Raw genomic sequence first — 118,814 nt, 5'->3', positions numbered from 1 at the left:
AAAGCGGATATGGTATGAGCTTTTCACCATCTGAATTCAAATTCGACTAGCCAACATCCGACTAGTTGAATATGGTATTAGCTACCTATCAGAGTCTGAGATGTTTACAACATTAAAACTAGAATAGTACATTTAAAGACAAATTGGTTCCATTGTAACCTCCTTTGGTCATATATATTGTTTTTTTGTTAAATGCAAGCTGGGGTTAGGCAGACCCCTACCAGTTATACAATGATACCATTGGGATTCCAACTTTCAACATCCCAACACAAGGTGATGTGCACTAGCTGCTCCTGCCCGATAAGCGGAGCCCTTTTTTCTTTGAGAGCAGATCAGGTTAACTATCAACTCACTTTATGAAAGTGGTTTGAATGATTTGACATCTTGGCCATCCATTGCTTCATCCCATAAGGACCTCATGGTCCTTGTGTACATTGTGGAGGATGAGGATGCCAAATCACTTTTCTAAAAGTGATTGATCGGTTCTCAGTGGGTATAGGGAAACTTTGATGGCCTGAAATTTGATGAAATAAGAAAATTAATACCATATCTACAATATGGGTTTGCAGCAAACAGATGTGGAGGAAAGCGAAAGGGTTCATGTTTGATTCAGTGTCAGCTCACGTTAAACCACCCCGCAGCTTCATGTTGAATCTATTTTAAGCCCCACTAAGGTCCAAATGTATTGGCATCCGATCACAATTGAACCAAAATCCATCCACGTATGATCTATACTTTATTCTTGAATTAAATCCTGGTTCAACATCCATGGATCACGATGGTTGGAGATGACTTAGTAGGTTCGGATGAAGATCTTTATAGATCCAACATCTATTGGAACAAAGTGAGCTTGTATTGGGGCAGTTTGGGAATGATATAGATTAAGACAAAAATTATAAACAGACAAATTAGAACACCCCCACTCCTTCGTCCTTTCTCCTATTTAAGAATTTTTTGTTGTTTTTAGATAAAATTTATGCTTTTTGATGCTTGACATACAAAAATAAGCACTTCATCCAAACCTATGTGGTGCAGCGGAAGTAACCACAAGTTTAGACTCATCATATATGTTCCGACCAAAAAATCCAAAATATATTTTCTCTGCTATAACACCACTTCAGAAAACTTGTGAACCATTTCAATTCCAAGAAAGTAATGTAGAGGGCTTAGGTCCTTGATAGCAAATTCACAACAAAAATCTTGAATAATATGTTTAATATTATCATATGAATTTCCTATAATAATGATGTCATCAACGTATATGAGAACAAACATATAAAAGTCATTATTATGACAAATGAACAAAGATAAACCAACTTTGGATTCAATAAAGACTAACTTTTCTAAATAGATGTGATATCCCTCAAATCATGTTTGGGGAGCTTCTTTTAATGCACATAAAGTTAGTATGACTTTCACCTTCAAAGTTTGGTGGTTGACTCATATAAACTTATTCTTTTAGAACACCATAAAAAAACATTATTGATATCTAACTGATGAATAAACCAATCAAATTGACAACAACTGATAACACCATCCTAAGAGACATATGCTTGATAATAGGGTTGAAAGTTTTAAAGTAGTCGACTCTTTCTTGTTGTTATACCTGACTATGTTTTCATATGCATGCTTTTTAATTTTATAAATTCACTTACATCCAACAAGATCAGAAGTTTTATCGAGAGAAACATAGGTCTAGGTCTAATTTTGGAAAAGAGTCTTTATTTCCTCTTTTATCGTTTGATGCCACTTAGGTTTGGTGACAACTTGGCCAAAAAGAGGATGGTTCTTATTCTTCTTGACTCATTTCACTTAAGATGACCTCTGAGAGGAGTGTGATATTTGGCTAAAAAAAAATAGTCTAGGTTTTGAAGTTATATCCCCGGATCTTGTAATCGTGTGATGGGCCGGTTATGAGAGGAGTTTGATTTGAGAGATCAACAATAATATTCAAACTTAAAGATGAAGATCTAGACAAGTCAAGTTCACTTGAGTGACTGGGTTGGATAGATAGTAGAATTTTAGGTTCATTTCTAGATCCATGATAAGACTGACTAGTTTGGATTAACATTTCAGGGAAGGGTTTATAGGACGTTCAATAGGTGACACGATTTCAACAGGATTAGGTAAGAGTATTGGGTTTACAGACATGACTCTTTTGAGGAGTTTGAGTTAAGGTTGGATTCTTGATAGGACGAGTTTATGATTTTGGATCCAATTTGACACTTTTTAAAATGTAATAGGCTCCTTCTTTCCTACATAAAGAAAATTTTCTTCATAAAAAATGACATGTCTTGAAATAAAAGTTTTTTTGATAACATGATAATAACGTATGTATCCTTTGTAGTTAAAACTATATCCTATAAAAATACAAGGCTTGGATTTTAGATCAAACTTAGACTTGATATAGGAAACCAAATAAGGACATGTGCAATCGAAAATCTTTAGATGCTTATAACTAGGTACACATTTTAAGTTGAGCTCATATGTTTGGTGTAGGGAACCGATTAATAAGATATACCACAATTTTGAAAGCATCTGCCCAAAATTTATGATCCAAGGAAGCATGAAATAATAGAGTCAATCTAGTTTTAACAATACGTCTATGATTTTTCTCTACTATACCATTCTGTTCGGGGGTATGAGGACAAGACAACCAACGTTTGATGTCATAATTATTTAAAAAACTCATAAAATTTTTACTGACAAATTCTTCCCCACCATCACTATGAAATATCTTGATTTGATTACCAATTTATTTTTCAATAATATTTTTGAAATTTATGAAACATGAAAGAGCATTAGACTTCTTGACTATTGAAAATAACTAGAAAAATTTTGAGAAGTCGTCAACAAGCAATAAATAAAACTGATACCCTTTACTGGACGATGTTAATGTAAGACCCCAAAGATCTGCATAAATAAGCTCTAATGGAGCTTGTGCAAAAAAATCTGCTTTAGCAAATGAAAACTTGTGAATTTTGCTAACCACATAAGAAGAACATAACTAGGATCATTGTTGCTAAAAAAATAAAATAGATTTATTACTCTGTAATTTTTTCAAAACTTTAAATCCAAGGTGACCAAACAATTGATTTTCTTGCCCACGTTGTTCATTCAGTCATGGGTAAAGTCTTCCCTTATTTTGTTCTCTTAGAAAAGTTGTCATGTTTTGTAAATTCTTAACACAAAATTCATTATCATTAAACTGAAATAAACAATGATTATCTAAAAAAAATGTAGTTATTGATAAGAGATTTTGCTTAATGGAAGGCACATAAAGAACATTCGTTAACTTAAAAATCTTATTTTCATGCTGCAAATACCTGATCACTAGAAATAGGCAATTGTGAGTCACTTTCAACCATGACATCATCTGATCCATGATATTCACTCTTGTTGGTTATGCTTTGATCCTCAAATATAACATGATATGTAGCACCAATATCTGCAGAGAGAGTCCTCCATACAGTTGAGTGTCATGACTACAAGCACTTCTAGAATATCATAACACATACGAGTTGTATGATTTTTGTGGAAGCAGATCAGGTCATGCTGAAAATGAGCGTTTTTGCTCATGCTGACATCGTGGCCATCCGATTTGCATTTTAACAAGCTCAAAAGTCAACAAAACCACGTGGCATTCATCCAAAGTGCAAACAGACGGCCAAGATGCCTGCATGAGCAAAAACCCTCATTTTCAGCATGACCTGATCTGCTTCCGATTTTTGCAACAACAAAATTGGCAATCTTTGACTACCATCATGTTGGGGTGCTCTTGATTGTCCCATATTATCTTTATTACTAAATTTTTTAAAATTTTGAAAGGAGTTAAAACGGCCAACTTTTCTTTATTTACCAACATAGCCACTATAGCCCTGACCACGTTCTCTTTGAGAGAAGAAGCCAGTTACAAAAGTTTCTGTTTGCTACAAGACTTGGGATTTAACTTTTGAAGTTTTTTTTTCTTGGTTTAATAAGATGACATAAATCTCATAGAACTTAGAGAGTTTATTAAGAAAGAAATCAGTAATTATTGTAATGAAACTTTAGGGTTAGATCATTCAGGGTATATTAAACCATGAGATTACTGAATTATTAGGTTGCACGAGGGCTTCTTGGTTCACATCCACGTGCATTATCTTTCTGCTCGCTCGTAATGCATGACCAACGTAACCAAGAAGTTGAAAATCTAAAGCTTATTTTATGTTGATTGGGATTACATTCTCTCATGGATTTCGTGCGATCACAATCACATTGCACCTCATCCAAGTTAACCCACTTTGATGCTTCGAATACTGAGCAGTGAATACGACGAGGCACAAGCTGGCAGCACAATGTTCAATGCCATCCATGCTTGCATGTTGCAGTTGCAGATCATGAACGGCATCCAGAGCACATGGAATGGACGGCTAGAAGGGAGAACGTACCTGCAGGTCTGGGATCCTCGGGATGCTGTTCATTCAAACTCTAAGGTTCTATCCAATTTTCAAGTGAGCCCCACAACCAACTGTGGATTTACTACCGAAGCGTCACCTATTTTATAGTTTGCGGACAGCTCTTTGTTGCATACAAATCAGAGACAGTGTAAGCCAAACGAGAGAGAGAGAGAGAGAGAGATGGGTGTGGAGAGAGTGACTGCAATTGCTGTTCTCTTGTTCTTGTTTGGTGGTGTTGCTTTGAGAGGAGGAAGAGGAGGAGAGAGTGAAGGGGCGTTGGGTAAGTCTTCAAGCTGTAATTTTCCGGCAATCTTCAACTTTGGGGATTCAAACTCCGACACGGGGGCCATATCGGCGGCCTTCGAGAGGACACCTGCACCCAATGGCATGACCTACTTCCACAAGCCTGCTGGGCGCCTCTGTGACGGCCTTCTCATTATTGACCACTTTGGTACTCTCTCTCCCTCTCCCTCTCCCTCTCCCTCTCTCTCTCTCAAAATAGCATCCTAGTGTTCAAGTGCTGGGGCTGCCAATAAGAGATCATGAGTTCGACTTCTAGTGAGTCCACTTCCTGCAGAAAGTGGCCATCTCTTGTCCTCCCCTCCCCAGCACCTTGGTACATGGGACTGCACTGGTTATGGCCCGTTCTTATGTGCTGCTGGAGTTTAGGAACCAAATAGTCCCTAGTCCAAGCAGTTCCCACCTACCCATTTGATTGGTTCAAGAATTTTACAATTTCTTACCCCAAGTGCATACGCAACCTGTGAACCCTTTTTTTTTCCGGGTGGGTTAAGGTTCAAGGGATTTCAGACTCAAGGTGTTGGGCCAACGGTGTTTAGGGCTGGGAAACAAGCCAAGCCATTCGTAAAGAGATTGTTGAACAATAGGTATTCGGCTTGGCTCAACTCTTATAAGTTCGTTAAGTAGTAAGAAATATATTTTAGAACATATGATTAGACTATTTGGTTCGCACCAAGTTGGTTTAGCGGTAAAATCTTATTGCTTCTAGCTCTAAAAACAATGTTTTTTCTAATCCTATTTCTCTCAGCTATAAAACAATGTATTTTTTTTTGTAAACATGCCAGTTCGGGCTCATTATGAGCTTGAACTCGGCTTGGCTCGCCACAGAAATGAGCCAAGCTTGAACACTTCAGGCTGAGCTCGTTCAGCTCATTTTACCAGCCCTAACTTTGTTGTTTTCAAATGAGTTCGAATGTTCGATGAGCATCAGCTAAGGGCGCATGTAAGTAGTCTGTGGAAACATTCGCACTATCAGCTGTTGTTGAAAGTTATATAAAAAAGTTCGGATACTAACTTCCCAAGATCATGGTCAGGAATAAATTTGACTAAATGCATAAGGGTGAGTATTAATGCAATGGATTTATTAAATTTGGCATGAGCTTCAACCCAGATTCATGCTTCTTTTTAGCAAATATGGGTTCTCATATCCTTGAATCTGAAATTCAAAAGCACATAACCTGAGACTTATTAGGTTGTGCAACTTAGATCTAAGCTACAAACGGTTCCATTAGTGGCATCTAATGAGATATAGATTCTGAGATAGGACAGGAACTATTCCCCATCGTATAAATGTCCGTCAGTTTAGTATGCATCTGAATATATATATATATATATATTTCACTAGAATACGAGAACTTGAATATGAGAACTAGAAATATGGGGATGCGCTTGACATGGTGAATTTGATAAGAATAAACTATTGGATCGTGTATGGTCGATGAAAAATTTGATTTTTGAATGCTTGAATATTTATGAAGATTATGAGCTATTGATTTTGAAGTCTCAAAAACTCTTGTTTATGCATCAAATTTGGATGATTCAAGAGCAAATTCTTATAAAACCAAGCATGTAGTTCACATCCATACCGTTAGAATGAAGAGGAAAGAACAAAAAAATCCATAAAAAGTGTAGTTCACACATTAGTTCTCATATTTTCAGTTCTCATATTCTAGTGACTCTCTCTCTCTCTCTCTCACTCTCTCTCTCTCTCTCTATATATATATATATATAAACTCGAATATGTTTACCAACCAAATATAATCCCGCTTGCATTCAGCTTGGCCCATCGTAATCAGATCAAGAAATGCAATTTTTTTTATGCTTGAATATTTTCAAAAATTTTGAGGAGTTGATTTTCAAGTCTTAAAAGATCCTTCTTATACATTCACATGATCCTAGAGTCTGTTTCTATAAAACCAATCATCTAATTTACATCCCTAGGATAAAATTTTACAAAAAATAAGAAAAACTATAAAAATCTCGGTTGCTACCAGCAAACATATTTTGCCATTTAACATATTCCAATTACCCTATACAGGTTTATATTTGGTACAATCAATTGTACCTGCAATCTAGTTTGAATCTCACAATGGGAGTTGTTTTGACACAATCTAGACGTGTTCAGCATGCTCGATTTAGTAGGAATATCTTGAACCATGTTTTTTTGACAAAAAAATCTGTTTTTTATGAGTAAGAAAAAATCAATACCTTCATAGCCATTGATTTTTTTATTGCCGAAAAAACCTATATACAGGTTGGATTCCGGCAATCTAGTGTGAGAAAAAAACAAACAAACAAGAGAGTTCTGCCTCACTTGCTAGGCCCCACTTGCTAGGTCGATTGTACCGACAGACTGTAGCAATTCTTAACCACATATATATGGTTGCATCTCATCGAAAAACAAGTTTCATATCTAACTTTAACACTTGTCCACCGAAGAGCTCGGCTCACCAAAAGCTCGTTCGGACTAGTTAAGTGAGCCTGGTGAGCCGAGCTAGAGCAGCTCGTGTAGTGCAAACGAGCCAATGGGTGTTCATCTCGGCCCTGCTCATCTAGGCTGTTTAGGTTGAGTTTATATAAATTTTATGAATGTTATATGTCAAAATAAGAAAATTCAACTGGTTTAGTGGGTATGTACCTAAACATGAGGTCATGAGTTTAATTTAAACTTGTTCTTGTGCAAAAAGTTTTTTTTTTCTTAAGTTAACTCATGTTCGGTTTGTCTGGCTCGAGCTCGTATGAGCTTGGCTGGGTCAATTTTAATTCAGCATGATCATAAAAAAAAAAAATTTAATCCAACCTGATTTTTGTACTACATTACATTTAGGTTAATTCCTGCACATGTCAAAACACGCCATTTTGGCTGTGTCCCTGCCCTAATGACATGAGCGGACATGCTCAGACAAGTACGGTATTGTTTTAATATTTTAATTAAAATAATATTTTATTAAACTTTTAATCTTGTTTTAATAAAAAAAATAGTTTTTTATTGATTAAAAAATTGTGTGCCCTCATATCCCATTTTTGAAAAAAAAAATGAACTTTTGAGTTGAGTCCGAATCCCCGCATCCTGAGTCCACGAATCATTGTGACAGGTTCCTGCTTTGTGGTAAGCATGGATTTTATCAGAGTGGATACGGTCATATTACAGAGTGGTCCGCTTGGATGATAGAGAATAGCAGTTAAGCTCTCGTTTGATCATCACCAGATGGAGGTCAAAATTAAAACCCGTGCAGGGATGAAGGCCGGAATGAACTTACGCTTTCCTCTGCCCCGCCCTGCCCCATCCTCGATCTTCCTTAGTAAAATGCTAAAATACTCTTTAGCAAGGTTGTTAAATGCGATGAGGCAAAGCGAGGCGTTGAGCCTGCGCTTCGCCTTTGAGGCGTATGCCTCAGGTACTGAGGCGTACGTCTCTCACAACGTGAGACTCTCAAGTATCCGTGGTATATCTAAAATATCGTAAAAATATGTGGCATTTTTGTAGGGATGTTAATGGATTGAATTTAATGCTCGATATCTTCATCATTTTTTACCTGACCATGACTATTAAAAAAAGAAAATCTCAAAATCCCCGTTGAGGAGGCAGCGCTTCAGGTACTGAGTGTGCGCCTTAGTACCTTGAGCGTGTGCCTCGCCTGTGAGGCGTACGCTTCAAGTACTGAGGCGTACGCCTCTTACAACACTACTCTTTAGGGATGGCATTGGACCGGAGCCTCGCCCCGCCTCGCCTCATTTGAACTGGGGATGGAGGACATGTAACAAGGATGGAGGTTAAAATCCAAACCCATACGGGGATGAATGGCAGAATTTTGAGACGGGGCGAGGGGGGGGGGGGGGGTGGAGACCTTGTCCCCTTCCCCCTGTCTGGTCCACAGACATCCCTAGCGCAAGCAGGTATTTGGAATGCATTCAGATAATATAGGTGGTTGTATGTATAATTAACCCAAATGGTGGGCAGTTCTTGTAGATAGCTGATAAGTTAAGCTCATTTTTATGAATTATTCTTTTATTATTTCTTTTGACAATAAAAACACTAAAAATCAATTTCTCATGAAAATTTGACAACCACTACTTTTCTGCTTTAAACATAAATAAACACATATTTGACATAAAATATTGCGCCAACTTCTTTTTTTTTTTATCTCATTAGTTATGGGTTAAATTTGCATTAGAAACAAGATATTCTCAACAAGAAAGTTTTTCAAATATGCATTATGTTTGGTGTAATATCAGCTATCGAGATATTGCATTAGTTTCAAAATGAAGGCGATATTTGTGTGGTTTTTTTTATATAACGTGAAATCCTTAACTAACTGAAAAAAATCCAGGAGGGCCCACGACCACCCTGCCTTACGTGGCCCACCTATGATGGGTTACACCCATGTGAAGTGTATATTTGTGTCATTATTTCAAATCTATCATCCATCTCAACGGCACAAGCATAACGTTTTTTTAGGCAAAATCTAGTTTTTCAAAAACTCACAAGAAATTGAAATTTTTTCATAAATCTCGCATTTTCAGCAAAATCTCAGCAATAAAAAAATATAAAAAATATTATTTATAAGAAAATATTAATAAAAAATATTTAAAAATAAAAATACACAGTTTTTCATGATAAATAGCCGTTTAAAACATAAATATCAGATTTAAATCGGGGTATTTATGTTTTTAATAAATCTCGCAATATTTTGAAAATCTTGCCAAAAATTGCCGTTTTAAACTTTCAGGCAATTTCTCGTGATATTATCGCAAGATTTTTTATAAATCTCGTGATATTTGTCACTATGGGCACAAGGCAGGAATATACAGGTTTCTCTGAAAACAGCCACATGACAGTCAATAGTACTAGCCTAACTGTTTTTTCCGTTCGGTGGCTTGATGAAAAATAGCTGAATAAACTTGATTTAAAAATAGAAATACTTCAGCTGCTTTTTGGCCACTTGCCTATTGGCTAGGAACATAGTGACAATTTTTTTTTTTGGTAAATATTAGCAGCCAAATTCTCCTTATAATTTGATTTTTTTTCTTGCCTTTTACGCCAAAATGGCAACAAAATTTAAAGACCAATCTTAATTACTCTTTACAAAGGAAAAAATAAAAAAGTAAATTCAAAATTAATTTCTAGCATGTTTAGTGAAAAATATTGGCCATCCAATTTCTCACATTTAAAAGAAAACACAAATATTTGTTACTGTGGCTGAAAAATAGGGATGGTCCCTCTCTTTAATTTCTATGGTTAAAAAAGGGTTGTCGATAGTCCCACCCGGGTTCGCCTGCATGGGCCAGTGGGGTGTTTGTAAGGGCGTTGAGATGGCACTGGGTCAAATCCTGTCTGTGCACCAGTGTGTTTGTAGCTTTGCAGAGGTGGGCCACACAATGTAAGGTGGTCATGGACCCTACCTGGGGTTTTTCTTGCTTTGGGGACGATTCCTAGGCATAAAAAAAAAAAATCAATGAGTTGAAATGAGCAATATCACAGTGCTCATGCTGAATATAACCTTATAGATGTGAGCCAATTTATCAGGGATCAACTTTTTTGGATATTAATTAAAAAGTTGACGGCCATAAATATACCAAATTTTGATGTCACAAAAAGTTATTTTATTAAAAAAATCACGATATGAGGTTTGTCCCTAAAAATCGAGCATGCTGAACAAACCAACATCAGGTGCAAAACAACTTGCACTAATAAATTTCAACTCATCGATACTGTATGCACCTCACCCCAAACCTGGCCCAACTGGGCCTGTTCTGATCCACTGCCCAACCCTACTAATTTGCAAACCTTGCCTTCTATTAGAAAGAGTAACACTCTTATCTCAAGCAGGCCGAGTAACAATGATCAAACATGTTCTCTGTTCTATCCCATGCTATTTCATGTCATTTTTTACCATCCCCAAATGGTTGAGCACCAAATTGTCAAAGCACTCAGACATTTCCTTTGGAGTAGTTCACTTTTGAACTCCAAAGTTCCTCTCGTCAGTTGGGATCTGATAACCCTACCAAAGAACCACAGTGGTCTCTGCATCCTTCAACTGGTCTCTACATCCTTGGTTTTTAGAGGGTATGCCCAAACCTTTCTTGAGAAGTCATTTATAAAAGTAATAAAATAAAGTGCACCACTAAAAGTTTTCACATCAGTAAAACCATTAACAGTTTTTTGTCTCAGAGGACCACAAACATCAGTATAAACTCGCTCCAGAATGTGAGATTTTTTATGGAAGGTATTTCTAACAAAAGATACTCTATGTTGCTTATCAGCTAAGCAATGAACACACGAGTTTAGATGTGTACCTTTTAACTCTAGAAGTTGCTCTCTCTTAGCAAGAATCTGCAAGCCCTTCTCACTCATGTGGCCTAATCGACTGTGCCACAAATCAATAGAAGAGTCCTCAGCTGTATTCAACTTTTCCTTGCATACCTTTCCTTGCATCTTGTAAAGAGTACAACATCTGTTTCCTGTGGTCTGAACCAATGACCCGCTGCTGAGTTTCCACTATCCTTGGCTAAAAACATTGCTTCTGCCCTCTTTATCAAGCTTTCCTATTGAAAGCAAATCCAACCTCAAGTCTGGAACATGTCTGACATCCTTGAGCACCAACATGTACTCAAGACTGGTCTGGAGATGAATATCTTCAATCCCTATAATTTTTGATGATCTTGTGTTTCCCATTCAGACAATACCAAAATTATCGGTTTTGTATGTACTGAAATACTTTCTCTATGGTGTGGCATGGTACAAGGCTCCTGTGTCTATAACCCAATATGTATCCTGGCACACACAAATACATGGATCATTAGTAGTAGACAAAATCACAAGCTCACCTTCAACTGTGACTGTGGTATCTTCTTTGGTTTCTGATGATTCTGTCTCTTTCCCCTTCTGATTTTTCTTTGGCTCTTTGCACTGATTCTGAAAGTGCCCTTTCTTTCCACAATTATAGCAAGTGATGCTATTTCTTGACCTGGACTTGCTCCTATATCTGCGGTCATTTTTCCTGTCCTTTGACCGACCCCTGCCTTTGGATAAACTCACCATCAATCCTTCACTAGAATCTTCATTCGATGATGGTCTTCTCCTAATTTCATTTGAAATGAACGTACTTTTGACCTCTTTCATATCCAATGTTTTTTTTCCATAAATTATGGTTGTCACAAGATGCTCATAAGATGGTGACAATGAGGTTAGTAACAACAAAGTTTTATCCTCATCTTCAAGTTTAACATCCAGACTAAACAGACCAGCAATAATGTTATTAAACACACTAAGATGGTCAAGAATATGAGTATCTTCCTTCATACGAAGACTATAAAGTTTTTTTCTTGAGGTGTAACTTGTTGGACAAATTCTTGGTCATATAGAGGCTCTCTATCCGCAACCACAATCTCACTGTTGTCCTCTCTTCCATCACGTTACACATGACTTCATTTGATAGACACAACTCAATCACACCAGCGGCCCTCAAGTCAAGATCATTTCATTCATCATCGGTTATGGTCTCTAGCTTATTCACATTTCCGACAAAAGCCTTGTGCAACCCTAGTTGTGTAAGTAGAGTCTTTACCCTTCTTTTCCATAAAGAGAAGTTTTCTTTGCCATCAAACCTCTCCACCTTAAACTTGGAGCTAACTGACTTGGAAGGCATGACTTTTCACGAACCGGCTCTGATACCACTTGTTGAGTAATAAGGGTAACCAAAATTTGCGCGGAAGCAATATAGGATCTAATAAAGGCACAATCAAATCACAACACAAGGGTTTACGTGGTTCAGTCAACATGACTTACATCCACGTGGCACAAGGAGAATAATTCACTATAATAAGAGTAGAGAGTACAATATAGAGAGTATAACATCAAATAGCTTGCCCAAAGCTAAAGAGAATAACAACAAAGGAATCACAGAAAGAGATGGATACAAGATTACCTCTCGGGTGCACAACACGAGTCAAAACCCACACCACAACCAACACCTCTCTCTGGGGATCAATGCGTGGTGACGAACCTTATTCTCTCATCTTCTTCTCTCCACTCTCTTTCTCTCTCTCTTACTTCTTCTCTCTCTGCACGTTGCACACAACCACTCTGCTCTTCTCCCACCAGCACACAACCTCTGCACCCCTATTTATAGATGGCATAGAGTCTTCTAGATGTGAGCCTTCTAGACTCACTTCAGAAACCGAAGGGGTTTTGACCCTTCAACTTCCTGCATTAATGAGAAGTGGGTGGCTATTTCACTTCCCCCACACCATTAATGAAGGGATAGAGTTGGCCCTTCAACTTCTCCTGCATTAATGAAAAGTAGTGGGTGGCTTTCTCCACACCATTAATGAGGGATAGGGTTAGACCCAACATGGATTATCTAAATTATCCTTGACAACCTCCCTCAAGCTCATTGGCCAAATACGGACATTGAGCTTGTCTATGAGTAAAATCAATGTATTTGATCACAAAGGTTTGGTGATAATGTCAGCCAATTGATCAACTATGGAGAGATATTTAACCTGCATTTTTTGCTTAACCACATGATCTCACACGAAATAAACATCGATCTCAATATGATTAATGTTTCAATATGATTAATGTGATTATGGTATAAGGAATTTGTAGCAAGGTAGGCAGCTCAGATATTGTCACACCAAACCGTGGGGATAATCAAGTTGGGAACCTGAGATTCTTTTACCAAATATGTAACCCATAACACTTCAGTCATAGAGTTGGCCGTATTGGATTGAGCTACCATATGTTTCTTTAGAGCTGACCAAGATATAAGAGAATTACTGACAAGACAACAAATCTCCCTGTGGATTTTGGATCATCAAGACTGCATACCCAATCCATATAAAAAAATGCCAATGTATGCAAACTGTTGGAAGGAGAAATGAGACGACCATGACCCAGTGTATGCTTTACATATAGTGGAATTTGTTTGGCTGTCGTTGAGTGAGTGGTAGTATCAATGCATAAACTGGCAGACCTTGTCTACAACAAAGGCTAGATTCGGTCTTGTGAGATTAAGGCCCCTGCAACTTGGCGATATTGAGTGGGGTCATCAAGTGGTTCACCTTCATAAGCAGATAACTTTATAGATGTGGCCATAGGAGTTGAGACAAGGTTTAGCACTAGTCATATTAGTCTTCTAAAGCAAATCTAACACATATTTTTGTTGACAAAGAAGAAGACCTTGAGGAGGATGAAAGGATTCAATGCCCAGAAAATAATATAGGATGCCCAAATCCTTAATGGAAAATTCTTCTCCCTTTATAGTTGAGAGTCAGAGTCCCTTGTGATGATAATATCATCCACATACATGAGCATGTATACCATAGACAGAGGTGTTTGTTGGATAATGAGGAAAATATCCAATTTAGACCCAATAAATTCAATGTCCAACAAAAAAAAGCTTAGCCTTTCAAACCAAGCATGCAAGGCTTGTTTAATTCCGTAGAAAACTTTGTGCAACTTACAAACATGGGTGGGAAACTAAATATCCATAAAGCCTTGAGGTTGACTCATATAGACTTCTAATAAAATACCATGTAAGAATGCATTATGCTAATATAGTTGGCTAATCGTCCACCCATACCGTGGTTAGACTATATGTGAGTCAACATACACAATCTCTCAAGTTTGTCTCTCACTCTCTCTACCATTCCATGAGAGGAAAGATTATATTAATAATATTATGATGTAAGTTACATTTTTTTGGAACACTTTCCTTTCTCCTTGATTATTGGGATATCAACAACATTTGTGGGAACCTTCTAATGTTTGGAATCTGACATATAATGAGTATCCTTATTACCTTTGAATAACTCTATCAAGTTGGCACCAATGCTACATTTGACTTCTCTTGGATCTGATCTTAGATTTGGTTCTAATGTGTCTGGATTATCCTAATTCTCCTTGACAGAAGATAGGAACTCAGGCATTTTTAAGGAGACTTGTGCCCCTCCTCACATGGTGTCGAGGCATATTCTTTCAGAAGTCTTTTACATGGCTTGTAGGAGATAGGGTTTTGACAATTGTAAATGACTTTAATCTCTCTTAAAAAATCACTCCCTACTTTGCTTGATTGAAGGCCGATCTCTCGATGATCTGACTCTTTGTCATATCTTTTTCCCTTAAAAAAAGTTATCTTGATGCAAAAATCATGAAATACTACAAACATGTCACGAAATTATCATAACAAAAAAAACACTTTTAAAGGTTTACGGAAATTAGGTTTTAAAAAAACTAGCTTTCTAACATATTTTTTAAATGTGCCCTTAAAGGATGTTTGTTTGCCTTTGATTTTTCTTTTTTCTTTTATGTTGAGGAATCCCCACTAAGAATCAGGTCACTTAATGGGCCCGCCCCCTGTGAGATAAACCCCAGGTTGGGTCACCAATACCCAAGCCCTTACGGAGCCCACCAGTTAGATGCATGTCCACACCCTCTGGTGGGAGTTGAACCTAGGAGAAGGAGTCAGCACCTTCTCCACATGCCCGCTGCCACTCGAGCAACCCAGATGGGTGTTGTTTGCCTTGGATTGTAGATCCTAGCATATGCTATCTCTGATTTTGGAAATAAAGGATCTTAGATAATCGGATAGGAGATCTTCAAAATCCCCCTAAACACATGGATTTCTAGCCCCTTGAGAGAAGGGGCGATGGTATGGATAACATTTATACCAAATGTGCAGTTTTACCTGTGAAACAGTAGGCAATGTGTTTGAATGTTGTTTCCATTTTTTCTTTAGTATTTTTTTTGTTAAATAAAATGTCTCAGCTTGATCCAAATCAAACTGTGCTCGCTCTTTCTGAAGCTTGACAGAACGGAGCTTAAACAGTTGACCGGAGCTGAGCTTGCAACAGCAAGGGCAGTCAACGAATCTGATCTGTATCAAGTGCCTGACCTGACCCAAACCCGAATATCAGCATGCAGGCACAAAAAAACGCCTATCTGAATCCGACCTGAGTAATTTGTAGGTTGGGAATCGACCACCTTCGCATTTTATATGTATTTTCATTGAATATAGGCTCTTTAAATTATATGGATCCCGGTTTGGGATTTTTATTTTCTTGACTTGAAAATTTTTTAACCCAAAACTGGCAGCTAGTTGTTTGAGTGGGTTTGGGTACACCCTGATGGGCCGGATACTCAACCAAATGACAGCCCTAGCAACAACCAATTAAGGATCAAACTAAGCTCAACCTATGTGTCCCTTTGTAGTTATAATACATGGATGCATAATTAAACAAAAAATGATGACAATATCAGTCCAATGTAGGGGACAATAGCAGTGTTTCTTTTGTAGTTTTATTTATATGATGCATAACTAAGCAAAACTAAAAGCATCTTCATAGAGGGCAATAGCAGTGCTTCTTTCTGGTTATATATGGAGGGCATAATTAACCAAAAATTGATGGAAATATCAATCTAATTGTTTTACCTTGTTTACAGCTCAGGAGCTTGGCTTAGACTGCTTGCACTCATATTTGGATTCAGTTGGAGCAAATTTTACCCGAGGAGCAAATTTTGCGAGTAGTGGATCATCAATTCAGCATCTAAACGTGACCTTGTTTGACGGGGGTATCAGCCCTTTCTCACTTTATTACCAGTTAGCTCAGTTCATTCAACTACAAGCAAGATCCAAAGAATGTCACAAAGAAGGTAAAACAGAGAAAAAGAAATGATGCTATGATTGAACTTGAAATACCCATATAAGATTGCCTTTGATCATCAATTACAAATATTTTTCATAGAATAATTTTTTTTTTCTGAGAAAGACTTAGATGGTACTCACTTTTGGCACCATTCAGTGTTCTGCTCTGCAAAAATTTATTCCTGCATTCGGCATTTAGAATTGTGATTTAGTGATGTGCTCTCTAATTGGTTTTAGCATAGAGTGGTTAGTATGCCTTGTTAGATGAATTACAAAGGAAATTGCAGTTCTGTAGTTATCTCCTTATTTGACTTCACTACCTGTAGATTTACGTCAAAATAATGTCTTCTATATTCAGTACCTTTAGGATGCTGGTACAAAGATCAACTACCTAGATCCAACATTTTTAGAGAAGCTCTATACACATTCGATATTGGACAGAATGATTTAGCTGCTGGTTTTCGAAAGATGCCTTTCAATCAAGTTCGTGACACCATTCCAGACATGCTTGCCCAATTGTCCTACACAATACAGGTAACAATCAGATTGCTCGCACACAAGCTCACATATATATATGAAAAAATGTAAGGTGGTTCTGTACCATGATACCTTACGAATTACGATAGTACACACTCTTGTTAATTTGTATGTTCTAGCTACCAAATAATATTTCTAAGCGTATTTAGCATAGTTTATTATCATGTCTAATATGATCTTAGCTACTTTTGAGACGGTAAAAATCAAAGGCTCACAATTCATGAAAATAAGTGTGGTCGAGAAATTGTATAAAACATTATATTTCAGTCAATTTAAACACATGAAAATAGTAAATAGAACATTTTAAGCATGATCAAAATGTTAGACTTTGCATTTGGAGCATAGATATATGTAAATCAAGTATCAAGTGTGTACCACCATAGAAGCATCTTATATATATATATATGGACAAAATTATATGGAACTGTTTAGCTAGAAATCATATGTTTAGATTCTTTTGTAGATTAAAACCCATGGATGTGATCTACAAGTTTTGTTTATTGGAAAATGAGTTTTGAATCAACACATGAGTTGGTTTTTTAAGGACTTCAGAAATTAACAGTCCACAATGCATTAAAATTTCATGTTCAAAAAATCATATTTTCAGATCAAGATAACATAATCCAATGTTTGACCCTTAGCAAACAAACCATCTTGAACGTCTATGTTGTCAGATTGAGTCGATAAAGCTTGAAGCTATGATATCCAGCTCAATAGTTCCAAATAATTCTGTACCTTCAATAGCACCAAATATTATGCGTATCTATATATAAAAGAATTCTTTTCATTAGGGGACCTAGAAAAAAATCATAGTTGCAAGTGTTTTTCGCCTAGTGTAAACATGTAAATGTGTTTGTTATTCCTTTTATCCGAAAACCTTGAATCTTTTATCTTTAGTTTTAGCGTCATATAAGCAATTGATTTTTATCTCTTTAAGAAATAAATCTGAGCATGAAGACTACTTAACACATGTTTTCTACTGAATAAACTATAAAAAAGACATCTAAAGGTTTAGATTAAGCAAAACATGCACATGCAACTTTACTTTTGGCTGGATCCTTATGGGGCCTAACAAACGCATTCCTTTTATATGTACAAACTTTCATGGTATTAAGTGGTGGTTAGCAAGTTTACCACAATTATTTTGCGAAAATCATTTTAAAAAAATTAGTTTAATGGCTTCATGCGTTCATTGTCACAAGCAAGAATATTTTAGTAGTTTTATAAAGACCAAGATGCACACATTAGGTCATACTTTGTACTTAAAAGACATTTATTGATTTTTTTCATAAATTTGCTTAAATGACATTGGTAATGACAATTAGTGCATAGAATTATAATACTTGCTATATCCTTTTGTTATGCAGAGCTTGTATAGAAAAGGGGCAAGGTATTTTTGGATTCACAACACTGGTCCAATTGGCTGCCTACCTGCTTATCTTATCTATGGTCCTTTCATAAATGTTACTCTAGACAAGAATGGATGTGCAGAGTCTCCAAATGAAATTGCTCAGAAGTTCAATCAACAGCTCAAAGAATTAGTCAAAGAGCTAAGAAGAAAACTTCCACTTGGTGCACTGACATATGTAGATGTTTACTCTGCAAAATATCAATTGATCAGTGAAGCTACTAAGCTAGGTAAGGTAACCCTTTTCTTCTTAAAGCCTTTTATTAGGTGTGCAGTGCAGATGCTTCATCTTGAATAAGGCTTTGTTTAGGAGCCTATATTTGAGACTAAAATACAAAGTTCTGGATAATCTAAATCCAGCATTTCGCAGCATTGTTATTTGCTAATGCCCACCGTTGTTTGTGAGCTGGTACTTGGCAACAGTTTGGAATTGGCATCCCCTTGCCAACTTCCAGATCCCAAATAGCAAACTTAAAGTAAAATTGAGTTGGGGACGTGAGATGACAAAGGTGTGCAACACTGGAATTGCCTACTGAAACCAATATAAGTTGCAGCTGGATTTGACAGATGGGTGTATTTGGGCAGTCAACTCCCATCTCATTTCTGGGATTTGTCATGTCCAAGCTACTACTTAGTAATGGGTGTTAAGGTTTCAGTAATTCAAATCCAATGTCCACTGTCCCAAGGGGGTTGGCGTAGTGGGGTGGGGCCACGACCAACCTCTCTCCTTTCTACTTCCCTGTCCATAGTTTTACCAGAACGACTCTCTCTCTCTCTCTCTTTCACACTTTTGTGCTTGATTATGATGTAGGAGAAGAAGATAATTAGCTGTTATCCTTGAGTGTAGGATGTAGGAGAAGAAGAAGATAATTAGCTGTTATCCTTGAGTGTATTAAAAATAAGAAAAAGAAAATCATTGTGAGTATATGCCTGTTTGGGAAAAATAAAATGAATCAATAGTTAACCAACCAAATTCCACACTACCCACATCATGAGAGAGAGATTTGCAATCAGTCGTTGTATCTGGTTTTGCAAAAATAGTTCATAGTGATGTCTGAACGGTCATTTCCACCCATTTTTTGCAAACTAGTTTTTGCCTTGGTCGTTTATTGCAAAGTGGCCTTCATGTGAGGGTAGAACTGTCATTTCATTCACTTTTTGCAAATTAGTTCCTATTTTTTTATCAGTAGTTTGCAAATTGGTCCTCTCATAAGGGTACAATTGTCACTTTACTTGCTCTTTAAGAGCACGTATAGATAGAAGTGATAAAGATGCAGAGAAAATGAAGATATAAAAACAGTGCAATTTTTTCCAACACTAGAGAGACATTTTTTTTTTAAAAAAATACACTTTTTTATAAGAAACATTCCTCCAACGAGTGAAGGAATATTTTTTACCAAGAAAAAATGATGATTTACCCTTGCTACCACCCATCTCACCACCACCACCCGGCTATCTCACCATCACCGTCAGTCCGTCACCATCACCATCAACATTCATCTCACCACCAGCACCACCCACATTAACAATAAGGATTCTTTTCAAAAAATCGCAATCTAAGATCGTGATTTTTTGACAAGATTGAAGCTTTGGATTGATCATGAGGAGGAGAAGGGGGGAAGAGGTAAGGCACAACAAAGGCCATGGTATTGGGTCTCTGCCTGGACATGAAAGGGTGAGGCAGATGCAGAGGGCCTTCAGGAACGACAAGTTAGACACCTCCGTGGCACCAGGACCGAGCTCGAGGCATCCACATCCTCCTCTTCATCCTACGCCACTGTCAACCCCCTTCCTTTATCTCTCATTTTTGTTACATTTTTTTAATTTATTTTTTCTCATGCACACAAACAAGTAAAAACTTTTCATTTAGAAAAACTGATCATATCAAAAAATTTCATAGGCAAACTTTTCTTTTCCTATGAGAATTTTTCTTGCTTTCAAATATGCCCTAACAGTTACCATTGGAAAACTAATGGCTGTTAACCTCAGGGACCAATTTGCAGCAGTTAATGAAAAGGCAGGGAGTATTTTGCAAATCGGTTATAAGGTGGGACAGAATTTGCTAAAACCCTTGAAAAAACCATGTAGATCACAGGGTCAGATCCGAAAAAAAAAAAAACTCAAAAAAGAAAAAGAAAAATGTAGTGTTCTATACTAAGCATGTATGATGGATGTTTTAGAATATTAGCCATTCAATGTCTTACAATAATCAAAAAGCAAAGATCAAACTAAACCAAAATTTAAAAGTGACAAACAGGGTATTCATGGTGCAGGTTTTGTTGACCCACTCAAGTTTTGCTGCGGAAAAGGGGATAAAGTAGATGTCTATGTACGTTGTGGAATTAGAGCAATTGTGAATGGTGCAGAAGTTTTTGGATCTTCTTGTAATGATCCATCAAGATATGTGAGTTGGGATGGGATACACTATTCACATGCAGCCAATCAATTGATCGCTAAGCAAATCCTTGATGGCTCATTTTCTGACCCTCCAATTCCTCCATCAGTTGCATGCCATCGAATGGATTGAAACTGGACAGCTTTTTTTTTGAAAGACAAGCTGGGGTTAGGCAGAACAACAGCGGCCGTATGTGGCAGAGGGATTCGATCCTGGGCCTTCAGCTTGACACAAGACTCCGCTTACCACATGGTATACCACCTCGGTGGTTCTTTTTTTTCGTTTATTGCACAGAGAAACTGCACCCAAGACCAGAGATTTGGCCACACTGATCTAGCCTGCTGTACCTATAGTCGCCGGGAAGTGGACATCTTAAGCTACAATCCAAGAGAAATATACCTTTCTTTTTTCTCCCCGGGTCAAGTTGCCTAATCTTAATTTTGCTTACCGGTGATTCGGCAGCAACCTGTGATTAATCGTGGTTGCCGTCTAATTCATGATACTTTTGCTGTTATGGATTTGAGACTTGAGACCTTGTTTAATCCAATTAAGATTATAATCCTGTGAAACCTCTTGAATGACATTTCTGTTTTTGTTATTACTTGCACAAAGTACTTTCTTATTGTTTAGCACAAGTAATATTCACTTTGTATAGAAAGAGGTACACTTACATAGATTCTTGAATACTTGGCATCAAGATACTGTTCATTAGTGATTCGAAGAAAGTAGATTTTGGAGATGATGAACATAATGCACCTAATGAAGCTGCACGCATACAATAATTTGGCCCAAGAAACAGAAGAATCCTATGGAGAGAAAGAACAGTAATTACCATTGTGGAAAATCAAGGAAAGAAAATAGTTACCATGGTCACAATTGTTGCTCCTGCATACACCACATACATAGACATATACACTACATAATATTCTACTATACACATACTAGGATAACGTGTTACCACTTAGAATATCGACCAAAGGGGTATTTTTTGGTAATGGTACCATTGCATCATATTGCCTCCAGAAATCATAGGTTGTTTGGACTCAACCGGACCTCGTAGATGTGTTCAGTATAGTCAGAATGCTAGGGATCACTCTTAAATCATTTTTTAAAAGAAAATTTTGATTTAGTGAGCCAAAAAAGTATAGAACAAAACCTTTGATTACTATATAGCATGAAATAAAGGGGTATAGCTCTGAGAACATACCTAATTTGTGTGACCTAGCCACCAAGCGAAAGGTAACAGCCCCTCCACAATTAAAGCTCAGCTACAATGTGATCAAGAACAGCTGTACAATCTACCACTCAGCACCTACAATTCAACATCAGAGATGGTGGCGAGTTGCATGAGGAGCAAGATGATCATGAAGAGGATGTGCACAAGTCAATTCTTGGGCAGCACCGAGAGGATCGCAGAACCGGAACAAAAACCAATCACTTCCATGCCTTTCTCCCTTGCTCTCTTAAAAAAAAGTTTTCCTATTTTTTCGGAGAAATGCCCTCATGATTGGATGTACAAGACATGTAAATCAAGCAATATCCCACAAAAGTAGGATAGGTTACATTATTGCTCACCTCGAAAGTGAAGCACTTAGGTGGTACTGTTGGTGTGAACAACGCCAAAAAAGCTCCCACTTGGATAGAGTTTGAAAGAGAATTCTTGAAGAGGTTCAAACTCTCTCCATATGTTGACCATAATGTGAAGATGAAAAGTCTAAAACAAAAAGGGTTCATTCAATAATACCAAGCGGAGTTTGAGGATCTAAGCACTATATGTGGTGATTGGTCCAAACTCGCCTTGGTCATTGCATTCATGGGCGAACTCAAAGACCAGATTAGGGTAGATTTTATGGCTCTTGACCTGCAGACTTTGAAAGAGTGCTATATGAAGGCACGGATTTTGGGGGAATGATTGGAAATATTCGGCTATATAAAGAGGCATACTCGACCCCCTGATAGGTCGAGAATGTGCACCCAAGTCAAGAAAGAGGGTGTCAAGCTCAAATTCGGATTCCAGGTCAATACCAAATTTGTGAGCAAGTCCCAAATGGTGAATCAACACAGCAAGGGGTTGCGTTATAATTGTGATGAAAAGTAGAGTCCAAGGCACAAGTGCAAGGCCCTTAAGATGTACATTGTATGTGAGAACGAAGAAGAAGAAAGTAAAGATAAATTGATCCAAATTTAGAAAAAACAAAGGATGAATTAGACCAAGGACTTAATAACTCCTTCCATGCACTTGTGGGTGTGTCCATTCCATACTCAATGCATGTCAAAGGAAGGATGTACCAGCAACAAATGGAGGTGATAATCGACACTAGATCGACCCATAATTTTATGTGGGAAGATCTTGTGCCAACCCTTAGATGTCATGTGAAGGAGCAACTCATGTTCAGTGTGATGGTTGGGGATGGCAATCACCTCAAGTGTGTGAGTGTGTGCCCCAACGTGGATTCAGATATCTAAGGATCCAAATTTCATATGGATCTTTGTGTGTTGCTCATCAAAAGGCGTGGATGTAGTGCTAAGGATGAGTGTAAAGTCCATAACTTTTATGGGTTTTTAGAAATGATACAGGATTATTCTCAGTATTTTTATGAGAAACTGATCAACCATGAATAAATTGATGAAATTTTAGATGTTAAAAAAGTATTTAGCTTATACAAACACATTACAGATATGGAGCTCGAGAGGGGGATCCACAAGGATCAACCCCGCTCAAACCCAGTTCCAATTGAATATTTAAAATGCGAAGGATCCACTGAATTTTTGGATTTAAACATATTTGGATTCAGTGTATGATCTGAATCTAAGTAACCTCATAACAAGGACTCAAATTCATTTAGTGGACCCGGTCTGAGTTCAGAATAATTCAAAGATGGATCTTTGAAGAGATCCACATCACTCAAAAAATGTAAGAAATAAGACTGGATCCTTTAGATGGATGCAATCTCAAAACATAATTGGATCCAAATGAGATCCATATTAATAAACATTACAAGTCCAAAAATAGATCCAGAAATTTGGATCGTTTCTCAAACATACAAAAACATAATTATATGTATATATATATATCAAACTACATGAATACTTGTATTTGGATTCGAGATCCAAACGAGACCCAAAATGGGTCTCGCATAAGATAATGTAGGGTTTGGGTCCGAATGAAGCCAAACCAATGAAGAACTAAAACCTAGAGCTTGAAATTGGAATTGGATCCAATCCAATCTCAATCCATCCTTAAAACCTAGAAATAAGGTTTTTGGAATAGAACCATACCCTCTCTCTCTCTCTCTCTCTCTATATATATATATATATATATATATATATATATATATATATATATATATATGTGTGTGTGTGTGTGTGTGTGTGTGTTATAAATAGATTTTAGTTGGGTCCAAATGGACACAATCCAATCCAACCCCATAAACCAATTTTTCTCTCCTCTTTTTCACTAAGCTGGACTTGGGTTAGATCCAACCCAAGTCCAAGCGCCCTAGATTCTCTATCTTAAATAAGTATGGATCCAACCCAAATCCAATCCATTTAACCGACCTCCCCCTCTCCCTATTGTTCTTATTTAACTCCCCTTTCCCAAAGCTTTTCCTTAAAAACTCTCTCTCTCTCTCTCGATGTTCCCCATCTTTCTTTCTCCCTTTGCACTTCATCGGCGAGCCACTACCGGAGGTCGCCACCCCTGGCCACCGTCTCCCCCAACCCTCCATCGGTCAGCTCTCTCTCTCTCTCTCTCTCTCTCTCTCTCTCTCTCTCTCTCTCGCTCTCCTCCTCCTCTGCTTCCAACAGCAGCTGCATCTGCTGCTGCTTCGTTGGTGGCCAATCAGAGGACCTGGCCGACGCCACCAGCAACCCACCGTTGTCTTCCCCTCTTCTTGCTACCTCAGCTGCCCATGATGGTCATGGCTGGCCACTCCGAAAGTGGCCCAGCCACCTGCACCACTTGGGGTGCGATAGAACTGAAACCCCACCCCACAATGCCGCCACTTGAGTCGTGCCTCCCTTTCATCTTTGATTGGCGTCTCGGGCAGATCAACTGTGTTTAACTCGGTTAAAACCGATCCCATCTCAGTTCCTTCTAAAGGGGGGACTGAGCTTAGCTCGGTTAGGTCCAACCTAGCCTGGCTCGATCACAGTTGCCTCGTTGTGCTCCGTAGCCGAGCTAAGCTCGGCTAAAACCGAGCCCAGCTTAGTTTCCTCCTAAACCGAGTTCGGCTCAGTGTTAGGGTTTGCCTCATAAACTAAGCCAAGCTCGATTTCCTCAAAATTGAACCTGACTCGATTCACCGTAACTGAGCAAAGCTCAAGTCTTTATTTTAGAATGAACCTAGCTCAAATAACTCCTAGCCAAGTAGTGCATCGGATTGCGAATGCATCTGAGCCAACTTAGTCGTTTTGATAGCCGAGTCACTCGGGTTAGCCACTTTGAGCCCGACGGTGTCCGATCAGCTCCAGCAACGTTTGTATTCGACCCTAACGATGTGATAATCGCCTTCTTTTGCCAGAAAATAACTTTATAACCTTGTTCTTTATGCAGTTCGATAAAAAACATTTTGAGAGCACCATACCGATGCAACTGAAGAGACTTTGTACCTCCAACACAAATACCGAGGCATGAACAAACTTGCACCTACACTCGAAATCGTCAAACATTTAGACTATCTCTGAGTTAGAGAAAATAACATGCAATGATGGCGATTAAACATTTCTAATATATGTATTTATATTTACGTAAAACATAAATATAATATTATTAATATATATATATATATATATATATATATATATATATATATATATATATATTCAAAGTATGCACTTTTTGCATACTCCTGCTCTATTTAAATTATGTACGTATTTATTTAGAGTGTGTTGTTTTGTGTACTCCTACTTACTTTAAATTACGCAAGTATTTATTTAAAGTCACAGTTTTGTATACTTCTACTTTAATTCAATTTTAAAAGGGCTCACATGCGAGGTTTTAAGTTCGCATGTCTCTGGCGTTTCACAAAATAAAATAAGTATTTTATATTTGCATGCACGAGATATTTGGCGTTCACATGCACTGCCTATCCTGCAAATAAAATATGACTTTTACGCTCGCATGCATCGAAGATTCATCATCCGTATACATCAGACATCCTTCAAATGTCAGTGTGTTCTTTGAAACACTATTCCTACCTAGTTGAAACTTTAAATAAGATAGAACTGTCATGACTTAGGTATTCACAACTAAGTCTTATCTTTGAATCGACAAATCAAAACTTTGACTATGTAGACTTCGATCATAATTACGTCAAGTCCTCTTTTTCATCTGAGAATGACCCGAATATGCTCCTGACCTGAAGTTCAGGAAATCATAAATTTTTAGATTTTCTGGTTGGTTTTCTTTCTGAGAAACCAGATTTATTCTCATCGCAATAATACTATCAGACATGCAAGACATGCTAGTACGCCCATGAATGAATTGAGATTTTTAACAAACCTTGTTGTATGATAATGCACAATATTACAGGAAAATCACATACAAATATTTGGATCGCCTTCACAAGTAAGATACTTAATTCAGTTTAAAAGACCAAAGTATGATGAATGGGTTACTGGATAAACAAAGACCCAACACACTCATTTATCTTAGAGTTATATCAAGAGAGAGAATATGAGGTACAAACTCTGTTAGACAATATTGTTAACAACTACACTCCTCGAGTGGCAATGACTCGGCGTCCCTGATCATCGGAGTTAAGGGACAAGGCCATGAATTATTATCTTAGGTGGTAGATTTTACAACTTCTACAGAAGTTAGGATGCATCCCCCATTTATTCTTGCCTCCAGGAAATTCTCATTCGGTGACAATATTGTTCTCTTTGTATCATACTCAACTAGACATTCGGGTTATCAATTTATATTAAGTAATAAACCCCTGAATGATCTCAATTATTTCTACGATTTTATCCTATGAATATCCACAAGTAGATAATTATCAAAACAAAGATATGATGTACACACTACTTATTCAAAATAGAAACGATATCCCACTTATACAAATTTATAGTTTGTTCATGTGCATACAATCTAATATTTAAAAAATGATAAATACTTGTATTAGTTTTGTTTTATTTGTCTAACATTATTGTACTTACCAACCTTTTATGAGTTTAACACATTTTATGGGATTCAGGTGATGAGCAGACCAATGTTGCAGGTGATGATGCGATGACACGATGTTATCAAGAATTCATTATCTCTATTGTTCGCTTCTGAGCACATTTTGACTTTTTGTAAAAGGACTTTTGTATAACTTTGTTTTGGTATAAAGTTTCATTTTAAATCTTCATGATTTTAATGGATATGTGGAAATGAGGGTCCAAATCCAAGACATTTGAGGACTCAATTCATTTGTTGAAAATATCACATTTAATCCGCCAAGGGTTCACTGACTTGATCTTTGCAAACCACTATTTTTGATGAACTAGCGTTTTTAATTCTAAAAAATGATTGACTACAATTTTTTTTCATAAGTTTTATAAGTTGGAAATTTTGGGTAGTTAAAATAAGTTGGCTCTGATCCCTAGAAAAAGTTTATTGAAATTTTGAAAAATAATGATGCATTATAAAAAGGACGAAGAAGTGACATAGGTAAGGTCCCATAGGCCAAAGGGAAGCAATGTCATAGGCTTTTCAAAAATTTAGAGCTACTCAAGAGGCCTCCCTTTAGAGATTCATACAAAAATATGAAAAGTTATCGATGGGGAAGGCAAAGAAGCAAGGTTGAATGCCATATCTGTGGTGACTTGTAACTTATAGAGTAAGGCTTCTAAAATACAAGAGAACGACTAGAAAATACAAAAGTAAAAAGGGTTATAGAAGAGGATCCAAGTGGTCACCCCACCACTGAGTAAAGGCTGAAGCAATTTTTTATAAGGGAAGGTTCTTCCTTCTCAAAGATGTTGAGATCATCACTAATCTCCTCCGCCACTACCATTCATCCCCCTTGGGTGGTAATGAAGGAGTCTTCAAGAACCAATAACAGATCAAGCGTGGATTTTATTGGCTCAAGATGAAGGAACATGTCATGAGGTTTGTTAGAGAGTGCCTTACTTGAAGCCATCAAACCTGCTAGCTACCTCCACCCCTTACACATACCAAATGGTGCTTGGTCTGATATCTCTATGGTCTTCACTGAAGGCATACCTCCCTCCAACAAAAGAAAAGTTATTTATATAGTGTTTGATAGGTTTTTCAAGTTCTCATATTTTATGTTCCTACCCTCCAAGTATTCTACTCAAACCATAGTGAAAACCTTTCACCAAAACATTGGAAAACTCTACAGGATGCCCAAGTCCATTATTTGTGACCGAGACTCCTTATACACTAATCAATTTTGGAAGGAATACTTCAACTTCTTAGGAACTAAGATGAAATACAATGCAGCCTATCACCTCCAAACTGATGGTCGAACCGTAGATACTTACATTCATTTTTTTGCCAACAAAAAACCCTAGTCATGGACCAACTACCTTCTTTGCGCCAAATGGTCCTACAACACCTCCTTTCACTCCTCAACCCAAATAACTTCTTATGAATCCCTATATGGTCAGCCCTCTCCCAGACTCTTGACCTATGAAGAAAGAAGTGTCAAGTCCCCTAACGTACACTGGCAGCTGAGCACCAAAGATGAACTCCTTTATCTCCTAAAGGATAATTTGGTAAAGGATGAGAATAGAATGTATCAACTCCATGATAAAAACTGAAAGGATAAAGAGTTTCAAATTGCATACTGGGTATGACTCAAAAGAAGATCTAAAAAGCACCACTCCCAGCTACTATGGGTTACACCAAATTCTTGATCAGATCAGTCCAACTGCATACAAACTCAAGTTACTCCTATATGTCCAGATCAGTACGACTGCATATAATACTCTGTTATTTTGGAATTGAAGTATTTTAAATAAATTATGTTATCTACATTTAAATTCAGTATAATCATTTTTGTGTGGAATGTAACCCATCTGAGGTTTTAAACCAAAGTTAAAAATGTTTTTATTGATGATTATTTTAATAAAAAAAAAGTTTTAATTTTTTTCATGTTTTATAAGTACTTAAAAATCTTGGAGCATTACACCTAGGATGTTACATCATCATCCCAGCTTTGACTCAAGTGAGACTCACGTGTGGGACACTCCTTTGAAAATAGTTAAGGAAGCTCAAGTGAGACCCACCTTTTTAGCACCCCAAGTAGCCCTAAATGCTCCAAGAAAGTCGTGTAGCCCTCTTGAAAGTCTTGTCTAAGAGTAGTCAAGGGTAGTCCAAGTGAGAGACCTATTTTTAGAGTGAAAGACTCTATTTTAGGGTTGGTCCAAGTAGGCTTACCCAAAGCTAGTCTAAACTCTCAAGAATTTATCTAAAATTAAGATTTTTTCTATTTATTTCATATTGTAATTTGTGTAGGCTTTAAGAGCCCTTCCTTGGCCTATATATAGGCCTTTGTTTTTTAGCCTTAGTATGTGAAATGAATTTAAACTTGACTCTCTCTCTCGTTCACGATTCACCCTCTTGACTCGCCTCTCTCTCTCTCTCTCTTGGCTAGTCCCTTCTCTCAAGTGGGTGCTTAGATCCTTAGTGGATCTGATTCACCTAGTGTACCAAGATGCGGCCAAGGCCACGTCATTTTCAAAGTGGTCAACTCCAACATTATAGTGGTTTTGACCATCTCAAGCCGAACTCATGAAACCCAAACCTTTCTTAGCTGAACCAACATTGTAGCAGGCCCTCATTGACTTAGATAAACCTTTGAAAGTCGTTAAAAATATCTTTTAGCCAATTTCAAGTTGAAACCTCACCTAAATCCAATTCTACCCAAAACCAGATTTCTGACATAATCAGTTTTTGTCAGACTTTGCAATGTTGCCCAGCCCAAACTGTATTGCCTCTAGCTTTGAAATTTTGATTAAGTCTATCTTAGGATATCTAGATTCAACCCACAAAAATTCATGATTTATTGGTGTCTCAATTATGAGAAACTAATTTTTTAATCTTGATCTTCTTAAACCAAAACCCAACCAGCCTGCATAAACCTTAAAAAAATTGTCACTTGTCTAAGTTGTATCCTTCTATCCTGCTATCGCGCCTAATTCACAAATTACAATATGAGAGATAGGCCTTTGTTTTTTAGCCTTAGTATGTGAAATGAATTTAAACTTGACTCTCTCTCTCGTTCACGATTCACCCTCTTGACTCGCCTCTCTCTCTCTCTCTCTCTTGGCTAGTCCCTTCTCTCAAGTGGGTGCTTAGATCCTTAGTGGATCTGATTCACCTAGTGTACCAAGATGCGGCCAAGGCCACGTCATTTTCAAAGTGGTCAACTCCAACATTATAGTGGTTTTGACCATCTCAAGCCGAACTCATGAAACCCAAACCTTTCTTAGCTGAACCAACATTGTAGCAGGCCCTCATTGACTTAGATAAACCTTTGAAAGTCGTTAAAAATATCTTTTAGCCAATTTCAAGTTGAAACCTCACCTAAATCCAATTCTACCCAAAACCAGATTTCTGACATAATCAGTTTTTGTCAGACTTTGCAATGTTGCCCAGCCCAAACTGTATTGCCTCTAGCTTTGAAATTTTGATTAAGTCTATCTTAGGATATCTAGATTCAACCCACAAAAATTCATGATTTATTGGTGTCTCAATTATGAGAAACTAATTTTTTAATCTTGATCTTCTTAAACCAAAACCCAACCAGCCTGCATAAACCTTAAAAAAATTGTCACTTGTCTAAGTTGTATCCTTCTATCCTGCTATCGCGCCTAATTCCCAAATTTTATCCAAACTTAGTTCAAGGTAGGGGTGGCCATCAGGCCGGCCCGACGTGCTAATAGACCGGGCCGTTGACTGAGCTGACCCGATCAATGACTCAGACCGTTTACTAACGAGTTGGGTTTTATATAACAGGCTTGGGTTTAAAGAGAAGCCCATGGCCCAACCCATTGGTCTGCCCAACGGGCCAATGTGAAGTGGGCCGAGTCCAATCCGGCTCAAACCCATTTATTTATCTTTATTTTTATGATACAACACGAAAACCTAATTTTTAATTAGTGCAACTAATTTGGTAAATAGTAATAATTAACAAATAGCAAGTTCCCAAGCAACTAATTAGGTAAGTAATAATAATTATCTAAGTTACTAACATAATAGTTAATTTTTAAATTTTTTATATTATTAAAAAATTAATAAATAACTCAAGCTCATCGAGTCACCCCAATAGCCCGTGGGCCGGCTCAGGCCCGGCCCACGTGTGTAATGGGCCGAGTTTCGGCTTAGTATATACCTAATGGGCTTGGGCCTAAAATCATGACTCAAACCTGGCCTATGGCAGGCTGGGTAAGCTTGGCCCATCGGTGCTAAGCCCGTTACCAACCCTAGTCCAAGGTGTTCAGAATCATTTTTTAAAATTTAAGATTTTTTTGTGGCCCTGTTTGGGCATACTAAACTTTTTACCAAAGCTTATAAGAAAACAGTACCTACTCGAATTTGACTTTGACCTAGACCTTGATCTCACTCAGCCTACCTAAGCCCAAAAAATACTCACCTAAGTCCAAGAATGCATGTCCTTGCGCCAGGTGTGGCTTCTTTGAGTTAAAAAACAAAAATCACCACTGTCATGATAATTTTTTCTGCATATACAGTACCACATAATATTTTAAGCACCGGAACTGACACGCACTACGTAATTTTCGAATATCCACGTACTATATAGAATATATATATATATATATATATATATATATATATATATATATATATATATATATATATATATATATATGTAATTAATAGTTATACTATAACATTACTAGTTTCTGATATTTTATAACTGTATATTGCTGGTAGACATTAGAGACTAATAGTAACATAAATATTTAGAAGCTATTGCACGATGTACATCTTTACCATTTTTTTGCTCTATATCAATTTGGAGAACCAGGCCGGTTTTTTACTTTTTTTTAAATGACAACAGTTAGTTTTTTTTTTTTAATTGGATAATCTAGGAGAAACACACCCCAAAAATCACCCTTGAGGTCCCCCTTACCCACCCTGGAGTACAACCAGGGCCGTACCTGTGTTTTATGGGCCTAAGGCGAGGGGCAAAAATGGGCCTCCAATTAATAGTAGGAGTTAATGGAGCAAAAATGGGCCTCCAATTAATAGTAGGAGTTAATGGAGCAGGGCCTCGTATTAAAAATGGGCTCCCTAAAAATAGGTCTCCTATTAATAGTAGGAGTTTGGGAGCAGCGCCTCGTAATTTTTTGAGCCTCTACTAATAGTAGGAGTTCGAGGGCAGCACCTCAAATTTTTTTGGAGCCCCTAAATTTTTTTTTGCTGTTTTTTTTTTCCATTAAAAATGGAATCCCTATTAAAAATGAGCCCCTAAATTTTTTTTTGGCCCAGGGGCCCTGAGGACCAAGTCTCATTGGCCTCTTGACAGGTCCGACTCTGAGTACACCCTGTTTCTACCTCGCTGCAAGGGATGCCACCCATGGGTTTTGACTTTGTGATGTCCTATCAATTCACAAGTCGCCCGACGAGATGTGTGGAGCTCTTGTGGTGAGTTGAATGACATTAAGTAAATGATTTAGGTTTTTTGTTTTTATAAAATATACCCTCGCAACTTTTTGTAAAATAACCAAGAACGTCCTATAGTTTTTTAATGTCATTGATTAAATTATTTGTGGTTAGAAAGTGTTTAACATAGAGAGAGATTAACTATTTATATGGAATTTGTGGGGGACATGAGAGAGAGAGAGATTAGGCGAGCTATCCATACTAACGAGGGCCCCGCTTGTCTGGTAGGGGCAGCTAGTGTACGTTACCTTGTGTTGGGACGTTGCAGGTTCAAAACCCAATGGTATAGTTGTGTAACTAGTAAGGATAAAAAAAAAACTTAATTTTATGGGAACATTAAAAATAGAGGAATTAGGAAAGAAATTTTATAGGAACGTTAGAGAGAAGGGAGAGAAATCCTACCATAAGAAACGCATTTAAAAATTAGATGTCTATTAACATGTACAAAATTTTTTTTCTTTAAAAAGATAGTTTAAAACTTTACCCATTTAGTTATGGGGGGTTTTCCCTTTGATTATCCAAAAACAAAAACTTTACCTGTTTAAGTAGGGACATCACAACTTAACCAAGACACTATTTCTTTTTATGGATGTCAATTTGTGATGATGATGTTCGTGTACAGGGCTGTGCAACGAGCCAAGCTAGCTCCGCTCAGGTTAGACCTGTTTAAGCTCGGCTCAAACTTGTCCAAAAAAATAAATGAGCCGAGCTTGAAATGTGGTTCAAGCTCGGTATAGATAAACAAGTCGAGCTCAGTTAAACTCGATTAGCCCCATTAAGCTCGGTTCATATAAGTACATTAACACTTTAGATTTAGTATATATTAATTTTTGTTGATTAAACAAATAGAAAAGGGGGCGTACCTAATGGTTAAGTCAGTGGGCTTTCACGGAGGAGTTGTGAGATTAATACCAGCACGCTTCTGTTCATCTAACTATTTTTTAACAAAGTAGTCAGCTCCAGCTCGACCCAAGCCGATCACGAACGGACACTTTTGAAGCTGGGGCTGAACTCATACCAAGCTTGAAGATTGTGGCTTTTTTAATGAGCCGAGTTCAAGCCAGCGCAAGCTCGGCTTGAACCTGGCTCGTGTTCAACCTTACGTATGTCTGGCAGTACTTTACTCAGCACGGTTGATCTGTGTGTGTGCGTGTGTGCGCGCGTGCGTGCGTGCATGGACCCATTTGTAAGGAGGGTGTTGTCAGTGTCGGTATCGGCCCTGAATTGTTTGACCAAACGATTCAGTTGAATCGTCCGATATCGAATCTAAAGTGAATCGTTCAGAATGGGCTAAAAAATAATTAAAAAAAATAAATTGCCAATCAGAACATGACTAGTGTTAAAAACATTAAAATAATAATAAAAATTAAATTTTAAGCATTTTTTATATTTATTAAAAAATAACTGATTCAGGTTAGTATCGTATCAATTTTTGGACGATACGAAAAGTATCGAACGATACAGGGCACCCATACTGACAACATTGGGAGGGTGCCCTTTTCTAACTTTATTTAATAGTATGCATTTCGTTAAAAAACCACGGGAAAGAAGCTAGATTTTGATTTTTGGATCAGGTGATACGCGTTATCACCATCTGCTGCTAATAAGGCGCTACCACCGTTTATCTTTCTCCATGTTGAGCCAGGATCGAGGACGTCACCGAGCACAATTTACGGGGAGCCCCACTTTTTTACACCAATGGACGGTGGCGATTTCAGAAATCCCGTACCGACAAAAGCTTTTAAACGGCAAAAAAACAACAGTCAATATCTCATTAGAAATTAAAAATATAAATCCGGTGCTTTCTTTGCGAAAAAACTTTGTTGAAATAAATGAACTAATAACTAGCAAAAAATATATATAAAAAAAAACACTTTTTCTCAATATATATAGCAGATAAAAACGTAAACGTCACCAACAAAATTTATGATATTTTTTAAGACAAAAATATGCAATATGAAAAAAAAAAAAACATGATTCTTGACCGTTTAAAAATATCGTAAAACCTTCGGAAATATTTTCGATAATCCATCAAAAAAAAAAAGAAAAGATAATCTCGACACATTTGGCAAAATGTGATAAGGCTTATCACCTCATCATCAGCCGTATACGTTTGTTACGCGATTGCAAAACCACTTTCCATTTGGGAACGCAACCAACCCAGGGCTCACTATTAAACCATAACGTATGAAAAGGCGGTATCGGCCCTGAATCGTTTGGCCAACGATTCAGCTGTATTGACCCGATACCGATACTCGAGTGAATCGTTCTCTATCAACCAAATAATAAAAAAAAAACGTTACATGTCAATCAGAATGTGACACGTGTCAAAACTATAAAATGATATTTAAAATATTTTAAAAAAATAAGTTTTAGAAAATTTTGTATTTATTAAAAAGTAGAGGATTCAAAGGTGAAAAGATAATGACAACATTTGGTCAGGAAAAGAAACCCATTTCAACCAATCGCATGCAGGATGCCCCGTACACAGGACGACTAGATTTTTGCAAAAGAGAGGGACCCACCTTATACAGTGTCCTACTGGCAGTGGGGACCCATCTGCCCCCACGAGACGTACAGTACTACCTTCCAACTCCTCTTTTATGCAACCCCTCCCCCTGCCTTTCCTTGCTGTGTATATGTGTAGGACTCTTGTGGGTGACCAATCCATTCAGCCATGGCTACTGCTCTCTGCTCCTCACCAGGGTATGCAATTGCAACCGTGGCTAAGCTTGTTGTGCTCGTGTTGGTAATGGGCTCAGCATCGGGTGCTTCTTCAAGGTGCGGATTTCCGGCAATATTCAACTTCGGCGACTCCAATTCCGACACCGGCGGCCTCTCGGCCGCGTTTGGCCAGGCTGCTCCTCCCAATGGCGAGTCTTTCTTCCACGGACCTGCTGGAAGATACTGTGATGGCCGTCTCGTGATCGACTTCATTGGTAAGCTTGTTTGTATTATTACATAAGGTTAATTTTTGCTTGAGTTTGGTTTTGAGCTTAGAATGTTAGGCAGCCAAACAATATGCAAAAAGGCGAATGAGCCAAGCTTTAGTGCAAGTTTTGAAATTTTCCCACAAGGGGGATAATCATGGTTACTTCTTTCCATTGGAATCATGGAGAGATGAGACAGAATCAAGAGGTTTCAACCTTAGTGGACGGAGCAAGTTTGATGGACTCAAAAAACCAGGTCATGCTAAACATTGTGCTTTGATATTGCACAATACAATATCCCATTTTATCCCCATTATCTGGATAAGTAAATGCATCCAAACACTCCCTAAGGATACGTTTGAAAGTACTTGAAAAAAAAAAGTCACCGACTTATTTTGGTAAACAAAGTTGGGCGAGAAAAATGTCCACCACCAACTTTTTTTTATTTGGGGTCCCCCACTAATTAATAATGCCGAGGATGTTTTCTTGGGCTTTTGAAACACACTGTCTAACGTTCCCATCGTTTTTTCCTTTTTTTTCAGTGCTTTCAAACGCACTCATTTTCCCATCTATTTTAGGGCTTGTTTCAAAAGCAAGAAAGCCATGGGTGTTTTCTATGATGGGCACTCACGTTGAGAAACCATTGAGCCCTCCTGCGCGCATGTGCTTTCTTGAGAAAGTGCTTCTCCAAATTTTTTTCCTTTCAATAGGCAAAATGAAAAATAACCCCCATAGGATTTGAACCCTAGATACCCTCGGTTATCATAGTGTAACCTAACCATCCAATTATCTTATTCGACCCTCTTCTCCAGCTAGGGCCCTTGAATGTAGAGATGAATGACTTTTTGTGCATATGTGAAAGTACCTGTTCTTGGTTGAATTTTGGCCTTATAGTACTGACAGACATTTTTATAAAGAAAAATGCTATGGCTGCCCGCCCCCAATAATAATGGGGGTAGGGGTGGCCCACAGTTGTCCCTTCCCACCAACAATCACATGCCACCGTTTGGCACGTTATGAAGACCTCTACAGGTGTAATAGGTTCTACCAGTAAAAGACTCTTATGCTTAAGTGACCACACACTCTATCTCTCCTTTGAGTTGAAGGGAATCAGAAAGGACCCAAAACTGTAGATGTCCTGGATTCGAATCGATACGACATCTCAATGTATTTTGAGGTCCAAGATTCGATCCGTTTGCAACTCTACTTTTGGGAGCATTTTGGACTTGCAACACCGACAAACATTTGTCTGTATGTATATATGCACGAATGCATGTCTGACAAGTGGAATATATTATATTTACAAGCCACAGGCCTTTTTTTTTTATTGAGAATTGATCTCATCACCTGGCGTATGATAGGATCCATCCTGCATTCAATCCTTAGGATGAGTTACCTAGATGCGGATTATTTGTAGCCGTCCAGATACATCAGTAATTAGATGGCTAAGATCAGCATAGATCTTCTGACATCACATGCATGTAAGAAGATAAGAACCTTGGTTCTTGTTAGACTTGACTACCATCAAGATGCAGTCTTGAACATGTGTGGGACGCACATGCACGCGTGTACCAGAGCCAGAATTTGGTCAAAGACGCTCTTAAGGAGTAGGGTTCGACGGGTCGAGTTTACTCAGACCCGACCCGAACCAAACCCTATAAGGTCCGGGTATGGTGATAAATAAAAAGACTCAATTAAGACCTGAGTTAGGAGTTGAAGGTCCGATTAAAACATAGACCCGGGTATAGTTTGTGAAATTTTATACCAGACCCAAGCCTCACTTGAGTTCGTAAAATTTTAATATAAAAATAATAAAAAATATTTTTTACCGGTTATGACCAGGTTTAGGTATAGTTTCTTTTATGATAGGCCCAATTAGACTCGAGTCCACACCTGATATCATACCTAAGAATCATGGCCAGGTCTGGTATCACCTGGATTTGAACCAAACTCAACCCGTTGACACCCCTACTAAGGAGACATATGTACTGAATACCTCAATACGTTAGTTAAAATAAGGTTTGATGAACACACTCACACACAAAAAGGAAGAAACATGCACTGGGATCTTTTATCACAAGCAGACTTGAACTTGTGCCGGATCCAAGTCCAAAACTTTTGGACCCATGCTCTATCCAGATTGAGCTCCAACCCAACTTGAGGTATATCGTCTCAGTTCCAACTAGGTAATAACAAAAATCCAGCTAAACCGCGTCATTGTAAAACTGCTACTTTAGAAATGTGTACACGTAGACAGATCAGACTTTTTAAGTATTCGACAGGTCTAGTTATTAGACGGAAAGTGTCCTATTTGGGTCATGAACCGACAACCTCTTGCACCATATGCCTAACGGGCAAGCTTATTTTGTCATTTCGGACTAGAAGTAGTGAAAATTTGTCCGGATCAAGACTTGCTGGTGACCACATTTTGCTTCATTGGTAGCTTAAAAAAATGCCTCTCTCTCTCTCTCTCTCTCTCTCTCTCTCTATATATATATATATATATATATATATATATATATATATATATATATATATATATATATAAAAGAAAAGTGGTAGGTGCTTGAACATTAGGTACTTCACTCGTACTTGAACATGTTGGCCGTTCATTGCATGTTTGAAAAAAAAAATGTCAAAAGCGAGTCTTGTCACCCAAATGAGAAATAGCGGCAACAAAAGTCGTTGCTATTGATCTTTAGCAATGATTTTTGTCGCCTCTATTGCTCATTTGCCAAAAAAACCCATTTTTGACACTGGTCGTCCATCAAGCGCACAATGGTCTGCTAGCATATTCAAATAGTGTCAAGTACCTAATGTTCAAGAACCTTATATTTATATATTATAATGCCTCAAGATTTTTTTAATTCTTGAAAATACATGAAAATTATTTATTTTTTTATATTTAAAATTGTCAGCAAAAATATTTTTAAATAGGGTTGAAAACCTCTATTGGATTACGTTGCACAAAAAATGATTACAGTGAATTAAAAAGGTGACTCATATAAAATACTTTTATTCAAAAGAATAGAGTATTACAAAATCATTATCTTTTATCTGAATTAATTAGTCCTTAAAAAAAATTTGGTTCATCAACAACGTTGGAGATATCTTGCATCTGATCAGCTACGCAACTCTGATAACATGTTCCTTATAAACAAGGTCAAATTTGTGAAATCCTGACATGTAATTATACCAATTCTAGGTAAAATGCATGTAATTTCAGTTAAATCATGAGTTCAATGAAAGCATAAGTATAGATAAAGCCTGAATATAATGCAAGTCAAGTATCACACATCATGCATATAAGTGAATAATATAGGTCAAATGTCTTACACCCACAATATGATATTTCATTTACATCAATGTCATTCCTTTAAATCTTGATTCTGTCTTAAGCTGGTCTTATGCTTATATATCAAAATTCTTGGCCTTTATATATGGCCTTTAGGATTTCTTGAACCCTAGCTTGATGATTGATCTTAATCATTTATCACTACAAGAAACCTATGGATTAGCGATGACCTAAATTCGTTGCTAATCTGACATTAATTCATCGCTAAACAGCTTAGCGATGGATTAGCGATGGATAGCTTCCATCATGATTTTTTCAATGCTAATTAGCGACGGAATATATCTGTTCTTAAGTAGTGATGAAATGTATCTGTCGCCAGTTTCTTCGCTAAGTTGCTACGGAATAACGAATGACAACATCTGTTGCAAGGTCGTCGTTACTATACGACGATTTTGGTGTTGCGACAGATTTATAGTCATCACTAATCCGTCTTTACATTCAACGCTAATAGTAATTAGCGATAGATATATCCGTCGTTAATCCGTCGCAAACAAGGAAAAAAATATTTGAAAATTAAATATCAAGAAAAAATTTCTCATGATACAATTTATATTTCCTGTACAATTTATATTTTCTGTTAATAAAAAACAAAGTATGCATCAAAATACATATAAAAGGAAACTAAAACAATTAATCGATCCACTGTAAAATTTTCAAGTTCTAATTATTTACAATTCAACATTTACATTTTTGAAACAAAAAAAAGGTAGAACAAATTCAACACATGAATCTAATTATCGCCAAAATTTTGTGTGTCATCTTGTTTATTGTCTTGATCTGTCCCTTCAGCTCCACTACGCTGAGTATCTCTAGCTACCTACACGAGAAAAGAAAGGTCAATATTGATAAACAAAATATATTGAAATAAATTATACTCTATATATGATTCTATCATGCTCATATGTGTTCCAAGGCAGTAAAAAAACTGTATATGTGATTCTATCATGCTCATATTTGTTCTAAGGCAGTAAAAAAACTGTATATGTGATTTTATCATGCTCATATGTGTTCTTAAGGCAGTAAAAAAATTTGTATATGTGATTATATCATGCTCATATGTGCTCTAAGGCAGTCAAAAAAATTATATATGTGATTCTACCATGCTCATATGTGCTCTAAGGTAGTCAAAAAACTGTATATGTGATTCTACCATGCTCATATGTGTTTTAAGGTAGTAAAAAAATTATATATGTGATTCTATCGTGCTCATATGTGTTCAAAGACAGTAAAAAAACTGTATATGTGATTCTATCATGCTCATATGTGTTCTAAGGCAATAAAAATATTATACTGAAATATTATATAAAATGTCAGTATTGCTAAACAAAATATACTGAAATAAATTATAAGCAATACACCTAAGTTAAGACAATCAAAGTTATATAAAATCTAACGACATGCAATACATCACATGAGAATTTCATACCTAAAAGGCACCTACAAACGAAGCTCCCCTGTTCTGCAAAAAATTGCTGAACTCATCCCGGAGAACGTCGACAATTATTTCATGGAAGTAGTCACGCATTGTGTCCTTAACGATCTGGCGTACATCATCCCAAGAATCAGTCGGATGCTTGGAACTGATGTTGACGGGAGAAGTCTCTGAGCCATGACTGGAGGAAGCAACGACTGGTGAGGTATTCATATTACTCTCAAACCCGAACACACGACCCTTTTTGGGTTCACCTGCTGCAGTCACCCATGCTGCAGGATCAAATGATGGATGCTGAGTAGAGTCATCGTCATATCGCTCTGTCATATGTTGCTCATATGACTCCTAAAAAATAATGTTTACAGTATGAATTAATAATTAAGAATTACATTGTTTATGATAACTTGTATATTACAATGATTATTAATACAATAAATACATACCATTGTCATTCTCGCCTTCTTCGATACAAACTCTTCCGTGGTCTTACGTTTATGTGTTTGAACAAACACATCTTGTTCGGCACAATGCCTCTTTTTTTTGCTTCCTACAAAGTGAAATGATAAAAGATTTAGTTAACATGTTTGCAACAATACTTATAAAATTGATTTGTTTATATATTGATGAGTTACTATTTTCTTCAGGTGGCTCCCAAAAGTCCTAGAACCATCTGTGTGTAGATGGGCTTTGAGCATTTTCGCTTAATTTTGTGCAGCCTTCGCTGAGCGGTTACGAAATGCATCCTCAGCCTACTTGTGTGTATCCCAAATATCTGATCTCATAGTAGAAGGTTCATGGCCCTTCCACTGCAGTGGATCATCTATCCCACCAGATGCTTTTCTTGCTGCAGTCTTCATATTATATAGCCTGTCTGCAAATTGATTGACAGTCACCTTCTGTCACACCTTCCTTGCATCATGTTCCTTCATCGTAGTCATGAAGCAATTTGAAGCCTATAAATATTTTCAGAAAGTTAGTAAACATGACTATAACAAATAATTAAATATAAAACACATTAACTATGACAAACAACTATATACCGTGAATGAGGACCACAATCTGTCTATCACCTCTTTTGGATACTCTTTTCATTGAGCGATCGATCCTGGTAGATGTTGAAGTAGTGAATTTTTAATATTGCGTACTACTTCTTGTGACTCAAACCTCATGCTGCACATGAATTGGTATACATTAAATATTAATATATAATATTTATAAGATATGCAATAAGTGAAAATGAAATACTTACAGTTGATTATCGATATACACTATTCGAATGAGTCTTCTTGTGTCAGACTGAGAAGACCTTGCATCTTGTGTTGGCTCCTGACTTGTATGATCAACTGGTGTAGGTGGGTCATGTACAGGTGAAATATCATATGTAAAAAATTATGTTAAAAATTTTCAGAATGCGCATTTCAACTAATCAAGCATCCAATTAGTTAAATGATATACTTATCAAAGGAGCCTGTGAAGATGAAGGCTGAGACTGGCTACTACTGGATGAACGACCATTGTAAGCTCCATGAACCATATTCTAACAAATAAAAAATGTCATGTAATACATTCAAATTGTTTTAAATCATTCACATCAAGTATTTCAATACATTCAAATAATTCAAATCAAGTATTGCAATACATTCAAATCATTGTCACACATTTCTATACATTCAAATAATTCAAATCATTCACATCAAGTATTGTAATACATTTAAAACATTGGAACGATATTCAAATAGGGGTTTGTATTACAAGATTTTGCCCACTAGCTCGAGAATTCTTCCTCATCACTTGTTTGACTTTCATATTCTTTTTCTTCTTCTTCTTCTTCTTCATCTACTTCTTCTCCATCTCCTTCTTTATTGTTTGCCCATCTACTTGGTATATCATTTGGATCACATTCTTCTATGAATGTTTCATCGACCAATGAAGATATGACATGCATATCATGCGCAACATCGTGACCATAAGAGAAGTCATAGATATCATCTGATTGATAGTAATCACTCTCTTCAGTTAACTTGTCTTCCTGTAACTGATCATACTCCGAGTATAGTTTAGACTTCACCTTGCAAACTGCCCACCATTCATTTCTATCTGACTTTTTTGTACTCGGATATGAAGTATAATAAACTTGTTGAGCTTGCGAGGCTAATATGAATGGTTCATATGTTTCAAACCTTGATTTATGATTCACCTCTACAATGCCTGAGGATTTGTCGACTCTTGTTGCAGTTGGATCAAACCAATGACACTTGAATAAAGTTACCCTATTATTTATGCGTAAATAAGTCAACTTCATTATTTTCTCTATAACATCGTAGTAATCATGTTCATTTTCATCGTAGCTGCTACCCTTGACACACACGCCACTATTCATCATTGATTTGTTTATACTGTGGTCTTTTGTATGAAATCGATAATCATTTACGATGTATTCATTGTAACATTGCACAACTTTGGTCGGACCATTTTGTAAATTATATATTTATTGATCTTTAATATCACTATAACGAACCTACAAACATAAACAATGATTGTGATCACGACCAATTAAGTAACTTAGTGTTGTTTATAAGTACACAATTTATGTGAGTGTCCTTATCAACTCTTTCAACCACTCCACAAACTTAAACTTCTCTTCGCAACTCCAGATCAAATCGTCTGCAAACTACAAATACTTATATTACCGAACCATGTATGCATATATAGAACATAAAAGGATTTAGAATATGTTGCATCTACATATACTTACTCGATATATGGGTCGATTGCTGAGCAATTAAAAAGAATATGGATGTGTGTTGTGTCTTGCTCTCGATCTGCTAAGAGTCTTGATCGACAACTACCAAATGCATGCCCAAGTGGTTGAAATATCTATTGTTTGTCAACTACAGTTACTTGTTCTCCATCATCGTTACGAGTCGAACATGTGTGACGTGTTGGAATGTGAGGTTCAAAGTACATATATGAGAAATTTAAAATCTCTTCTAAAGTGTATGCCTCACAAATAGAGCATTCTACTTTTCCTTTATTACGAACATTTTTTTTAAGGTCAAACATGCATCTGTCAAAAATATATATTTCAAATTCGAAATATATGTAATTGAAGAGACAAATATAAGAAAACATATACCTTTCAAATGGGTACATCCACCGATATTGCACAAGACCACCAACCCTTAGTTTATATGACAAATGTTTGATCAAATGTTCCATAACATCGAAAAATGCTGGCAGAAAATCTTTTCTAGCAGACAAACAATAGTGATGACAAAGTCCTTGAAATTCTTTACATCAGATACTATGACTTTCGATGTGCACAATGTTTTAAAAAATCCACTCAACTCAGACAATACCCCCATATAGGTTTGTCTAACATATCATGGAATGCTAGAGGTATCAATCATTGCATAAAGATATGACAATCATGGCTTTTCAACCCATATAACTGTTCATCGTCAATCTTCACAGCCCAAACAATGTTAGAGATATATTCATCTGGAAATATCAACTGTCTCAACCATTGACATACCTGCTTTATTTGATCAGATTCAAGCATCTACGTTGCCTTTGGTTTCAGTATTTTGCCATTATACTCTTTGAGTTCCAATTCTGGTCTTTTACATATTACTTTTAAATCCATACTGGCCTTCGATATATCCTCCGTTTTCCCTTTAACATTCATTACTATATTGAACATATTATCAAACACATTTTCTCCACATGCATCACATCCAAATTATGTCGTATCAATAGTGTCGACCAATATGGTAGTTTTCAAAAAATAGATTTCTTTGTCCAATTGTGATCCTTTCCAAATCCAAGGAAGGACGTCGGACTATGGGCATTTGTTAATACATCTGGAAAGTATCACAATCTTCTTAAAATCTCTATGCCAGACAATCTTGTGGATGAACCTTTCATTTCAGTTATGCCTGCTCGAAACACATTCATTTGTCGTCGAAATTGATGGTCGTTGGGTAGAAATCAACGATGACACTCAAACCAGCAAGGCTTCCTTCCATGAGTCAATCTAAACGTTTTTGTATCCTCCATGCAGTACGGACATGCCAACCTCCCATGTGTGCTCTAACCAGATAACATACCATATACAAGGAAGTTACTGATTGTCCATAGAACAACGACCGTCATATTGAAATTTTGTTTTTTGTGGGCATTATACGTGGTAACACCATCATTTTATAATACTTTTAGTTCATAAATCAATGACCTTAAATATACATCAAGATTTTGGCCAAGTGAGGTCGGACCAGGGATCAATAGAGATAAGAGAAGATTTGGACGCTTCATACACAAGCTTGGTGGAAGGTTGTATGGAGTTACAAATACTGGCCAGCATGAGTATGAAGTTGATCTACCCCCAAATGGATTAAATCCATCTGTATATAGACCAAGTCTAACATTTCTCACTTCCATTGCAAAGTTCTGATGAGTACGATCAAAGTGCTTTCAAGCTTCTACGTCAACAGGATGCGTGATCTTGTCTTCATCATGTCAAACTTTATTTGCATGTCATCTCATGTGTTTAGCTGTCCTTGAAGGCATATACAATCATTGCAATCTAGGAGTGATAGGAAAGTAACAGAGCGACTTGTATGAAACTTCTTTTGATTTTGTGCTACCATTGTCTCTTGTCTTTGGCTTGAACCGAGGATGCCCATATGACGGGCATGATATGTTGTTTTCCTGATCCTTGAAATACAACATGCAATGATTTGGACAAACATCTATCTTTTTATACCTCATACCTAGAGCGTTGACCATAACCTTTGAACGATAGAAATTTTGTGGCAATTTCTCATCTTTGGGCAACATACTCTTCATAATCATGCACAAACGGTTAAAACATGATTGAATCAAATTATACTCAGACTTAAAATTCATTAGTTGAAGAACTACAGACAAGATAGTATGACTCTCGAAACCATTTCAAAGTGGCTCATCAACATCTCTAAGTAAATCATAAAATCTATTAGCTGCATAGTTTGGTGATTCTTTATCTACTGCAGTTGTTACATCACTAGGACTCATAGCAGAACCCATTTTTGTTCCTGCGTCATCAAATATCAAATCCATATATGGATTATTGTGCACCACATTCACCCGTGCATCAAAATTGTTTCTAAATTCTTCACCATGAAATGTTCAATTCTGATAATCACTCACAAAACCCTTCCTATATAGGTGATGTCTAACACTATGAGGTTTTATAAATCGATTGTTCTTACAAATCTTGCAGGGACACCTAATCTGACCTGTGGGATCCACTGTACTGACACTTGTCATTGCAAATTCAATAAAACTTTCAATACTATCCATATATTCATGCGATAACTCATTGTCAACTATCCTACAATACATTCATTCATGATTTGCAATCATTTTATCGTATGATGTTACAAATAGTATCCTAACCAGTTAGAAGAGAATCATCACAATGTTATGATGAATAAAATATCAAATTTATATGCAATATATGATGTCATACAATCACAAAATTTATGATGCATGCATTGATAACTTAATATTTTCATGTGCAAACTATTCATAACACAATACATTCATTTGAAACATGCTTTCATTATATAATTTCACATGTAAGTCATAATCAAATTGAAAGTAACTACATGCAAGTATGGATACAATCATATCAAACATTGCAATACATCGAAAACATTCATATCAAAAAATGTCAAACATGTACCTGCAACAAAAACACTTCAATATCCCGCTAACTACTACCATGCCTTGCATAGAATCTGTACTCAAAAAATAAGAACACTTCTATTCCCATACATTAAAATCATGTTCAGCATGATCTCCAAACTCCAAAAAAGCAATCCTAGATATCAACAACTAAGTGAGTGTGTGAACAGTAAAGTGTTGCATTCAATAAATTAAATAACATGTGATGTGCTTACATCACTTACTCACTACGGGTATTTACCCGATTTGCATTATTTTTGTCATTTACTTACCATGGGTGGCGGGGCACAAGCGAGATCCGTTGAGAAATCTGCAAGAGACGCTGTGTTAAAATGAAGTCACCCTCTATCGAAAAGAAAAAATTTAGAATAAATATCAAAGTCAGACGGGATTCCGGTGAGGCGGAATGCCTCCCAGGCGTCGACCACCTCTCCGTTCGGCCCAACAGGTTTTCGAGTTTGGCCGACCAGTCAGTAGGCCAGCGATGTATGACAGCGACACGAGGTCTCCGGAGGCAGTGATCGTCCCTCGAAGCGGCAGGCATGTGGTGATGTCGTGGTTCAGGAACCCGACGATCGCCAGGTGCCCCCCAGCCCATCGCCCCCCTGCCGAAAAAAAATAAGGCAGGAGAGGCAACCCCCTGCTGAAAAAAAAAATGAGGCAGGGGGTCGCCCCCCTGCTCGAAAAAAAAAGGCAGGGGGGCGACCCCCTGCCGGAAAAGCAAGGGGGCGACCCCCTGCTCGAAAAAAAATGAGGCAAGGGGGGCGTCCCCCTACCGAAAAAAAAAGAGGCAGGGGGTGACCCCCTACCAGAAAAGCAAGAGGACGACCCCCCTACCGAAAAAGCAGGAGGGCAACCTCCCCTGCCGGAAATAAAAAATGAAGCAAGGGGGCGACCCCCTGCCGAAAAAAACAATAATGAGGTAGGCACCCCCTTGCCGGAAAAAAGAACGAGGCAGGGGGCGACCCCCTGCCGAAAAAAAAAAAACCCACTTACCTGGGAGACGTTGGGCGGCGGGCGGGGGGCGGCGAAACAGGGGGCGATGGGCCGGGGGAGGGACGAGCGGCGCAACGGGGGGTGATGGGCCGGGGGAGGGACAGGCGGCAGAACGAGGGGCGATGGGCCGAAGGAGGGACCCGCGGCGGACCGGGGAGCGACGGGCGGTGGGCCGGGGAGTGCATTGGGCAGGAGAGGGTGGTGGTCGGGGGAGTGCGTCTGATTAGGGATTTACGAGAAACTTAGTGACAGATTTGACGACGGCCTACTTCTGTCGCAACTCCGTCGCAAATTTACATGACTAGTTAGCGACGAAATATTTTCGTCGCTAATGTCGTCGCTACGTAGTGACGGAAAAACCTCCGTCGCTAAATGCCGCGGGTATTGCGACAAAGACCTGACGTCGCTAAGTCATCACTAATTAGCAACGGATTTGGCGACAAAAGTTTTTCTGTCGCTATTTTCATAAATATTATAGATTTTAGCGATGAATTTGTTTCTCTCGTTAATCCGCCGTAAGTTGCGACGAAAAAAAACTGTCGCAAACTTCCGTCATTAATGGTCATTTTTCTTGTAGTGTATGCAATCTTGGAATGATAAGTGTGAAACTTACAAATGATTGCATGCAAGCACAAAGTATTATATAAGAATTCATGATTTTATGTAAGTTATTTCATGTGTGCATGAAGTAAGACATACTAGCCATTATACTTGATTTTCAGAAAAGAGTATTTTATACGAACATTTTATTCACATAGATAAAAAGTCATTTGAGTATGAGGCTATTTTTACCAAACACGAGTTGATCTGTGTTAAACAAAGTGACTACCCAAGTCAAAAGTGGACGAGTAGACACCTGCAGATCAAGAGTTTACACTCGTATAGCATGAGTCAATACTTACAGATCGGGAGTTGACACTTGCAGAGTATAAGTCAACACCTGCAGGTCAGGGGTCGACACTTGAAGACACTCACATAGCATGTGTTGACACTTGCAAATCAAGGGTCGACACCTGCAGAGCATGAGTCAACACCTGCAGATCAGGTGTCATTACTCACATAGCATGTGTCGATACCTGCAGAGCTAATAAAGGCTTAGGGTTAAGGGTTGTAGGGGGTCTACCTTACTCGAGTGTAACCAAAAGTGAATACATGCGGTTTTGAAGTTTGTGCTAAAACTCGGGTCTGTGCACTAAATGGCGCCAATGGTGGAGGTAATTGCAGCTAGGTGTTTGGGACATAATTCTTAGGTAGTGGAGCTGAATTTAGGTGTCAGCTGGTGGTGAAAATGGCAGCCACTGGAGGTGGCTGAAAATAGTGACTAAGGGAAACAATAAGGGAGTTTGTAGAATGAGAGATGGGCTCTCGTATGAGTGCTGAATGAGAATGGACAAGTGGGGAAAATAGGAAAATGAGGTGCCAAGTGTTGAATCTCATTCAAACACTTGGTGACTGTTGACTTGTACTCAGCAAGTGTTTGACCGAGTAGTCAGCTCTGGGTGAGAGGCTGAATACGTGTTATGGCTTTTGCATTATGGGTCTTAGGTCCGGGCTGGGTCCTCAGTGACCCAATTCGGATTCAATTAATATTTATTTTTGGTTAAGTTACTTGGTTACTTTAACTATATCTTAATCTAGTTAAGGTAACTAAGTTTCAACTAATACTTAGAATTTAGTTGATTCCTAACCAAAGTAGTAATTGACTAAGATGTCTTAAAGTTAAATAGTACTGACAGATATGACCCTAAGTTGGTCAACCCTGTTTAGGACACTTATGACCCTCAAGTCGAAAATGACCTTGAACTTTTCCAAAATTACCATTTTTTCCTTAAATTTTGTTGGGCGTGTTTCAAATCCATTTTAACTCCGTTTTTAACGAAATAAAAACCATCTTTCTCAATTTTTCAATACGAACGCAACCACGTATTTAAAAATTATAACTTAAGCTTGCAAAAATTATGATTTTCCCTTGACCCTCTTTTATTCCTTGAAAGTGAACAGGTTTCTAGAAAAATTATAGTAATTTAGTTATATAGAATATCTTTTTAAGAAGAAATTTTTTATTTAATTTAACACAAAAAGGGCATAAAAATTGTGAACTGAACATATTAGGCCCCATTTCTCGTTCTGTCCCATTCTGCCATATAGGTTTTAAGTGTTTTATGATAGATTTGAACTGTTAGATGTGTTTAAACATGGTCGGTTTCATGAAAATTGACTCTTGGATCATGTTTCTTGATGAAAAAACATGTTTTTGTTTTTATGAGTAGGAAAAAACTGGTACCTTCATAGCCATTGATTTTGGATCACCTGTATACAGGTCCGATTTCGATGATCCAAAAGTTGGTTTCCACTAAATTAAATATATCGATCACATTTACTGTGTTAGACGTGAGAAAAAAATACTTAAAACTATGATTTTTGAAGAGGCCTAACGAGAAATAAAAAAAAGGGGGCCTAAGGAATGCATTACTCTCTGTCTCTCTCTCTCTCACACACACATATATATATATATATATAGTGAGTAGAGAGTAGGTGTTTGATGGGGTTTTTAGTTTTTTTGTTTTAATTTTAAATTTTGATCTTACAAATGTGATCTATGTACTTGATTTTATAGGGATCAACTCTTGAAGTGTTCAATTATGACACGTGGGTGGGTTTTTATAGGGTTAAAAAATCAATGGTCCAAAATCTTTGTAAAATTTTTAGGCTCTAAATATCATTTTTTCATTGAAAACATATGATCCCGGTGTGAATCGACAATGCCCAACACATTTATAGGGTTAGAACTGTGAAAAAAAAATCCAAAAGAGCAGAAAAACCCATCAAGCACGTATCACACGCACCTAATGTTCAAGCACTTATGTTCTACTCTCTCTCTCTCTCATATATATATATATATATATATATATATATATATATATATATATATATATATATATATATATATATAAAGAGACCATCCAACCAAAGGAAGATCCAAAATCTACAACCAATGATGATTGCACAGCTCCCCCCCCCCCCCCCCTCTCCAATGTTCATTGACCATACCTTATATGTTTGTTCTTTATAATTTATTTAACAAGAAATATGCTTTGCAGGAAGACTTTACCATATCTAGAGATGTTTTTGGAAACATAAAAAAATCACAATGCATTTAAAACTTTATAATACAAAGTATTGTGGGCTATTGAATTTTAGTGTTTTAAAAAATGCATCTAAATATATAAAATCATAATTCAAAACACGTTGTTTACTAATTAAGAGATAAAAATCCAATATGTAAAGTCCAATGGATGAAAAACTTCATTATTAGAAAAGGAGCGTTGTCCTCCAATGATGCATCTTTGTTGATCCGTTAATGACCTGGGTGGAAAAATAGTCATTAGCGGTGGTCGCGAGTGCCCCTAATGGCTTATACATAATAAAAAAAAAGTGTAGCTGCTGATCCACAAGGAATCAGCGGCGAAGAAGCGTCCACTAACAGTGGACACCTTGTGTGTCCACTGTCACAGGCTTGTAAACTTTCTATTGGAGCAACCTTTTTTGTTTTATTTTTTAAATTAGTGACCTGATATAATTGAATGCAATTGGTGTACCCCTATGCAACCTGTTAACAGCCCTAGTTTTTTTTAACATACCTTAGTTAGATTAGCCTCTTATTATAAATAACTGAATCGTAGTATATAAACATGCTGAATTCTCCAACATCATACATTTTCTGAGTGTTTTTTATTGCAGCCAACTACTTTGGATTGCCATACCTCAACGCTTACCTTGATTCAGTGGGATCAAATTTCAGCCATGGAGCTAACTTCGCGACTGCCGGATCGACTATCCGGCCACCGACTACAACACTTTTCCAAGGCGGATTCAGTCCTTTCTCATTAAATGTTCAGTCATGGCAGTTTGCACAGTTCAAGTCTCGATCAAACTCAGCATACCAGAAGAGTATTATCCATGTCTTGTGGCATCTCTCTAGCAAGTATCACTCAAGTTGCTAGAATTCTCAAGCGTGTTTGTTTCTTTGCAGGTGGTGTTTTCAGGGAATTGCTGCCCAAGCAAGAAATATTTTCCCAAGCATTGTACACCTTTGACATAGGCCAGAATGACCTTACTTCTGGGTTGTTCCTCAACATGTCCATAGATGAAGTGAAGGCCTACATCCCAGATGTTCTTGATCAATTTTCTGCTGTAGTCAAGGTAGGTAAAGATGATATGCAGGAATAAATTCTTTTTTTTTTATATATTTACACAAAGAAACCGCCCTTAGGAACAGAGACTGTCTGCCGTACTTACGGTCACTGTCCTCACAGTAAAACTTCATGGTGTTACCCCCATTGCTTTTGCCATGTTTCCGCTTTTGCAAATTCTTATATTATATATAATAGCCACAGATTACCATAATGAATGATTTAGGGAGATGTCAACATGCATCAGCAGACACTACAACTGTGGGTATAATTGATTGTTCGGGTTGGATATCCAACTGGCTAATTACCATTTACCCGAATTTGGTAAGCCCTTCCAGGTCGGCTTAGCTAAGCAGGATGTTGGCAAGGAGGATGGATCTGATTTCAGCCTTTATAACCAAGCCCCAAGAAAAACCCAGATCTAGTTACTATGACAATCCAGCTTCATGCATAATTGGACAAGGAAAACCACCAAGGGGCCGTTTGATTGCATAGACATTTTTACCCAATGGAGAAATTTGTCCAAGAGACAAATGTGCTTGTTGTATCTTGGCCCCCTTTGATTACAAGGGAAAAGGTTGGAAAAGTTAAAAGTTCTGCCAAAATATATAGGTCCAACAAATTTTTTTCGGGTGCACAACAAACATGAGAAAAGTTTTTGCCCAAAAAGATTGTCATTCCGGACAAGTTTTCTTTTTTTCTAAACAAAAAGGTTGAGTAGAGACGTCTGATTTTTCTCCAGATAAACTTTATCTAGATATAGATTTATCCATTTTTTTTCCTCTGCATCCAAACGTGGCCTTGGGGAAAAGTGACGGGTCCTACACTATTTTGAACATTTTTTAACTTTTTGACATAATTTCTCCATGCAATCAATTGGCCCCCAAGGTCCCATTTGCAACTGAGGCAAGTTGAGGTTTAAAAGGCTGATACTGAGGTGCAACTTCCATGGGGAGAAAGGCTGAAAGTTGGGTCAGGGGTTCAGCTTGTTTCTTTAGTGCATCTTTGCTCCATTTGGTCATAGAAAATAGAAGCCATGTTTGCAAACCTAAGAAAGTTGAAGCCTGGTGGCAAACTTTCCAAGGGGGGGAATAGTAATTACCTTCTGTTGCAAACCTGCCCTAATTGAACCCATGATCTTACTTTGAATTAGATTAGGCTGCATAAAATCATGTAGGAATTGGTAATTCCCACATCTACATCTCTAATCCATAGGACATACTCTTCATTCCCTATTCCTTAGTCCTCACTGGAACCATAGCTCTTATGGCCTTCTCATACCGTACTAAAGCATTGGAACCACTTCTGCTCTCAATCATCAAGCTTAATATCACTCAACACTTGGTATAGTTGCTATCTTACAAGTGATGTCTGGTTGTGATCTAGAGCATATATGAACAAGGGGGAAGGTCATTTTGGATCCATAACACTGGTCCGTTCGGGTGCCTCGCATACGTCTTGGCGCGCCTGCCGGTTATGGCATCTCAAGTAGACAGGGCTGGTTGTGCTACTCCTTTCAACGAGTTGGCTCAATTCTTCAATGAGAAATTGAATCAAACAGTGGTTCAGCTGAGGAAACATCTCTATCATGCAGCATTCACATACGTAGACGTGTACTCTGTGAAGTATGAAATTATTTCCCGGGCCAAGAAGCACGGTGCGTATAATCCATACTTTGTTTTAGATAATTACATAATATACTATGCATGTTAATGTAGCTTATGTTTAGATCTGCAAGTGCTGTTTAAATCTCTCAAGTTGTGCCATATCATGTAAATGTGTGACAGCATTTTTCAAGTGCCTTAAATGGTAAGCACCAGCTTTGTGCAAGTAGCAGCATTCTGTTGATGCCATTATTTAGAGTCTACATTTGATCACCTCATCCCTGCTCTATTTTTCACACTTATGTATATGACTAATCTACACTCCAATAATAGAATATATATATATATATATATATATATATATATATATATATATATATATATATATATAGAGAGAGAGAGAGAGAGAGAGAGAGAGAGAGAGAGAGAGGGGGGGGGATTGTGCTACCCCTTTTTGGTTAGGTCATATTATATAGCACCATCCAAAAATCATAGTTTTAGGTGTTTTCTGCTAGATCTGAACCATTAAATGTTTTTATCATTGTTTATTCAATAGAAAACATGTTTTTTGTTAAGCATTTTTAGGCTCAAATGTGTAATTTAAAGAAAGAAATCAATGGTTGATATTGTACTAAAATTTGACGATAAAATATTCATATTTTTTACACCAAATCAATTTGAAACAAAGTTTGCTTCTTAATAATTAAGCAATGATAAACACATTGAAGATCATATTTAGCATAAAACACCTAAAACTATAATTTTTGAAAGGTCCTAAAGAAGAGGCAGCACAATCCTTGTTCACACACACACACACACACACACACACACATATATATATATATATATATATATATATATATATATATATATATATATATATATATATATATATATATATATATATATATATATATATATATATATATATATCATAGGCTGTAAGTATAGTCAATCCGATTTGAAAAGTTCCTGAGTGAGAAAACTTTTGCTTCAAAATACTCTCTAATTAACATGTACTTGATTGCTACTTCTGATTGTAAATTCCAGCCATCTACACGTAGTATAATGTTTGTTTCATGTAACTATTATGGAAAATTGCTGAGTTGGCATCCATTTTAATTTCTTTTCCACCATCAGTGGAACAAAAATCAAATCATCATGACGGGAAAGTATCATGTTTGCATAAGCGGGCTTCAGTTTTTTCCACCACCTGTCACTTTTCGTGGGCAAATTCTTTCATACCTCCACCTATATAAAAACATTCTCATGAGAAGACTGACCTGGCATGATTTTCTAAAAATCTATATCTTTTCCTGTTCTTTCCCTTCTATGGGAATGAAACAAAATGTACCCTTAAGGGTGTTTGATTGCTGACAGCCCTTGATAAACACACCATGTCTTGTCCTGTCCATAAACAGCCCTGGACACTTTTTTCATTTTTTTTTCTCGAAGGTGTCCATTTTTTTCTGTCCTCCTCCGATTCAAGAAAGAGGGTAAAATTTCCCTGGGCCCCCAAACGCATACCAAAGAAACTCACGAGATGTGGTGTCCTGCAGAACACGGATCCCATCATTTGAAATATGATGGGTTTCAGCATACATTCAATCCTAACCAGCCATTGATTGGATTGCTAGGATTGAATGTAGGATGGAACCCATCCTACTTCAAATGAGGGGATCCATGTTCGTGTCCTGCATTTTCATGGGCATGCAGGCCCCATGCATTGCGCGGACGGTGGACAATGCACCCTCAATCAAACGCCCCCTTAGTTTTCCAACAACTATGAGTGTGTGCGGCGGGCACACACAGAGTCCCCTCTCCTACCCCACAAGGCCGCAACCAATTTTCTCTCACCGAAGGACGTTTTCTTGTAAAATGCGCAAGCAAGTGAAAGAAACGGGAGTCAAACTGAACTGAAGAGCGGCACTGAAATCTATATTAGTGGCACACATCTAAATGAGGATGGTTTCACCATTTTCAATCTATAATAAAATTGAAAGATAAGGACACCAAGGAGATGATCATGCCCTGTAGACATGATTTAGATAGTTTATTTAGTGCTTATAGATTATGTAATTGTTATGCATAAATAGTTCTTTTAAGAGTAGATCAATGAACCATGATGTATCATAAATTCATGACTGAAAAATAAGCTTTTACATCAAAACAAGTTCCAAAGCACCTTCTTTTAAGCACAACTATGGGGACAGTTAAGCAGATAAAAGTCACATTTAAGATTTTCTTCCAGACAGTGTAATGCTAATAGGAGCAGATATTTAGACCCAAGGCGTTTGGCATAGTGGGATGGGGCCTAGACCTTTTGACAGGCAGTCTAGGTTCAAATCCCATGGTCTTCACCCCCCTGCCTAAGCCAAAGCTTGGCCACTCCCTGGGGTAAGAGTTTTACGCTGACATGAACAAAGACTGTAAGTATGGCAGGCTGAGCCTGCGCGGCTAGGTCTCTGCATGTGGAGCGGTTTCTCCAAGTAAATAATAATAATAATAATAACAATAACTGATATTTATGCATTCAATATGGGTGCTGTTAACATCCATGAATCTAAGTTTTCTATTTATTGTAAATTTACCAAGTTACTCTTAATTTTGATCATGCCATAGGAAACCACCATGCATCATCACTGGTCATTTTTGTTTTGTTATTCCTGTCAAAAGCTCAATCCCCAATAATATATTCATCTACACATCTTAGATGTACATATAGTGCTTTTATGTTTCTTTTTTCAATTTGTTACAGTGAGCCAGATACAGCTAACTGGCTCTGTCTAACCATTACTTATGGTTGCTGTCCTGGCAGCGTAAAACTCAGTGGGTTTACCCCTTGCCCCAGAGAGTCCCAAAGCTTCGGCTTGTGCAGGGAGCGACGCCCATGAGATTTGATTCTAGACCCGCTCGTCTAGGGGCCTGGGCCCCATCCCACTATGCCAAACCCCTTGACCTCTCTGCATTTGCTAGATCTTTTTTATATGTTTTTTCATTTTGCAGGATTTGAAAACCCATTGAGAGCATGTTGTGGGCATGGAGGCAAGTACAACTACAACAAGAACATGGGCTGTGGGAGCAAGAAGTATGTAAATGGGAAGCAAGTGTTGTTGGGGAAGTCTTGCAAGGATCCCTCTGTTTATGTCAATTGGGATGGAGTTCATTACACCCAAGCTGCTAACAAATTCGTGTTCGATCACGTAGTCGATGGTCAATTTTCACACCCTCCTCTGCCATTGCGATTAGCATGCCATAAGCATTAAGGATGGCCTCCACATCTAATAGAAAAGTAATGATTTCCTTGTAACAAATCTGATATGAGATCGTGTTATTTCTTTCACATGTTTCTAATTTCTCGCCGTTTACTTGGTGGAAATGCTTGTTTTAATGCTAGGAGCGATCGTGAAATTACTCTCTTATGGCTCTCCTTTCTATGGAAAAGAAAGTTTTTTCATGAGAATGGGCACAAATTTCTAAAAAAATCGACTACCTAGGCTTCACACGAGAATGCTTTTTAATGGGAGGAAGGTGTGAAGGATTTGCACAAGAAAAGTGATAGGTAGCCGAAGAAACTGATGCCCATTTACGCTGGCATGGCACTTTCTTACCATGATAATTTGATGTTTGTTTCACTCAAGATAGGAAAGGAAGGGAAAGGGATGTCAAGTTCTGCAATTTCCCATGAAAGTTACACGAAACAAACTTGCCCTTAAATATTGTTGGTTTTCTAACAATTTAGAAGGGACAAAATAAGGGTTAAGGGCTCCTTGGATGTGGCTCATCAATGAGATCGACACTCATAAAACCCTCAAAATGAAAGGTCCTCACCTGGATGGTCCCCGACCATGAGCCGTTCTCATGCCATCCCCTTTCTAAGTGAATGGCATCTATGGTTTGAAAATGGATGGCTGTGATCTGTTTAGAGCTTGAAAGATTTGGTGGTTCTTTCACAGTTTGGTTTCACTCATCCTCTATGTCATCTCCCATTTGATACCCCCATTAAATCTTATGATACAAGTTGTTTTGGTCAAATCTGACCTTGTAGATGGATTCAACATGCTTGTCACTTATTTTTTCAATGAAAATTTGTGATTTTTTAAATCACAAATTTTTGCCAAAAAATTCTGCAGACAAGTAGGATTTTGTCTATTAAAATGTCGATCTCCACTAACACATATGTGAGTTTGATTTGATCAAAACTTCATCAATTGGTATGAAGATAATGATGACGCTGAGGATGAATGTTCCATTTGGTTCTTCCATGTTCATCTCGGATATCTGGTACCTATTACACTACAAGAAAATTGTTAATTAGCGACGGAAATTAGCGACGGATTTTTCCCGTCGCTACTTAGCGACAGATTAGCTAGAGATAGAATCTGTCGCTAATTTGCGACGGATTAGCGAAGAAACGACTTTTATCGCTAATCTGTCGCTACTTAGCGACGGATTAGCGATTGCATGTTTTTGTCGCTACTTTTGATTACAAGAACACCATTTTAGCGACGGATTTAGAGAGGGAACTCTGTCGTCGCTAATCCGTCGCTAATTAGCGACGGCTTAGCGACAGAATATATTCCGTCGCTTTTTTGGTATTTGGGTTTCACGACGGCTTAGCGACGGAATTTTTCCGTCGCTAAGCCGTCGCTAAATGTCGCGTAAATCCCTAATCCCATCCCTCTTTCTCTTTTCCCTGTTTCGCTGTATTGCTCCCTCCCGCCGCCCGTCGGCTCTCGCCACCGTCCGGCCACCGCCGCTCGCCAGCCGCCGCTCCCCGTCCACCGCTCGCCAGCCGGCGCTCGCCAGCTGCCGCTCCCCGTCAACCTCCCGCCACCGTCCGGCGAAGCGCAGGTAATATTCTTCTTCTTCTTCTTCTTCTTCTTCTTCTTCTTCTTTTTCTTCTTCTTCTTCTTCTTCTTCTTCTTCTAAACGCAGGGGGTACGCCCCTTCCCTGCCGGAAACGGAGGGGGTTTAACCCCCTGCCGTGCTTTCCGGCAGGGGGGTCGACCCCCTGCGTTTCCGGCAAGGGGGGTCGACCCCCTGTCGGAAAGGCATGGGGGGTCGACCCCCTGCCGGAAACGCACCCCCCTGCCGGAAAGGCACGGCAGGGGGTCAACCCCCCATGCCGGAACTGCCTTTCCGGCAGGGGGTTTAACCCCCTTCCCTGCCGGAAAGGCAGGGGGTTTAACCCCCTGCCGTGCTTTCCGGCAGGGGGGGTCGACCCCCTGCGTTATGCTGCCTAAGTGACTTGTCAAAAAAAAATTCTGTTTTTGAATGCCTATGCTGCCTATATGAATCGTTTGAAAAATAAAATCTGTAGTAGGAATAACATGCTGCCGATGTGTATTGCTTTTGAAAAAAACAATCTGTTATGAGATATATTATGCTGTCTATGTGAATTGATTTCAAAAAAATCTGTTTTTTAATGCATATGCTGCCTATGTAAATCAGTTTGAAAAAAAAATCTTTAGTAGGAATACTATGTTGCCTATGTGTTTGTTTTTAGAAAAAAAAATTGTTATGAGATACCTACGTTGCCTATGTGATCTGTTTTGAAAAGAATTTTTGTTATGGATACCTATGCTGCCCATGTGATCTCTTTTTAAAAAAAAAAAAAGTTATTATGTGATCCCTATGTTGTCCATGTGATTAGCTTGAAAAAAAATTTGTAATATGTGTATATAAGATGTCCATATGGTTTTAAGTGTAGTTTGCATATATGTTGTCCATATGGATTTTAAGTTGAAATTTTTTTTGTAATGTATATATACAAGTTGTCCATGTTGTTCAATTTGTTAGTTTGTTAATGTCTACTGGTAGTTAGTTTTACTTCAATTTGTTTTCTTGAAATCTGGTTAGTTAGAGTATTTCAATCTATTAGTCTTTTATAATTATATTTTTCTTAGATAGATTGGTATTTAATGTTCTCACAATCAGTTAGTTAGATTAGGGCTATTTGAATTCTTTATGATAGTGGTGGTTAAACGGAGTTCACATCTTTTCTAGTAAACTAATTGATTGATTTACTATTCCTTTGCTAAGTAGTTCAGATTAGAAATTGTCTATGACTTTATGTTAGTCGACTGGTTCAACATGTTATAGCTGGTTTGTTAAATTAGCATCTTCTAGTTAGATTTGGCTTAACATATATACTATTTTTCTTTTCTCTTCTTTCAATTAGTTAGAGTTGTTTTAATTTGTTTTAATTTTTTTAGTTAGTGTTTCATCTTGTTTCATGATTAGTTAGTTTGTTACTTAATTTGTTTTGTTTTTGTGCAGATTTTTCAACGGAACCAACTCGTGCTCGGCTACCTGTGGTAAGTAAATGACAAAAACAATGCAAATCGGGTAAATACCCGTGGTGAGTAAGTGATGCAAACGTATCACATGTTATTTAATTTATTGAATGCAGCACTTTATTGTTCACACACTCACTTAGTTGTTGATATCTAGGACTGCTTTGTTGGAGTTCGGAGATCATGCTGAGCATGATTTTAATGTAGAAATATGGAAGTGTTCTTATTTTTGGAGTACGGAGTCCATGCTAAGCATGGTAGTAGTTAGTGAGATATTGAAGTGTGTTTGCTGCAGGTACATGTTTGCCATTTATTTGATATGAATGATTATGATGTATTGCAATGTTTGATGTAATTGTATCAATGTTTGCATGTAGTTACTTTCAATTTGATTTTGACTTCCATGTGAAATTTTATAATAAAAGCATGTTTCAAATGATTGTATCATGTCATTAATAGTTTGCACATGAAAATATTAAGTTATCAATGCATGCATCAAAATTCTTGTTATTGTTTGACATAGTATATTGCATGATAAATTTGATATTTTCTTCATCGTCGCATTCTGATTCTTTTTTTCTTAATTCGTTAGGATACTATTCGTAACATCATACGACAGAATGACTGCAAACCGTGAATGGATGTACCGTAGGATAGTGGACAATGAGTTATCGCATGAATATATGGATGGTGTCGATAGTTTTATTGAATTTGCAACGGCGAGTGTCAGTACGGTAGATCCCACAGGTCGGATTAGGTGTCCCTGCAAGATTTGTAAGAATAATCGATTTGTAGAACCTCATGGCGTTAGACATCACCTATACAGGAAGGGTTTTGTGAGTGATTATCAGAACTGGGCATTTCATGGAGAAGAATTTAGAAACGATTTTGATGCACGGGTGAATGTGGTGCACGATAATCCATATACGAATTTGATATTTGATGCTGCAGGAACAGAACTGGGTTCTGCTATGAGTTCTAGTGATGTAAGAACTGGCGTAGATGAAGAATCACCAAACGATGCAGCTAGTAGATTTTATGATTTACTTAAAGATGCTGATGAGCCACTTTGGAACGGTTGTGAGAGTCACACTATCTTGTCTGCAGTTCTTCAACTAATGAATTTGAAGTCCGAGTATAATTTGAGTCAATCATGTTTTGACCGTTTGTGCATGATTGTGAAGAGTATGTTGCCTAAAGATGAGAAATTGCCACAAAATTTCTATCGTGCGAAAGTTATGGTCAACGCTCTAGGTATGGGTTACAAAAAGATTGATGCTTGTCCAAATCACTGCATGTTGTATTTCAAGGAGCAGGAAAACGACATATCATGCCCGTCATGTGGGCATCCTCGGTTCAAGCCAAAGACAAGAGGCAATGGTAGCACGAGATCAAAGGAAGTTTCATACAAGTCGCTCCGCTACTTTCCTATCACTCCTAGATTGCAGCGATTGTATATGTCTTCAAAGACAGCTAAACACATGAGATGGCATGCAAATAAAGTTCGACACGATGAAAACAAGATCACGCATCCTGTTGACGTTGAAGCTTGGAAGCACTTTGATCGTACTCATCAGAACTTCGCAATGGAAGTGCGAAATGTTAGACTCGGTCTATGTACAGATGGATTTAATCCATTTGGGGGTAGATCAACTCCATACTCATGCTGGCCAGTATTTGTAACTCCATACAACCTTCCACCAAGCTTGTGTATGAAACGTCCAAATCTTTTCTTGTCTCTGTTGATCCCTGGTCCGATCTCACCTGGCCAAAATCTTGATGTATATCTAAGGCCATTGATTGATGAATTAAAAGTACTGTGGGATGACGGTGTTACCACGTATGATGCCCACAAAAAACAAAATTTCAACATGAAGGTCGCTGTTTTATGGACAATCAGTGACTTCCCTGCATATGGTATGTTATCTGGTTGGAGCACACATGGGAGGTTGGCTTGTCCGTACTGCATGGAGGATTCTAAAGCTTTTAGATTGAGGCATGGAAGGAAGCCTTGCTGGTTTGATTGCCATCGTCGATTTCTACCCAGCGATCATCCGTTCCGACGTCAAAAGAATGCATTTACAGCAGGCACAACTGAAATGGAAGGTCCATCCTCAAGATTGTCTGGCATAGAGATTTTAAGAAGATTGCGATACTTTCCAGATGTATTAACAGATGCCCGCAGTCCTACACCCTTCCGTGGATTTGGGAAGGAACACAATTGGACGAAAAAATCTATTTTTTGGGAACTACCGTATTGGCCGACCCTATTGATACGACATAATTTGGATGTGATGCATGTAGAGAAAAATGTGTTTGATAATGTGTTCAATACAGTAATGAATATTAAAGGAAAAACGAAGGATAATCCGAAGGCCCGTATGGATTTAAAATTAATATGTAAAAGACCAGAATTGGAACTCAAAGAGTATAATGGCAAAGTACTGAAACCAAAGGCGAAGTACGTGCTCGGACCTGATCAAATAAAACATGTATGTCAATGGTTGAGACAACTGAGATTTCCAGATGGATATGTCTCTAACATTGCTCGGGCTGTGAAGATTGACGATGGACAGTTATATGGGTTGAAGAGCCATGATTGTCATATCTTTATGCAACGATTGATACCCCTAGCATTCCATGATATGTTAGACAAACCTATATGGGGGGTATTGTCTGAGTTGAGCGGATTTTTCAGAACATTGTGCGCATCGGAGGTCATTGTATCAGATGTAAAGAATCTCGAGGACTCTGTCATCACCACTGTTTGTCTGTTAGAAAAGATATTTACGCCAGCATTTTTCGATGTTATGGAACATTTGATCATACATTTGCCATATGAACTAAGGGTTGGTGGCCCTGTGCAATATCGATGGATGTACCCATTTGAAAGGTATATGTTTTTTTATATTTGTCTCTTTAATGACAGATATTTAAAATTTGAAATGTATATTCTTGTCAGATGCATGTTCGACCTAAAAAAAAAGGTTCGTAATAAAGCAAGAGTAGAAGGCTCTATTTGTGAGGCGTACACTTTAGAAGAGATCTCAAATTTCTCATCTATGTACTTCGAACCTCATATTTCAACACGTTACACATGCCCGCCCCGTAACGATGATGGAGAACAAGTAACTGTAGCTGACAAGCTGTCAATATTTCAACGACTTGGGCATGCATTTGGTAGTTGCCGATCAAGGCTATTGACAGATCGAGAGCAAGATGCAGCACACATCTATATTCTTTTTAATTGTTCAGCGATCGACCCATACATCGAGTAAGTATATGTATATGCAACTCAATTATAAATCCTTTTATGTTCTATATGTGGATACATGGCTCGGTAATATAAGTATTTGTGGTTTGCAGACGATTTGATCTGGAGTTGCAAAGCAAAGTTTCACATCTCACTAATGCAGAAGTACAAAAAGAACGTGAAACTAAGTTTGTGGAGTGGTTGAAACAGTTGGTAAAGAAGCTAACATAAATTTTGTACTTATAAACAACACTAAGTTACTTAATTGATCGTGATCACAATAATTGTTTATGTCTGTGCGTAGGTTCGCCATGGTGATGTTAAAGATCAAGGAATATGTGATTTAGAAAATGGTCCGACCAAAGTTGTGCAATGCTACAACGGGTATATCGTAAATGGTTATCGATTCCATACAAAAGACTACGGTATAAACAAATCAACGATAAATAGTGGCGTGTGTGTCAAGGGTAGCAGCTACGGTGAAAATGAACATGATTACTACGGTGTTATAGAGGAAATAATGGAGTTGACTTACTTAGGCATGAATAACAGGGTTACGGTATTCAAGTGTCATTGGTTTGATCCAACTGCAACAAGACTCGACAAAGCTTCAGGCATTGTGGAGGTGAATCATAAATCCAGGTTTGGAACATATGAACCATTCATATTAGCCTCGCAAGCTCAACAAGTTTATTATACTTCATATCCGAGTATAAAAAAGTCAGATAGAAATGAATGGTGGGCAGTTTGCAAGGTGAAATCCAAACTATACCCCGAGTATGATCAGTTACAAGAAGATGAGTTAGCTGAAGACAGTGATTACTATCAATCAGATGATGTCTGTGACTTCGCTTATGGTCACGATGTTGCGCATGATATGCATGTCATATCTCCATTGGCTGATGAAACATTCATAGAGGAATGTGATCCAAATGATGTACCAAGTGGATGGGCAAACAATGAAGAAGAAGAAGAAGAAGAAGAAGAAGAAGAAGAAGAAGAAGAAAGTCAAACTAGTGACGAGGAAGAATTCTCAAGCTAGTGAGCAAAATCTTATACTAGAAACCTCTATTTAAATGCATTGTAATACTTGATGTGAGTTGTATTGCAATACTTGGTGTGAATGATTAAAAATTTTATTTCAATGTATTGTAATACTTGATACGAATGATTCGAATGCATTGTAATACTTGATGTGAATGATTTCAATTATCTGAATGTATTATAATTTATGCAATTAACGAATGATTTGAATTAGTGCAATACTTGTTGTCAATGATTTGAATTATTTGAATGCATTGCAATGCTTGATGTGAATGACTTGAATGCATTGTAATACTTGATGTGAATTATTTGAATGTATTGTATGACATATGTTATTTGTTAGAATATGGTTCGTGGAGGTTATAGTGGTCGCTCATCCAGTAGTAGTCATGCTCAACCTTCATCTTCACAGGCTCCTGTGATAGGTATATCATATAACTAATTAGATGCTTGATTAGTTCAAATGCACATTCTGAGAACTTGGTGTGTATTTTTTTACAGATGATGTTGCGCCTGTACACGACCCACCTACACCAGTTGATCGCACAAGTCAACAGCCAACACAGGAAACAGGGTCTTCACAGGCTGGCACAAGAAGACTCATTCGAATAGTGTATATCGATAATCGACCGTAAGTATTTTGTTTTCAATTATTGCATATCTTTTAAATATTTTATATTGATATTTACTGTGTAACAATTCATGTGCAGCACGAGGTTTGAGCCACAAGAAGTAGTACGGGAGATTAGGAATTCACTTCTTCAACATCTACCAGGACCAGTTGCTCAATGGAAAGAGTACCCAAAGGAGGTATTAGACAGATTGTGGTCCTCATTCATGGTATACAGTTGTTCCTCATAGTTAATGTGTTTCATATTTAATTTATTTAAGCAATGTCTACTAACTTTCTGAAAATATTTGTAGGCTTCGAATCGCTTTGCAACTACGGTGGAAGAAAATGATGCAAGGAAGGTGTGGCAGAAGGTGGCTGCCAATCGATTTGCAGACATGCTGCACACTATGAAGACTGCAGCAAAAAAAGCATCTGGCGTAGTAGATGATCCATTATTGTGGAAGGGCCATGGTCCTATTACTATCAGGAGAGATTACTGGGATGAAATGTGCGATATGTGGGCGGGAGATGCATTTAAAAATCGCTCTGCGAAGGCTTCACAAAATCGATCGAAGATGTCTGAAGCCCATCTACACACAGGTGGATCTAAGACATTTGGGAGCCACCTAAAGAAAATGGTAACTCATCAATATATAATATTAATTTTATAAGTATAGTTGCAAATTTGTGTACTAAATCTTTTATCATTTAACTTCGCAGGAAGCAGAAAAAGGAGGCAGTGTACCATATAAGGATGTGTTTGTAGAAACACATAAACGGAAGACCACGGGAGTCTTCGTATCAGAGAAGGCGAGAACGACAACGGTATGTATTAATTCTATTAATAATCATTGCAATATATATGCAAGTCATCATAATGTTATCATTAATTATTAATGAATACTTTAAACATTATTTTGTAGGAGGCATATGAGCAACAAATGGTAGAGCGATATGGTGAAGACGCTACTCAGCATCCATCATTTGATCCTACAGCATGGGTGACTGCAGCAGGTGAACCCAAAAAAGGTCGCGTGTTCGGGTTTGGGAGTAATATGAACACTTCACCAGTTATTGGTTCTTCCAGTTACGGCTCACCAACTTCTTGCGCCGACATAAGCTCCAAGCAGCCGACTATTCTTTTCGGTGATGATGTACGCGAGATCATTAATGAATCACTGAATAACTACTTCCAATACACCGTCGCCCCCTTTCTCCGAAATGAGATCAAGGCCGCTGTTCAGGATAGGGGATCTTCGATTCCAGGTCCCTCTCAGGTATAATCACATATATAGTTTTTTTGACTATCTTAAAGCACATCTGAGCATGGTAGAATCACATATAGAGTTTTTCTAGATGCCTTAGAACACATATGAACATGCTATAATCACATATTCAATTTTTTTACTGCCTTAGCACACATATGAGCATGATAGAATCACATATAAAGTTGCTTTGCCTGCCTTAGAGCACATATGAGCATGCTATATTCACATATTCAATTTTTTTACTGCCTTAGCACACATACGAGCATGATCGAATCACATATATAGTTTTTTGCCTGCCTTAAAGCACATCTGAGCATGGTAGAATCACATATAGAGTTTTTTTATATGCCTTAGAACACATATGAACATGCTATAATCACATATTCAATTTTTTGACTGCCTTAGCACACATATGAGCATGATAGAATCACATATATATATATATTTAACTTTTTATCTGTCTTAGAGCACATATGAGCATGATAGAATCACATATAAAGTTTTTTTGATTGCATTAGAACACATATGAGCATGCTATAATCACATATTCAGTTTTTTGACTGCCTAAGAACACATATGAGCATATTATAATCACATATTCTGTTTTTTGACTGCCTTAGCACACATATGAGCATGCTATAATAACATATAGAGTTTTTTAACTGCCTTAGAACACATATGAACATGTTATATATCATTTATGATAGAATCACATATAAAATTTTTGGCTTTGCCTGCCTTAGAGCACATATGAGCATGCTATATTCACATATTCAATTTTTTTACTGCCTTAGCACACATACGAGCATGATCGAATCACATATATAGTTTTTTGCCTGCCTTAAAGCACATCTGAGCATGGTAGAATCACATATAGAGTTTTTTTATATGCCTTAGAACACATATGAACATGCTATAATCACATATTCAATTTTTTGACTGCCTTAGCACACATATGAGCATGATAGAATCACATATATATATTTAACTTTTTGTCTGTCTTAGAGCACATATGAGCATGATAGAATCACATATAAAGTTTTTTTGATTGCATTAGAACACATATGAGCATGCTATAATCACATATTCAGTTTTTTGACTGCCTAAGAACACATATGAGCATATTATAATCACATATTCTGTTTTTTGACTGCCTTAGCACACATATGAGCATGTTATAATAACATATAGAGTTTTTTAACTGCCTTAGAACACATATGAACATGTTATATATCATTTATGATAGAATCACATATAAAATTTTTGGCTTTGCCTGCCTTAGAGCACATATGAGCATGCTATATTCACATATTCAATTTTTTTACTGCCTTAGCACACATACGAGCATGATCGAATCACATATATAGTTTTTTGCCTGCCTTAAAGCACATCTGAGCATGGTAGAATCACATATAGAGTTTTTTTAGATGCCTTAGAACACATATGAACATGCTATAATCACATATTCAATTTTTTGACTGCCTTAGCACACATATGAGCATGATAGAATCACATATAGAGTTTTTTTATTGCCTTAGATCACACATGAGCATATGATAGAATCACATATAGTGTGTAATTTATTTCATTATATTTTGTTTATCAATACTGACTGTTCTTTTCTTGTGTAGGCTGCTAGCGATAATCAGGGTAGTGGAGCTGAAGGGACAGATAAAGACAATGAACAAGAAGACGCACAAAATCTTGGCGATGATTAGAGGACTTTGTTGAAGAAGTTCTATTTTTTTTATTTTTCTTAATTGTAATTGTTGAATTGTAAATAATTAAACTTCTTAGTTTTAAGGTGGAACGATTAATTATTATAGATACTTGTTATATGAATTTTTTTGTGTGGTTTGTTTTTTATTTACAGGAAATATAAATTGTACAGGAAATATAAATTGTACAGTTCTCCGTAATTAATTTTTAAATAAAATTTTTTTGATTTTTTTTCGTTTTTGCGACGGATTAGCGACGGATGATTCCGTCGCTATTCATATTAATCTAGCGACGGCTTAGCGACGGAATTAAATCCGTCGCCACGCCGTGGTCGCCGTTTAGTACCGGCGGATTGGCGACGGAATATAGCGCTCGTTATTCCGTCGCAATTAGCGACGTACTTGGCGACGGAATTATTCCGTCGCCAGTTAGCGTCGAAATATTCGCGACGTAAGCATACTGTCGCCGCGTTGTCGCTAATCCGTCGCTAACATGGTTAGCGACGGATTAGCGACGGAAGGTGGTCGTCGCTAATCTACTGCTTTGTTGTAGTGTTAGGACGCATTGGACGTCCTAGACAAAAGCCATTTTGTCCAGATGCATGAGTCATGCCCTGGTCGGTCTAACTCTTGCATACTAAAATCTGGGGACAAAACAGCCCAGCGGGGACGGTTTTATCCTTAGATCCATAAGCTATCAAATAGGAGACAATCCACTGCGGGAACTGCTATGTCCTTCAGCAGGTTTTGTCTGGCTGAAACCTTTAGGTTCTGTTTGATCGCTTATCTAGGGTTGGACAAAATGAACAAAAAGAATGGAACAAAACATTGGTTCTGTTTGTTCTGTTCTTTTTGTTCCAATTTCAACAAATGTCCTTTGATGGGGGAAGAATGAAGAAGAAGAAACCCTAATCAAGAAGAGAACCCTAATCAATAAAATCAAACAAAACCCTAATCTATGAAAATCAAACAAAAACCTCTAATATGAGAAAACCCTTGCATATGAAAACCTAATGTGTATTTGCCCTAATCTCTCTCTATGTAGTGGAAGGCCAAAAGGGAAAGGTTGCGGCGATGACGTCCACCACTGACAGCAACCCAGAACGGTTGCATAAAAGATTACAAGTTTTGTGTTTAAGAACTCGTTTTCAAAATGAGGGAGAGAGAACGGGAATAGTGGGGTGGAGTTCAGGTGGGGAGGTTTGGTTTTGGAGGATTGAGAGAATGTGAGGGAAGATGAACTCAAGAATGTGGGTGATGGAGATGGATGGTGTGGTTTTGTTGGGGAAGATTGGATGGTGGGGATGCTGAAGGAGGAGGCCATTGTTGTGGATGAGGAGCACATAAAAGGTGGATGGGGGCTTTTGTTGCTCGCTCTCGTTCTGAGTACACCCTCAACGAAGACTACAAGAAGCTCCACCAGCCCCTCGTTGCCGCCCTCGATGAGGACCTCTCCCTCTTTAAATCGTTGCTGCCCTCAACAAGTGAGAGGGTGTTGTGTGTTCTCCCCGAAACACAAATTTACGTGTTCCGGTGTGTATGAAAGAATATCTTGGGACCCACGATAATTCATATGCCAATGTTGTCCATGATGACTTTATAATAAAATAACATATAAAAAAGGTAGATATGCTTTTGACGAAAATGTCTTCCCGTAAGATATATATGCATTGGACAAAAATGTCATCCCGCTCCTCGTTAATAGATTTGCATGTCCCGCCTTTGTTTTTAGCTTGTGTTACAATACATGGTCGCCTTCTCGCTCCTGCCTGATGAGTTGTGGAGCCTTATTCATAGTTTTTCCCTTAGAAAAGGGGGGGGGGGGTCCCAGTGCGGGTCCTGCTGCGTGGTTAGCAGGCGGGGGGGGGGGGGGGGGGGTCTAGGGGGGCCGCCCCTTGCGGGAGGTCTCTGGGGGGCAGCGCCCCCCAAAACAACTTTTTCTTGGACGCGACTTATTTAGGTTTAGGGTTGTCGCCCTTGCCTTGTATAAATTCTTTCTTTTCTTTGTCTCTTGTAACTGTTGAAAAGAGCAATAAGATTTCTCTCTGGGCGGTTGTGGTTTTTTTTATTCTCTCTAGTTTGAGGGAAGGTTTTTTATACGTAAATCTGTGTATCCCTCGTCTTTGTGGTTTAATTGTTCTTGTTTCTTCATTTTCTTGCTTGAGCGTTTCTTAACACTATCTTGTGTAGAAATCAGATCAGAGAGTAGGGATTTACAATAAAAATAAGATCAGAGAGTAGCGATTTACAATAGAAATCAGATAAGAGAATAGCGATTTACAGTAGAAATCAAACTAGAGAATAGCGATTTATAATAGAAATCAAATAAGAGAGTAGCAATTTACAGTAGAAATCAAATCAGAGTGTAGCGATTTAGAGTAAAAATTAGATCAGAGAGTAGCGATTTACATTAGAAATCAGATAAGAGAGTAGTGATTTACAGTAAAAATTTGATTTGTACTATAAATCGCTACTTTCTGATTTGATTTCTACTATAAATCGCTACTCTCTGATCTGATTTTTACAGTAAATCGCTACTCTTTGATTTAATTTTTATTGTAAATCGCTACTCTTTTATATGATTTCTACTATAAATCGCTACTCTCTGATCTGATTTATACTATAAATCGCTACTCTTTAATCTGATTTTTTCTGTAAATCGCTACTCTCTTATTTGATTTTTACTGTAAATTGTTACTCTCTTATCTAATTTCTACTATAAATCGTTAGTCTCTTATCTGATTTCTACTGTAAATCACTACTATCTGATCTGATTTCTTCTGTAAATCGTTACTCTCTCGTCTGATTTTTATTGTAAATCGCTACTCTCTGATTTGATTTCTACTATAAATCGCTACTCTCTTATCTGATTTCTACTGTAAATCACTATTCTTTTATCCGATTTCTATTGTAAATCACTACTCTTTGATCTGATTTTTACTATAAATCGCTACTTTCTTATCTGATTTTTACTGTAAATCGCTACTCTCTTATCTGATGTCTATTGTAAATCACTACTCTCTTATCTGATTTCTACTGTAAATCGCTACTCTACTCAGTTCGGCGTTGTCACCATTATCTCTGATGTAAATTGCTCTTCTTTGTCTACTCAGTTCGACGCTTGCACCTTGGTTTCATGATGAACAATAGACAGAATACTGATTCTTCTGATAGTTCAACTATTTCTCATGAACAGACAACAACAAAGGGTGCTCCGACGATAATAGACGACGGTGATGGCAAAGGGTGCTCCGGCGGTAGCAGACGATGGTAAAGGGTGCTCCGACGACAGCAGACGATGACAAAGGGTGCTCCGGCGACAAGAGACGATGAAAAAGGATGTGTCGTCAAAGGGAGCTCCTGTTATAGCAAATGGTGCATTGTCAAAGGGTGATCCAGAACTTTTAGAGTGACATATTGCGAGGAGCACATGTTAAAGTAGAGTAGTTTATTCCTTAAGGCAAAAACAATGATGATTTTAACCCTTTCAGGCGGGAGAACATTTTTGTCCTTTACTTGAAACATCGTTTTATGACAGTAATGGTGAAAAATGATACTTAAGTCTTTGCAAACACACCGAACTTCGATGCTAAGTGATGTCGACACACACGAAGAAATGAGCCCCACGTGCTTACATATTGGTGCTCATCCAGACCCGAGAACACGCACCTGTGTGTTTCGGGGGGGGGGGGGGGGAGGCATATAACCTGCTTCGTCAATAAGTTGTAGACCAACTTCACCCCATCATGAGGGAGACAGAGACGATGCATCGATAGGCATTACAATGCCTTTTTATTTTATTGTTCTGTCCATCCCTATTATTTTTGTAATAAAGGGTATGTGGAACTAAAACACCACTGAATAATAGATGCGACGGACATGCAAAATGCCATCCACGGCATCCCATGTTTGTTAACAAACATGATCATTTTGTGCTTTTTGCGCGGGTCGTGCCATCAAACATACCTTAAGGAGAGATCACATTCATTGGTCTTAACTCATCTTTTTTATTTTTGAATGTAGGAGGGCCATGTGATTGGTCCCAAAGCTATGAGTTAAGACATCATTGAACCGTATCTCTTGCCACCACCAAGAGGGCGATCTCACCGACAAAAAACTGAAAACAATACCACATTTTTCAAACCAGACATGAAACCCAGATCACCAGGTGCATTCGATTGTACGGACAACAGTGTCAGCAGGTCGCTGTTGTCCACGCCCCATTGGCTCAATACAAACAATGGATGCATAGGACGCCTAGAAGATGGCATCCCGTGCGTTCAACGGGACAGTTTTTAGGTGTCCTGTTGTGTTTCACCCCTTCCTTTGAAGCAGAAGGACACTTGGGACAAAAGCCAAAAAATAAAAAGTGAAACACTTGGGACAGAAACTCTACTTATCCAAAACACCTTCATGGCTGGCCACCAGTGGTCAGAACATGTCTGTCCGTGCAATCAGACACCCCCTCAAGAGCACTAATGCATGCCTTATCAGCCAATGTCTCTCTCTCTCTCTCTCTCTCTCTCTCTCTCTAAATAAGTAAAAATTGTTCCTCTTACCCCACCAAGGAGTGCATCCAGCTTTAATCTCATGGAAAAGGAGACACATTTTTATGTTTTGAACATAAAGACATACTATCAACTTGGTGATGTTACAAATGAAGCCCTTAGTGAGCTTGCTTTTCACTCTCTTTCTCTCATTTCATTCTTTCAAACTAAGTCAACGGCCCAATGGTATGGATGTATAACTGGTAGGTGTCTACCTAACCCCACTTTTATCAATAAAAAATAAATTAAATATGGATTCAAATTACCAAATTTTTTGGGTATGAGTCTGAATTATAAACTTTTTTGAGTTTTTTTTTTTTGTAAAAATTGTTTTTTTATATGGGGATGTTAGGATTAGGAAGACCCTTAACGGTTTATTCAAGAAAATTACCAGGATTTTTTTTTTAGGGAAAAGAAGTCACCCTGGATTGGAAAAAAGTTTCTTGTTTATTTATGGTATTGAGGAGAATGAGGATGAGAAGTGAGAATAAGGGAGAGAGAAGTCTTCCAGAATGGGCACCCTGAGTCAGGCGATCCAGGAGGAAGCAAACAGGCATCCAGCTCCTCAAACAGGTCGAAGGTAAGATCGTGGTCAGAAGTGGTTGGAAGCAAAGGTTTAGAGTTGGATAGTCATAATGAAGTTTTCTCATCGATGATGGTTGAAGATCAGAAAATGTTATACATTCTAAATTATCGATATGTGGACCTATTGAAACCGCATTCATGGACTCTAATAGCAGGTCTATCGAATGGAGAAGAGAATAAAAAGATGGAGTTTAGGTATATTTTTGAAAATCTTTCAAGGTTGTGTTTCAACATGAATGAGATCAAGTTCTCTGCTGGGAAGAAAGAGGAAGATATGAGATTGATTATGAGGAAGGGAGCCTGGAAAGTGACAGGAAGAACGTCGATCACCAACAGATGGAAACCTGGCCAAGAATGGCGTCTAGATTGTTTCAGTATGGATATGGTTACCAAATTTGTATATAGAGCTTTGGGATGAGTCAGTATTCAGAGGTGTGGCAAAATTTCTGAATGCATCTCTGCTAGAAATTGATGATCGTACCAGGAGGTAGCACATGGTGGTATGTGCGAGAATTTGTATTGAGGTTCCAACAAAGTTTGTGCGGGTAAAGGAGATGGAAATTTTGATAGGAAAGGACAAAGTGGTCATATTGGTTTTTTGTTCTTCACAGAGTAACCTGCAAAATGTTTAAGACAGAGAAAAGAAAGAGACGTATTTCACAAAAAAAAAAAATACAACACATGATATATCTTAAAAACTGCATATATATATATATATATATATATATATATATATATAGAGAGAGAGAGAGAGAGAGAGAGAGAGAAACTCTGTCACCATCCACTACTTACACACACTACTCATCACATGTCACCACTACTTCATTTATTATGCAACAAAAAACCACTGTTCCTAAAGAGTAAGAATAAGAATTACACCAACCCACTACTCTACTTACTACTTTTTATCATCCACTACACTGCCATCAACAACCACAACTCCACCATTATCCACTACATGGTAACACCCTGCATACACGAACATCAACCCACAGGTCAAGCAAAGTATCAAATATGAATCGATAATATATTTCTTTTCAGTAAGCAGTTTATTGTACCACAAAAATGGTAAGTGTTAGATCCTCCCCTATAGAGGACAAAGACCAAAAGACAAATGATGATCAATGGCATCAAGTGAAAACGAAGAAAATATGGAAAAGGAAGGAGCTGAATCAAAGAGAGAACAAAGATATGAATAAATTCGATGTTCTAACGGAGATCAATGAAGATGTTGCAGAGATGGAGGTAGAGGAAACTGATATTATCACTGGAAATCAGAATGCTCGAGGAGATTTTGTCCTTGTAGAAGAGTCAAATAACAGACAGAACACCATTAAAGAGGTTGAGAAGGTTTCTGGCAGCCTGGTACTGGATTCCGGAGAGGTGAATATTGGTGGAAACTGCGATAAGGAAGCACATAATCAGGGAAACTCCCTAATTATCGGTGGAAGGTTGACTACCCATGATGATAAAAGTGAAGGGGGGAAACCTTAGCGTGTGAGATGGAATTAGAAAGGAAAAAAGAGGAAATATATCACTATATGGCATGAATTGTGCCATCTGAGGAGGTTTCTAGAGAGGATGTTGTTGGATTAACCACCACGATTAACATGATTAACGTGGTGGTTATCCACAACGTGGATACATCCCCGATAAGGGATGATCCTACCGATAAATCAACATAAGATAAAGGAGAACGGTGCGTAACCGTTCCCACCCTATGCTTATAAGAACAGGGTATTATGAGCGACCCTGTGTAAAGGAAATTTCTAGGTCTACTCACCGACTGCATCCGGTAGCCTGGGCTCGTGGAGGGCAGCAGTTCGGCTGAGCAAAGAAACGTCCGGCGACCATCTCTGGCAAGCACAACAGCTCCATCAATGGCGGCATCAAGTACGCTCCCGCTCTGCTTTTCTGTTTTTATGCAGGGCCACCAACACACAGGGGAGCCGATTGAGGCCTCGCCGGAAAACCCCCAGCCGGACCCAACATTGGGTTATGGGCCCACACCCCGCTTCTGTTGTGGGGTGTGCTCTGGGTCGACCAGCAAAGCAGGTCACCGTGGGGTGACGCTGCTGCTGGTCACCGACGCCTGTCGCCGGCACCGGCGCCTGTCGCCGGCATCAGCGACTGTCGCCGTTGGGCGACAAACTGATTAAAAAAAACTATCTTACCTCTGTTTTTGGGGGTTTCCTGTCGGCGAGGACCCCGTCGTCGTTTCCTTCTCCATCGGCCATTAGCAGGCTGCAGGAGTCGTCGCCAACGACTATTGAGTCACCGGATTTCTGAAGGCTTCTGCGTTTTTGGCCGGCGGATGGCTGCTTTCGCCGGAGAAGAAGCGCCATCAGGCGGCGGCGTTGGTCGCCGGCGGGCGGCGGCGTTGGTCGCCGGCGGGCGGCGGCGTTGGTCGCCGGCGGGCGGCGGCGTTGGTCGCTGGAAGGCACCGGCGTTGATCGCTAGCAGGCGACGACGTTGGTCGCCGACCGACGACATTGGTTGCCGACAATGAAAAGGGGAAAACCCCTGTTTTCTAAAAGATCGGGGTTTTCTGCCCCTTTTTGTTTTATTTTATCGGGTAGAACCAGATCAGATCCGGTATGTACCGTGTCCGACCTAGATCAAGAAGCCCCCGGGTCAGACCTGGATATGGTAGCAACCGGGTCAGACCCGGATCCGGTTAAACCCCGGGTCCAACCCGGATCTGGTAGCTACCGAGTCAGGCCCGAATTCGGTTTTAACCGGGTCCGACCCGGATCCATGTATTAACCGGGTCTGACCCGGATCCGGATAACCCTGGGTCTGACCCGGATCCGGTTTGTACCGGGTCTGACCCGGATCGGGATTGTACTGGGTCCGACCTGGATCCGGTTTGTACCAGGTCCGACCCGGATCTAGTTCCAACAGGGTCCGACCCGGATCTAGTTGCAACCGGGTCAGACCCGGATCCAGTCCATACCGGGTCCGACCCGGATTCAACCCATTTTGGGTCCGACCCAGATCCAGTCCAAACCGGGTCTGACCCGGATCCAAATACAGCTGGGTCCGACCCGGATCCAGATCATACCGGGTCTGACCCGGATCCAGAAGGGTTCAGGCACTATTTGGCCTGAACCGGATCAGGGTATGACTCAGCCCTTTTCCGGGACCGGTTCAGAGTCGTTTTTGGCCGGTTCCTTCCAGTTTCTCACTGGTTTCGAGATGCTAAGACCCTGTTTTCTTAAATATAAGAAAGTATAGAGATTTTGGCATACGGTTATAGGGTTTTTATGAACTTTTGTTCATACTTGACCCGGTTCATAGGGTTCAGAACCGATTCAGACATTTGGATGACCGGTTCAGGGCTGTTTCAGACCGGTTCAGAGTACTTTAAGATCGGTTCGTGAAACATATGACATGTTCATTCAGTTTTAGAATCATTTCGAGAGTCATATGTCTAGTTCATTTGGTTTACGGACTATTTTAAGATATTATTTTATATATAATATTGGCATCAAGGATAGTCAGATAACTTAGTGTATTCATGTCACCAAAGTAACTGAATACACGTATGTTGTCAAAATGTTGTACTATCATATGGTTTTAGTCAATATTAATGTTGTACTTATATTCATGAAACAATAAATGACCCAAAGGTAGTTTTATCGTGTTTGGAATTTAAGTAGGGTAGAGTAAGGTAAATGTGTCGAGATACATCACACATGAGTATCCAAAGGTACCTTGTGTTGATGGTCTAACTTCACAAGAACCTTAGTTTTACCGAATATGGTCGGTAGGCGAAGTGATTTCGCGTGTCAGAGCTCTTACCAAAGTAGGACTCTGATGACCCCCTTCACTCGCCTAGAAAGAAGCATATCAAGGGCCTTTATTATTTTGTTTTTTCCACTAAAGTTTTAGTCTCGTATGAATGCTTCCTAATACGTGTCTTTTGTCATGCAGTTTCTAGTTCTGTGATTTTAGATGGCTCTAGCTCTATACCTTTTCTAGATGGATGTAATTTTAGTGATTGGAAATAAACTGTTCTTTTTGCATTAGGGTATATGGATCTAGATCTGGCCCTAAGGATAGATGAACTTGCTGCCCTCATTGATCACAGCACTGCTGATCAAAAGATTGCTTTTGAGAAGTGGAAACGCTCAAACAGGCTTAGCTTGTTGCTTTTGCAATCTAAAGTAGCACAAAACATTCAAAATGCTATCCCACAATGCAGAACAGTGAGGGAATTCATGAATGCCATTGAGGCACAGTTTGTGAGTTCAAACAAGGCCAGAGCCAGTACCTTGATGTCAAAGTTGATATCTATGATATACTGGAGGGGGAAACATTCGCCAGCACATTTTGGAGATGAGAAACATAGTGTCTCAGCTGAATGACATGAAGCTCACCATCTCTGATTCTTTCCTAGTGCATTTAGTCCTAACATCCTTACCCTTGGAATACGAACCTTTCAAAATCTCGTACAACACACATAATGATAAATGGACATTTAGTGAACTCATGTCCAAGTGTGTTGAAGAAGAAGAGAGGATAAAAGGTGAGAATGTGCAGAGTGCACATATGGCTTCTCATACGTCCAAGGTAGGACGAAGGAAGAATGCATTTAAGAGAAATGATAGGAAGAAGCCAACTGAGGATAAGTCATCCCAAGACAAGCAATCCAACTATGCTCACATAAAGTGCTTCTTTTGCAAGAAGAAGGGACACATAAAGGCAGATTGCATAAAGTACAAGAACTGGTTGGAAAATAGAGGTAATTTGTCATTTGTTTCTCATGAATGTAATTTATTACAAATTCCTGAAAATAGCTGGTGGATTGATTCTGGTGCTACTGTTCATATTTCCAACTGTCTACAGTTGTTCCTGAGCAGAAGAGAATCAACAATGCATGAGAAAAGCATCTATTCGGGAAACAAGATGTGTTCACATATGAAGGGTGTTGGAACCTGCAGGATTACTCTGGATACAGGCGTAATTTTAGATCTTCATGATGTCTTTTATATTTCATTGTATAGTAGAAACTTAATTTTAATTTCAAAGTTAGATAAATTTGGATATTGTTTTAAGTTTGAAAATTCTAAATTATTCATATTCAGAAATTCAATTGAAATTGGTTCTGCATCAGTTTATGATGGTTTATATAGATTGAATGTGAAGATCCAAACTCAGGAGTCTTTGACTTCTGAATACGCATTAGTTGGAAATAAACGTAGCATGATGAATGATAAATCTTACATGCTTTGGCATCGAAGGTTGGGTCATATCTCTGAAAAGAGAATAAAGAGACTAGTAAATGAAGGGATCTCGCAATCTCTAGATTTTACTAACAATGACCCATGTGTTGATTGCATAAAGGCTAAGCATACAAACACATATAAAGAGGGTGTCAAACGCAGTAGTGAGATATTAGAAATAGTCCATACGGATGTATGTAGACTGTTTTTCCCCTGTTACACAGGCGAAAAATATTTTGTCACCTTTATTGATGACTATTCTTGGTATATGTATCTCTACTTGATTTTCGAAAAATCTGATGTTTTTCAGATGTTTAAGGAATTTAAGAAAAAAGTAGAGAAACAAACCGATAAGGTTATTAAAATAGTCAGGTCTGATAGAGGTAGCGAATATTATGGTAAGTTTACTGAGATGGGGCAAAGGGAAGGACCATTAGCGCAATTTCTTAAAGAGGAAGGCAATGTGCCTCAATATACCATGCCTGGTAGTGCCTATCAGAATGGTATAGCTAAAAGGAGAAATCGTACGCTTAAAGAAATGGTCAGGGCTATGTTGAATTATTCAACACTTCCCATAAAGTTGTGGGGTGAAGCCTTAAGGACTGTTGTGCATATTTTGAATAAGGTTCCTACGAAATCTGTGCCTAAAACTCCTTACGAGCTGTAGACAGGTAGAAAACCATCACTGTCTTATATGCACATATGGGGATGTCCTACAGAGGCTAAACTATATAACCCCCACATTAAAGCCTTTGATCCAAGAACAACCAGTGGATATTTCATTGGTTATCCAGAAAGATCAAAAGGGTACAGGTTTTATTGCCCATCTCACTCACCACAGATTGTTGAAACAGATAAGGCTAAATTCTTAGAAGATGGTTCAGTAGGATTAAGTGCACTTCAAAGCATTGGTTTTGAGGAAATACAGGATCCAGTTTCATCACCTGTTAAGGAAAACATCGAAAGATACCATATTGTTATTCCTAATGATGGTGTGGTTGATCATTCGATTGTTAATGCACAAATCCAAAGTGAACCTATTGTGGACAATACAGAAGAGCACGAACAGGATGATCAGGTTCAATCTGAGCCTGAGGAACGACCTGTTTGGAGATCCACAAGGATTAGGAGATCTGCCATACATCCTGATTATGTGGTGTACCTTCAAGAGCCTGGTGATTTCATAGATATGGATGATGACCCGTTGACTTTTATGAAAGCTGTTGAAAGCAAACAATCTTCGCACTGGATTGAAGCCATGAAAGAAGAGTTAAACTCTATGGCTAAAAATCAAGTGTGGGATCTTGTCACGTTACCTAAAGGAGTAAAGCCCGTAGGGTGTAAATGGGTCTTTAAGACCAAGAAGGACTCCAAAGGTAACATAGAGAGACATAAAGCAAGATTGGTTGCTAAAGGATTCACTCAGATGAAGGGCATTGACTATAATGAGACATTTTCTCCTGTCTCAAGTAAGGAGTCAATGAGGATTATTCTGGCCCTCGTAGCTCATTATGACTTAGAGCTACATCAGATGGATGTGAAAACAACGTTCTTCAACGGGGATCTGAATGAAGAGGTATACATGGAACAACCTCTTGGTGAACCTGCAGCATGGGTCACTGCAGCAGGTGAACCCAAAAAAGGTCGTGTGTTCGGGTTTGGGAGTAATCTGAACACTTCACCAGTTATTGCTTCTTCCACTTACGGCTCAAAGGCTACTTTCGCCAACATAAGCTCCAAGCAGCAGCTTATTCTTTCCGGTGATGATGTACGCCAGATCATTAAGGACACATTGGATGACTACTTTCATGACACTGTCGCCCCCTTTCTCCGAGATGAGATCAACAATCTTGTGCTGAACAGGGGATCTTCGATTGCAGGTCCCTCTCAGGTATAATCACATATTCAGTTTTTTGACTGCCTTAGCACACATATGAGCATAATAGAATCACATATATAACTTTTTGCCTGCCTTAGAGCACATATGAGCATGATAGAATCACATATAGAGTTTTTTTATTGCCTTAGAGCACATATGAGCATGCTATAATAACATATAGAGTTTTTTTATTGCCTTAGAGCACATATGAGCATGCTATAATCACATATAATTTGTTTTTGCCTGCCTTAGAGCACATATGAGCATGCTATAATCACATATTCAATTTTTTGACTGCCTAAGAACACATATGAGCATAATAGAATCACATATAGAGTTTTTTTACTGCCTTAGAACATATATCATTTATAATAGAATCACATATAAATTTTTTTGCTTTGCCTGCCTTAGAGCACATATGAGCATGCTATAATCACATATTCAATTTTTTGACTGCCTTAGCACACATACGAGCATGATCGAATCACATATATAGCTTTTTGCCTGCCTTAAAGCACATCTGAGCATGGTAGAATCACATATAGATTTTTTTAGCTGCCTTAGAACACATATGAACATGCTATAATCACATATTCAATTTTTTGACTGCCTTAGCACACATATGAGCATGATAGAATCACATATATAACTTTTTGCCTGCCTTAGAGCACATATGAGCATGATAGAATCACATATAGAGTTTTTTTATTGCCTTAGAACACACATGAGCACATGATAGAATCACATATAGTGTGTAATTTATTTCATTATATTTTGTTTATCAATACTGACTGTTCTTTTCTTGTGTAGGCTGCTAGCGATAATCAGCATAGCGGAGCTGAAGGGACATATAAAGGCAATGAACAAAAAGACGCACAAAATCTTGGCGATGATTAGAGAACTGTGTTGAAGAAGTTCTATTTTTTTATGTTTCCTAATTGTAATTGTTGAATTATAAATAACTAAACTTGTTAATTTTAAGGTGGAACGATTAATTGTTGTAGATTCTTTTTATATGAAATTTTTGTGTGGTTTGTTTTTTATTTACAGAAAATATAAATTGTACAGGAAATATAAATTGTACCATTCTCGGTATTTAATTTGCAAATAAAATTTTTTAATTTTTTTTCGTGTTTGCGACGGATTAGCGACGGAACCATCTGTCGCTATTCATATAAATCTAGCGATGGCCTAGCGACGGACGTAAATCCGTCGCCAAGCCGTGGTTATCGTTTAGTACCGGCGGATTGGCGACGGAATACAGCGCTCGTTAGTCTGTCGCACTTAGCGACGGACCTGGCGACAAATTTATTTCGTCGCCAGTTAGCGTCGAAAAAATTGCGACGTAAGCATATTGTCGCCTCGTCGTCGCTAATCCGTCGCTAACAGGCGTAGCGACGGATTAGCGACAGAATGTGGTCGTCGCTAATCTACTGCTATGTTGTAGTGTGAGTCTACAACCCAGTAATGAATAATTATAAGTAAATAAACAATTAACTTACAACTGTAGTGGGCTCTAAGTCTCTGATCTTAGTTTAGTTCTCAACACACCACACATGTTTGTATATTTTAATTACCCCTATTATCATTCTCAAATACTCTCTCTCACCCAAGTATCACTAGGTTGGCTATATCGGTTATAATCGTCTATGAGCGTAGCAACCCCGTAGAACACCCCAATTCTACATGTTGGCTAGACAATGAACCATACACTCTCAATGGTCCCCGGACCGCCAGACACTGCAGTGAACCATCACGGAGACCCAACCGGTAGCTAGCCGAGAGGTCAAGCTCTCAATCTCGGTATGGTTCATGCTACATCCTAACCATTATGGTTATCAACTATCCATGGTCCTCCAGAGTCCCAAACCAGTGTGAGTGTAACCCTAAGTCATAACTAAGTTCACACATTGAATCATATTCTCAAATTCATAATTCACTTGTTCCCTCACGAGTGATGTCGTGACTGGTCACAAAAATAACATTCTTAATCTCATGATGACCTTAGGACTCACACCTCTCTCACTTAGCCCGTAATGATATAGTGTTTCTACATCGTTAAATCATCGATGACCCACTCTCTGTGGTGGCTGCAATCTGGCCGCGAATGAGGTAGCTATTGCCATAGGTCGCCACTTTCGAGATTTAAAGGGTCATGCATGCTGAACTCAAAATATTCATTCATACAACATGAATGAACTAAATTGGACTATAATTTAAACTTAGTTTCATCACAATGCATGATATTAATGATCATATAAACATGCAATTGAAATATAATTTCTTTCTATCATGCATGACATATCACAACTAACAAGTATATCACTATAACATGTATATAAAAATCAACTCATAATGTTAAGCATAGAAGTTTATGCATGTCATGGCCTTACCCTAAAACAATCATGCTAATCATTTATAACATTACAGTAACAAGCAACGTGAAAATGTTTATTTACATCTAAGATTACTTATAATATCTCTTACCTCAAGTGTAAACACCATGTTTTCACCGAATTTGAGTCTCAAGATGCTCTAACAGTGTGATCTGGTTGTTACGTAATATGTTCATATTAATGTACAAAACTTCACACATTATTATTAAATTACTAAAATACCCTTTTCTGAATTTATTCATGAACCCTCAATTTTTTTACATCACTAAGTTGACTGGATTTCATAGACTAGTAGATTCTCCTTTACGATATGAGTCCAACGCACCAAACCTCATTCAATTCTGAGTTCGAGGTGCAAAGTTATGTCCATTTTATCGAAATGGATCTCGGGTATCTAAATGGATATTTTGATCATTTCAAATTTCGAGACAATTCGAGACTATCTTACAATCTGATTCAAATCCATTTCTGATTTGGATCCAACCCTGTCCGCTTGGATTCAGACCCATTACTCATCTGGATCCAGAATAATCTAGCTGGATCCAAAATGGTTTGACTGGGTCCAGAATATTCTGACTGGATACAGAATAGCTTGACTGGATCCAGGATATTTAACTGGATCTAAAATAATCTGACTGGATTCATACACTCTTACTGGATCCAAAACTATCAGACTGAATTCAGAACAGTCTGATCTAGACCCAGTTTCGATATGAATCCAGGACTGATCCAATTAGATTCAGAACAGTTAGTCTGGGTCCAAAACAAATCTAGGTCAAACTGGATCCAAACTGAGAACCCAGATCCAGTCAAATCAGTTTGACCTGACTCGGGTTTATCCAACCCGATTCAGCCCAAACTTGATTCGGTCTGAACCGATTCCACTTGAACCAGTTCCATCTGAACCGGTTTGGTCTAAATCAGTTTGACCCGAACCGGTTCACCCAAACCATATATATATTGTCTGTCTCGGTTCGGTTCGGATGCGACCCGAACCGACTCGGTTCAGTCTGGGTTGCACCCAGGGCGAACCGGCCTATTCATTTTTGTTTTTGAATTGGTCTTAGTCTGGGTGCGTCGCAGACCGACCCGGTTCAGTCTGGGTCACACCGAGACCGATCCTCGGCCTGCTGAAAAGGAACCAAAAAGGGCAAAGCCCCTTTCGTTAACAGAGAGGGTGCGACCACCGGCCGACCCTCTCCTCTGTACCCAAAAGGGCACCGATTGGCAGTCGGCGCCGGTCGCCCCTGGATGACAGGGAGATTGGCCATCAGCATCAGGCGACTGGCCGATCCTCTTTCTCTCTTTCTCACACTCTTTGTTTTCTTTTTCTTTTCAGAAACTCGCCGGCAGCCATAGCTGCCGACCCTCTTTGCTTGAAATAGAAAAGGAAAACGAAAAAGAAGATGAAGAAGACGGTGGAGGGTTACCTTGTCACTGTCATCGCCATCACCGATAAGTCTCCTCCCTCTCTCTCTCTTTCTCTTGGTGTGGGGTGCGGAAGGAGGACCTGCATGAGGGTTTTTATAACCCTCACGTGGGGTGAGGGGGGTTGAGGATAACCCTCGCCCCCTCCCGCGAAATTTTGGGGGTGAGGTTTATCCTCACCCCTTCTCGAATTCTTGAAAACTGCTTTCCCAAATGGGAAATTGTTTTCTTTTTTTTTTAAATCAATGTTTATCCCCTCCAACTCCTTGGCCGGAGGGGGTTTACAGAGATCAAAATACTGTCTATTTTCACAAACAATTCAAGAGGAACATTCTTAAAAACTCCACTGGTATGATTGAAGATGATGCAGGTAGAAAATGGTATGAGCAAGCTGCCAAAGAATTCTTTATCAACCTTTTCTCGATAGAAGAGATTGATACAAAAGAACTGGATGGAAAAGCCAATCCAGATGTCACTTTTGAAGAAAATGAAGAAGTGAAAGCAACAGTCTTTGATATGAAAGATGAAAACTCTCCAGGTCTTGATGGGTTCCAAGGCTTCTTTTTTCAACATTATTGGGAAATCATTGGCGAGGACGTATGTTCAGCAGTGATAAATTTCTTTCATTCGGACACATTATTAAAAAGAATAAATGTTACGAATATTGTTATGAATCCCAAGGCAGTAGGGGTTAAGAAGCTTACTCAATATAGACCCATTAGTCTATGCAACTTCTTATACAAGATCGTCTTGAAGATTATTTTGTGCATGCGATGTATCCTCCAATGCATTATTTCGGATAATCAGAGGGCCTTCCTAAAGGGCAAAATATCTAGGAGAGCATCTTGATAGCTCATGAAATGGTTGATTCATTAAGGTATAGCAAAGATTTGAATTTCATATTCAAAACTGATTTGATGAAAGCTTATGACAGGGTTAATTGGGTTTTCCTCGAAAAGACTTTCCTTTGGTTTCAATGAAAAGTGGGTGCAGAGAATCATGATTTGCGTAACAACTCCTAAATTCTCTGTTATGATTAATGGTCAACTTGGTGATTGTTTTTTTAATTAGCACCTGGGGCATCAGACAAGGGGACCCACTTTCATCATATCTTTTCTTGTTGGTTATGGAGTGGCTTAGCAAGAAACTTCATATTGAAGAAGAGCCGAAGAATATTATCCCTTCTGAAGTTAGATCTTTCAAATGGAGTCATAGTCTTTATACAGACGATGCTTTATTTTTCATCAAAGATAAAGATGATTCTATTAAGCAGTCTGTGACTGTTCTTGAGAAATTTTGAAGAAAGTCTTGGCTCAAGGTGAGCAAGAAAAAATCTATGTTGATTTCTTTTAATGTCCCTCGGAACAGAATCAATGGAGCTAGAAATCTTACCTAGTAGAATCTTGGTAATTTGCCTATAAAGTATTTAGGAGTTCCCATTTTTGTTGGCAAATTAAAATCAAGTATGTGCAACTCCATAGTTAGCAAAATGTAGTCAAAGCTGGATGCCTTAAGTGATCACTTGCTTTCTATTGCCAGAACAATTCTTCTTGTGAATGTTGTACTTTCAACCATGCCCATTTACTGATTGATGTGCTTTCAACTTCCTCATTCTATCTCTTAAAAGATTGAAAAAATTATGAGAAAGTTTCTATGGAGCGGGACTTCTGATAATAAAAAACTTCATTTAATGGGTTGGGATAAGTTGTGTCATCCAAAAAAAAGAGGGGGGTCTTGGTCTTAGGAGCGTGAGGAATGCCAACTTAAGCCTTCTTTCAAAACTTTCATGGTCCACAGCTAGCGTCAGGTGAGTTAAACCCATGGTCTAACCTAGTTAGGGTTAAGTACTTGAGTAGAGAGTCCTTTTGGTTTAGATGGTCCTATAGGGTAGTTTTATGAGGATGGAAGGGTATTCGAGAAAGTGTGGTCATTTTAGATATAGGACCCAAATGGTCTATAAGAGACGGTAGGAGGGTGAGTTTTTTTTATGGATCATTGAGTTGGTCATTTTTTCCTTGTGTGTGTTTTAAAGGGTCATAGGAATTTTAGAAAGTACCAAGAGCTAAGTCATTTGAAAGTATAGAAAGTCATTGAAGAGTCATAGGGATAGATGTGTTATTGCTAACCCATTTTTGCAGGCATCCGAATTTATAAAGGAGTTGGTGGAGGAAGTTCCAGGGAATACTTTAGAGGAAGACAAGCTGGTGTGGTTGGATGAGAAAGATTTCTCAGTAAACGAAAGTTGGGAGTCCATTAGAGAGAAGGGTGAACCATTCATGATGATTTGGTGTAAAAAACATAGTCCAAGGGCAGCGTTAACTCTTCGATTCTCAATCAAGGTTGTTAAATGCGATGAGGCGAAGTGAGGCATTGAGCCTGCGCTTCGCCTCTGAGGCGTATGCCTCTCACAACTGGTATGGAAGTGAAGTGGTGGGAGGGGAGGCAGTAAGAGAAGGACCACGCGCCCAGCTGGTACGGAAGCGAGGGATATGCCGGTCGTCCGCTGGTCGGAGAAGACTGAGCAGTAGCTGCAGCACAGCAACTCCGGTGGTCGGTGGTCACAACTGGTCGGAGGTTGATGAGGGGCGCATCACAGCAACGCCTCAGTACCTTGAGCGTGTGCCTCGCCTCTGAGGCGTACACTTCAGGTACTGAGGCGTACGCCTCTCACAACACTGTTCTCAATCAATAGGAGATTAATTGGTCACTCAAGATATGCTGAATAAAAAAGGTTTCGAATTAGCCAACATTTGTGTTTTATGCAGGAAGTCAGAGAAGAATGTAGATCACATTTTTATAATGTGCAGAAGGGCTAAGTTGGTTTGGGAGCAGGTCACATACATTTTAACACCAATCATAAGGTTTGAGGGAGTGTTGGCGAGGCTCTAATGAGGTGGAGCAAAGTAAACTGGGAAAACAATGTCATTGAATCAGCTTGGTTTGTATCCTTCCAATTGGTAGTGAGAGGTTTATGGGAAATCATAAATAAAGTTATCTTTGAGGATTGGATAGCGGAAGATGGGAGAATAGTAGCTTACAGCCTCAATTCAATTCGTGAGAAGGTGCTGGTAATTTTGAAAAGAGTGAATCATAACATAACCACTAGTTGGTTGTATGCAGGTAGGTGGATACCTCTGGGTGAAGAATGGATTAAGGTATGATGGCAAGTTGGAAGACTGATGACCTAAAGGTTGGGTTCACTGGTTAGAGACCACAAAGGTTATTTTATGAAGTTAGGATGGTTAGTAAGAAAAATCAACGAGGAAGAGGAGCATAAATGGTGGTATGATGTCAACGATATAGAGGAGAATATCAATATTATTATTGGTCTTCCAGAAAAGAGTTAATTGAGGATGTAAGAGCCATGCCAGAGAGAAGATATATATAGGAGAGGATCCAATTTGTTGTATGATAAATTGTTATCCTTTAACAGAGTCCAGTACTCTAAGTAGTGTTTGAGATCTCAAATCTATCTGGAAGAAAAATTGGTGAAGATGGGTAGCATTCAAGTTGACAGAATTTGGAAAGATAAACCATACGAATGGTTTCCGTCTTTGGAAGTTTTGTGATTTCTATATTATTTTAATTGATGTAGTGGTCGGGGTCTTGCCTAACCCCAGCATGATTATCAAAACAAAAAAGAAAAAAATATTAAGTCACTCATTTTTCAAAAAATAGCAAATAAATATTTACATAATTATATTTTAAAAATAAAAGTTACTTTTTAACTTATTTTAAAAGTGTTTTAACATGATGAACAATAAATATATATATATATATATATATATATATATATATATATATATATATATATATATATATATATATATATAGAGAGAGAGAGAGAGAGAGAGAGAGAGTATTATGATAGAAAAATGCTCAAGCTTTTCAGTGCATAACTGCATATTCTAAAAGGGAATTGGAACTGAATTTCATTTGAAGGCACGGAATTAGGGATGTCAACGGGTCGTGTTTACCTAGACAGACATAGATCAAACTCTATAAGGACCGGGTATGGTGATAAATAAGAAGACCCGAGTCTGGACCCAAAGGTCCTATTAATACATGAATTCGGGTACAGTTTATTAAATTTTATATCAAACCCGAGCCCAACCCGAGTTTCGATTAAGACCCACAAAATTTTATTGTAAAAATGATAAAAATATTATTTTATCAGGTATGGTCTGGGTCTGGTTCATATTATTCTTATTGGGTCCGGGTATGATTTCTCTTACAGTGGACCCGATTAAACTCAGGTTCGGACCTGATACTATACCCGAAAATCGAGTCCGAACCAAACCCTACCCATTAAAACCGAGTCTGGATTGGGTGCAATATGATTGCAAAAATATTTGTGCATTGAGCACCTGATTGCCCTCCATCAGGCCTTGGGCCCCACAACTGACATTCCCTGTCCCAAGATGGAGGATGATCAGGCGATTAATGCACAAATATTTTTGCAATTATATTGCACCTGATCTTTTATCGTTGAAACCCTTGGGTGGAATGAATAAGAAAGACAATTAAAGAAACGTTCAAAAGTAAGTTGGCTCATATTTAAAAAATTCATAAAAAAGTGGAACGGCTCATCCAAACGTCATTCTAATTTTCCTTGATTGCTTTTATAGCCGTTGGAAAGTCATTGTTGGCGCGTCGTTTTAAACAAAGGGAATGGGGTCATCTCCAATTCACATTGGACCCAATCCGATCCACCGACGGGCTGGATCTGGGTGTCATCCTCACGCTATGACAGCAACGTGCCAATGTGTGGGGCCCTATCTCCAAAGCATGGTCTCTCTCTCTCTCTCTCTCTCTCTCTCTCTCTCTCTCTCTCTCTCTCATGCATATTATTTAAAGCAGAGGGGAAACTCGACAACTTCTTATGCTAACTAAGAAAGTAACAAATTTAGAGATGGCAGTGGACCGGGGAAAGCGGGCCCCGCCCCGCCTCGCCCCGTTTGAACCGGGGATGAAGAATATGAAACGGGGATGGAGGCGGGGACGAAGGTTAAAATCCATTCCCGTCCGAGGGTGGAGATGGGGATGAACATGCACTTTTTTCCGCCCCGCCCCATCCCCGCCTCATCCCTGCCCCAACCCCGCCCCGACCACTTTTCCCCACAATATCCCCGCCTCATCCCCATTTGAACCGGGGATGGAGGACATGAAACGGGGATGAAGGCGGGGGTGGAGGATAAAATCCATCCCCGCCGGGGATGGAGGTGGGGGTGGAGGATAAAATCTTTAGGCGGGGCGGGGGTGGAGACCTTGTCCCCCGCCCCGCCCCACCCCACTGCCATCCCTAAACAAATTGATCCATTATTATTAAGGGTGTTAACGGTTCGGGTTTGACCCGAACCTGAACAGTACCATATCCTACAAGGTCAGGGTATGGTGATAAACAAGAAGCTCCGATTAGAATCTGGGTTGGATTCGAAGGATCCGATTAATATATGGAGTCAGGTATGGCTTGTGAAATTTCATACCAGACTCGGGCTACTAAGATTCATAATTTTTCAATATAGTAAAGATAAAAAAATATTATTTTACCCAGTATGGTCTGAGTCTGGTAGGATTCTGGTATGGTGTCTTTTATGCTGAACCCAAATAGACCTGGGTTCAGACCCGGTTCCATCATCTCAAATCTTGGTTCTACCAGAGTCCAAACCAAACCCTACCCATTGACACTCCTAATTATTATGCACGCACTGCCTTGGCCCTTTAAGGGTCCATATGATCTGGACCCACTCATGTGGGTGTGGGCCAGTTTTCCACTTCATCATTATTATTAAGGTTTTTTTCAAATCAGTTCCAGCCTTATATGCTAATTTCATATTCATCCATTCCTTATAGCTAGGGGTGGCAATTTCTGACACGACCCGCCAACCCGCCTCTTAGGCGGGTTCGGGTTGGGCTTAAGCCAACCCGTTTAATAAACGGGTCGACCCGTGTAACCCGTTTATTAAACAGGTCGGGTTCGGGTTGGGGGTATGCCAACCCGCCAACCCGGCTGACCCGTTTAATAAACGGGTTAGGCGGGTGGGTCGACCCGCCAACTTGCCTACCTGCCAACCCGATCCCTCAACCCGCCAACCTGAAAACCCGTTTACCCGACCCAACCCATTTATTAAATAGGTTGGCGGGTCGTGTCGGGTTACCCGTTTATTAAACGGGTCGGGTTCAGGTTGAGGTATGCTGACACGCCAACCCGACCCGCCAACCCGACCCGATTGCCACCCCTACTTATAGCTAACCCCAAAACCATTAAATGACCAAAATATAGGGATATAAAGGGTTCAGTTCGGGATCGGGTGTAACCATTATCATATCCCAGTAATCAAATGTGGGCGTAACAGATTCGAACTCAGATTCGGATTTGGATGGTGAAAAACTCGTACCAGATCTGTTTTTTTTACGTGTCAATGGATTCGGATATCCTTCAAATTCCAATATTTGTCTGATTTAGTAGCAAAAAATCAATACCATATTAGCATCTTATAATCGGATGTGGTTTTGGCTTAACAAATGCAAGTAAACCGAATCAAATTTGGTCATGTCTGATAAAATCCGATTGGTTGACCCCTACCAAAGTATGCCTTCACTAAATAGACATTGGACCAGGATTTGGCGATAGCATTGGCTCCTGTATCTATCGGTCTAGGTTAAAAGGGTCCCATTGATGTGTAATTTAAGTGGATTAAGTCGAAAAGGACAAACTTATACCAAATTTAATCAAGCGACAAAATTTCATAAATCATTTGGATGAACAAGCAACAATAGACTTTCATGAATTGCAAGACCAACTTTTTCTCTTTTTTTTTGAAAGTCAAGCTGGGGTTAGTCCCCTCTCTCCCACTTCACACCTCGGAACAACGCAGTGTTATTATAGAGTAGAGAGAAACGCGCTTTCACATCTTCTTAATCCGAAATAAAATGGTTGAGGAGAGGAAAGGTTCCTTTTGGAGGATACTCTCGGGAACGGATCCTGTGGAGACGGGGTGGGGCTTGTAGCTCAGAGGATTAGAGCACGTGGCTACGAACCACGGTGTCGGGGTTCGAATCCCTCCTCGCCCACAATCGGCCTCAAAGGGGAAGGCCCCTTCCTTTCCTTTATTACCTCTGGGGGTAGGAAAATCATGATCGGGATAGCGGACGCAAAGCTATGGAACTCGGGTGTAGGTCTTTTGTCGAAATGCAATGACCTTACTATTTATCGATAATAGTTACATATAGTACGCCCGGTCCGAATCAGCATATTTGTGTTTTACTCCCCGTAACTTTTCCTCAACCAGGCTTAGGCAGAATAGCAGAGCAAGTCTTAGTAGCATAGCAAAAATGCGTTCCTCGTCATTACATTAACATTAATATGCTTGCTCGCGGTAATTGTGACCTCTCGAGAGAATCGATGACTGCATCTTTGATGCACTACTAGTACATCACCTGAGAATTCTTAATTGGCTGGTCTTTTTGGTCTCCCAATATCAATAGGTTGATTGTTTCGTTCTTGTATCTTCTAAAAGGGAAAAAGATCTCTGAGAGTTGTTTCATGGATCCGAAAGAGAGTACTTGGGTCCTCCCAATAACTAAAAAGTGTATCATGCCTGAATCTAACTGGGGTTCGCGGTGGTGGAGGAACTGGATCGGAAAAAAGAGGGATTCTATCTCTTAAGCCCCATGTGGGGGAAGGGATTCGAACCTGGGCCTTCAGCTTGGCCCACGACCTCGCTTACCACATGGGACACCACCTCGGTGGTGAGTTGCAAGACCAACTTGAATCACACGAGTTTTGCACATCTGGCTAGGTGTGTGGGCTTAAGGCTTTCAAATTGAAGGAAGTCGAGAGTTTGACTCTCATGATGAACGTTCTTTGCCACAAAGCCAAATAGGAATGGCAGTGGACCGATCAACATGGCAGCCCTTAAAAACTTGGGTTGGTTGGGATGATGGGGTTAGGGATGTATAACCTGACATCTGACCCAAATTGGAATCCAAATAGTAGGGTTAGGTTGCTAAATTTGGATCTGATTAATAATTGGATTCAAATCTGAACTTGAATCTGACTAAAAACCGAATCAATTAAGTGTAAATACCGGGGTTTAAGCTATTTGAATCCGGGTTTGGTTTATCTTTTCTCATCGGAATTCGATTAGGTCAAACCCGATTAATTTGGACTCGTTTACGCCTAAATTCCACGCGTTTACATTCCGCACTAGAAAGAAATATTGGACGTGTCCTTTGAGTCAAAATGACACGCTATTATACCAACGGGAGCTTCACGTGGTTGGTAGGAGCTGTCAGTGCACGTCTTCTTGTGGTGGGACATTACAGGTTCAAACCCCAGTAGTACGTTGAATAATAATTGGTTGGGGGCGTCTGCCTAACCCCGAGTTGCCTTTAAAAAAAAATTAACGACGCGCTATTAAGCCTTCTATTTGTGATGTGAGCTTTGTGAGCAACTTCAGCATTAAGTAATCTAACAAGTGCCATCGCATTGCTAAGCCTTCTGTTCTGTCCGGGAGATGAGCTTGTGTTGTGAAGAACGTCAACATTAAGGAATCTAACAAGTGCCATCTCATTTGACAACACCACACCAGCTTGACAGTTTGGCAACAGCCCTACAACTTGATTCTTTAAAATCCCTTTTATCCTATGTGAAAGAAAGGGGAAGCGGCTGTCTCGGTTAACGTTAGAGAGAGAGAGAGAGAGAGAGGGGGGGAATTGTGAGATTTTCTGCCATTCCAACTTCCGATTTCTGTGGGTCGCCTTGGGATCTTCCTCCGCCGATTTGTGGCTGTCGGGTAGGTGTGAAACTTTTTCCGACCCTTCTTCTCTCTTAGTAGGAAGGCGAAGAGAGAGAAAGGACGATGGTGGTTTAGGGGATTTCACCATCTGATGTTTTTTTAATCTCTCTTCTGAGTCGAGTTTTGTGTGTTTTCTGCGCTTTGGGCATTTGGGGTTGTGGGGATTTGAGGGGTGGCTGCATGATGCCGGATAATGGGTATTACTCCTCCAAGAAAACCGATGATATATGTGAAGACGTTTGCGGAGAGGTACATTTTTCATGACCATTTAACTTCTTCTTCTGCTTTACGTTATGAATTTCGTTTTGTTGGCACTATGATGTTTCTCTTTAGATTTTTTATTGGTGTTGCTGGTTTTTGGTTTTCTGATGCTTGTGATGAAACCCAAGTTCCTTTTTTTTTTCTCTTTATTTCTTTCTCATTTTCTCTTTTTCCCTTTTTTCTTTTTGTGGGAGGCGGGTGAGGGTGGAGGATTGGGAAGGGGTGGGTTTGAAAATAAGGTGCTTTTTGAAAATCTTATTTCGTGGCCACCGTTTTTTTCCCTTTCCTGGTTATTAGAAATTTAGAATGAAAAAAGGAGTAAAAGATTCTATGGAATTATTTTGTTATTGTACGGGAGGCTATGGGTGTTAGTGGATCATCCAGCCTTTACAGGGTCGTATTTTCTCAAGGGATCTTTCAGAAAAAAAAAGACCATTCTAAAATGAATTTATTTTTTTCCTTTTTTATAGTTTGTTATTATTGGCCTGAAGTGGGCGTGATGAATGGTTCTTCCTTTAATTTTTAAAGAACTTTGTAATTTGGGATTTGTGAAATTTTTTTGGACATATCCGAAGAATGATTGTGTTACCTCTCTTCTTGTAATTCAGGGAATATATGGAATTAATGCTATAAGTGTTTTTGGCAATGTGCACGTCCTAATATTAGATATTGGAAATTTGGTGATTTAGAATTTCACTTCTTTGGTTTCAGAATGGATACTAATTTTGTTGCTATTCTGGTTGTTCCTAAAGATGTAGAATTGGGCTTGTTGATGCAAGCCTTAGACTTTCAGAACTTTGCATAATTTTTCGTTAGGTTGCTTGTTTATCAACTGATCTTATGATCTGCTTCTGATTGACAGGAGGCAACTCGAGCAGCTATGAGTTTGTCCAGATTGAAATGTATTTTCAGAGGATTGAACTTGAAAACATTTCTCCTTCTATTTGTTGGTGTTCCGCTGTTTGTACTTGTGATTTACTTGCATGGGCAGAAGATCACATATTTCCTGCGGCCTATATGGGAATCTCCACCGAAACCGTTTAACATTATCCCTCATTATTATTATGAGAATGCATCCATGGAGCACCTCTGCAAGCTTCATGGTTGGGGGATCCGTGAGGCACCAAGGCGCATTTTTGATGCAGTGCTCTTCAGCAGTGAATTGGACATTCTCGCTGTCAGATGGAAGGAGCTATATCCTTATATATCACACTTTGTCCTCCTTGAGTCGAATTCTACATTCACAGGACTACCCAAACCTTTTGTGTTCCAAAAAAATCGACATAAGTTCAAATTTGTAGAGCCTAGACTGACCTATGGAACCATTGGTGGAAGATTCCGTAAGCAAGAAAACCCTTTTGTCGAAGAGGCATATCAACGGGTTGCACTGGATCAGCTTCTCAGGATATCTGGTATAATGGATGATGATCTTCTAATCATGTCTGATGTTGATGAGATCCCAAGTAGACATACAATCAATCTTTTAAGATGGTGTGATGAAATCCCCCCTATTCTGCACCTCCAGCTTCGGAATTATTTATATTCATTTGAGTTCCTAGTTGATTATAAGAGCTGGCGTGCCTCGGTGCATACATATAAAGCTGGTAAGACAAGGTATGCACACTATCGCCAGACAGATGATATGTTGGCAGATTCGGGATGGCATTGTAGCTTTTGTTTCCGTCGTATCAGTGAGTTTATATTTAAAATGAAAGCATACAGTCATGTAGATCGAGTTAGATTCTCACACTACTTGAACCCATCAAGAATCCAGAATGTCATTTGCAATGGGGAAGACTTATTTGACATGCTGCCAGAGGAATACACATTCAGGGAAATTATTGGAAAGTTGGGACCGATACAAAGTTCGTATTCAGCAGTTAATCTTCCATACTATGTCATAGAGAATGCAGATAAGTACAAGTTTCTTTTGCCCGGCAATTGCTTACGGGAGAGTGGCTAGTGTTCAAAATGGGACGTGGGAGGCTTTTGCTTTACTGCTCGGCTTTGCTTGTCACTTGTGCAAATGTTTGTGCAAGGATTCAAGAATGAAATGCTGGAATGTTCCCTCGGTGAACTTAGATGATTCTTTGGAGAGTGGTACATGAAGGCAGATGATTTAGTTCAACTCATAAAGTGAAATCTTTTATTGGTTGAATACTTGCATTGCCTGCTGTGTAGCATACGACTGTGTGGAGCACCTCAGTGACAGCCGGGGGATCCGAGGTTTCAGCTCTTCTTGGTGTCATCATCTTCTGATCAAGATGAACATGAAATGAGTGACATGATCCTGAGCCTGTGTGGTGCTCAGATTTTGTTATATCATATTCATAGACTAGTGTACTTATTCTTATAGCTGTCGGCTAGGTGTATTTTTGGGTTTTGTAATTACCTTTTAATTCCCTTGAACATTCTGTTATGATTTTTTCGTTTATTGTTTACATCTATTCATTAAGAAAAAATGGAAATTAGTAGGTGATAGTTTATCTTGATCTTAGCTGTTTTGTGCAGTCTTCATACCATCTGCGTAATTCATTGACATGGCTTTGATCTTTAAATCTATTATTCTGATCCTTTGCTCTGCCTCTTTCAGGAAGTCCCCTGGTTTTAATGTTTATCTTCTGTGTCTGTAATACTTGATCAGGTTCCAGTTTTGTAGGCAGCATAACCATTTAAATATTCTGTAATATCCATTACCTAAGATTTATGTGTTTACTGAACCTTTTTAATCTCTTTTGTTTTTCCCCGGGTGGGCGGAAGGGAGTCCGGATTGGGTGCAATATGATTGCACAAAAATTTGTGCATTAAGCACCCTATCGCCCTCCATCAGGTCTTGGGTCCCACAACTGACAAGCCCTGTCCCCAAGATGGAGGGTGATCAGGTGCTTAATGCACAAATATTTGTGCAATCATATTGCACCTGATCTTTTCACTATCGGGAGGAGGTACTTATGTGAAGGGGACCTTTCTATATCCACTCCAGTTTTACTGTATGTTTCCGAGACAAGTGACTGAGGGCCTTCCTGATAATTTTATTCTGTGTACATAGATCTTGTTGATTTTGTATTGCTTTTTTTGAACTGTTGGTTTTCCTAGTTATCAATAACATATATTCCAAATCCATGTTTAGGTTGCTACGGCCATTTAGCTTTTCGATTATCTGAAATGTTCTTTTGCTTCATCAAGATTTCTTGTGATAATGGCCTGATTCAAACTACGTTTGAATTTACAAGTTGTGTTGATCTTGAAAGAGGGGGTTGGGAGGATGCATGGTGACCTTTCTATATCCGTTCCAGTTTTACTGGATGTTTCCGAGACGAGTGCGTCCTGATCATTTTTTTGTGTACATAGATCTTATTGATTTTGTATTGCTTTTTTTGAACTATTGGTTTTCCTAGTTATCAATAACATATATTTCAGATCCATGTTTAGGTTGCTTTGGTCATTTAGCTTTTTACGTATCTGAAATGTTCTTTTGCTTCATCAATATTTCTTGTGATATTTGCCTGATTCAAACTATGTTTTAATTTACAAGTTGTGTTGAATCTTGAAAGAGGGGGGTTGGAATGCATGGTGATTCATTTCCACGTTCTAGTTTTGAGCCAAGGTCCAGTTTTAACAGTTAAAACATGTGTTTGTGGAATTTTAGACCCTAGTAATCACTACTAATAATTCATACAGGTATACGGGATCTGGGCATGGAGTTGAGATTGTATTGTTGAAACTTGTACCTGATCTTCTGTGGACTTCCCTGAGTCTCTTCTCGATTGATTCTTGAGAGTATTATTTCGGCAGATTTGCTCAGTTTTATTATAGGAGATGGAACAGTAAATGAAATCCGTCTGAACTGTCTGTATCTCCAGATACAAGTGTCGAGGGGCCCAATGGAGGTGCCCTATTTTGATTTCTAGTTCAATCTCATAAAATCACCTCGGACCCATTCAGTTTTTGAGCTGAAAATATCCAGTCATTCTTCGCTCCTGAATTAATTTGTCAAAATTGTTGATTCCACTGGAAAGTGGTGATCAATTAGCCAGAGAATGTTTACTTCCAATATCTTTTTTTGTTTCTGCTGTTGAATGAATGTAGATCTTGCTTGCCTCTCAAAATATAATAAATCGTAAATAACAATAACATTCAGACAGCAAGGTTTTTTTTTTCCTGAATCACCTAAAAATGCAGAAAACATGTTCCACAGAAAATGATGAAAAGGCAATCTTAGACACTTCTGATGAAACCCTTTTAACCTTTTGATGTGGAATATTGATTTAGATCGTGTCTTTGATTATTCAATCGTATCAGGTTCTCTGTGCACATAGGAAGTTGGAGGCTTAAACTTTCAAGGTCAAGGTAGATTTAGAAAAGGCTTTTGATTAGACACAGTGATTTTTTTCTATTTTTAAGGGGTAGAGTGGACGTGAGGGGCATATGGGTTCCTAGAAGTTTGAATTAAGTGAGTAGAACCTTTGAAGTGGGTGGTGCTGGCTGGTTTCGCAGGGGATGAAGATCATAAACGAACGGACTTTAAATTTATCTTCTTGAATCTGATCAGAATGTGGGGGAATATCGCTGATCTGAGATTCTCGGTAGGTCCGAGGAGGATCTAAATTTCAATATGAGAGGAGTTTGGAAACTTGCTGGCCGCATGTTGCTCGTGAATTGATGGAAACTGGTGATGCAGTGGAAGCTTGAGCCAATGAGTTCAAGTTCCTGTGTGGATTCGTCTAACGAGACTACCCATCAAACTATGGTCTGAAGATTTTTTTGCTGATTTTGCAGAGTTTGTTGGGGGACATCTGGTTGATGTTGATGGATGCACCAAATCTTCCAATCGTGTGTTTTGCACGCTTATATGTGTGGAACTTCCTACATGGAAACGTCCACCTTTGGTGGTGAAAGTAGAGATTGAGATATTTATCTTTGCAGGGGTTGGGATATTTATCTTTCCCTGGGTAACTGTTACCAAGCCATAACCAACTCATTGGATTCTCAAATATACTGGGAATCCAATGTGAAGTGGGCACACCACTATCCTGGTAGTTCATATCTCAATGGCCCACTACTCAAGTAGGTCATTGGATTCCATGTGAGACGCATTTGCCACACTGGATTTGTATCAGTATCCAACATCTTTCACTTGGCCATATGGGAAGAATACTCACCTTGTATCATAACCAGTGCATTATGTATTGCACTCATGACATTATGAGGTTTTACATATGCTAGTTGGATTTATCCTTCATGATATATCTTTATTATGAGGCTATTCACAAAATAGGTTTTTTTTTTTCATCATGTCATAAATTTTATTGTGTAACAGTTTATTTCAATTTTTCATCATTCACTGTATACTAAGTCATGCAGTTCATATATTAAAAAATGAATACATCATAATGTAGGTCTCACATAGTTATGAGGTTCTTGTAGCTCTTTCATGACTATATCATAGGCATGCACACTAGTCGAGTACTATAAAATTTATCAATTTATAAATCCAAGATTTGCCAAACATAGCAAATACTCACTTTTCAAACTTTCATCATAGTTTATACTCCCACTATCCATGTGCACTATCACATGTTGATCATCACCTAATCATTTTAGATCAGTATATCAAGATAGTCATATATATGATTGACCATGTTGCATTTCATGTAAAAGCTTTAAAAACATGAAAAATATTCTTTCATGCATTCATACAAGCATACCATAAGGAGCATTTTTTATGATGATTGTTTATCATCATATACAAATAAAATATCCTCAGGTGCATGTGTAAAATTATAATTCAACTTTTACTTTTCTAATGCATTGCATTTAAGCAATATTTATATTAAGCGATGACATCACGAGGTTTTACATACATTAGCTGGACTTTTCCTTCATGATATATCACTATCATGAGGATATTCACATGTTGATTTTCCATCACGAAGTAAAGCATAAATTTTATATCCAAATCTAAATTTGGATATGTATTCGATCTATATCTAATGAGAGTTATCATATTACCATTTGGATATGTCAAACATGATAAGCTAATTCCAAGGCTTGATCCGTTACCGGATTCACTCAACAAAATATATTTATATGAGTCCATATCCAAAATTGACTTGAAATGTTATCTATTAAGTCCAACACGATCAATATTAAAATGGATCTTCATACAATCTTAAATAAAATAACAGGATTTGACCATAATCCAAATCTATATCCATAACCATATGTTCAAATGCAAATAGATTCACATTACACATCCAGCATTCTTATCTGGATCTATTTGGGTCAAACAAAGACTCATACAAAATATATTCTTAGGTCCAAATATTTGGTCTGATACTATTCAGATTCAACATATTTGATTATATATATAATAGTTTTATTGTAGTTTTGTCTTTGGATCAAATCTGGATTCATATTCCATATACAATAATTTATATTTATCTGGATCCATCACAAAATTGGATCAAACTAGATCCATATCCCATATCTGGGCATCTGGACTCAACACTTGAACCGCTCAATAAGAGAATCTAATAGCATAAGTTGGATCTAAACTCGTTCAATTTGATCTATACTCAATCAACTTAATCTTATTCTCGTTTTGATATATCCAGATCCATACAGATTTAACCATATCTATAATATTTTACTAGATCAAATCAAGGTTTATGTTACCTTACTAGATCCAAACATCTGATCTAATACCGATCAGACCCAATCTTGACGCAAACATTATATTTAATAGATCTTACAATTAAACTTGATCTATATAAAAAATTGTATCAATACAAACCATACCGGATCTAGATATTAACATGAATAGAATATTAATCTATATATAAAAATATATGCAGACACAATATTTTTGGATCAAAAAATATCAGGGTAGAGATATAAAGAAAATCATAAATTGGTTTAAAAAGTTTTATCGGATTCAACCAAGTTTATAAGAAGCTATCTGAACAGCTTGACCCAATCCAGATCCAAATCTATTTGAGGTATTCCGTTAACCAGAAGCACTTTTTTGCAAAATTAGAAAAATCAAAACAATTATAGGTAAAATCAACAAACCAAATCATTAAAAGATTTTTAGAACTTTCTGAGTTAAACAAAAAATTCTATAATAAAAAAAGGGGGTTGTTCTGTGAGAAAAAAAACATAGAAGCCTGTCTCGGATAATATCAAGAGAACATGATTGTTTCTGGAATTACCCAGAAAGCATAATCTTTGTTTTAAAAACCAGAAAGACACGTGTAATAAGCAGAGAAGAGCAAGGACACATACGTAATAACCCCCCAAAAAATGTTCCCTTTTTTTGGTAAAAGAGGGGGGAACCCGAAGGTTTCTCGACCCTTCAAGAAACCCTAACTTTTCTTCCCCTTTTTACAGTTTTTTGAGTTTTTATTTTTTCGTTTCCTTCGTGGCTGCCATCGTAGATTTTGGCACCACCACTTGGGGGGGGGATCACCACCACCTCCTAGCGGTCAGTTGGTCGGAGCCTCGCTGCTTATAGACAGTTTCAGCACCCTGACGCTACAACAAAGGATTCCCACCTGGGAGAGAAGGCGCGACGCCGCGACCCACGCAAGTTCCTTTACTCTGGCACTACTTGCTCAGACTTCTGCAAGTGCAACTGCAACTGCAAGAGAGGCGACGCCTGCGAGTTCACCCACGGTGTCTTTGAGTGTTGGATCCACCGAGTGTGCTACCGCACGTAGCCCTGCAAGGATGTCACAGGTTGATGCGGTAGGGTTTGCTTCTTCACTCACACCCCTGAGCAGCTATGCGTCCTCTTGCAGTCTCAGGCTGGCCAAACCCACCCACAGTTATCCTCTCGCTTGGCCGCTCACTCTCTCAGTGGCTCCCCTCTTTGCCAGGTGCTTGCTGCGGGCCTTGATCTTGACTGTTACATCTCATAGTCGGCCATGATCTCCTCCTCGACTTTGACCCTGGTCGACCATGGGGTTACCTCATCGCCAGCTATCTCCCAGCCTTCTTCGCCTTTCGGTTTGCCTCTTCTCTCCCTTGCTGAAGTTATAAACCTTGGTCATTCCTACGTCTGCCTGTTCTCCCCTCGTCGTACTGCCCCGACGAGGTCGATGTCATAATGGAAGAGGTAGAGGAATGGGGTGAGGCAGGTGATTGAGATCGCCAAGATTTTCCCCAATTTCTGTTGGATAATTAGCGGATTCCTACGTCTGCCTCTTCTCTCCCTTGCTGAAGTTATAAACCTTGGTCATTCCTACGTCTGCCTGTTCTCCCCTCGTCGTACTGCCCCGACGAGGTCGATGTCATAATGGAAGAGGTAGAGGAATGGGGTGAGGCAGGTGATTGAGATCGCCAAGATTTCCCCCAATTTCTGTTGGATAATTAGCGGATCCTCTGATGATGGAGCGGCTAGTGCAGGCTTCGATCTACTTCTCAAAGGTCGTAAGGGGGTTGGAAAAACCCTTTTTCGGTTCTTTTGTTGAAATTCTAACAAAAGGAACAGAGTCGAGTGGCATTACTAGCCTTTGGCCACACTAGAACACGGTGTTCTGGCAAGCCGCATGTATAGTAGATCGATGAAGGTATTCCTTCTATCTCCCCTATTGTTTTTTCAACCGTTGCACTTCTGGCATGACCATCCGGTGGGCCGCAGGTAAGATTGAGGTCCAATAGAGATGCTGTTTCAATTGGATTTGTCTATGGCTATGGCAGCAACTCTATGATAGGGGGATCTCTTCCACCCCTCATCAGTCGAGCTTCGGCGATTCTGACTCCGGTAGTGAAGCTACCACAAGGGTCTCCTTTGGTACTGACGTTGATAGTGACTAAGGTGTTCTCCTTTTTCCCTCTCTCATTTGTTTTGTTTTTCTGCTGCTTCACCGGCAGCAATGTCTGCAGGGCACGACTTTTCGGTGGATGAGCCTTTCTAACGTTGGCTCCTTTCTGCAATAGCCTCTTTCCGGCTGTTGCGATTGTCGGGCACCACTGCGCACATCGAAAGCTTGCTCTAATATAACTGTAGGATCTTGGACTGTTGTGCGCAGTGTAGGCGAGTTGAGGTCATAGAGAAGAAGGGAATGGAGTTGAGATTAATGACCTACTTCAGGAGGGATCCCTCGTTGTGATTATCGAGTTCTTTGTGTGTCTCTTGCAGAGGTAAGGACTGAGATATTTATCATTTTCTGTGTAGTCGTTGTCCGGTCATAACCAATTTATTGGATTTCCAAACATATTGAGAATCCAATGTGAAGTGGGTCCACTACTATCCTGGTTCATATCTCAATCACTATAAGAAAAATGTTAATTAGCGACGGAAATTGGCAACAGATTATTTCCGTCGTAAAGTTGTGACGGCTTAACGAGAGAAAAATAGTTGTCGCTAAAATTGAAATTTCCTGCGGACTTAGTGACGAAAACATTCTGTCTCAAACTCTGTCGCTAATTAGCGGCGGATTAGTGATAAAAACGTTTTGTGTCAAGCTTCGTCGCAACGTAGCGATGGATTAGCGACAAAAGTTTTTTGTCATTGCGGAAGTCGCTACTTAGCGACGGATTTGCCACGAAACTTTTTTGTTGCTATTTTTCGATATAAGCCTGTCTAAGGCATGACATTCTCTCTCTCTCTCCTCTCTCTCTCTTATTTCTCCCAAATCGGGTTCGAACCCTAACCCTCTGCCTTTTCCTCCACTGGCTGGCCCCTTAGCAGACGACGGCCCTGTTGCCTCTATTGGCTCTGCCTGCATCTAGCTACCTGTCGTTGGCAACCTAGTCTCAATCCACCCCTTGTCTACATGCCCCTACACTCCCTCCACTCCAATGTGGCATGCCTCTTGCTCGTCTGTCGACATCGACGACCTCCTCCCCAAGGTACGTCTCCTCCCTTCCCTTCCCTTCCCTTCCCTTCCCTTCCCTTCCCTTCCCTTTCCTTCTTCTTTCCCCTCATCTCTCTCTCTCGTTCTGCCCTCTGTCACCCAGGGGGGGCGATGGAAGGGGTCGAGACCCCCCCTCCCCCCCTTCTGCCTGTTTTCAAGAGTCGTAGGGGCATGTGAATGTCCCTGTGCCCCCCCACCCGCCATTTTGTTTTCCTTCTTGGTCCGGCAGGGGCCATCGACCCCTACCTCCTCCTTTTCAAGAGCCGCAGAGGCCTTTGCCCCCTCCCCCCCCCCCCCTTGTATTTTCTTCTTGGTTTGGTAGGGGCCATCGGCCCCTGCCACTTCCTTTTCAAGAGCCGCAAGGGCCTTTGGCCCTTGCCCCCCTCCCCCTTGGTCATATATGAATGTGCTTTGCAGATGCGTAACTGAGCTAATTGCGCGATGCTTAGTGCTAAGCATCACATGCGACTAAAATGAAATGCAAAAAGAAATTAAAAAAATGTAAAGGCAATAACATGCAAATCGGGTAAATACCCATGGTGAGTAAGTGATGCAAGCGCATCACATGTTATTTAATTTCTTGGATGCAACAATTTTCTGTTCACACACTCACTTAGTTGTGGATATCTAGGACTGCTTTGATGGAGTTTGGAGATCATGCTGAGCATGATTTTGATGTATGAAAATAGAAGTGCTCTTATTTTTGAAATTTGGATTTCATGCTAGTCATTGTTGTAGTTAGCGGGATATTGGAGTGTGTTTACTGTAGGTACATGTTTGACATTATTTTGATATGAATGTATTGCAATGTTTGATGTGACTGTATTCATGCTTGCATGCAGTTATTTTCAATTTGATTATGCCTTTCATGTGAAATTGTATAATGAAAACATGTTTCAAATGAATATATCATGTTATGAATGGGTTTGCACATGAAAATGAATGACAAGTTATCAATGCTTCAAATGAATGGTTTTGCACATAAAAATATTAAGTTATCAATGTATGCATTATTGTTCTTGTGATTGAATGACATCACATATATATATATATATCAAATCATTACATCCACCACGAATGCATGATAAATTTGATATTTTTTTATCATAGCATTTTTATAATTCTCTTTTAACTAGTTAGGTAAATATCTGTAACATCATAGGATAAAATGACTGCAAACCGTGAATGGATGTACCATATGATAGTTGAAAATGATGTATCGCTTGAATATATGGATGGTGTTAACAGTTTTATTGAATTTGCAACGGCAAGTGTCAGTACAGTGGATCCTACAAGTCGGATCGGGTGCCTCTACACGATGTCTAAGAACAATCAATTTGTAGAACCGCATGACGTTAGACATCACCTATACAAGAAAGGTTTTGTGAGTAATTATCAAAATTGGACTCTTTATGGTGAAGAATTTTAGAATAATTTTGATGCACGGGTGGATGTGGTGCACAATAATCTATATGTAGATTTGATATTTGATACCACAGAACCAAAACTGGGTTCTGCTATGGATCATAGTGATGTACCAACTGGGATAAAAGAAGAAGCAACAAACGATGCAGCTAGTAGATTTTATGATTTACTTAGAGATGCTGATGAGTCACTTTAGAATGGTTGCGAGAGTCATGCTATCTTGTCTGGAGTTCTTCAACTACTGAATTTGAAGTCCGAGTATAATTTGAGTCAATCATGTTTTGATCGTCTGTGCTCTATTGTGAAGAGTATGTTGCCCAAAGATGAGAAATTGCTACAAAATTTCTATCGTGCGAAGGTTATGGTCAACGCTCTAGGTATGGGGTATCAAAAGATAGATGTTTGTCCAAATCATTGCATGTTGTATTTCAAAGATCAAGAAAATAGAAAATCATGTCCGTCATGTGGGCATCATCGGTTCAAGCCAAAGACAAGAGGCAATGGTAGCATAAGGTCAAAAGAAGTGTCATACAAGTCGCTATGTTACTTTTCTCTCACCCCTAGATTACAAAGATTATATATGTCTTTGAGGACAATTAAACACATGAGATAACATGTAAATAAAGTTCGACATGATGAAGACAAGATCATACAGCCTATTGACACGGAAGCTTGAAAGCACTTTGATCGTACTCATCAAACCTTCACAATAGAAGTGAGAAATGTTAGGCTCGGTTTATGTATATATGAATTTAATCCATTTGGGGGTAGATCAACTTTATACTCGTATTGGTCAGTATTTGTCACCCCATACAACCTTCCTACATGCTTGTGTATAAAGCATCAAAATCCTTTCTTGTCTCTATTGATCCCTGGTTCAACATCTCCGGGCCAAAATCTTGATGTATATTTAAGGTCATTGATTGATGAACTGAAAATATTGTGGGATGACGGTGTTCTCACATTCGATGCCCACAAAAAATAAAACTTCAATATGGAGGTTGTTGTTCTATGGACTCTTGGAAGATCGTGAGCAAGACTTACCAGAAATCTATATCGTTTTTAATTGCTCAACGATCGACCCCTACATCGAGTAAGTATACTTAATATGTAACACTAAGTTCTATATGTGCGTACATGGTTCGATAATATAAATATTTGTTAAGTGTAGACGATTTTATCTGGAGTTGCGAAGATAACTTTCATATTTCACTGATGCAGAAGTATAGAAAGAACATGAAAATAAGTTTGTGGCATGGTTGAAAGAGTTTGTAAGGATGATGACATACATTCTTTTCTGTGTAAACAAAAATAAGTTACTTAATTGGTCTTGATCACAGTCATTGTTTATGCTTATAGGTCCGTCATGGTGATGTTAATGATCAAAGAATATGTGATTTATAAAATGGTCGGACCAAAGTTGTGCAATGTTACAACGGATACATCGTAAATGGTTATCGATTTCATACAAAAGACTATGGTGTAAACAAGTCAATGATAAATAGTGGCATATATGTCCAGAGTAGCAGCTACGGTGAAAATGAACATGACTAGTACGGTGTTATAGAAGAAATAATGGAGTTGACTTACTAGGCATAAATAATAGTGTAACTTTATTCAAGTGACATTGGTTTGATCCCACAGCAATAAGAGTTGACAAAGCCTCCGGCATTGTGGAGATGAATCATAAATCAAGGTTTGGAACATATGAATCATTCATATTAGCCTCGTAAGCTTAGCAAGTTTACTATACTTCATATCTGAATACAAGGAAGTCATATAGAAATGAATGGTGGGCAGTTTGCAAGGTGAAGTCTAAACTATACCCCGAGTATGATCAGTTACAAGAAGACAAGATTGTTGAAGAGGGTGATTATTATCAATCAGATGATATGTATGACTTCGCTTATGGTCACGACGTCGCACATGGTATGCATGTCATATCTCCATTGTTCGATGGCACACGTATGAAAGAATGTGATCCAAATGATATACCAAGTGGATGGGCGCCCAATGAAAAAGAAGAAGAGGAGGAGGAGGAGGAAGAATAATATGAAAGTCAAATAAGTGATGAGGAAGCATACTCAAGCTAGTGAAATACATCTTGTAATACATACCTTATGTTTTAATGTATTACAATGTTTGATGTGAATGATTTGAATGTATTGCAATGTTTGAATGTATTACATGGAGTTATTTTTTATTTTATTATGTATCCATGAATATATAAGTTGTGTAACTGATCCAATTATATTGCAAGTTAAGGATAAGTTATTTATGATTAGCAAGTGATGTCATATCTTATGTTTTAATGTATTGCAATGTTTGATGTGAATGATTTGAATGTATTCCAATGATTTGAATGTATTGCAATGTTTGAATGTATTGCATGAAGTTATTTTCGATTTGATTATGTATCCATGAAGATATAGAGTTATGTAACTGATCCAATTGTATTGCAAGTTAAGGATAAGTTATCCATGATTAACAAGTGATGTCATATCTTATGTTTTAATGTATTGCAATGTTTGATATGAATGATTTGAATGTATTGCAATGATTTGAATGTATTGCAATGTTTGAATGTATTGCATGAAGTTATTTTTTATTTGATTATGTATCCATGAATATATAGAGTTGTGTAATTGATCCAATTGTCTTGCAAGTTAAGGATAAGTTATCCATGATTAGCAAGTGATGTCATATCTTATGTTTTAATGTATTGCAATGTTTGATGTGAATGATTTGAATGTATTGCAATGTTTAAATGTATTGCATGAAGTTATTTTTTATTTGATTATGTATCTATGAAGATATAGAGTTGTGTAACTGATCAAAATAAAACTTTTATTTGTTAGAATATGGTTTGTGGAGGTCACAGTGGTTGAGCACCCAATGGTAGCCAGTCTTAGCCTTTATCTTCATGGGCTGCTTCGATAGGTATATCATTTAACTAATTGTATACTTGATTAGTTTAAATGCGCATTCTATGAATTTCTAACTCATTTTTTTATAGATGATGTTTCGTCTGTTCATGACCCATCTATACCAGTTGTTTATACAAGTCACGAGACAATGCTGGATGTAGGGTCTTCTCAGTCTGACACACGATGACTCATTCAAATAGTATGTATTGATAATCGACCATAAGTATTTTATTTTCACTTATCCAATGCTTATCTTATAAATAGTGTATATCAATAGTTAATGTGTACCAATTTATGTGCAGTGTGAGGTTTGAGCCACAAGAAGTAATACGAGAGATTAGGCAGTCACTAGTTTAACATCTACCAGGACCGGTCGCTTAATGAAAAGAGTACCCGAAGAAGGTGTTGGACAGATTGTGGTCCTCATTCATGGTATACGATCGTTTATCATAGCTAATGTATTTCAAATTTAATTTTTTGTTATAGTATGTCTACTAACTTTCTGAAATTATTTGTAGGTTTCGAATCGCTTTGCGACTGCGATGGAAGAGCAGAACATAAGGCAGGTGTGGCAAAAGGTGGTTGTCAGTCAATTTGCAGGCATGTTGCACAATATGAAGACTGCATCAATAAAAGTATCTTGTGGGATAGATGATCCACTACAGTGGAAGGGTCATGACCCTCCTACTATCAGGTCAGATTTTTGGGATGCAATGTGCGACAAGTGGGCGAGACATGAATTTCAAAATTGCTCAGCAAAGGCTGCACAAAATCAAGCAAAGATGCTTGATGCCTATCTACACACAGGTGGATCTAGGACTTTTGAGAGCTACCTGAAGAAAATGGTAACTCATCAATATATATTATCAAATTTATAAGTATTATTACATACTTTTTAAATAATTTTTTTATCATTTAACCTCGCAGGAAGCAAAAAAAGAAGGCATTGTGCCTTACAAGGATATATTTGTTAAAACAGATAAACGTAAGAGCACATGAGAGTTCCTATCAGAGAAGGCGAGAATGACAACGGTATGTATTTATTGTATTAATAAACATTATAATATACAAGTTACCATGAACATTATAATTCTTAATTATTAATCTGTACTATAATCATTACTTTGTAGGAGTCATACGAGCAGCAGATGATAGAGCGATATGGCGATGACTTCACTCAGCATCCGCCTTTTGATCCTGCAGCATGGGTGACTGCAACCGGTGAACCCAAAAAAGGGTTGTATGTTCGAGTTTGAGAGTAATATGAACACCACACTAGTCATTGTCTCCTCCAGCCAGAACTCTAAGAGTTCTCCCACCAACATCAACTTCAAGCGTCCGTTTGACCCGGCTAATTCTTGGGATGGTGTTCGTCAGCTTGTTAAGGACACAATGCGTGATTATTTACATGAAGCAATTTCTAACATTGTCTGTAATGAATTGTGCAACTTTTTTTAGGATAGGAGAACTTCGTCTGCAGCTGCCTGTTAGGTATGAAAGTTTCATATCATTTGTTTCTTGTCATTTTTTTAAGCTAGTATATGCATGAATGCATCACATATGAGCATGATTTCATTACTATGAAAGTTTTTCACTGCCTTATAACACATATATGCATGATTGAATCACTGGAAAAGTTTTTTGACAATATTAGAACACATATATAAGCATGATTTCATCACTATGAAATTGTTTGACTGCCTTAGAACACATATATGCATGATTGAATTACTATGAGAGTTTTTTTACAACATTAGAACACATATAAGCATGATTTCATCACTATGAAAGTTTTTGACAACTATAGAACACAAATATGCATGCTTGAAGTACTATGAGAGTTTTTTGACAACATTAGAACACATATAAGTATGATTTTATCACTATGAAAGTTTTTTACTGCCTTATAACACATATGCATGATTGAATCACTATGAAAGTTTTTTCACAACATTAGAACACATATAAGAATGATTTCATCACTATGAAAGTTTTTTTACTGCCTTATAACACATATATGAATGATTGAATCATTATGAGAGTTTTTGACAACCTTTGAACATATATATGCATGTTTGAAGCACTATGAGAGTTTTTTGACAACATTAGAACACATATATGCACGATTGAATCACTGTGAAATTTTTTGACAACCTTTGAACATATATATGTATGCTTGAAGCACTATGAGAGTTTTTGACAACATTAGAACACATATAAACATGATTTCATCAATATAAAAGATTTTTACTGCTTTATAACACATATATGCATGATTGAATCACTATGAAAGTTTTTTCACAACATTAGAACACATATAAGCATGATTCCATCACTATGAAAGTTTTTTTACTGCCTTATAACACATATATAAGCATGATTTTATCACTATGAAATTGTTTGACTACCTTAGAATGCATATATGCATGCTTGAATCACTATGAGAGTTTTTTGACAACTTTAGAACACATATACGCATAATTGAATCACTATGAGAGTTTTTTGACAACATTAGAACACATATAAGCATGATTGTGATACATAAGACATTTATTTGACAGCCTTATAACACATATATGCATGCTTGAATCACTATGTTATTTTTTTGACAACCTTAGAATATATATCTGCATGATTGAATCACTATGAATTTTTTTTGTCAGCCTTAAAACACATATCTGAATTCTGTTAATGTCCTTCACTTTATTGCTAGCTAGTCTATGTGTAATTCATTCATGTTACTTTGATTGCCTTAGATTAGGTGCATTGCATATAATTTATTTCATTATATTTTGTTTATCAATACTAACCTTTCTTTTCTCTTGTAGGATGTTGGAGATAATCAACGTAGAGGAGCTGATGGAGGCATGGATGAAGGGGCAGATCTAAACAATGAAGAAGATGATGCTCAAAATCTTGACGATGATTAGATTGATGTGTTGAATTTATTGTACCTTCTTGTTTCAAAAGAAACTCTTTGTAAATGTTCACTTATAAATAATTAGAACTTGGTGAGGATTATAGTGGATCGATAAATTGTTTCAACTGCTTTGTATATGTATTTTTTATGCGTACTTTATTTTTTATACACAAGATATATAAATTGTATTACGAGAAAAATTTTCTCGATATTTATATTTCAAAAAAAATTTTTTTTGCGACGGATTAGCGACGGATATTATCCGTTGCTAATTAGTATCGGCTTCCAATTTAGCTACGGGTTAGAGACAGATATTTATCCGTAACAAAACTAAATCGGTCAATGTTTTGCGATGGAATGTAATTCGTTGCTACAATAACGTCAGAATTAGCGACAAATTACAATCCGTCGCAAAACTAAATCTCTGTGGATTTGCGATGGCCTCGTGACAAATCATGACATTCGCTAATCTGTCATAAATTATCGACGAAAGTAACGACAGATATATTTCATCGCTAATTAGCGACTAGGAATTTATGATGAAAGTTATCCATCGCTAATATGTTGCTTGTCCGTCGCTAAACTGTTTAGCAACGGATTACGTCTGTCGCTAATCCGCGGATTTCTTGTAGTGAATGACCCACTACTCAAGTGGGTCATTGAATTCCATGTGAGACCCATTGACCACATTGGATTCGTATGATGATCCAACATGAACCTGAAGAAGAAAATTCCTGTTGGTGGTGGCTGGAAACAGATAAAGACTCAAAAGATGTAGCGCAAGCAACAACCTATGGAAATTGATAAGGCTAATTTGTTCATTGTATTAGAAGGAGAAGAGGGCGGTGAGATCCATGACCCATCACTTAATGCCATGGGGGATGCACCACTTGAGATTAAAGGTGATGAAAAAGAGGCGTTGGCTGGTGGTGGAGCCAGTGGGATGTCTGCAACTGCTCTTCCACCGGATTCTGGCGAGAGGATCCTGATTTTCTGCAAGGCAGCTGATTTTGTTAAGTTTCCTTCTTGGAATCATGTGAATGCCGAATCGAGGAAGGTGGAGATAGAGTTGCCTAAAAGCATGGGAGCTGCTGATGGTAGGTTGACCCCAAAAAAAGGGGGAGGCATTAAATACTAACGTCCCTATGGGGACGTGCATGGTAGACCAGATATGGTAAGCCGTGGGAAGCAGATCATGCTGAAAATGAGCGTTTTTGCTCATGCGGACATCGTGGCCGTCTGTTTGCATTTTGGATGAATGCCACGTGGTTTTGTTGACTTTTAAGCTTTTTAAAATGCAAATAGGATGGCCATGATGTCAGCATGAGCAAAAACGCTCATTTTCAGCATGACCTGATCTGCTTCGTAAGCCGTGTGGGGTCTCCACAATAATGCTGGGTCTAGAGTTGGCTGGACCAACGGTTACGCATGGTGGGTGTGGTTTCAACATCGGGTCGAGATCCAGATTCAAGTCTGGACCCGAATATGGATGGGATCCAAAATGTACAGGTTGGGTTGATGTTATCGGATCATCCTCCTCAAACATTAGACGGCTGCTTCGTGCTCTTGAAAGGGAAACTATAAGGCAGTTCAGGGGGCAAGTGTGGTACCATTATCCCCAGCTGTCATGACGAGTGGGCTGAGGTCGACTAAAGAACGTCGGGTTTCTGAGGAGTCCTCTCTCCTTCCGATAGGGTATAACCTGAACTCCTTGCTTGAGCATGAAGATTCTCTGAATGCTATTTCTCCCCAAATCCCTTTACTTACTTCCAATGAAGATCTTAACTTGGAATTTTAGGGGTCTTGGGCGGTCATGGGGCTCGGGGTGAAAATTTTCGTCTGATAAAATATAATAAATCAGATGTGAAATTTCTTTCAGAGACGAAGGTTACTCTTGTTGGCTTTGAGAAAATTAAAGGTGATTTTAGAGGTTTTAATTACCTTGGTACATTTGGTTTCAGCCCTACTTGTCGTGTTTTGTGCATATGGGATCCATCTATAGTACAGGTTCAGCAGTTTTCTTGTATGGAGCAATGTCTTACTGTAAAAGTGCGAAAAGATGGTATTACTTACCTGGTGTTGGCTATCTATGGTCATAATTATCATGTTTATGGACGTGCGCTTTTTTATTACTTGTTGGATATTCATTCTGAGAATTTGCTCTGGATGCTGATGGGTGATTGGAATGTTATTCGCTCCTCATGAGCTGAGAGAAAAGGTTCTTCGGGGGGACTCTTTGGGAATTCACGAGTTTAACTGTTTTTATCTCCAGTTGTAACCTTTTTGAGTTGTAGAATGAAGCGGTGAGGTTCACATGGACAAAGAAGCAATCGGGGGTAAGTTTTAAAGCTAGAAAGCTTGATCGGGCTTTACTAAACTCTGACTGGATGTCGTCTTGCCCGAGAACTACCTTCACCTTTATTCCACATCCTGTCTCGCTGATCATGTTGGTCTTCTTATAGATAGTGGTTCCTTATCACATAAAGCCAAGGTGCCTTTCAAGTTTTTCAAGATGTGGACGCTCTTGCCAGATTGTTCTCAAAGTTTGGTCTACTCCAGTTAGGGGGTGTTCCCATGTTTATTGTGGTGCAGAAACTACAGGAAGTCAAAAAGCAGTTTAAAATTTGGAACTCTACTAGAATTGGTGATATTACGAAGTATAAAAAAAAAAAATTGCAAGAAGACTTAGTCTCGATTTAAGGACTTATTGACCACGACTATTGAAAAGAGTGGCCTTATTCCGGATGAATTACAGCGCTGCATTCTTATGGAAGAGCTTTTCTGGAGATAGAAATCTCGTGTACAATGGATGAGAGAGGGGGACAAGAATACAACTTTTTCCCATGTCAAAGTTAAACATAGCATTATCAGGAACCATATCAGGGCCATTGAGAAAGATGACGTCGTGGATCAACGAGAGGATATGGCTGCGGCGGCTAAAGATTATTTTTGGCAGCTTTTTAGTAGGATCGATGTTGGCGCAGATGATTTTGAAGGTATGGCTCATCCAAGGGTGAGTGATTTGGAGAACCAAATTTTAGATTCTTTTGTCTCTGATCTGGAAATCCAACAGGTTGTTTTTCAGGTTAAAAGTGATGGTGCACCAGGTCTTGATGGTTTCCCGGTATTCTTCTTTCAAAAATATTGGTCGATTTTTGCAAGTGATGTTTGTTGTGCAATAAAATTTTTTTTGAGTGTGTGAATACTTAGGCGGATAAATACTACACACATTTCGCTGATTCCCAAAATCCGAGGTTGATTGTCGTCCTATTAATTTATGTAACATGTTTACAACGTAATCATGAAGCTCATGGTTAACAGAATGTGTGAGATCCTGCAGCGTATCGTTTCAAAGAACCAATGTGTCTTACTGAAAGGTCGTTCTATTCAGGAAAGTATTTTGATTGTGCATGAGATGGTTCATTTCTTGGAAGTCAGCAATAGGAAGAATGTTCTCGGATTTGGTGAAGGCTTATGACCGTGTGGATTGAGGTTTTCTTCGTAACTCCCTCTCATATTTTGGTTTCAGTGGCAAGTGGATTGATCGTATTATGTTGTGTATCTACAACTTTGTTTGTTGTGCTTGTTAATGGTGAACCATGCGATAGGTTTTTTTAGTAGTAGAAGCATCTGCCAAGGTGATCCTCTATCACCTTATCTCTTCCTCATTGTTGTGGAATGGCTTACCAGGAGGATTCAGCTTGATGAAAGATTAAATGAACTGTCTACATCATCCATCCGATCGTTTAGCTAGAGTCATAGTTTTTATGTTGATGGTGCACTATTCTTTATCAGAGAAAAATTTGGTTGAAATTGTCAAATCTATTTTGCAGGTTGGTGATGGGCAAAAAATTCTTTTTTGGTTTGATCCCTGGGTTGAATTTGAGCCCCTTATTCGTCATGTCAACAATACTTGGGATAAAGTGATATTGAAAAAGTTTCATCGGATATCAGTGGCGGAGATGACTTATCCTACAGACAGGATGATTGCTTCCTTTCAGACTCAGACCGGGAGGAGCTATGCGCTCTAGACGTCACATTCATTGGCCCACTGATAAATGGTTTCACTAATAGAGGAACATATGCAAATATGTTAACTTGGCTAGGTAATTCAGAGGTCTCAGCTCATTTTATTTGGGACGCAAACCGTCAGAGGGTCCCCCCTTTCCAGTTACATCCATTCATTTGGTTTTCCCAACACGTTCCTCGTGCCGCAGTGCTAAGGTTAGCAGTTGGCAGAAGACTACTTAAGGTCGTCTGCAACATATTCGCTTTCATATGGCTGTCATGTGTGTTATGTGTGGTAAGGAGTGTGAATCGACTGATCACATATTCGTGTCTTGTGAAGTTGCCATTTCTATTTGAAAAAAAAAATAGTTTTCTATTTTGGAAGAAGAAAAATACCTAGAGATAGCTTGTTGGATGCCTGGTTATGGTGGAGAAAACATGGCTTTAAGGGGAAAAAAATTCATCGGGCATGGTTGGTTTCTTTTCAAGTGGTGGTGAGGAAGATCTGGGAACTTTGATGTCACATTTTGTTTGATCAAAATAGCGTACAATAACTTTCTATCCAATGCCAGGTTCTCAATGATGTACGCACTCATGTTCTTCGTACGGTGGTGGGGTCAAATCATCAAAATTTTCTAGAATGGTTGTATGCTTCTAGTTGGGTTCCTCCTACATTAGGATGGATTAAAGTAAACATCTACTCCTTGCGGCACAACAAATGGAGAGTTTGGGTTCACTATGTGTGATTCAGATGGCATCAACTTATTTATGGGTATTTTTGTTTATCACATTCATGAGTTCCATCCTGAATTGATGGTGTGGAAGGGGAGGGTGGTGTATGTTCCCCCCGGATGATTCACTGAATCCCACGTCTGTGTTCGGGGCTTTGAATGAGCACCACGTATACAAGCACATGGGGCTCGTATTCCCGTGTATATTGACATCACTAAGCATTGGAGTCTGGTGTGGTTGCAAAGACTTCAGTACCCTTTTTTGCTATTCTTCTCATAAAGTGATGGTTTGAGAAAATAACAAAAATGCCCTTCATTCAAAAAAGAAAAAACAAACAGTTCAAAAAAAGGACAAACATGTCCTCCATCTAGAAAGTCGAGGATGATGTTGACTCTTCAAAGTCTTCTTCTTCTTTCTTCGTAAAACACTGTAAAACCCTCTCTCTCTCTAGAGAAGAAATCAAGAGAGACAAAGAGTTCTCCCTGGAGAAGGCCATTAACATCAACCCTCTCACTCTCTCTCCCTTCTCTCTCTACTTTTGTGCACATCCAACAGACGATCCTACATTGCTCCATCAAACACTGACTGACCTGCACACTGACTGTAGCATCGTTCAGCTTGATGAGTTGTGGAGCTTGATTCATAGTTTTTGCCCTTACAGAAGGGGGTTGGGGGGCTCCTCCCAGCGTAGGTAACATCATTCAACTTGATGAGTTGCGGAGCCTGATTTAGAGTTTTTGCCCTTACAGAAGGGGGTTGGGGGGCTCCTCCCAGCGTGGGTAACATCATTCAACTTGATGAGTTGCGGAGCCTGATTTAGAGTTTTTGCCCTTACAGGAGGGGGGTCTGGGGGTTCCCCCCCGGCGCGGGGGTCCAGGGGGGCCCGCCTCTGGTGGGGGCTTGGGGGGCAGTGCCCTCCAGACCAAATTTTTTGGGGCCTTCCAACAGCGATTTGTAGTATTATCGGGCTTTCCTACAGTGATTTATAGTATTATCGGGCTTTCCTACAGCGATTTATAGTATTTTCGGGTCTCCAACAAGCCCCACAACGATTTATAGTGTTATCCGGTTTTTCAACAGTGATTTGTAGTGTCTTTCCCAAATCGCTATAGCGATTTGTAGATTTATTCAGTAAGCAAATCGTTGTAAATCGCTACCTGAATTAGGACAAACTTGTCAAGGTCATATCTCCCTAACCGGAGGTCATATTCCAAATCCGTAAAAAGTGGTGTCTTCGTTATTGAGTCTAGTTTATTATTGTAAATTTTAAGCAATTTCTATTGTAATTTCATTCCCCATTTTAACTAAAAACCAGACCCTTATTATTTTGTGTTATTTGAGTTGCACAACACCATTCTCGCTTGACATCCACATCTTGATTTTGGCATGCTCCTTGTTGGATTTTCCATTGATTTCTTCTAACCTTGCTTGGAACAAACATATGTCTTTCTCACCACAACACCCTGTGCATTTTTTGACCACGACACCCGGGACCCGTGCCGAGGGGAAGCTCTCGGATCCTCCTCCTGTAAGGGCAAAAACTCTAAATCAGGCTCCACAACGAATCAAGTTGAACGATGCTACCCACGCTGGGAGGAGCCCCCAAACCCTTCTCCTATAAGGGAAAAAACTCTGAATCAGGCTCCACAACGAATCAAGTTGAACGATGCTACCCACGCTGGGAGGAGCCCCCAAACTCTTCTCCTGTAAGGGCAAAAACTCTGAATCAAGCTCCACAACGAATCAAGTTGAACGATGCTACCCACGCTGAAAGGAGCTCCCAAACCCTTCTCCTGTAAGGGCAAAAACTCTGAATCAGGCTCCACAACGAATCAAGTTGAACGATGCTACCCATGCTGGGAGGATCCCCCAAACCCTTCTTCTGTAAGGGCAAAAACTCTGAATCAGACTCCACAACGAATCAAGTTGAACGATGCTATCCACGTTGGGAAGAGCTCCCAAACCCTCCTCCTATAAAAGCAAAAACTCTAAATCAAGTTTCATAACTCATCAAGTTGAATGATGTTACCCACACTGGGAGGAGCCCTCAGACCCCCCTTTCTGTAAGGGTAAAAACTCTGAATCAGACTCCACAACTCTTCAAGTTGAATGATGCTACCCACGCTGAGAGGAGCCCCCAGACCCCTCTCCTGTAAGAGTAAAAACTCTGAATCAGGATCTACAACTCATTTAGTTGAATGATGCTACCCACGCTGGGATGAGTCCCCAAACCCTCCTCCTGTAAGGGTAAAAACTCTGAATCAGGCTCCACAACAGTCAATGTGCAGGTCAGTCGGTGCTTGATGGAGCAATGTAGGATCTTCTGCTGGATGTGCACAAAAGCAAAAATAGAAGGGAGAGAGAGAGTGAGAGGGTTGATGTTCATGGCCTCCTCCAGGGGAGATTTCTTTCTTGGATAATCCTGCAGTGCAGAGACTGGGTCTTAAATAATCATCTTCGGGGCACTTAAGTCTTTACAACCACTCCTTTTCAAGAATCGTCATTTTTTTTGGCACCAATGGAGGAGAGGGTACTTAAGTCTTTGCAATTGTATCAAACTCCAACACTAATTAATGCTGACAAACATGGGGATACGAGACGCACATGCTTACATACATGGTGCTCTTTGGGACCCCCGAACATGAGATGTAGCTAACTCCCCTGTTCGGGGGGGGGGGGGAACATATAACCTGCTTCGGTGTGGAAGTATGTCTTGAACCTTATTTTGGATCCACTAGGGTGATAGTTGAATCTTCAAAGTGGAACATTGTTCATGTAGTTGCTGAGAAGAACTACGTTCCAAAGTGCTTAGCTCATTTGGAATTTTATCAGGATAACAAAATCTGGAAGGACAAACCTCCAAACTCGTTTCCCTTATTAGTTGATGATTAATATTAATGTTTCATTCATGTAACTGGTAAGGGTCTGCCTAACCCCAACTTGCCTATTTAAGGGTTCATAATATGATTACTATTGTATCTGTGATAGTGGACATTAACAGAAAAATTGTCATTTTCTCACTCTTGAGAGATCTTCATGGGAGAATTGTTGAAAAATTCACTTAGTGTATATGGCAATTGTGCTTAAACCAAGTAGACTCTGATAATTATCCCACTTAAGATCAAGTTTTTGGTGTAAAGGTTATATGTGATTTGCTTCTAGGATACAACTGAGTTTTCACCTACTTGCAATGGTTAGACCACACTCTACACTAGGTAAAACTGATAACTCAACACCAATCACCTTGAATAGCCTCTTGACTTGAACTAGGTACACCCTAGGCTCAACTAAAGCCAACTTTTAACTAAGTTAATGCCTAAATTTACTAGAAAGAGAAATAGGTGATTGTAATAGAGCAATTGAGAGAGGGCTTGAGTTTATAATAACTAATGGTTAGAAATAAATCTTTAATGACTGGTAATAAAACTATAATAACTAACAATAAAGCTACAACTAAGAATAAGTAGCTCTAAATGGATTCAACAGCTAAGAACAAATGATTTTTAATTGGTCAAATAGTTAGTCAAAGTGAGCAAATAGGCTAGGTTTACTCAATGAGCTAAAAGGGCAATCATAAGGTCAAAAATGATTTGGATCCTGAAAAGACTAAAAAAGTATATCAAAAGGATGGCCAATTATGAGGTCAAACATTAGGAAAGATCATAAATCATTATATCCATTAAAGGGTGTCTGTATAAGGGGTGTTGAATAGGTCAAATAGTCAAAATTTTAAAATTATCAATCAATGACTTAAGTCAAAATTATTTGAAGTCAACTAAGATCCGGTCCCTTATAATTTTGAGACAATTACCCAACAGGATTCACTCTTTTCCTTACTCTTTAGGGCACGTTTGTGTGCCACCATGCATTTTTGCAGGCCTCACAACCTCCCTTTGAAACATGAGATTCTCTTTCAGCAAGGAAAGAGACCCATTTTTCAACGGGGAGCCCCCCCCCCCCCCCTTTCAGTGGAAACAAAGTCTGCTTAGGGGGAGGTGGAACTTCGGTGCTGAAGAGAGAGAGAGGCTCCACGCATGGAGCCCCTTTATTTGGCACACAAACGTGCCCTTAATACCATTTAAAAATTTAATATCTTCGTAGCGTTTAGCCTCTTTAGGCAGTAAATAGCAAAAAAGGTTGTGAACTTATCATGCATTCTCCCATTAACCCATCTAGAAGACTATAATTTGCTGACTATATACAGTTCTGAAGGCATCTTTGCAGCAAATGTGGAGATCTTGATCAGACTTAAGAACTTCTCCCATTATATCTAGGCATAGCAAATGTTGAGATCTTGGTGAGATTGATGGTGGTGATGGATAGTGGAAAATCATTGTGGGGAGTGTAGTTTTTAGAGACGTGGGTGATGGTGTTGGTGAGTGGTGGTGGTGGTGGTAATGGTGGGTGGTGGTGAGTGGACCTCACTATTTTTTCTTGGTAGAAAACATTCTTTTGTGGATATTTTTTAGAAAAACCCTCTGGATCGAATAACAGTATCACTTTTTTTTACATCTTTCTCACTTTAAAACTTGCCAATTCCTTTTTTTTATGGTGAGGAGCCCTCTTAGAAGCAAGAAAAACCTAGGGTGGGACCCACGATCACCCTGTCTTTCCTGGCCCACCTCACTGTTTCTTTTTGTTAGGGAGATATCGCCATTTGTCTATGAAAAGAGAACCCTTTTTGTTATTATTATTATTTTTTGGATAGTCAGGCTGGGAAATAAATAAACCTTGTGGGAGTCGAACCCAAGATCCCCTTGGTTATCATGACCTAATCATTCAGCTACCTCCTTCGATCCCATGCCACTCAGACCCTTATCGATCGCTTTACGATATTTTTTCCTGAATTAATAAAACTTTTTCCTTGGGTTACACACACGTTAATAGATAGATATATGCAAGTGAAAAGTGTGTTGGACATAATGAGTTTGGCTCCAACCCACAGGGTGACCCGGTTTGACAGTCATTAGTGGGCCACATAATGAGGTTAGTGGGTGGGAGTTACGTG

General features: G+C 38.6%; 4 protein-coding genes across 4 annotated transcripts; all 4 read left to right on the top strand.

Moving 5' to 3' along the window:
* The first annotated feature begins 4,286 nt into the window (after positions 1 to 4,286).
* LOC149840755 (GDSL esterase/lipase At3g27950-like) lies at positions 4,287 to 20,859 on the top strand. Its single transcript, XM_090005131.1, has 6 exons — positions 4,287 to 4,475; positions 4,581 to 4,890; positions 16,186 to 16,295; positions 16,829 to 16,921; positions 18,292 to 18,562; positions 20,606 to 20,859. Exons 1-6 carry the CDS (start codon positions 4,287 to 4,289, stop codon positions 20,857 to 20,859), a joined length of 1,227 nt encoding a protein of 408 aa, XP_089861257.1.
* A 14,080-nt stretch (positions 20,860 to 34,939) lies between these two features.
* LOC149840754 (GDSL esterase/lipase At3g26430-like) lies at positions 34,940 to 56,065 on the top strand. Its single transcript, XM_090003301.1, has 5 exons — positions 34,940 to 35,310; positions 50,556 to 50,765; positions 50,848 to 51,017; positions 52,394 to 52,664; positions 55,618 to 56,065. The coding sequence occupies exons 1-5, from the start codon at positions 35,049 to 35,051 to the stop codon at positions 55,875 to 55,877; spliced, it is 1,173 nt and encodes a 390-aa protein (XP_089859427.1). The 5' UTR covers positions 34,940 to 35,048; the 3' UTR covers positions 55,878 to 56,065.
* Positions 56,066 to 64,334: 8,269 nt separating this feature from the next.
* LOC149840753 (uncharacterized) lies at positions 64,335 to 65,103 on the top strand. Its single transcript, XM_090003911.1, has 3 exons — positions 64,335 to 64,458; positions 64,541 to 64,645; positions 64,744 to 65,103. The coding sequence occupies exons 1-3, from the start codon at positions 64,336 to 64,338 to the stop codon at positions 65,101 to 65,103; spliced, it is 588 nt and encodes a 195-aa protein (XP_089860037.1). The 5' UTR covers position 64,335.
* A 26,426-nt stretch (positions 65,104 to 91,529) lies between these two features.
* Positions 91,530 to 94,413, top strand: LOC149840752 (uncharacterized). The gene is made up of 2 exons (XM_090003299.1): positions 91,530 to 91,919; positions 92,794 to 94,413. The coding sequence occupies exons 1-2, from the start codon at positions 91,851 to 91,853 to the stop codon at positions 93,892 to 93,894; spliced, it is 1,170 nt and encodes a 389-aa protein (XP_089859425.1). The 5' UTR covers positions 91,530 to 91,850; the 3' UTR covers positions 93,895 to 94,413.
* Positions 94,414 to 118,814: the final 24,401 nt, after the last annotated feature.

The sequence above is a fragment of the Nuphar pumila genome, chromosome 4 (assembly GCF_984573655.1).
Source record: "Nuphar pumila chromosome 4, dmNupPumi1.hap1.1, whole genome shotgun sequence".
NCBI classification, from domain to species: domain Eukaryota; kingdom Viridiplantae; phylum Streptophyta; class Magnoliopsida; order Nymphaeales; family Nymphaeaceae; genus Nuphar; species Nuphar pumila.
This window is presented reverse-complemented; position numbering and strand designations above follow the sequence as displayed.

Bases quoted from the DNA above. Each gene is read 5' to 3' on its own strand.
- LOC149840753 (XM_090003911.1), top strand. From the start codon at position 64,336: ATGTGGGCGGGAGATGCATTTAAAAATCGCTCTGCGAAGGCTTCACAA. The intron at 64,459-64,540 runs GTAACTCATCAA...TTAACTTCGCAG, and splicing joins GGAGCCACCTAAAGAAAATG to GAAGCAGAAAAAGGAGGCAG. The intron at 64,646-64,743 runs GTATGTATTAAT...ATTATTTTGTAG, and splicing joins AGAAGGCGAGAACGACAACG to GAGGCATATGAGCAACAAAT.
- LOC149840755 (XM_090005131.1), top strand. From the start codon at position 4,287: ATGCTTCGAATACTGAGCAGTGAATACGACGAGGCACAAGCTGGCAGC. The intron at 4,476-4,580 runs GTTCTATCCAAT...CATACAAATCAG, and splicing joins CTGTTCATTCAAACTCTAAG to AGACAGTGTAAGCCAAACGA. The intron at 4,891-16,185 runs GTACTCTCTCTC...CCTTGTTTACAG, and splicing joins TCTCATTATTGACCACTTTG to CTCAGGAGCTTGGCTTAGAC.
- LOC149840754 (XM_090003301.1), top strand. From the start codon at position 35,049: ATGGCTACTGCTCTCTGCTCCTCACCAGGGTATGCAATTGCAACCGTG. The intron at 50,766-50,847 runs GTATTATCCATG...GTTTCTTTGCAG, and splicing joins AAACTCAGCATACCAGAAGA to GTGGTGTTTTCAGGGAATTG. The intron at 51,018-52,393 runs GTAGGTAAAGAT...GTTGTGATCTAG, and splicing joins AATTTTCTGCTGTAGTCAAG to AGCATATATGAACAAGGGGG.
- LOC149840752 (XM_090003299.1), top strand. From the start codon at position 91,851: ATGATGCCGGATAATGGGTATTACTCCTCCAAGAAAACCGATGATATA. The intron at 91,920-92,793 runs GTACATTTTTCA...TCTGATTGACAG, and splicing joins GTGAAGACGTTTGCGGAGAG to GAGGCAACTCGAGCAGCTAT.